Source organism: Pipra filicauda, unplaced genomic scaffold, assembly GCF_003945595.2.
Source record: "Pipra filicauda isolate LSUMZ 115617 unplaced genomic scaffold, ASM394559v2 scaffold117_size3949168_pilon, whole genome shotgun sequence".
NCBI classification, from domain to species: domain Eukaryota; kingdom Metazoa; phylum Chordata; class Aves; order Passeriformes; family Pipridae; genus Pipra; species Pipra filicauda.
The window spans coordinates 3,209,113-3,331,008 of NW_024103629.1; the positions used below are offsets into that span (position 1 = coordinate 3,209,113).

The 121,896-nt window shown below is 37.5% G+C and overlaps 1 protein-coding gene across 1 annotated transcript; it reads left to right on the forward strand.

Annotated features, from left to right (window-relative positions):
- The first annotated feature begins 60,311 nt into the window (after nucleotides 1-60,311).
- On the forward strand, nucleotides 60,312-105,404 carry SLC39A8 (solute carrier family 39 member 8). The gene is made up of 8 exons (XM_039385575.1): nucleotides 60,312-60,437; nucleotides 87,411-87,579; nucleotides 91,526-91,695; nucleotides 92,170-92,292; nucleotides 93,446-93,613; nucleotides 101,051-101,258; nucleotides 101,747-101,931; nucleotides 104,596-105,404. Exons 1-8 carry the CDS (start codon nucleotides 60,312-60,314, stop codon nucleotides 104,740-104,742), a joined length of 1,296 nt encoding a protein of 431 aa, XP_039241509.1. The 3' UTR covers nucleotides 104,743-105,404.
- The last annotated feature ends 16,492 nt before the right edge of the window (nucleotides 105,405-121,896 follow it).

Consider the following 121,896-nt stretch of genomic DNA (forward strand, 5'->3'; position numbering starts at 1 on the left):
TGCCATTCTTTGTTTCTGATATTTTCTGAAGAATAAGACCATCTTTTTTATATCTTACAAAGCTCATGTGCAGACCAGCCAAAACACAGAAGACAGTAAAAAATCTAACTAATATATTAAAAAAAATATTCATGCAAATGAATGAAGTCATAATATTCTGGAATTTTTTTGTTGACTTCAAGTAAATTTGACAAGCCTTGCTGGTGGCTGGATGCTAATTACTGCGCCTTTATTACACAGTTGTCCTTATTTGTTGTCATGTTACTTGAAACCCTTCAGTGTAATTACATGTTTCAGTGCACAACACAATGCATTCAGATAAGGCATTTGTCAATTCTTCTTTTCTCACATCTCTCTTACTGTGGCACCAAAGTTCAGAATCATTCCTACTGAAATTAGGGGAAAATACCCATGGCTGAAGACTGCAGAGAGCATGGCATTACAGGAGAAGAGCCTTGCTTTTACCACCATGGTGCTGCTCTGATAGACCCCAGCAGGATGTCCTGGGCTCTGGCAGATGCAGGTGTTTGTGGAGGAGGCTGGAGCTTCTTCAGGGCAGACCCTCAACAGACCTTCTGTCTCCTCTAGAGGCATAGACTCTCATGGCAGACCCCAGCCTGACCACTCTGGCAGGGATGCTAGGCTATGCATGAGGGTCAGCTCACCTCTGATGGACCGAGTGCACAGCTACTGGAAATGTAAATTGTGGGGTCCCTCTCTCACCAGCTTCAGAGCAACAGATAAGGATCCTGCTATAAAGAAACTTTCTCAGTTGTGTGTATGAATGGTGTCTCCTGGATTGCAGTGTTTTACTCTCTAATGTGTAATGAGGAATAATTTCTCATTGCTTACTGACCAGGAGAATGGAGTGTACTCAACCACTGTGTGTGAGCTGATTTTTTTTCCAGATGATTACCCGGGAAGAAGAGAGTGGGAAATAAAACATATTTCTCTCACAAGGAGAGAGGAAAGTTGAAGAAATATGATTGCAGGATAAAAAGAAAATAGCAACACATATGTAGTTAAAAAGAATAATATAATTAACAGAAAGTGAGATAAAATAAATGTAACCCTTTGATCTTTTAACAGACAGACTTTGTATTAAGTGAAATTTGAATATTTAAAAGATAATATTTCCTAATTGGCTCTTCCTTTAGCCCTTGGTATGAATATATAAGATTGTCATGCTGGGGAATATAATCCAGTGAGATTCATGTGGCTGATAGCCCTCGCTGTGTTCCTAAGTGCCTTCAACCTATGTGTGATGTTGGGGTAAAATCTGTGCAGTGTGACTCCACCTAGAAACCAGATCTAGCAGATACCAGAGAAAACTCTCCATGGTGTTTTATAACTGGCTATTTTGCCTCATCAGGGAAAGAATGAAGAAGATTTAAGATAAAGGCTGGTATGTAGAAATCCTATCAATGGTTGTTACCATTGATAGGCTGTTGCAGAACAGCCAAGCATGTACCGAACAGGGAATATGCCACATCCTCCACTAGCCCTGGATGTCCTGACAGAAATGGTCTGCGGAGACACAAAAAGACCCAGGGACTCTGAGGAAGACTCATTAAGACATTTTTCTCCCATTATTTCTTTCTGTGGAAAAACTAATTCTGCTCCATGGTGATTATGAAACATATGAAAAATGCCAGCATATATAATTTAGCGGAGACTTTACTGTCATGATTTTCTTTAACTAGTAGATGTCATCTTCAGATTCATTTATTGATGGAAAGGAAATCAGTGTTCTTCACTGAAAAATGCTCTGGAAAGCAATGCTATATGGGATCCTTTTCTAGCGTCCGAGCTAGATGATCAGACTACTTTTGTGATCCAGAGTGGTAGACCTTTCCAGAAAGAACCTCCTCTCCATCCCTCTGCAACCAGAGGACCTCTCATGCTCCACTGAATTAAAGAGGAGTTCCACCTGCCAGCTCAGACCAGATGCCAAACTCCTAGGCAGTTAAACAGTGGCAAAATAGTCCCACAAAAAGTAGGTGGAATAAAAATGCCTGTGACAGAGATACTGAAGTTTTACAAGGAGATAGAAGCAAGCAGAGTGGGCTTGTGTAGGCAAATGTATCGTTTATTCCAGATGGTGTTTTGCTTCAGTAAGAGCTGCAAATTCTCTTAAAGGTACTTCTGTGCCACTCAATGTAGCATCTGAACAATTTGCAAGTGATGTGTTCATAAAAACTTATAAAAGACATTACTAACACAAGAATATATAGTGGATATCATGAACACTGGTCTTGGCAGGATAGAAGACAGAGGAGAAACTGGTGTAGTGCATTAATAGGGAGAGGGCTTTGGAATGCTCAGCAAGCAGTAGGGAGGGACTGCAGCTGAACCCCTTAAGAAAGCAGTTAAACGTACTCACTGGCCACAAATGCAGCTGCTTCTGGGACCAGTTGCCATTCAAGAAAAACCTCCAATGAACACAAAGGACATTCTGGAAAAAATTCCCAGTGTTCCCACAGATTTCTGTGGACATTACTCATGTTTACAATCATTCCTGTCTCAAAACTCTGTGTCTTTCTAAAAAGTGCCCGGGAAGCTTTTTTATTTGTTTTCCCCTTTAAACAAAATTCTATACTAGAATCATAAACGAGGAGTATAAAAAGGTAAATAACAGAATATTCACGCACATGGATACACAGATACACATACACTCTCTCTCCAAAAGCATTTGGCCAGCTAACACATGATGTGACTTTTAAGTATTTCATTCCTGGAAAATCTGATATCTTGAAAACCTTGTGTTTGGTTTCAGCTCTGGGTTTCAAATGTGGCAGGAGACTGTGGGAAATACCAGATTACATCCTTTTCCCCCTCCTATTCTTTTAAACAGTCCTCCATTTATTCATGCTCTCCAACTATTTGCATGTTAAAATAATATAGGGAAGAGAAGTCCAACACACACATGGCAATCCTTCTATATTTCCATCCAAATTAGAGAAGATTAAAACAGGAGTCCTTCTTCCTAACTGAAAATCCTAGGTAAGCACCTTAAAAAAATACTAATTACAGAACTAAGAATACACATTTCAGTGTGGATTTCCAGATTAAAAAAAAAAAAAAGGTGGTTGCAGAGTCAAGTCTGAGATTTTCTGTTACTAAGTTTAAGGTACCTGATGACAACAATGTTGTAATTACACATAGACATTTTGAATAAAGAATAAACAGGTTAAATGAAAATTAGATGTGGTTTAATCTGAAAGCCCCACAATAGTAAGGACTAGGTCTGCATAATCGTGATCCCTGAACACACTGTGCAAGAAAATCAGCTGGCTTGGAGATTAGCACAAATACAGCTTTTGACTGCATGGGCTCAGCAGCCTTAGCTATGACAACACATTTCCAAGCTGCGATATAATATAAGTATTTCTGCTGAAATCAGAGGCACTCACTGACCTATGTGTTATGAGTCACTTCACCACTTTTGCTTAAGTTTTTCTACTCATTCTTTGTCTGTCTTCTCTTATACTCCAGACTAACCTATGGTTAGACTTTGTTTTGGTCTTTGGTACTGGCATTAGTGTAATTAAGGGTATAAATAGTAAAACAATGTGGTTTATACACAAAATTTAGTTGTTTCAGACCGACATGATCCACAGGTACTTCAGGCTGTTTATTATTAAAAATGTGAATAAAACTTTAGTCATCATGTTATCACAATTTCTCTTTTAAAAGAATCAACAATGAAGTTTCTTTCTGTTATTTCTGGCAAATATGGAACAAGTATGATTTGGGTCCCTCACCCACAAAAGCATAACATGAAGAAAAAACTCCACAATGTGATGTTCCTAACGAGTTACATGTGTCTTTGTCTCACTCTGCCAACCCGTTTGTGGAAAACACTGGGTTATGTCCTTTTTCTGGCTCATCCATAAGAAAACAAAACAGATCATTAAAGGTCCATGGTGCTGTAGTATGGTTTTATTTGTCCTAGGAAGTGTATATATGTACCGCTGCGAAGAGATATTATTGTTCTCTTTAAAGACAAAAAAACAGAGGTGACTCTGGTCTATGACTGATAACAGAGTTCTGAGGAGATACTTCAAACTCAATTTATAAAAGAGTTGCAGCTCAAAAGGTGACATGAAAGTTGAAAGGAATAAAAGAACCAGCATTTTAAAAGGATGTAAGAAAAAGTGCCTTTGGTAAAAATAGGAGAATAGCATCAACTTCTGAAACACAGTAATTCTATCCAAGTAAAGATATTTTAATGGTTATGGGTAATAACACTTAGTTTTCAACCACAGAATCAGTCAGATGCACATTAAATTGATCAAAATAAACCTCTAATAGTCACCTCTTCATGTGACAACCAGAAAATAAATAGAACTAAAGTAGAGATAGAGATTCAAATAATGTTAAAAGACATGAGAAGGCAGAAGAGTATTAATAAAAAAGTAAAATAATAAAAACTAGATAAGCTGAGAAAGGTTGTGCACACCCTCGCTTTACATATGGCCATCTTCAGTGAGTAAAAAAAAAAGAATGTGGTAATAAGATTTGTTAGACTTATCCACAGGCAAGTTGTAGAGATTCATTAAGCAATATTCCTGTGGCCATTGAGAATTGAAAGCACTATGTAAGCACAAATTATAGACCACTAATCAGGTGGCTGAAATCAAACCTTTATATCCAGGCAGGAAACCAACATGGAATTGCAGAAAAGGGAAAGATGATATTTAAGACAAGATAAAAGGCAAAACAGATGTCAAGGAGTGGGAAAAAAAATTGAGCTTTAAGTAGAAAATGAAGAAAAAATTCTCTCACATAAAAGATAGAATGGAGGAAAAGAATGAGAGATACTAATGTCACAGTCTGCTTGCTGCTGAGATTTACTCACTGAAACGAGGTGCCCCAGTCAGGGTCCTAAGCTGGGTTCCAGCCAGCTGAGCTGGCAGCCTTGTTATCAGTTACCCACCAAGATTATCCTTCTGAAATAGATACCTGAGTTATCTGACCATGAACAGGCAGGAGCAAATGACTCTTCCAGAGGGAGAGCCGGTCTGCCAGGGTCCATCTAAAATTTCAGGTGAAAGTTCGTGCTGGAGGTGGGCTGCTGCTTTCCTTTGTACTTTCCTAATTTAGCATGCAAATGAAGTGTCTGTAGCCTAAAGGCCCCGAGTCTGCAGCCCGGAGTTACATAACACAGTTACTCTCCTCTTAAATGATTACATTATCAAGGTGTGGAGGTGGTGTGTGTAAACAAGGTCATCCTTTTCCTCGGTGCCCTCTTTCAGACGCACATATCAAACCTTGGATTAAGGGCTGGCTGGCAAGTGGGTTTTTCCATCTGCCCATGTTGGTAGCTCAACAACAGAGACACATCTCAGGGATGCCCATGTTCAAGTCCAAGTGTGACCTCAACTGGAAATCCCTGGCTCCTAATATAGACTTGAAACTGTCTTTTCTGGATCTTCAAGGAGTCCTTCACCTTGCATTTATGTCAATGGGTTACTCTGAAGATATATGCACGCTTTCCTGTTTTAATAAACAAAACTAACTGAAATATCTTACTTTGTGATAAGACATAAACAATTTTGACAGTTTTAATCTGACCAAAAATAATTGCCTCTTTCTAAACTTATTTTAAGTGTGTGAATGGGGTTTTTTTGCCACTGTATAAAAACCAAAATGAGAAAAAATAATATTAAATTGTATTAAAGTTTTTTGGTTCTAGTCATTGTGGTCCACACTGAAACAATGCAGAAAGGAAAGCATAATAACTAGAAAAGAACAGTATGTACACTTCTATATTCATTTAAAAGAGAAAGAAAAAGGAGAAATTCACTGTCTATTAATAATATGAATTGATATACTGATATATGCATCACTGCAGAAGAGACATCTCTGTGTAGAAAAGGAAAACCTGCATGAACTCAGACTTGTCAGTGAGGGGATGTGGAGAATAACTGTGTGAACTGGCATAGCATTCTCTGCAAATTTACAGACCAAGCCATAGAGGTTATATGAGGAACACACTTTTACTCCAAGTAAAATAGAGCACAGATGATTGAGTTGTCATGGGTTTCCTCATTTCCAAATACTTACTGCTTTTCTTAAATTGATTAGTCTTGGTATGGACTCACATTGACAGGGCCTTATTAAAGGTCTGTGTATGTTAGCTAAATCTTCACAGACAACAGAACTGCTTCCATTTGACCGTTTCTGCAGCATGTTCCCATAAAAAGAATGTATGAGATTGCTAATGTGACAGTCATTCAAGGCAAAGTCTATTTCATCAGTCAAGAGGAAATCTTTGTGGAATACAACTAGAAGAGATGAATGTGTTTTAATTTTACAAGACTTTCATTATGAAAGGAATTTAAATAATTTAATTTGAAAGCATGTATCAAGTGGTTTTTTAAATAGTTTTAAATTTTATTTTTCGCTTTTTATCATTGAATGTGACCTAAATGAAGCCTGAAAATAATTTTCCTCCACAGACTTCTTTCTCCTTTTCCCACATGGCAAATTTTATTTCTTTTCCTCCTGTTGTATTAATGCAGCCAAAGTGATTATGATGCCTTTCATTTAAACACAATATCAAACCTCTGTGCATAGCACCTTATGTTGCTAAAACACTTTTGCTCTGAGATCAACCAAAATAAAAGCCTCATTTTGGTGCTAGTTGGTAGCTATGACTCCTACATGAGAATCATAAAAACAGTGTTGTCTTCACTGTTACATGAATTCAGCACCCACTATTTGTATTGGTTTAGGCCAAAGCAGATGAGGACGAGAGGGGCTTGTCTCCCTTACAGCCTTCTGGAAACACATTTCTCTGGTTTAATGTGACAGCAGGAGCAGGATTTCTGGCTATGGCATAGTGCTAACACATGTGCAGTGAGGAACAGATAATGTGATGTGATCATGCTGTTCTTGTCACTTGAGCTCCAGGTTTAGCCAGGAGGGTAATAGTCTTTAATGGTGAATACGAAAAAATGGAGATTATTCACATCAATTTGTTCTCCGAGGAATCTGTGCATCAATTTCTGTGATTCCAGTCTAATACTGTAACATGCTCAGCAGCAACACTTGTCTTTTCCTTTTCCTTCTTTTTTTTTCCTTTTATTAATTTCTTTACCCTCCCCTCCCTTCCCTCCCTCCTCTCCCCTCTTTTCTCCTCTTCTCCTTCACTCACTGACTACTTGAAATGGACATCATACCCAATGTCTTTCTCAGTGTACAGAGAATAGAGATTAAATTTTGGGTACTACAGAACTCTGAAAAGGAGAGGTTTAAACAATGAGTTGTTTTTTAAAAGATTAATCATTCAACAATAACGGTTTTCCCTTTTTAAAACAGATGTGTCTTAAAATGATTTCCTCAAAGAACTCACAAGTATATAGAACCTTAACTTTTCTCAAGAAACCCATTATTGCTTTATGGGCAAAGACAGATGAGACAACTCTTTAATTGTTTTAACATATTTAGTAGATGTCACACTGTTAGAGCCATCAGAACAATGCAAATAGTATAGGAGTTTATCATTAATTCTAACACACTTCAGACTTGGGGACCCAGGAGCATGGCACTGCACTTTTGAATGACATTCAGTAAGAGGTGTATTTGTAAATTGAAATTATTTCCATCACAGTTTACTTTGATCTAATAATTTTATACATTTATGCAGTGTGCCACAGAATGACATGAAATGCGTTAATCCACTGAGTCTGCTCCAAGTCTCTTAATTACCCAATTTTGTTCTTAATATTGAAAATCTGCATAAATTCATCTTGCAGTATAAATCTGCAACATTCAGTAAAGTCCTCAAAATTACTTCTGATCTATAGGTGTTTTGAAAAAACAATTGGCAATCTCTTTCCTTAAATCAAACTTTAAACCAAAAGCTTGCAAATATTGTCCTGAAGGATTCCTTTTTGCAACATCCATAGCTCTCAGGACAATCCATTGTACTCAGACCCATGACCATGGGTTTTGGTTTGAGAATGTTGTCCTCAGAAGTAAAAGGCAATGCAATAGTATTGAAGGTGATTTTGACAGAAAACCCATGAAAGCTTAGCTGGTTAAGTGAGAATTTGTAAAAATTGGAAAAGTGGTATTGCACAAAGATGAACAGATTCTGGCAATCTTGGTTTGTTCAACTTCTACATTTGTAATTTTGTGTGGCTTTATGCTCTCTTTTCTTGGCACTTAGAATCACAGTAGTTACCACCTAATGTCTTAGTTCCTAACTGCGCAGTTCCTAACTCTCAGCTTTGACATTCTGGAACATTACTCTTCCCTATGAAAATAATGACACAGAATAATGAAGAATAGGAAAAACTTCATTTACTTTTGTATTCTGTCTCCTTGTATTCTGGATTCTTTCCACTTCCTTTTCTTCCTTATGTCTAGCTTTCTTCTGTGCGCAGAATTCCCAGAAACAGAAAAAAACAGAAGCAACAGAAGAAAAAAATCATCACCTTTGCAGAAACACTGTCTACAGGAGGGAAAGGAAAAATATAATACTAGCAAGGGAATTTATTGATAGAGGAATCTTTCTGAACTGAGCCAAACCTTTCTTCTATTTCAGACAAAAAAACCTTTTTGCCTGTAAAACTGCCAGCTCTCTGGCCTAGGTGTGTGGGGCCCAAAGTCAAAAGGCTTTAAGAATAGATAGAAGGTATTTTTTCCTTGTAGTTACTTCTCCCTCACTGAAAAAATGCCGACTCCTTTCTGACTGAATAAACTGTGGTACTTGAAGATTTGCAGAACTTCTACTAAAAGCACTTTCCCAAATGTAAGCCAACATCAAGGCATCATGTTTTTGAATTAGTTACAGTATCAAAGAGTTTCTCAACATGACTCTGTTATGCTGTTTTCCAGATGGGATGCAGTTCTGTGAAATCTCTGTTCTTTTTGTGCTGCTAATCTTGCCTCATGACTCAGAGGATGAAAGACCTAAATAATGTTGATAATCCTCTGCAGTCTCTTTTCAGTCTTAGCAATGCCTTTCCTTTAATGAAACGTTATATGTTTTGCAGGAGAGATCCCATGATTATTTTTGATACTACGTCTTCACTACATGCTTACTGACATTGCAAGACATTCTTCTGATTTGTATCATAGAAAAGGATTTACAAATCCAGACTTGGCATACATTATATGAATTATTTATAATAAAAAATATAATTTTCAGAAGTCACAGAATATTGGATATATCCAAGCCTAGCTGGTTCTCTGTGAAGGACATAAAGAATTCATGGCTTGGTCGCAAACACTTACATTAATCTACCTATGTGTGACCTTGCAAATAGATAGCTAAGCTGTTCCTATAATTAATATCTTCCCAAACATAGGAGGTTACTGTGATCTGAGATATCAAAAGTCAAGCAGAATATCTGTAGGTAACTGGTAGATGGGGCACAGGACCTTAGGGAGACACAACCTCAGAGGCAGCAACTGAAGGCTAGGCAGGATACATGCACTGGCTGCACTGAAGTGATCTCAGTGAGACCACAGGCACATTTCTGATATACATGCACCTATATTTAAATCCCAAGATAACTTATTCCCAAACTGATTCCCATCCCAATCCTCCTTTGGCTCTGTTCAATCATTCAGCTGCTGCTGAAGTAAGACGTGGATCCTGTTGGTCCTTTGTCATACCTGCCAGCCCTTTGCAGGTGTCTCAGGTACCCCCCATATATTTCAGATACCTGTGTGTGACGAAGGAGTCAAGTCCATCGTGTGTGTTCCTGGCAGTGCTTGTGTGCTATGTGGGTACAATGGCATTGCTTTAACATCTGTAGAAGATAAAAAGATGTCTGTTGTTCTATTAAGGCTCATGCAGAGAATAATTAAGCAAATGCTGAGCTTTGGGTTAGTTAAAAATTAAATTTACAATCACAGTGCACAGTGTTATGCGTTATAGTGGAAATCAGCTCTTCTAATTAATGTGCTGAAAAGGTAATTATCTGTTGTGCTTTTTCTATGTGACTGTGACCTATAGATCCCAGTGAAGAAGGCAGAATTTTCCCATGATCCTACTCAAGTGTGCTGGCATTAACTGTTCTCTACCTTTTGATAAGAGCCATGAAAAAAACCTACACTGAAGATGTGCACACACACACACTCATGTGTGCATGCACACACAAAGACCATCCAGATGGGGATGGACTGAACTTTATTTTTCTTTTCTTTGTATCTTGTTTTTTATGATTCAAGTTTTGTGTTCATGTATTCTTTGTATCTTCTCTTTTATGACTCAAGTTGTGTAGAAGCACAACTGTGTAAACAACAACCAGTGACAGAAGGAACTTTCTGACATATGGAACATGTTAAAAAGTAGCACGCATTTTTAAAAACATGTGCTAAAGCAGGAAATTTGTTTTATCTTGAGTTTCTCCATGGCAATATTAACAAAAAAAATCAGTTCTCTTCTAGAATCTCAATGAAAGATAATTTTCATCTTTATTCTTTTTTTCTTATTGTTAGAGATTAAGGCAACAAAAACATTAACTTTCTGCAATAGCTGCTGAGATGTTCATAAAAAAGTCTAAATATGTATTATATTGATAGCTGCAGTTTCGGATGATGAAGGTTCATATCTTCAGTAATGCTAAAAGTGGACAAAGTGGAAACATCTATTTGTTTCCATATAATACGTTTGAATTATATGTGTCAGGTTACATTATCCATAACACTTTTAAGTTCTTTTAAGTTATGGGAAAAGTTCAGCTTTATGAAATTGAAGCGGATGTGGTCTCACAAATAGGAGCTACAGAAGATCTGGAGGGAACCTAAGGAAGAGAAATACCATTCAAGAAAGCTGGATACCCATCTCCACTGGAGGGACATTCAGCTAAAGTAGCAGGTTTAGGGTTTGGAATCTGTTCTAAGGTAGTTGTCTTGCTTTACTCTTACAAATAAAAGTTGCTAAGATGAATGACTGAATTTTTGTCTGGAGGTGCCTACAGACACTTTGCTCTGCTACAGGCACTGTAATTGCAAGGCATTCTGACTTTATGGGTGTCAGAGCAACCTAATATTTAAAGTATAATAATGAACCCAGAAGGGGTCACCAAATCTGTATTTGGACTGAATGATTGGGGCACCTCATAGTGAGCCCCTGAGGCCTCGTGTCCTCTCTTTATTGTCCCTGTAGGGATCCCAGCTGGTGTGTGTACTTTCAAAAGCAGGGGTGTTTTGTTTCCAGCCACCTTTCAGCTGAATGAGAGATGGGACTTTGGCAGGAGGTATTCCTGACCCTGGTCCTTCTGGATCAGAGCATTGATAGCGCAGATGTCCCTGGGGTTTTTACACTGTTGTAAGCTTAAGCAAGAAATTGAACTTTTCCAAACTTCCAGCATGGCATCATTCACAAGCAGATGGACCCTGTTTTGTAAGGTACCCAATGCCACCATGGAATGACAAGCATGTCTTTGTGTAATGAAAAATCACTGACAATGTCCCATACTTTCTGGGAAGATTCATATTTTTAGAATTTTATAAGCACACCCCCATTCATTGGAGGGTGTTTGAGCGTGTAATTTTATAAGGAACATCTGTTTTCGTTATTTCCTTTGGAAGAAAAGAAGCTACTGCTTTCCTGTTTTTAGAAAATGTGGGCAGCTATGCACAGAATATAGTTAATTTGCTATATGGGTTATATTGATTCTGCGCCTTTAGCAACCCAACTTAATTTGGTGAGGGATAAATAGTGTAATTAATTAGTGACTTTTTTGTCCATTAAACTAAACAATTGGTTTCAGACCACCAGGGACTGCAGTGCTTTTGAAGAACCTATGCAATATTTATGAGCTAACATGCTGTTTAAAATCCCTGCAGTTCAGGACTGTCTGAATCCAAGTTTTGAAGTGCAGTCATGGCTCCATCTTGTATTAAATATTTTCAAGGTGCTTAACCTGAATCTCTCTTGGATGGTGAGAGGTGTCTCATTTCAACACCTCACCTTTACAAAAACCATAAAAGTCAGTGGAAAGAGGTCCAGAAGCTGAAACCTCTCCTCCTAGTGGAATCGTTCCCATAAGTGGGGAGACTACAGATGAAAGGCTCCTCCTTTCACATATTTTCTCTCTAGCTTCACTCATTTGTTTCTATATGGAAGTCTGGCTTCATCACAGGCTAAAAACCATTTCAGGTATTTACCTGTGATTCTGCCCTAGACATGAGGAACAATTCTCAGACAATGTTTCATAAAAAAATGCTATATTTCTACAAAAAAAATTTTTGGTTTACATGAACCAAACTTTTCAAGGAAAAAAAAAATATTTATGTCTGATCAGGGATATCAGGCTCTGCAGCAATGCCACACAGCTACATCATGTTCTGACTCCCAGCTGACTTAACTTATTAAAGCATTTAAAACCTTGGCATCAAACTATACTGGAGTTGTGAATCGCTCTGTTGTAGCAAAACAATCTTTCTGTCAATTCTGTTGGGTTTAAAATAAGGATGGTCTGATCAGACCTTTCACATATGGAGGTGAACAGCTGGTTCTGCTGCTTTCAAACACATCCAGAAATATGTCCACTGGAGCTTCATGGGGTGGAAGGGAAAACGTTATCTTGTGAAACAATTTTACCCTCTGAAGTGATATATATCAGCTGGTAGTGACAGCTCTGTAGAAACAAGAAAGGTAAAATATGCTACAAATATTACCATCATATTCATATTTATTTACACTAGAGTTTAAATACTATGTCCTTTGGGGGAAAAAAAAATGAATAAAAACTGAGCAAAGAATGACTTCATCTTGCTTGTGAACCTTTAAAAGGAAATTACTCTGGTCTGATAAAAGGAGATCAACCAGTACTTTAGTTACTGCAAATGTTCTTCCATTTTTAACTCTGCGCAGATGACAAATGATGCTGGATCTGCTCCCTGACGCATTAATTGCAGGGTTATGGTTTAAGCACAGCAGCTTTATTTTCTACTGTTGTGGTCACAGTGTAGACCAAGGTTACTTTCCAAGGGAGTAGATATATGTGTAAGTGTGTATACGTGTACTGGTGTAGTAGGGATGTTAAGGTTATCTCTTGTACATCTTAGTTTACTAATATCTCAACTTTAGCTAATGTATTCCACATACTCAGGACAGAGGCTTTGTTCAGCACATGGAACCAGGGCTTTGTGAGGCAGCTAAATGCTGAGTGGATATGAAAATGGTTTTAAAAATAAAGGAAAAAAATGGTAAAAAATTGCCTGTAATATTTTTTGAGTAGGAGGATCTGTTGCTATTTATACTGTGTCCCTGTGAAGTGTCTACTGGTGGTTTCACGTACAGCAAGAGACGGGATTATTTGACCAAAGTTAGTCCCTGTTGTTTAGAGACAAACAAGAATTTCTGACCAGACTTCATGTGATCCTTGATCATAAACTGAAAGACTTTGAACTTAAGTCACTGAAAGGCATGTCCACGTATATATAGCCAGTTATTCTTTGAGGAGTGAAATGCTTACTTTACCTTTATTTTATCTGTGCTTTTTGCATGACCACTGTCTCAGTTTGAGAGTATTTGGAGGAGTGAAGACCTTGGACAGAAGTCTCCTCCCTCAGATTCAATACTGGTGATTTCTCTAATACGGAGAGAGAGAGAGACTAAATATGGCCAGATGTGAGAAAATAACTCTTTACCAAGAAGAATGCTGATAACAATACTGATAAAACTATATTAAACCAACAGATGAGGAGAAACTTCCCAAGCCCCTCCGACTGGACCAAATTGAGATGGCAACTGGCGTCCCCCATCTGGAAAAAACACGTGGCCACAGGGCAGGGAGAAGATGGCCATCCTTCTGTGTGGTCCACCTCCACCCATGCCCAGAAAACCTGGCAGGAATGGCTGGAAAGTCAGCCCTGGCAGAAAATGATGAATAGCTGGGATTTGATACCGTCAGACACTTGCATGATGCTAGAGTGAGGCTGCAGGGCTGGTACAGGCAATCAGAGCAGGGTTGTGAACCCCCCAAGTGACTGGAAAGACCTGCAAGACACCTGTTGGTGCAGCGATGAGACTTCACTGCTGCGATTCTGATGTTCATTGGCCAAAGTCGTGGTTGTAGTCCTGTTGAAGTGGGGGTTGCAGTCCAGACCTATTGAGGTGGTGGTGGGAGCCCTGGGTCATTCTGAGAAGCCCCAAAACTCAGAGTTATATACGCTCAGGTTCAGGTGGGAACACCTTCCACTATCTCCCCTGGGGGGGGAGTTTTATACTAGATGATGTAATACTGGATCACGGGATACCTCAGGTATCTTTGACACCTTCTAAGATGTTGCAGTCATCTCTTATGTCAGTGCAGCTGAGTCCATATGGCCCATTATGGCTCATCAACAAGAGACAAATACTTTCAAGCTGGGTGTGAATGTTCCAGGGAGTTATTACAGCTGAGTCATCTGTGTAAGGAAAAAAGAAACAGTACCCCACCTCGAAGGCTTTGCCTCTTTCCTTATCTCGTTTACACCCAGTTTGTAGCCTAAGATGCTGGAGGTGCACACCTGCAGCATCTGGCCTGCACCTCTGCACCTTGTTAGCAAAGCACGCTGCTGCTTGAGCTATCAGCACCAGTAGTCCAGTCTCTTACTGGAGACTCATCCAGTGAGCTGGATGGAGCTGCAGGTGGTCAAATGTTTGAGTCATTAATCACCAGCAGTTCAGTCTCTTTAAAAACAAAAAACACCAAAAAGCCAAAAAGGCATATTTGGAGAATAGAGAAAAGAAAAGGTGGATACCAGAATTTTGTGTAACACAGGACAACTACTTAGCTGTTTTGAGTTGTCAGGGAGTAGAACTGCTTGTAGGATACACAGTGCAGGTATACTATTGGATAATGATTTTTCACCTTCCTTATTCCCTTTGCTATTTGAGGATAAAGGCAATTTTCATAAATTAATGCAGCTTCATAACATTTGTGTGGATTCATCAGAGAAGACAAGTGAGGAAAGGTTTATCTTACCATTTAAAATGCTCTACACACACCTCTATAGATGTGATTTGCTTGGGTTTTTTCTCAAAACCATTGGAAAACATTTGGTAGACAGATACGACTAATCCCTCTGGGTTCATATAATTGTCTTAATTTAGGAGTAAAATTAAACTCTTGTTTGATTAGCGATTCTCTGGGAATGTTTAATTTGAAGAATTGCTACTTCTCAACTTTGTCACTTCTGCATATAAATTATGGACACACAGTTTTCAGAGTACCTACAGGGTCACTGATATACTCTAATGTATAGAGGGATTTGGGCTTTTTTGCAGAAGACATTATATTTATTTCAAGGGTGGTGGAGGGGAGTACTCCTATTACTGTTTAAATTGTTTAAAATAATATACTGTCCTTCGGCACACTGCAGGAATATTGATAAACATTTTGCTACAACTCATGGAACGTGCAAATTATCAAGACAAACTTGAATTCTGCTTCATAATTTCTAAATAATAATCCCTAAATGTCGAAAATCAAGCAGACATAGCAGAAGGCTGGCTTGGCTGAGCAGAAATCTTCTTTTGGAGATAAAGCAAAAAAGGAATGTGTATACCCAGTGAAACCAAGGGCAGCTGACATGGGAGGAATACAGAGATACTGCTTGCTTCTGTAGGGAGAAAATTTGCAGCCAAAACTTAGTTGGAGTTGATGTTGTTCAGAAACAATGAGGGACAATAAAAAGAGTTTTTTAAAATACATTAATGGTAAAAGGCAGTGCAGAAACGACAGTGGCCTATTACAGGATGAGCTGGAGTACCATGGTTGTGAGAATTGTAAACTCCCAGTTGACCCTGAAGTTGTGATTGATCTGCTGCTCCAGCTGGATCCCTGTAAATGTAGGGGGCCTGGTGGAATTTAACCAAGAATACTTAAAGAGCTGGCTGAAGTAATCGTGAGGCCTCTCTTGATTAGTTTTGAACAGTCTTGGGAATCTGGGGGGGTCCCAGTTGACTGGAAGCTGGCGAACATTGTCCTGATTTTAAAAAGGGGCAAGAAGGATGACCCTGGAAACTATGGGCCTCTTAGTCTGATTCAGTGCTTGGTAAAGTTATAGAGAAGATATTCTGGGAGGTATTGAAAAACATCTGAAGGACAACAGTGTCATTGGTCACAGCCACCACAGCTTCATGAGAAGAAAGTCCTTCTTATCAAATCTGATTTCCTTTTATGACAAGGTAACCCATCGAGTTGATCAGGGGAAGCCAGTTGATGTAATATTTCTGTTTTTCAGTAAAACTTTGGATATTGTCTTTCACAGGATCCTTCTCAACAAACTGTCCAGCACACGGGTGGATAAACACATCATGCAGTGGGTGAGCAACTGGCTCATGGGTCGAGCACAGAGAGTAGTAGTGAATGGGGTGACCTGTCACTAGTGGGGTTCTGCAGAGTTCCATCTTCAGATGGAGCACAGAGGCCCTGTGCTCTTCAACAGCTTCATAAATGGCTTGGACACAGGACTGGAAAGGATACTAAGCAAGTTCGCAGATGACACAAAACTGGGAGGAGCTGCTGACTCCCTCGAGGGCAGGGAGGTCCTGCAGAGAGATCTCAACAAATTAGAGGAGTGGGCAATCACCAGCCATATGAGGTTCAACAAGGGAAAGTGCTGGATTCTGTACCTGGGATGGGGCAACCCCAGAAATGTGCACAGACTGGGGAATGAGATGCTGGAAAGCAGTGCCACAGAAAGGGACCTGGGGGTCCTGGTTGATGACAAGTTGAACATGAATCAACAGTGCCCTGGCAGCCAGGAGGGCCAACTGTGGTGACCAGTTACAGGACCCAAGGGAATGGCCTGGGCAGGTTTAGGTTGGATGCTAGAAAGAGGTTCTTCACCCAGATGATGGCTGGGCACTGGAGCAGGCTCCCTAGGAGAAGTGATCACAGGAGCAAGACTGACAGAGTTCAAGTATTTGGACAATGCTCCCAGGCACACAGTGTGACTCTTGAGGTTGGTCCTGTGCAGGGCAAGGAGTTGGACTTTGATGATCCTTGTGGGTCCCTTCCAACTCAACATATTCTGTGATTCTCTGATAACTAGGGCCCACACCCTGGGGTTTTGCTTACACATACTTTAAGCAATATCCCCTGAAGGTGGAGATTCTCATTGTCTGACTCCTACAGGATGAATGGCTTGTTGTGGTGCAGTTTGGCAGATCCCTCAATCAACCTCTTACTTGTGCCGGTACAAGAAACATTTTGGAGTCTAATACGGAGGTGTCAGGTAGACACTAATCAACTCACATGCCACTATTTCAGAGAAACATGACAGCTTACAGACTACTTGCTTTCCTCAGGAAAGTCTGTCTTCTTCATAAAGCCAGAGCCAGCATTACCTTTTTCTGTCATAGTTTTTTCTTCCTCATGGGCCTTCCAGAGACTTTTATCCTATCACTGTTGTTGCCAGCTCTTCTGTTACTTTTGGAAGTTTGTTTTATGGTCAGGAGAGGAAAAGCAGACTTTGAAAGGGACCACACCTCGAGCCTGGAGTTTCCAGACTCTCTGGCATTCCAGTTTACATGGAATAGTAAATTTCTTCTTGTTCTTGGAGCTCTAATTTTTTTGTTTTTCAGAGCAGATTTAAGAGACTGAGGAGTTTCTTTTTCATGTGGATAACAGATGGGTAGTGGCAAACAGGTTGTAAGGGTAGAAAGACATAACAAATGAGGCAGCTAACCCTGTTCTCTACAACTCTCCTTAACATCTAAAAATCATAGTAATTCAGAGACTTGTAATGTAGTTCTCAGTAAAGTACATAATAAAGATATGGATCTCACTGGAAAGGGGCAATTCCACTTCATAGTAAGTTCTGAGGTTTCTGAATAAAGCTTAGAGAGTCAAGCTATCCATCCTTTTGTTTAATCTTCATATATTTTTTTGTTACTTTACTGATAAGTTATGAAGTAATCCGACCATTTCAAACAAATTTAACAAAAGATGTAGGGTATCAAAACTATGACATTGCATTATGTTAATGTGGATAATGGAAAGAGTCCAGCTGATACCTCACTTTTCATTTACTTTGAAGGATCAAAGGTCAAATAGCCTTGCATCTATTGCGTGCAGCACTTGTATGCATTTAAACCCTTGAAAACATCTTTTGCCTCCTATTTCATCCCAGAGACAGTTGGAAAAAGTGCTGCAAGATCATAGCAACCCTGGCTGGATCAATTTGCCATTCATGGATCAGCTTATTTCCTGTACATTAAAATGAAAAATTAAATCTTTCAGTTTGGAATGCACAAACACCTATAGGACAAAACTGTGTCTTCCAGGAGTTAGAGCGTAAGAGCTGTACTGGATGACATCAAATACCTAATTAGGACCAGCGAGGCTAGTACTTTGTTTCCAGCAGTGACGAGTGGCAGATGCCCAAGGAAGAACACAGGAAATGGGGAGGATAGTGATAGTGATACCATGGGAGTTGATCTGAACTCTCCTCCTTCCTCCAACGGCTAATGGATCACAGGTAACATTGAGGAAGTCTGTGTTTAGCAGCTCTTGGTGGATGCTTTTCTTTGCTTTCTCTATTTGCTTCTTGGTCACACACAGAAGTTTACATCCAGGTCATACAACAAAGAAGCCCAGAAGGTAACTACGCACTGTATAAAAAATTGTGTCTTCTTTTGAATTGTAACCTGCTGACTCCAGCTGATGTCTCTGAATGCTTGTACAAAGGGTAGTGCAATCAACCATTCCATACCAGCTTTCCCAGTCTATGCATTGTTTTCCAGACCATTCTGGTACTCCTCTTGAATGTCTCTCTTCCCTGTCGACTCCTGGTACTTGAATAGAAGTCACTTCATATTCTCTCAGCACTCTGTGCATTTCTGACTGTTGCTTTACTGGTTTGGAATTGTTTGTGGCTAGACTCACAGATACACAGTGAAGGCACGCCGTGGAATAAAGAATTTTTTTGTCTTCTTTGTTCTGTTTGTTATTTAGTCCTGGGCCAATCTGGAATTTCATTACCTTTGTCCTCTTCTCTGGATTACTCATACCCACATACTATAAACCAATCTTTCTCACGCTGAAGAACCTTTTCCAATATGTTATGATTAACCAAAACATAATCTGGAAAATAAAGTCCTAATCAATTCTAATTCTGAAAAAGTTTAGAGATCTTTTCTTTATCCAGGGGAGGACATAGCATGGGGAATGCAGATAAATGCATGAGACTTCAGGAATTCTTTGAATCTAATTTTAGTTTTGTTACTGGTTTTACAATTTCACTTTATTTCTGAAACAGGAGTTTACATAGGGAATGGTGAACCTGGCTTTTCTGTGTGACCATCCTCTTCTCAGTTCTACTTCCTGCACCAAGCCACACATATACAGGGAAGAAGACAATCATTCTTTCTTTGTTATAGACAACACTTTTTTTTATAATTTAAACTTTTTGGTTTTTTGCAACAATCCCTTTGACAGAATGTTGGCTAACCCGGTGTTCAGTGTACTTAAAATTACTTATAGATAATTGTAAGCTGAGAAAAAGCTCTACACAAGCATCTCTAGCTAAATATATAGACTCACCTATGTTGTTTTGAAATTCCTTTATGTACTGTTTCAGTCAGCTGTTAGAAAATGATACAATACCATAGCTATCCGGTCTGGGTGAATTAAATAACTGAAACAGCAAGTTGCAACAGTGCAGCAAATGTGTAAAATTCCACTATATTTTTTCTAAACAGAATAGCTACATATAAATTTCTTTTAAAACAATTAAAAAATTGTTCACAGAAATATCAGTGCTGGGCTTTAATTTCACTCATAGTCCAGGCATGATGAGGCAAGGATTAAATTCTGTGAACAGTGGATTGCAGTTCCAGTTTATTTTCGTGGGCAAACTAGATAACTAGATAACTAGGAATCCACTGACTAAAATCTACACAAGTGCCCAACTGAACATAAAAATTTTAGATGTAGAAACCACCTTACTAAAGGATAAACCCTTTTTTACAGGACACATCCTTCCTATCGGTCTCTAAATAACAATTTCATATAGTTCAGAATAATGTTGCTTCAAAGAATCAGCATGTGAAACATAAGAAAATGTTTTACTTTCATAATAAGGTATATTTATTTCTTTAGTGCTTGTACTGAACAGCAGATTTTTGAATTAATTATTTACAAAGCATTTATGAGCCAGGATTTGCAAGCCTTAAATGGTTAGAAAACACTGTTTACATCCTTCTGATTTTTTCCTGGGATGGATAGAACAGACAGAACCATGCAAGTTGTTTTATTTCTCATAATGCTTTTCAGTTCTTGTGAATTTGATCTAACTTCAGGATGAGGAGATCAGGGAGACACTGAAAAAGACAAAAATGGGGGTGTTTTTGCCTCTCACACCTTATTTGTACATTTAGTGACTGACAGTATATCTGGAAGGCTGTTGTTGACAGATAATAGTGTAATCTTTAAGAAAAAACTGTTTATTTTAATTTCAGGATGAATTGCGTTCCTAAAAAGTGTACCAGAAGCTTTTTTCTCTTGAACCAGCATTACAATCCAAGAGTGCATTAAATGCATGCAACTAGTTATTATTCTCTGTAGTGAGGAGGCAGTCTGCAAAACATATCACCATCTGAGTTCCATCTGCACATTCTGCAAATCTCATTTTTCAGGCACACCAAGGCAGCACCAAGAATACTCTGACACAACACAAGTAGTGATATCTGCTCATTATCTCTGAACATAGTTGTGTGTGTGTTTTAGAAAAGACAAACACACAGAATTGTATTCCTATCCAGTTTTCCATTGAAAAATTGACCAAGGCTTCATAGAATCATTGAAAAACGTAGACTGGAAGTGACCTTTTCATCCTCTAAACTCTTGGTCAGGGCAGACTTGTTTCAAAATGCAGCACACACTGCCAGAGGAAGGAAGTCTTGTATCATGTAACCTAAAAATATATCAGTATTATGCCTAATCATAATCTATACACACACAATTCTAGCAATTATGATTATAATAAAAGTGCCTTTTGCTAGTAGGTGATGAAGGCTGTTTCTATATCACATCTGATATTACTCTTTCCTGAGAGTAAATACAAGCCTTCTGATCCTGATTCTTGTTTCTGCATTGTCAGCAAACAATTCTGAAATGGTTCTGAATGGCACTACTGGTACCAGAAGGATTTACAGAACTAATTTAGGGAAATTATAGGTAATCCATATGGACTTAAGTGTCTTTGCTTTCTTCGTTATTGGTTTTTAATCATCCCTTCCATAGGTAATTCCAGTTCCCATGGTCATTTTTAAATCACACAAAAATGCTTCACAAGATCATTCAGAGAAGTGCTGAGGAAAAAAATAGAAATTATAATGAAGAAAAAAAGTCCTAGATGATCTTAACATTCATTCCCCATCTCTCTGAAATGGGTTTGTATTTTTATTTTTCCTTTTTTTTTTTTAATTTCCCCCACTTTATTTTAAGATATTTTTACCAATGGGGCAACCATCACAGTTATTTCATAATCTAATGCTTATTGATCACCAAGTTTCTCCTATTTTCCTGCTAGCATTTAGTTTTCCATTGTTTATTTGTTACTAGGTCCATCACATGAATTACTGAGAAAATTGAGGTCCTCCTTAGAAACACACCTTCTCAAATATCAATTGGCTAAACATTAGTTCACGTTCGCGTAACTGATTTTACACTAAACGTTGGTTCTTCTATAATTTCAACCTTTCTCCACCTATTTTTTCTCCCAATTTTTTTACTAGTGCATCGCATCAATTAAGAGGTATTAAGCAAGGACACTCAAGAGTATCTAGAAGGACAGAAGTTTACAAATCTGGTGAACCATGAGGTTCATTTAAATACTTTGTGTCCTTCTTAGTTCAATGTAGTTGTCTTGAATCATCATAAGCACAATCAAAAAAATATTATTTGTCTGCCAACACCCTATTTGCAGGTCTGTGTATCTGCTTTCTGCATTTCCCCCCTGTTTTTGGAAGGAATTGTTTTTGACAGCCTACTCATCAGAATGATTAGCAGCACATAGGAAGCAGAAGAAAAACCCCTATCTCTTAACTTTTATTAAGAAAATAAATTACACTAGAAGGTAGGTTAGCACATACTGATAGAAAACATCAATCACAGCTTCTTCAAGGGAGGACAAAGTGCAGATGAGTGAAACAGCAGAGTATTTTGCGATGAGGAGAAATAGAGGTTGATAATATTTGTCTGATGTTTCTAGAATGAGAAAAATCCTGAGTGCAGCTATAGCCAAGATCTGTGAGTTACATGACTTTCCTACTCTACTGTTTCCAGGGGGGAAAAGAAGGAGGGAAGAAGAAAAAAGTCAAGGTCCCATAAAATGCTGAGACTAGAGTTCACACCATAAACAACCATTAATTGTGATTGCAACCTAGAAGTCCAGTACAGAGACCTTACACCAGCTACGTGGCTGGTAAGGATTTCCAGAAAGAACCAAATAACTCAAATCACTTCTGCTCTAAGATGCATCTTTGCACATGCAGTCCATCTGCCTTAATCATACCCATTTTACTACGAGGAAAAAAACTCTTCTTTGTGAGTTATTGTCCTGTACATGTGATGAGTTTGATGGGTCTCAGTTCTGACCTATTCCTTGCAAAAATGCCATACTAAACTTTCATTCTCTTTCAAACTTCAGTGAGGATGACAACTTTTCTGTTCCCCACAGGTTAAGACTGAGTCATGGTGATGGGACGATATCTACAAGATATCTTCGCTGCTGCATTATAAATAAACTGAACTTAATTTTCCAGGTATCACTCTGGAACCTCCTTCTAATACTAAAGTCACACAGGACTTTAGAGATAAATGTTATTGCATCATGCACTTTTATATTCAAAACTTATTCAGTAGAAAATACTGCACAAGACATTCTACAAAATTGAATAGCTATATTAAAGGGTTCACCGATCCTTGTGGAAAATTCCTAACAAGATCCTGAATTGTTTAAGATTTAATTTTATCAGATGTAAGACTGTTTCATTTTTTATCTTGTTGGAAGTGCTATTTAAGAAACAGGAAGGTTTACGCACCAAAACTAAAATTCTACCTTTTCTAGTAAGATTCTAAACATCCTGTTTGTTTCCAGTTGCTTTTCAAATAATCACAGCATACTCTTCTTGCCTAGTATTTTTTAAGTTGTGGATTGGAAAGTTTATATTCAAGAAATTGTTTCCAAAATTACAGGCTGGCTTTGAATATGTCTTGTTTTAGCAACATTCAGTAAGAGAAAAAGGAAGGAGAAATCTTTGCAGCACAGATCAGGAGAACAGATGAAAAGTGAGCAGTAGGAAAAGGAGGCATTTGTAAGTGCACTGTGAATACAGAGAGAGCTCACCTTCCTTTCTTGTCGAATAGAGTAGAATAAGAAATAATTGGCTAACTTTGTATGAGGAAAAAGGACACGTTCAATATTAAGAAATTCTCACAAGCCTACGAATGGTTAGATAATGGAGGCAGCTGCTGAGGGTTGTTGCAGAATCGATATTATTGGAAAAGTTCAAAGTAACATTTAACACTCTTCTATCTTTGATGGGTCAAGAGAAATCAAACTGCCTCTGCCCGTCTGGGGATTGAATGCTGATAATGTCATTAGTTTTCAAATACTAAGGACAGAAACAGTACAATACAGATGAGCAATGATCTTCTTCCCTCAGGAAAAACTCAAAGTGCCCAATTTGTGGTCAGTGCTAACAAGCCTGAGCTAATGCACAGAGCTCCTGCCAAAATGCACACAGCTTAGGGCAGGACGATGGAAAAGAGGTTGGAAATTGAAGAGTCAAACTATGGTGAACAATATGTATCAAAAGGCAGCATGGAATATGAAGAAGAAGAAAAGGGAGAACAAGATTGCATGATAGGAGACAGTGTTGCTTTACTGGAGTTCATATTAATCTCTGGCACATTTAGCTTGTTCTTGAACTTTTTTTTATATTAATATATATATAGATCACAGTTGAGAAGGGCTTATGTAACCTCTAGAAATGGTGAAATTTGAAGAAGATAATGGCATGCTGGGGTGGGGCTAGGGTCCACACAAACGAAATGACATGCAAAATATACAGCGGGGCTGCAGGAGAGATGACGGAAAACAGCAATTTCCAAAAAAAAGTAATAGGATGTTCGGGAGTCCATTCAAACCCAAATTCTCATGCCAAAAAGTACTGAAGGATGTTTGTGGCACAACTGTACCACAAATGCATTAAACAATTTTTTTATCTGAACAGGCAAAGTTCACAGTATTAGGGAGATACTACACAGTTGTCTGATAAAATAAGGCCTTGAAAAATGCAAGTCTTTCCTAACTGAGATCAACTGAACTAGAATTCCATCACGGATTGCCATTCTTACATTGCACTTTAACAGAAATGTACTGGGAATCCTGACAGACCATCTGTATCATCCTGGGTACAGGCTGGGTAATTCACATCATGCACTACTTACATGACCTTCTGAGAGAGACAGAACACTGTGGAAGAGGAAGAGGAAGAGGAAAGAAGATGAAGAAGACAGGTCTTTGTCAACTGAGTTAGGCTTGGGAGACCAAACCCTTTATAGCACCTCAAACCTCTTCCTTTGTGGTTTTTGTGTTGTGTAAGTTCTCTGACATTGGATATAGGAGCAAAGTCTTGACATTCTACATTGGTTATTGTAGAGCTAACAGTCCACTTCATCAGTTCGGATTTGATCACGATTGTTACTGCCACCCTTCCTATTTTTCTCAAGGTACAAAACTACTCACTGACATCTAATTAATCTCTCTTACTTTTGTGAAATTCTATTTAAAGATATACCTGAGGATTTCAGCACTATGACAACCACACTGTGAGGCAAATGAAAATAAAATATTGAGAGTAGGTAATTTACTACTAAAGAAAGCAAGAAAACTCAGAATAAAAAGTTGGTTTCCTGCCTGGTATCCCTTTATTATGCCATATACATATTCAAAAGGCCATTACAACGTGGAGAATGATCTCTGCTTGTCCTTCACAGGCCAGGGAAAAGAGGAAGCTCTGCCTTACCCTGCATCACCAAGAATTCTGTCATCACTGAGCGGAGGCACTGGATGCTCCAGGGATTCAGTCATTTCCCCTGCCAACAACAGAAAGGATTGTTTTTCCATACACTGTATGGGCCAAATGCATTAATTCCTGTGTTCCTTCAAAGTGCCAAGGGCTGGCAGGAGCCAAAAGGAGGACATTGGAAGGGTATCCACCAGTGCTACCAGGCAAGAAAATTTCCTTTCATAGTTCTGACTGGACAGCCTGACAAATTTACTGTGGTGCTGATGGTCGGATATAGGGCCAGTGCAGAGAGGGTTTTTTTCAAGTTAGAGCAGAAAATATTACCTATGTTTTGCCTTCCTCTTCTGAGTTTAATGCTGACTGCTTGTGAACATCTGAGAATACTGCCTGGCTCTTCCAGTGGTACCTCATATTGGCTTGCTGTTTCTACAGGGCAAATAACATACTGATTTTCCTAGTGAAACATGCTTTGCTTGTTCCACTTGGAATAGGGTAACTGACATAAGAATAGTGTCCCATGACAGCTGAAGTAATGGGTTTGGGTGACTTCAGAGTTCTTTTTGGCCTCTGTGAAATCCCTCACACAAAATTACTCACAGTATAAACAAGCCATGCCTATTTACTTTGAAGTTTTGGTCTTGCTTACCCTAATTCTGCTCTTTTATGGCGGTGAGCAGAATGACACTGATGAGATCTACTTTTAGGAAGTGGTGAGTAAAATTCTTACAGTGCAGTGCATTGTTCTATCCTCTCTCTCTTTAATCTGTAAAAGCACTGTCTCTGTGGTTTTACCGTTCCTGATCCATGCAGGTAACTTCACAACCCTGGCACCACACATACTACAGAATTATTCCCTAATGGGAAATTGTATGGGATGGTGATAATTATCTCATCACTTTCATAAGCGTTAACTGGATTCCTGCTGTTATGTTTTAGAAGTTTTCCTATGTTCCTACTGCCCTTCCTGTTATCGTCTCTTCAGTGCAACCCTTTAAATATGAAATAAGCTGCTGGAATATATATTGTGATACAGATTTGAGAAGAATGGCCCTGTTATGACTTTTTTTTTCATTTTTATGTATCAGAGTATAGTACAACCAAATTGTAAAAAACCTTGAGACTGCAAATTTGGAACAATTTCAAATGGGAACAAATTGTAGCTCAGAAAATATCAGATATTTGCCTACAAAAGGCAAAAATAATCAAATCTAAAATGCATTTTTGTCCGTAATCACAGATACACGCGTATGCTTGTGAAAGAAAAACAAATCATAAGGTAATATATATATGTGAAGAATTTAGCTTATCCCAGCTTACATGGTTTAACATAATGTATTTTTATTTCTGATTCATTTTGTGAAATCACTTGATTTTATGGTATGACTGCTGTCATAAAAACAGCTTTTCCTGATGAATAACATTTGGAATAAAGCCAAAACCTGATTTGGCCCTTGTTTTTTCTAGGATTAAGCAAAGAAGGTATAAACTCTCTGTACTTTTTAACACTAAATGAAAAATCCCAACTTTTCTCTGGTAATCACTTTGAAAAGTGTCCACCTGAATGAAATAAATAGCTCTGTGATTACAGATTCAGTATCATTATAAAAGGACAGGAGAACGGAAGGAACAGATGCCTTCAATCTTATATAAGCAATCAAGAAACTGAACACATCAGAGATGCCAAAGGAAGAGATGGGACTGCCTCATCTAAAACCCCCAAGGTGCAGTTAGGGCCCTTAGATGATTTAATATCTTCCTCTGGAGAGAGAGAGCTCACTCTGTCCAGATGCTTTTATTCTTCCTCCATTTCGTACTGATATAGCCTCATAAATACAACAGAGGATATAGTGGGAAAAGGAAGTACAGCACAATTCGGCATTATAGAGGATGCTGAACACTGAATTGGTGTAAGGAAATAATTTCTTTTCCCAGATAAAGCCATTAAAATTTGAAGCATTTGGGCAGAAGAAAAGAAATCAAAGAGAAGGAAGCAGAAGTAGTTATGGAAGGAGGATAGTATGGCTTAGGCAAAAATTTTGGCAGAGGTAAGTAGAAGGAGGGATTGTTTTGAAGTTGGAATGTGTGGTAAAGCTTAGTGAAAGAAAACAGGCACAGGATATTTCATTAGAGGAAATCTGAACTGAGGATTTATGTCACTCTCTGCTTCACTGGCTTTTCAGGTTTCTCTTCCCCCATAAATATCCATTTACACTTTGCCATTTCACCTGCATTGTCCCCACAATTAATTTCATCATGCCATTACCTTCACAGAACTGTAGATGCTTATTTTTATAAATATCCATACTATCATCTGCAAATTTACATGCCATGGTTTTTTGTGCTCTTTCTCAATATGTTCACTGAGATGTTAAGTAAGTCCAAACAAAAAGGTGACCGACACAGCACTTGACATGTACCATCTGCCTTTGGGATAGATATTTATCATTATTCATTATGCCTTGTTTTTCACCAAGCAACTGTTTTTCAGCCTACATGTCAATATTACTGTCAGTGGCAATATGATGCTATAAACAAAATTTCATGAGATATAACTCACAGTAAAACCTCATCTATTATACCACCTGGCTTCTGTTTGTCAGCAAGTGTTGTCATTCCACTGAGGAAGCAATCCATTCTGACAAGAACAATATATTATTTAATTTCTTGTTTTCCTTTGTCAGTGAAATGAAGGTCCAAACAAGAGCTTCAGAGATAAAACAGCAATGCCTCAGGAAAAACCCTGATCTCCTCATTTGTAGCCAAGTGTCCTCACCATTGGGCTGCTGCAGCCTAACTCTCTGTGCCTTGCTGTCCTCCTGATCTATTAGTCCTGACTTGACAGATTGCCTGCATTTGGCAGGAACTTATCCTCTTCTTCCATCCACACACACTCTCTCCATCAAGGCAATAACATAATGACCAGGGAAGCCTGGTTGCTAGGTAGAGCCCTGAGTTTGACATCCCTCAGGCTGAGGAGGAATCTCTATCTCCCAAGGTGACTGCCTAGACCTTAAACTCAAATTTTGGAGTCTGCAGTTTCAGATTAAAAACAAATCTTAAAGGATCACAGAAAAGTTGCATTACAAGTGAATTGCGTTCCTCAGTCTTACAGAAATATGTACCACACTTTCTTCTTAATATTTAGTTTTCTTCAAGTGCATTCTTTATAGTCCTTGACCATTTTTGCCACAGACATTTTTACCAATTCTGGTAATATAATATATATTCATATTTCTCTGGGTAGGACAAATGGAAAAGTTTCATTAGTACTATGAGAAGAACAGGTTTTTTCTTTCTATTCCATCTTTATTTTCAGAGTAATAGGTATTGTAGTAGAAAGACAGAAATTTTCTACTGCAACTACTGGACAGAAAGAATGACTTCCCTGCTACCCTTGAGAGAAAAATACATACCTTCCACATCACTCTTTTTTTTTTTTCACTAGATATGAGTCAGCTTGTCCATATTTGACATACCTCCTCCAGTTATTTGAGTTTTTCACTGAAGTCTACTTAATTATCTGTATAATCAAATCTGCACAATCTCCCGTGAAGAAATAAATGACATAGTTTAGATATGCAAAGGATTCTTAGTTTCTGAGAAAGAACAAAACCTTTACAAACTCTTCCCGAGAGAACATAACATTGGAGAGAGATCAAAGGAGAAAACCCAATCCAACATTATTAGATGGATTAAATTTTATGTGTAATCTTGCAGTGGTATTGCTCAAGTTTGAGTATCAGAAAGGTTTTATGACCATTCCCAAGAGAAAAAGAAAGCAACTGGCATGATTTGTTCAAGATATGTTCCAAGGCCAGAAATGAGCAGATCTATAATTTGGAACTTTCTGTCTACTTCTCAGCACCCTTATCCTCCTGGTGTGAGAACAAAGTTTAATGCTCATATGGGGGAGGCAGAACTGCAGTCCTTAAGAAGGACTGCTTTAAGTTCTTTTCCAGGGATTTTTATGACTTGCTCTTTTTCCCATAGGGATTGGAAGACAGTTTCTGTGAAAAAGTTGGTTTGATAGAGTTATCTGAGCATGTTGCCTCATAACAGCTCTGCCTTCTTTATGACCTTTAATGGGTTCAGTCACATTTGTTCGTGTCTGTAGATGTGAGAGGGAGATGTGTTTCCTTGACATAATTCCTTTCCATCAATACACTTTTGTCAGCCCTTTTAGGGGAAGAGCATGTGACACCCTCCAAGCCTTCCCTGAGTGCTGCTTGCAGTGTATTTCCAGTTTCCTGCTGTAACTCAGGCAGTGCAAGTGAAGAATTTCCACTCCATGAAATTGTTTTTCATACTATTTTACTAAAGAATTAATATCTACTGAGTTTATAGAGCAGTAATTGCTATATCACAGCCCTATCAAAATCTGTTCATATCTGCTCTGGTGAGTGTTTACAATAAGAATGATAAAAACATTGTAAGTTCTGACAGGGGACACATTTATTTACTTCAAGCATATGTAAAATGTTTATTTTTACTGTTCTGTCACAGTTTGATACATGAGGTTTTACATTATACATTGAAATATGAATGTGCCCCTGGTTGTTTTAGTCTACATGTGGGAGGTTAATATCTGTAAAGCAAAGTGACAATAGAGGAACAAAGCAGGGCCCCTGGGACAAAAGAAATATTGATTCAAATTGTAGAACCTCTTCCTAAAAAACATTTCAACGAGGCACAAAAGGCTACATAACAAAATAAAAGTAATAGGCATACTCTTGGATGGAGATCTGTGATGGAGATTATTTTCTTTGTTTCTGAGGGATAATAGCAAAAGTATATAATGTCTGCCATAAAGAGTTATCACATTTAATCACATTTCACAAGCTTTTGCATCTGCACACAGCAGTGCTTTTCTAGGATCACAGGGTATTTGGATATGTCTCACGAAACTCTGAGATATTATACTCACTGAGAAGTATATGCAATGTCTGGATTTGAGCAATTCGATATTCTTGACACAAAAGAACCACTGAATGTCATGAGGAAGTGCTAAAGGATGGTAATGCAGCTATGTGTTTAAATTTTTCCATTTCAGATCATCACCGTTCATCTTCATAATTTTGAGCTAATTAGATAACATGAAGTAGGGAAAGCTGTTGAGTTTGATGTCAAATAAAGCATGTTCAACCAACCTGGAGAAGCTATGAACTGAAACACATTTTATTCTGGGATACCCACAATATGTGATGGGGATTTATGGGGAAAGAGTTAAGCAGTTCAGAAATTAGAAAAAAATACAGAAATATAGTTTGGAAAGACATTCTAAGGAAAGCATTAGCCTGTCAGTCTCTCCTGTTTTCATCCTGAAATATCATTCTCAGATGAGTGCATTAAAACATTGCTTCTGTTAGAACTACACAATATAATGCTGCAGTATTCAGCTAATGGCAAGTGGATTTGACCTTAAAGAACTTATTACTTCCATCTTCTTTTTATTACAGAAGTCATCAGCCTGCTTAATTTCAGCTTAGCAAATCACTACATAAGTATATAGCAGGTTTTCTACTTAAAGAGAAATGTGTTTTGAATTTCTGGAAGAGGGACATCATTTTCTTAATTAGACTTAACGATAGAATATACAGAATGCCAGCTGAATTCCAACTCTGAGTCTACAAAAATATAAAGCAGTGTTTTATATATTTAATATGCAAAACATTACAATCATGTCACATTAAGGCTATATAAGCAACTATCCTGAAAAGTCGTACAGGGACCTAAAGACACAAAAGAAATCTATCTCTTTTATTCTATAGATGTCTTGCATTCTGCTGGGATCTGTATTACTTTCATCGATCCCTATTATTTTCTGTAGAAAGTAGTTAAATCTCTTCTGATTTTTTTTCTTATTTATTGGAGGATATATACATTTTGTGTTACTTACACATATTGACTATGGCATCAAGCTCAGAAAGGGAGGTTCAAGCCTCTCTATGTCTCCCTGGCACAGAGTGTTATGGTATTCCCATCTGTAAGTATTCAAAAATTGTGAGTCAGATGATTAAAAAGTCACAAGACTGGCCTAAAACAATGGTGTGAACCCTACACATTTTTATGTTGCTTTTCACTTGTAATTTTCAACTCTTATGGAATACTCAAGTAATTTTTTCAAGCTTTTGGAACCAGGGAGATCAGAAAGTAGAGAAAAGAAAACAGGCGCTTTTGTGGGAGGACTAGAGAGATACAGCTGGTAGTAATGATTCAGTCCGTATGTGGGTTATAAGGCTTGATGGGAACGAAGAGGCTTCTCTGAAGATTTGCAGACAGACCTGGGACAAGAAGATCCAAAATGTCAATTCTTGGGGACAGAATTAAATTTTGACCTTCGGCCATGGTGTAATATAAATGAAAGGAATGTCAGAAAATTTCACAAGAAGAGATATGAAGTAGATATCCAGGAGTCAGGGAGAGGGTGACATGTATTAGACTGAAAAAGACAGTACAAGCAATTCTAAGGACTAATGGAATGACCTGAATTTCCTTAGCAGATACTCACAAAGCCACCAGAAGGTGATGCTATTCCACTTGTTCTTCATGAAGGAAGAACAATGTGGCAAAAGCCAGAGTGAAAAGGCATAAACTCGAAGTTAAGAAATGGATACAGCGACACTGCTAGCTGACTAGCAGCATACTGTATGTGCTGGTTTCAGCCTTGGGTCCTATGTTCCTAGCTGCTATTTGTTAAATATCTTCAGAATGATGGATGATATACTAAGAATTAAAACTCTGAGAAAAAAACAAACCAAACAAAAAAGTAAGCAAACAAAAACCCCCACAAACAAACAACAAAAAAATCCCATCATCAAAACAAACAAAACCCCACAAAAAACCACCAAGAATTAGGAACCCTATCCAGCTGACATTTGCATTGTCATCTGGTGAACACTTTGCTGTCCAAGGAAAGAGGAACTAATATTCTAAGAACTGTTTATTAAGAACAGCATTTCCAGCTGAAAGGAAATTACTAGAAGGATGAATTGTGCCCTACAAGTGCCTCTTTATGTATTGATAGGAAATTATTAACTCAGTTGTAGATGTCTGTATCTACCTCTAAGATTACTTTCTACTTAGGACAAGGGTCAATGGCTTAACTAAGAATTCCCGAGACAGAATTAGTATAGTACTGTTACGATTTTAGGAGTATCAAACAGCCCTGTTTCCTATTTAGTGAAAATTATTGTCCTTTGCTGTTTGGTAGCAAGATAGATGCGTCATTGTCTTTGCACATATTCTCCCTCTTCTTCACCTGTAATGGAAGAATTAGGAAACTGATAGGGTAGTCAAACACATTTTTCTTTGAGAAGCTATCAATGAATCATTTATTTTGTCAAGATGATCTCCTGTGAAAATTTTTCACATATATATCATTTTTTTTTTGAGCCCAGGAATGTTACGAAATTAATTTATTACTTCTGATATTGGTACCTTACAAAGATTTTATTATTTAAATTTTAGCTGTATCATTAAGTTTTCCCTGAAATAATCAGACATCCTTTATATAGTCTTCATTTGTTGTAAGCTTGCAAAACAAGAAGTTAAACACACTAGCTTTTAACACCAGATTCAACAAGTTAAATTGCTATAGAAAAGGCTCTTTTTCAGAACGTATAGCATAAGTGGTGGCTGTTGCTGTTTAGTTTGAATTTCTTCTACTTGAATGGCTCCAAATCATACCATCTCACATGATATGATGCAAACAGTATTCTAAAAAACACAACATCCATTTCTTCCCACCGAAGAGCATAGTATCTAAAGTGCTTAGGTTTCTACCAATGCTGGGTTAGATTACTTTTTCTTTGAACTGACTGGCAGGATGTAAGGGTGGCAGGAACTGACCCCTGATTGCCGGACCTACAGAAGGGAGACCTGAGGACATTTAAACCCCACAGCTGTACCTGTTTGTTGACCTCCAAACTGACCATCTTTTTTTCTGCTGTACATGTCCTTCAGTGGCTGCTGCATAGCTCGATTCTTGTTTTGAAAATGGATGTATCTGACTCAGAGAAAAACCTTTCATTTAGTGAGCAGGTAATCCAAGGATTCTCTGGAGTGCTCTGCTTTTATCTTTGTCCTTTTTCAGAGAGGGCTGGTTGCTTCTCAACCTTTGAGATTACCTTTATTTCAGTTATTGCTGTCTTTAACTTGTTGGGGGTTTTCTAGTCTGATTTTTTGCTGAATATGCTAAAATATTATTTGAATATGTGAATATGATTAATTTTATAAATTTATAAATTTTTTAAAAATTTTAATTTTTTTAATGACTTTTATACAGTCATTAACGATAGCTGGAATTCTCAACATAGCACTGTATTTTGAAAGAAAGAAAAATTGGACAAAGTATATTTTCCATTTTTCTACACTTTTTCCTGGTAGTCTTCCCACTGGCAGGTATGCAAATTCTTCACCTCATGCCACAAACCTTTGGCATATCTGTTCCTGTTCTCCATCATAGTGAGTGTGTTCCAAGGGGGCTGTGATGTAGTTTTTCTCTGCTTCACTTGATATTGATGCATTAATACATTTGTCAGTGTTATTTTAAGGAAGTGGTGGGACTTCTGCTCTATTCACACCCTCCAATAAATCCAGATCTGCACCAAATCCATCCCTATCATGACCTTCCACAAACCAGCCTTCTGGAACCTTACTGGCAAAGAACAGTTACATGATATGGAAATAGAGGGCAACTTTTTTAGTTTTACTACTTTGAATGTATTATATAAACTTTAGGAACTAGAGATGCTAATCCACATTAATCATCCAAACATTTTCATGCACCATTTTTGTTGATTGACTGAAAGAAATTTACAATTCACTGAAATCCCTTGACAACAAGAAGGTGCTTCGTGTGCGAATAACAACTGATGTGTCTTCTGTATAATCAAGCAGGTCTGACTTAGTAACAGGGAAATGCATTAGCCAGAAGAAATCAATCTTTGCTTTTCATGTCAAAATTCCTGGTATATCTACCTCTATTTTTTTAGTAGATTTTTATATCTAGAAAAATATGTGATGTTTATTCTGAGAGAAAAAGAAGACAATTATTTAAGCCAGTAAAACACAGTGGTAAGGTAACATTAGGATATCAAATAGCTGGCAGAAAGCAGGATGGGGAAAAGTTCAGGAGCATTTGGTCAGTGTAAAAAGCACTAGGGTTTGCTCTTCCTCTACACAGCAGACCCTACTTAGAATATGTGGCATGGTACTTAGTGTGGAAGACATATGAAGCAGTGCCTCGAAATTTACAGGCCTTAGAGATGCACCTCAAGAAATGAATCTGTCTATACTCAAAATGGTAAAGAAAAGGAGTTGGTAATAATTTGTTGGTGCTTACTCATTAGCAACTGTTTTCAAGCTTTCTGAACTGTAACAGTAGGAAGAAAAATGTAATCACTTTGATGGAAAATACATTGAACATTATTTTTTACATTGTTTATTGCTATTCTAGCCGTTGTTTTATTCCCATTTAAAATATTAAATTATTAATATTAAATCAGAAATTTTTTACACACATCATCATTATCACTGTCTTAATGTCCTTTCTTTAGAATATCTGTAGCCTAAGAGCAACTAGAAAGCTGCATCCTCTGAAGACCAGAGAAGTTAACCTCTCTGAAGGAAAGAAAAACAACACTCTTTTTCATGACCGATGGTAAGCAGAAGATAAATGAATTTAACCTATTCTTGGAAGCTATCCGAAATATTTTTTTGCATACGATACGAGAAAGTACCTGAGCATCTCCAACCTGCTCCTTTCTCAAACAAGTTTCTGTACTCAAGAGACAAGACAATCAAGACTAGTGTTTGGTATTGAACTCCAGAGGCACTTTAACGAATGCAGTGGTTCCACATTATACGTGGTGTTGTGACTTCTTCCCTCAGTATATAATTCCTCATCTTCGTTTTTCACCCCTTTAGAGGTCCAGGTTAGTCCTCCTCCCACTCCTCCTTCCCTCTGTTTGAGATTGGCCTCTCCATCATGCTGGCACACTTGTTTATGCAGCTGTGCTCCAAAATTATTCCTTGAAATGACCTGGTGTAAAGAAAAAGAAAATGCCATCATCCCCACTTTTCACAAGGAAAAATCAAAAAGTATGCTTTCTTTGGGTCTCTGACACAGACATGATTTTTGTTCTTTTTTCCTCACTCCTATAATCAAAAAAGACATTCTAAGTGCTAAAAGTTGTTGGCCTTTCAGTGAGTTTCTTGAAGCAAAATAACCAAGGCATATACAACAAGTAAAGAATAATGCTGGATTGCAATTCATTTGGACAATTACACATAAATACATTAAGGAAAATCACATAATTTCCAAGAGAGTCTGAAGCACAAAATATAAGGAAAATGCTTGGCTCAGTAAAGAAATTGCTTATCCAACTCTAGTAGTAACACATTTAAGAGATTAATTTCCTCTGCTGAAAGCTCTTCTGCAATGGTAGATCTGTCCTTTTCCTCCCCTGTGAAATATGGAAATGTGCCTGCAAAGATTTGTGAAAATAAACAGCATTCTTTGCCAAGGAAAGCATAAATTGAAAGTGTCCTGGTTTCATATCTATATGGATTACAACCTACACCCTCCAGAAATCTATCGTTTGTTATCTTAAAGACATGGGAACTGTTAAGGAAGGGATTGTTCAAATACGTTGTTTAAATGTGACTTTTATTTGTTATGTCACTTTAAGGCTTCTTGAGGGAGTTGGCTGCAAATTGCTATCGGCAAACCTTAAAAGATGGAAGGGAAAAATGGGTTATTTATTGAGTTGACTGTGTGTCAAAAACATACTGTTCCTCAAGAGATAAACTTGGTTTATATTAGGTGATATAATACAAGCACACAAATTTCCTGTAGAACAGCAAAAGGCCTGGCTTCAACAAGGTGTTAAAGTAAAGGGTGCATGGTAGACATTGAATTTATAATGGATAATCTCTGGAAGGTGGGCTGGAAAAATACACATTAAAGGGGGATTTGAAAGAGCAAAGGCACAAGGAAAAAGCAGAGATATGGAGATGAGTAGAAGAAAAAGTCTCCACTGAAAGAATATTTTTCAGTTACCTGAAAGTTTCTTATTATTGAACTGTTCTTTAACAAGTAAAACTATTTAATATTCTTTAAAAACATTTCAGATTCTCTCAACACTCTAGTAGTAGCTTGTGAGAAATCTCTGCACTCCATGATTTACACATCTTTTATACTACTGAGCAAAGGGGCACATATTAAAAAATGCAGATATTTGCATTGATCTGAATTTATTTGCATAAAATTAAAGGGAAGGTACAGGCACATTGGCTTTAATCCACTCAGACTTCCACTTTCGCAATGTTTTCAGGATTTCTGACTCTCCTTTGCAGATATGCTGTCTCATTAATACCTTGACCTTTACTTTTACCTTTATATAGCCAAAGGGGGGTTGGGGCAGGGAATGCAGTAAGAAAAAATTGATCTGTGGGAAAGCAGTGGTTGATTAGATGTGAGAAAAGGTGAAGGATCTCCTGCATGTGAGAGATTTTAGTTTTCTTATTTAATTATATTCCATATAATACCAACTGTCCCCTCCTTTACTCTCTCACCAACATTGTTCCTCTAAAACACATGGAATTTTATTTCCATCTTCCCACCACAATTACATATTTTTTCTGCCTGGACAGACACAACACACAGATGCTTCCTCATTCAGAAAAATCTTCCCAAAATTTTCTGAGCACACTTGTCCATTTACCAATCTCTTTTCTCTGTCCTTCTTGGAGTTCCTGGTTTCATGAGAACTCTGTGGGTGAGAGGAATTCTGGTGTGCTCAGCCAGTGGTAAGGATTGACTTTTTAGGGACAGAAGTAAAAAGGAAGCCAGTTGCCCATCAGCAGTTAAAATAGCATTTTAGTGTCATTTCCAGGAGGTAGAGTGGTTGCTAGCCCAGGGTATCTCAGCTGTTCCATATGGATGCAAGGCATGGGAAATGCATTTTCTGTTAGGAAAACTTTCAGGCACAGTAGGTCTGAAATACACTGTTTACAGACTGTGTAGCTTTAATGCTATTTCTGGTGTGGTAGAGTTTCTGTGATAAATTCATTCCCTACTAGAATGTGCACACAAGATATCATAGGCCAGAATTTTAAGGACCTTGTTTGTTTCCCTAACTTTGCTTGTAAGAAGTGTGAAAACAAAATAAGTTTATGGTTTCAGGTGCTACTTTGCACTATACAGAGTAGCTACAAATGTTTACATTAAAAATAACCAACAGAGAAGGGCTGGCTGTGCATTGCAACCTAATCAGTTTTACGATTATAAGAGAAAAGAGAAGATGAAAGAGCACTACAGAGCTTTTTTCTCTGCACTGTTTATGCATGAACAGTGTCTACATCTGCTTGAGTTTTACAGATTTTGTGTTTAGACTATTTATTTGAGTCAAAAAAATTGGAATCAGATGCTGCTGTGATGGATTGGGGGTTCCAGCCACACTGTGAATGTGAAATCTCTGATGGGCTTTGGTGTCCTTCATGCCAAAATATAGGAAAGACATTAACCTACTAGAAAGTGTCTAAAGAAGGGCTACAAAGAAGATGAAGCACCCAGAGCGGAAGCCACATGAAGAGTGGCTGAGGTCACTTGGCTTGTCCAGCCTGGAGAAGAAGAGACTGAGGAGAGACCTCATAGCATTCTACAGTTTCCTCACAAGGGGAAGAAGAGGGGCAGACACTGATCTCTGTAGTGACCAGTGAGAGAATCCGAGGCAATGGCCTGAAACTGTGTCAGGGGAGGTTTAGGTTGGATGTTAGAAAAAGGTTCTTCACCCGGAGGGTGGTTGGGCACTGGAACAGGCTCCTCAGGGAAGTGGTGACAGCACCAAGCCTGAGAGAGTTCAAAAAGTGTTTGGACAATGCTCTCAGGCACATGGTGGGATTCTTAGGTCTGTCCTGTGTAAAACCAGGAATTGGACTTCAATGATCCTGGTGGGTCCCTTCCAACTCAGGATATTCTATGATTCTGTGATTTGTTTGGTTATGTGACATGAATTGGGTCATGCTGGACAGTTCTCATGGCTGGAAGAGAAAGAGCTGTATCTAACTCTGCTGGTATATTGGTAAAGCCATGGCTGTAATGCATGCATCAGTAATACTGCATAGGGACAGAGCTGAGGAGACATAACCATTTACCTCACAATGCTATAGCCACAGAGAACAAGCCACACTCCCTACTGCTTACCCACCGAGGTAATTCACTCATCTTCCACCCCACTGCTTTCACAAAATCTAATGAGAGACTTCCAGCACACCACCCAGGCAGAGGTACAGACCTCCAGGTCCTGCAGAGATTTTTACCCTTAACCACTGAGCAGTCGCACCAGTATACCAGTATGAGCCAGGTATTACCTGTAGATAGAGATGACAAGGAGCTAAGAAAGGAGAGGGACCAGTGGTCACTCTTCTACAACTGTGTTAAAGTACCAGATTTTGCAGAGTTTCCCTTACAACAGTGGTCTGGGTAACTCCTTTTTAGGTTGGTGTTTCTTCTCTCCAGTCTATGCTGAAGTGTGTTGGATGAGACAGTCAGGTGTGGAAGAACTTGGAAAAAGGACTTAATTGACACTAGAAGAGCTGAAGGCCAGGAATGAGGATACTGGATGCCAGTCAGATCACCAGCTGAGGGGTACACTAGTTCAGCTTTTCTTGGGCTGTTTTCGCTTATAATAGTGGCCAAGTCAAGGAAATGGGCTGGCTTGACTGGAAAATATTTTCTTGTGAAGTTTTGAAGTTTATTATCTTTCCAGCACATAAAATCTGTGACTTGTAGCATAAACTTAATGAAAGTATGCAAGAGAGATTTAGGGGTGTGTTGTTTGTTTGTTTGTTTCACTGATTAGGGAATTAATGTGGGATGTGAGATATTCTGATTGAATTCAGTCCTCTTCTGGAAAGGAATTCACCTGTATCAGGACTCCGACCAAATTTATTGTAGGATATTCTGAACTAGAAAAGTGTATTCTTAATAAAGGAATTTTGTTTTATATATATAATTAAGAATGGCAGGAAGAATTAGAATAGAAATTTTCCACCTCCGGGCAGTACCTGCATGTCTTTTCCTCCCTCTTGTTATCTGAAGCATAATATTCTTAATTTGGTATTCTTCTTTTTCCCCTGTCCCCTACTCATAATATTTCTTGGACTGGTGGACTCCAGGGGCACTGCTACCTCTGGCCAGGAATATCTTCCCTGGATGAGGACAATTTCTTATCCTCCTCTCAGACTGTCTCTAGGGAAATGTAATGAGACACCTCATTTGTAACTGTGAAGTTCACACACTTTAGTAGATATTTGTATCTACTCTTTTCAGTTAACTATAGAAAATAACTCATAAAGTGTAGATAGCATACACATGTACCCACGTGAAATACATCAGGGTTGTCATCTCAAAGATGCAAAGTTTTATTAGCTGAAATATCTAGAGTACTTGTTCACAAACTGGACTACCATTAAGTGTCTAGATAATTACACTCTTGAGCACATCAATCACCTATATATAGAGTAAGCACCACTATCGCATTGTTAAGACTTCCATTATCCTGAGTGAAATGCAAACTCAATATCCATATGTTTTTTTCTCCTCCGTGTTTTTAAGGACAGTTACGATGCTGTGAGTCCATTCCAACAGGGACAAAATAGCTCTATTAAGATTTCTGGGTCAGCTCCAACTCATCCATAATCTAAACTCTGATCATACTCAAAAAGGTTTTGATTTTGCACAGATTAAATGAGAACCAAGTGAGGAGTTAATTGAATTTGCTTGATAAAGTTTCACTTACTCAGTTTCATGGAGCACAGTCATATAAGTTTTTTTTTCTCCCTGTGCACTTTGTTTTACTTATCTGGAGTTAAAGTTCCTAAACCAAGGAAAACAAGCTTTACACTGATTTTCTAATCAATATTTTCTTTGCATCCCTGCAACAAACAGCACAGGGTGACAATGTCATATTCAAGATAAATGGGCTTTGGAAATGCACTTTTCCTGTATAATTGAAAACAGAGCTACACATTAAAAAATCATTTACTTTTCGATGTTCTCTTGCACAGGGAAAATTGTCTGGCAGAATGAGTCTAGGTCTGTGCTTCAAAAAGACAAGAACCTCTCTGATCTCTCCCTAAGTATGACCCCCTTCCATCATAGTCTCTAGAAGAGGAATTTGTTGCATTTTTCCAGTTCTTCCAAAACAGAAAAACCATCTCTTTTTTCTTTTCTAATTTTTTAATTGGACCAAAAATCGTTATTTCAAAAATAACCTTTTAGAATTGGTTAGAAAAAAATATTTCCATAAATAAATGTTAGTAATTTTCTCCATTGCAAACCTTTATGACAGCAAAGAGGCTTAAAGAATGTTTTCCATTCCTTTTTTACTATTTTAAGCATTCATCTTTTAGAACTGTTGCATTATTCATCTGCACCACTTGACTTTATGGTTGTTTCATTCTTTAATACTATATATGTTTTACAGTAATAATAATGTAATGATTTCTTGGAAAGAAGTATTTTGCATTGCTCATATCACTGATATATATTATAGCTGATCTTGCCATATAGTCTAAATATATTTTGACTTCACTGGCTGCCGCATGAGAGGAGCCCAGAAGAAAAGATACAAGGACTCCCTGAAACAACATCTCAGCCTTGGCCATATTGATCAACATAACTGGTCTACTCTGACCTCAAATCGGGAGGCCTGGAGACACACCATCTATAACGCAGCTGTCTCCTTTGAGAACACACGCAGGATCGCTCTCGAGGAGAAAAGGCAACGCAGAAAGAACCGTGTCTTGCAGAATATACCACCTAAGGAGTCTTTCTGCTGTGCCCTTTGCAATCGGATATGTCTGTCTCATATTGGCCTCATAAGCCACCAACGTGCCTGTAACAAATGTGGATAGAGCCTTCCCAAATCTTCGTTCGCAAAGCCTATCCATGATCTTTTTGACTTCAATACTCCAACCATTACAGGTTACAGACACAGGTCAGAACATTGCAATTTCATCATTTTATCTTGAGTAGGAGATTTCAATTTCATCACCTGCTCTATCAGAATTACAGAATTAGAGGTTTATCAAGAATAAATTAACATGTTCTTAGGACCTCAAATTCTAAATGAACACTAATCCATTGATTAAAAAAGCATTTATTGCATGAAAGAAGAGGATATTTAACAAAGGGAACCCTATTCTTGTCTCTGTAGTTCTGTATGAAAGATGAGTGGGCCAAGGTAACAGCAATGACAACTAAACCATGAACTTGTAGATGCGTCTGCTGTAATCAAACAGTAGAGAAAAGGTAATTTAATCATACTCCATTGATTTTGCCAGTATACTTGCAGGGGGTCTAAAATAAGGGCTGTTAAGTCTGATGTGCCCTGTAGTGTCCTGAAGTTTCTAGGGCTTTCAAAGAAGTAAACAAATCAAAGAAGTAAACAAAAAAAATTCTCCCAATTCCTCTCCACTTACATTCTCTAGATCTTCTAGTATGAGCTCTTCTTTTCTGTCAAACCTCAGTTTATATGTAGTGAGAAGTCAATGATCATTCTTATTCAGTTTGATTGTGACCTGATATTGCCCAGTTTCAGTACAGGCCTTGGTTTTGATATTTAAGTAGTACTCCAAGTTCAACCACTCTGCCATACTTTGATTTAGCTGTTAATGTCCTACAGAGAATGTCACTCCCCTATTAAGAGCTTGAGCAATTTTAAGTTGTTATCTCAGATGCATTAAACATTGCACAAGGCAAAAATATGATTTGATTGACAAGGAGAGGTTTTAGCTGGAAAAGTCTTGAATGTAAACTTCACAAATGAGCAAGCATGGCATGGAGATCACAGGAGAAAAATAACTAGGGAATGACATGAGAATTTTTACAAAATTGCTTTTCTGATAAAGTCACATTTCAAGCTGAATGATTAGCACTTACTCAGCAGATCACCACACACTGACCTTGGTAGTATCACCAGGGTCAGATTTGCATACATATTCACATGCATGAATAATTCTCAATTTTTCCATTACATTAGGCACAAACAGGATTTTTTTTTCTCTATCATGCATGAATGTCTTCTCCATATTCTTTCTGAAATGAAGACAGTAGGTTCGCCCTTACAGTGACTTAGCACACTGGTGCAGTATCTCCTTACCTCTGTCTCTCTGAAAAACCCAGTGCCCATTAAGCCTGGTTTCTGCAAACTGATTTCCCCTTTTTCTGTCATTCAGTAATGGCAAAACAGTGGTCATTCATGCTTGGTACCATCTGCTTTTGAATCACTGTCATTGATTGGTATTGTGTAAGAGCTTGATATAGCCTATCATGTTATCAGGTATTACCTATTAATAATAACAGTTATTCCAGAGCATCAGTAGAGAAAAAGCTGGATTCTTTCTGCAAAAGTAATAATCTTTCTTCTGCTTATACTCAGCACTCAGCAGCATATAGACATACCATATTCTATAACAAGCAGAAAATTCTATAGGCAAAACTCCTTGTTCTTCTAACGCCTTCTGTAAGTTTTTCCTTTCAAGGTGACTTGGTTCATTATCACAGCCACTTACTTGCTACTAGAGCTGCACAGAAGATGGAAGTCCCACATCTTGAAGGGTTTTTAAATTTTAAGATACGGATTTAATCCAATCGAAATGAAACATGATCATCTGCAAATTATTTATGTAGAAAAATTGTTAAATTAGAGTATTTTTATTTTTAATTTTATAGCTTTTTTTATTTTATTGCTTACACAAATAGTACAAAATCATCTGCAGTCTTTTAATGAAATATTGTTTCACTCACTGGTAAAAATTGAAACATATTTCTCTAAAATCAATCAAAATGGAATTAAAATATAGGGATGATTAAGCTGACCAGTCAGTAGGTATCTACTGTATACTATTGACTATATCAGTGTAACATATGTTTAAGGGTAAAGATTAGAGGCTCGGAACTTGTTGCATGTCTTCAACATATGTGAAAGTCCTTAATATGTCAGAGCCTTCTGCTCAGTAGACATATCCTGTCTGGGCTCCTCTCCTGCTGTTTTCCCTGAGAATGTTTTTTTTCCCTTTGTCATTTGAATTTCCTGTGTTGCAGCTTATAATAGTTTCCCATTCACCTTTTGCAACATCTTGCTCAAAAAAATAAGTGTGAACCCCATTTCTCTGCAAGCTTTTTGTTGTTTAGGGCAGCAACTAGATTCACTTTCTCCCCTTCATCATGCTGAGGAAAATCAGCTCTACCAGACTCTCCTAGATGCTCCTTCATCGTTCACTTGAGCTCGCTGACCAGTGTGGTGATCCTCTCTTGGATGCTTCCTTTTTTTTGCTGATTCCTCACTTGTTCTGGAGGGTCCCAGTATAGACACAGAAGTTCAGGTGGAGCATCACATGTGCCAAATAGATGGAAATAACTGCTTTAATCACTTTCCTTGACCTTCAGACCACACTTTTTCTGGTGCTGTGTTTTATGCAGTTACTCTTGTTTGCTGCAAGAACATACTGCAGGTACATGTTTAATTTGTTGTCTACATGGACAAGTCATTCTCAGCAAAAGTGTTTTCTAGGCAGCTGGAGCCCAGACTGTAGTGTTGCATGAAGTTATTATATTTCAAGTGGAAGAATTTCATTTGTGTCAGCTGGCCTTCATGAGACTTCTCTCAAGCGAGACTTCTAGCTGAAAGATATCCCTATCCTCTACCATATCAACCTACAGATAAACTACATGGGAATTTGGTTCATCATATAGCTGACTCAGAACACAGAGCATACAACTGAGAAATTTATAAAGAGTTAAGCAAGTAGATTTAAATAATAGAGAAACGTCTGTGTGTATGGCTAACAAACTTCTTAGACTGTAGTTAGCCTTCCAGCACAGCAGAAACTTGGGCAGTATTTTGAGTATTTTGGACTGGTTTAGGTTTTTTGCCACACTGAAAACATCAATATCTAAGAAAATAGCATCATTCATTTATTTATACTAGAAGTACAGCATTTCTTAGGGTAAAATCTGCAACTTAGGCAGTAATTTCACTATAGTAGTCTTTACAGGTATGTTGTAGTTTTCAGCGTATTTTGTATGTCCACATAGCAAAAATATTTTTCTTGCATCTCTTCAATTTGCTGAGTTTGTGATTCTGAATTTTTCCCACCTTTGTCATTTTTGTAGGTCATTCTTTAACCTACATCAGTAATGTTTGCACAGCGTGAACAGTGCTTGCTGTACCTTGACTTATCACATTCACTTTCACCATTGTCGATTCAATTGGACAAGAAATGGTTATAGCCTTTTGGAAGGTCAGATGTGATTCAAGGAGAAATTTCTTACCTATGTGTGAGATGCATTTTTCTGCAACTGGGTTTTATGTAATTTCATCTGAGGCTATAGGATTCACATATGCCAGTCAGATACCTCAGTGCAGCTGCATGCTATTCTGTTCACACTACCTACACTATATTTATAGGTGAAACATTCAGTTATAAAAAAGGTCTGTAATACTCTCATGTAGGAGTGTAATTATCATCTGATAAGAGAAAGAGAGCAAAGTATGCAAACTCTTTCAATTAAGCCATATTCTCATCTTCAGGGAAAAAAAAGCCTTGTTATTTGAGTGATTGCTTTTAAACTGTTGACTCCAAGGATAAAATGCACTCAAGGCTTGTATGAGCTTTAAAGAAAGTGTGTAGAAGGGATCAAAGGAAGGAGCTCATCCTCCTTGTCAAGTTATGGACATGAGATCTACAGTCCTAGCACCATATACCTCTGTGTGGATGCTATGCAGCTGTCCTGTGGAGGCAGCATCATGGACCCCACCACTAGCTGTACAAATCAAAGCTGGCAGACGAGTCCTCGAGTGTTTCAGTTTTATTCTTTATAGAAGAACACTTCATCAGCATTGCCTGTGTTCTGGGAGAAACACAGTGCACCAAGAGGATTTTTGGCAGAAAAAATAAGGATGAAAGACAAAAAAAAGAAACTAAAGGAGATGTTCAAGATAGCAGCTGGAGCAATGGGGTTGTGTTCTGATTTGCCTTTAGGGGATTGAAGTCCAGTCTTTATAACTCAGAGTTTTGTATGTACCTTGAAGACCAATTGGTTTAATTGCCTTTTAAGTTGGGCAACTGCAAAAACTCTGGTGTTGTCAGGTTAGGGGATCACCCTTGCTATGAGCTGCATTGCATTCATTCTGTAGGTATTTTACTGTATGTTTAAAAAGAAAAAGGCAGAGTTCAGAAGTCAATATAAAATATATGGGAAAAAGTTCTCTCTATTTAATTGCATATCAAACTGTTCTCTGTTACAAAAGAGATCCCCGACTCCGAATTTTCTTCTTGTGCAAATTGATGTAACCTCACTAAAACTTGTTGAGAGGTGCCAAACAAAAGGAAAAGGTGTAATTGTTATGCAGTGTCCTGTTGTACTTTCTAGTGTAATAGGTAGTTAGTTTACTGATGCCTTTGTATCATGGATTAATCCTTGAGGGCAACACTAGGGCAATTCTGTTATTCATACCGTAATTGTGTTATACATGGAATTACACCTGTGAAACCATAGAATTGCAAAGCTAGTGTTATGTTTTATTCAATATCCTTACAAACTATAACAAGATACAGAATAAAAATGGTTATATTATTGGTTAGAAAAAATAAAAGTATAGATCAATTCATAAAGAAAAAAACAAAAGGGAGTTAAAAGTGAATGAGGCAGAGAAAACTTGAACAATAAATACCTTTGTCTCAGTTTCAAAATGAATCATTGATAGGAGCCAGATCATTAAATACATTAATTTAAAAAATAAAATGTGCAAGAAAAAAACAAAAAAACAACCTGGGCTAAATATGTTTTAGATGAGACAGATGTATCCAAGCAAGGAAGTCCTGATTCAACTTAGGGCATGAAAGGAACTAGACAGTGTAATAGCTGAATCAGTACCAATTATGTTTAGGAATTGTGAAGAACTGAATAACAAACATATTATTTATCCTTGAAAGGGAGAGTATGGAGGACATGGTAAATTATACTCACAGCACTTAAATTTAATCCCTGCAACAAATCATTAGGCAATCAGTTTAAGTATCTAGAAGGTAAGACGGTGATAAAAACTATCTAATATTAGTTCTTCCAGACTAAATCAAACCAAACAAGCTATGGGAAAGGTGGTAAATGTAAGATACTTTGACTTCAGTACAATTTTTGATACCGTCTCAAGTTCCTTGATCATATGATTCTCAGAAGCATGTTGAAGAAGTGTGGTGAAGACAAAATTTTAATCAGATAGGTGTGCAATTGGCCAGGAAAAAATTACAGATAACACGTATTTATCACCAGTGTTAGAAGGCATCCTAAAGACTCTAAGGGGGACTCTTTGGAGCTCAATTATATTTGATATTTTCTATAGTGACAGAAGTTGGTGTAAAGATTCATTTTATACTGTTTGCATCTGATACCATGTAAGTATCAAAAGGTCTTGCAAACAGTTTAGATCAAGATCAGGATGAGAATAAAAAGTCAACTTTTGAAATAGATCCAACATCATGAAATCAGAAAAGTCACAAAGGAAAGTAATGGATAACAGAAAAGAATATGAGATATACAGGCTCACAAAAGCAAATACTATTTTTGCCTCTACTTTTTGGTTTGCTCTAAGTAAAGGACTGTACTGGGAGCACTGTTATGTTGAGCTCAGCACATTGGAGGGGATGCTTGGTCTGTGGGAGGTGCACTTTCATTCTGATTGCTATGGGATAGATCAAAAGTGCAGTGAACTGAGGCAAGAGCCAGGGTGCAGCAGGGTGAAAAAGGGCAAGACTTGTGCATTGTGACAGTCATTACATCATCACATCATCTGAATGATTCATCATTTTTGGTGAAGAGTTGCAAAAGAAGCCATTTTCTATTCAGAGAAATGAACAAAAATAACACAATGACCAATTTCCAAGCTCCAAAGATTTTTTTAAAGTGCTTTATTTCCAATAAATCAGTCATAATTAAGTTTTAATTAAGGAGAAGAATTTGAATAAGTCTATGGTTTCTGGGATTTAAGTATTTCAAATTAACAATGAAGACACTGCTTTCTTAGATATGTATTTTAGTGTGCAAATTTTGAGGAGAACAACCTTTTTGTATGAGTCTTTTTGTGATTGCTATCTTCCCTTTAGCTTTGGTTCTTCAAAACCTCCCAAGCCAGATTTTTTTATAAGCAATATCAGCAAAGTGTTGATCAGTGATGATGTATCACACTTTCTTTTCTTAGACATGCAAAAATGACATGAATGACAGATGGGATTGAAATTGTTGAATTTTTATCTATCTGGGAATTATTTAGCAGAAACACATCATACTTATTCTTCATTTCCTCTTCCCTACTCTCAGCTTTTGACCTTCCCAGTCTGACACATATCTTTGATCAGGTCTTACTTGTCTCCCCTAGAGTGATATTTCAACATGGGGAGAAAAGAGATTCTTCTTCATTCAGTGAGGTGGTATCAGCAGTACATCTGGTCTCACCTCTCAGCTGTTTTAGAGGCATCTTTATTTGCAGTTTGCTTCCATTTCTGATGTGCTGGGAATCTCTTCTACACCTCACACACCCATTGAACAGCAACAAGAATAAACCCACTTCTAACCCAATAAAACTGCATTTGGCTCCTCTATGAAAAGCCCCAGTCTGTACCCACAATTGCAGTCATGAAAGAGAAAACCAATCCCAGTCCTAAAAATTCCCATTAGTTTGTTTCTACAGCAGATCGAAAAAACTACTTGCATTATGGTATCATGAGTGGGAACTGGCATGTTGGATCACAGCAAGAGCTGCTTCTAGCAAATCAAATCCTTTTTTTGCTGTCCCATTTGTCCCCAGATATCACGTGCTTGTCCTCTTTTCTAAATTAACAGAAAGGGGAAACTCTTTCAGAGTCACTATTCTTTTCACTCTTCTCAGTCAAGACAGTATAATGGTATCAGAGCTATATTTCTACAACTTCATAACAACTTTTTTAAATTACATTTGAAAATCCTCATATTTTTTTTACCTTTCCATGTCAATTCCATGTCCCCATCTGGAGTGCTGAAAGTAAGCTATTCATCCATTATCTTGTCTACAATACATTAAAATTCAGTGCTTTGAAGATTGTATGAGAACTTGCTAGTTTATAATAATGTTTTTATTTATCAATGCATGGACAAAAATAGATGTTTTTCATTTAAGAACAGAAAACCAAGGATGTTTCGCAATCTGAGTCAAGTTATGCATTTACATAACTATAATGAATGTTCTTTGTTTGCTCTCAACCTCCTCTGGTAACTTGTGATGATTAAAGGAACATATATGGCTTATTTCAAAAGGTCTTATGACTTGAACTTGGCAGGTCATAATTGAGGCTGATGGAGCATGTATAGTTAGCTATAGGAAGCAAGGTAAAGGTGTCAGAATGTTATAAGAAGTTGTTTTGTTTTAAGGCTTTCAGTTTAATACATTATAATATCCCCTTGCCATTGCCTTTGGATCAGGCTATGGACACAAGTTGACTCTGAGAATATCTGAATCTTACAAGGACTTATGCATGTGCATAACTTCCTTCCTAAGGTAATTTCAATGATTTCACTGGGAATATTCACATGAATAAAATTAAACATATACCAGAGTGTCTTAGGGAATCCTAAGCAGGAAACATAAAATTTACATTCCCAATAGGAATATTAATATTGCTATGTTACATTTACTAAACAATATTTATGATGCTATATCCATTTAACAAAATAAACCACAATATGTTAAACAGTTTAAAAGAAAAATGAGCACAGAGACACTTCACAACTAACAGGTTTTCAATGTTATTCCTGGTATTCAAGGCAGGTTTTCTTAAGGAATTGTCAAGAACTTTTCTGTGTAGGTTTCAATGAGACATTTTTGTTCTTTCTTATGAAAACAGTCAAAGTACCAGCAGACTGTCAGTTTTGCTAAGCTGTGCATAGAGATTGAGAAGTGATACCACAAAATTTTGGAGTGTTCCATATAATTTCACAATGACATCTACAGTAAAAATAATAGTGTGTGCAAATAGAGTGTGCAATAGTGTGTCCCAACCTCTGTGGAAGAGAAAATAGAGACTAGTAATAGTAATATAATTCAGGAAAAAGAAACCAAGATACCTTTAAGTATAGGAAACATATAAGTAGAAAAAAATACATCAGCTCAAAGTGTAAGAATTATGTACACACATATCCAGAACTTTGGGCTATAAATTGAGAATTCAGTTATGGAATTTGCGAAGAAAAAAAAATACATTAACAATCACAAGACCGAAGCATCCATTTGACACGGAAAAAAAGTCTGCAGGATGCATCAGTTGGGACACTTTTATTTCAAATATAAAAATAGTCACATCATAGTTATGGTACTTCCTTAGGAATATCATGTGAAATTTTAGTCATTCAGTTTAAGAAAAAAAAATTCTGACTGGGAGAACTGGATGAGAGAACTGTCAGAATTATCAAGGGAACAGAACTTTTTTTATAAAAGCACTAGAATAACCTTATTCATGTGGTTTTCAAAAATAAAAATGAAACAGAAAAAGAAGATGGAAAAAAAGAAAAGAAAAAAGAAAAGAAAAAAGAAAACTGCAATAAAACCATTCTTTTAAATATATAACAGGCTGGCATTGGAAAGACATATAAGCTCAACAATAATTTAAAACAAATGACATTGATTTGTACTGGGAATCAATAAAGTAGAAGCCTGAAATTACAAGGGTTTAGATGTCAAAAGACAAAAACTTTAAATAGAAATTGAGTACTTCTGGAAACCAAAATCCTTGTATTTCAGTGTGTAATAACAGCAATTCAGGAAAAGATCATGCATTTCAGTGTATTTCAGTCAGAGGATTCAACATTAGGACAAAAGGTATTGATTGTAGTTTAACATAACTTCTGTAGTCCTTAAAAAGATGAGACACTAAGCCAACATTTATGTATCAATAAGAAGCAGTTTTCATGCAGTTTACTTCCTGTATGTGCATTCAGATTTAAATTTCAGTTATTTTTTTATTGTGACCCCTTCTGTCATTAGGATCCTGCTCAAAACAAAACCCTGCAGCAGAAATACAGAATTTTAATAAATAAGAGCCCATGAATAAAAGAGTTTTAGCTCAAAAGACTGAACGTCACAGAAATTTTTTGAAGTTAGAGCTGAAAATGGGATAAAAGATTAGAAGACACTAATGTCCAACATTAATATGTCAATAAGAAGCACAATTTTCCAGTTTACTTCCTGTATGTGCATTCAGATTTAAATTTCAGTTATTTTTTTATTGTGACCCCTTCTGTCATTAGGATCCTGCTCAAAACAAAACCCTGCAGCAGAAATACAGAATTTTAATAAATAAGAGCCCATGAATAAAAGAGTTTTAGCTCAAAAGACTGAACGTCACAGAAATTTTTTGAAGTTAGAGCTGAAAATGGGATATTTTTTAGAAGGAAATGTCCTTAATAGTCCCTCATAAACAATCCAGCCAAACTATTCCATAACAGTTTATATGTACCAGCACTTTAAATTTAAGTGCTCTTATACCAAGTTTACCCTAGTGCAATTCCACTGACTTCATCAAGATACATCACAAATTTGATACGGCTCAGAATTAAGCCTTTCTTAGGTTTAACTTTGAAAGAAGGTGGCTGAGCTTTTGCAGGGAAATATCAATATAGGAAAGTATGCAGGAAGTGATCTTCGGTGGACTCAATTTAGGTTTCATTTCACTGCAAGTGTGTGAATGGATATTTTCCAATTTCCAAAGCTCCATAAAGGTTATGAATCTCCATTATAAAGGGGCTGGCACTTTCCATTATTTTTTTTGTTTTGTATTAACATCTTGTTATACAAACCTCCAGTTTTTACAGTGTTGGGGAAATATTTGAAAATGTGTCCAGCTGCATTTACTTCAAAGCTCCTTCTTGCATCTCAAATTGATTGTCTATGTAACTACCATAACACAAATGAAAGCACAACAATATTACAATTTACTAAGTATGAATTTCAATGGAAAAAGAGCAAATTTCAATGAAAAAAAAGCAAAGAAAGCAATACTTCTGAAATTTTTATTGTATCTTAAAAACCAGATATAGGATAAACAATGCGTTTCTAGGAACAAAAGAGATTTAAAAAATTATGTAATATGACATATACGATGGAGATAAGAATTACACAGCTGAGACAACATTTTTTCTTTAATACTACTTAATAACAGAATTTAAATAAAATGTTATCAATAATGTTTTCAAAAGAGGATTATTTCTCCAAACCTTCGAATACTCTGCTAGCCCTACACAAATTTCAACTTCCTGCAAAGGTCTATGCCATGTTACACAGTCATGTCCTCACCTCCCCACGAGAGAGTGGCAGATGAGTCTGCTCAGAAATGCCCTCCCCAGAATCAGCCTCAGATCTGTCCTTCCGTGTGCTGTTGAGTCCTTTCAAAAACCTTGGCTTCAACTGGAGTTAAAAATTTTATATGAGGTGCTCAGCACAATCTAGTATGTCAATCCTGGATATAAATGCAGGCAAAATTCCAAAATAACCTTCAGTGAAGAAAAAATGGTGGTTTGGGGACTCACTTATGCTCAGTTCCTGAGATTTAGGGACAATTTACAGTAACACGTAGCATACAACAGTTAATTTGCTTTGTTTTGACAGCTATATGCCCACAGTATAAATTCAGAAAACTGTATTAGAAGAAAAAAAAGAGTTTGACTAGTAACAGATTCAAGAGGAATTTGAGCCTACATTCTCTGAGCATATTCTGAATCCCTTGTTATTTCATTATCTAAAATTGCAATGGTCATATTTCTTGCCTAGCCCTATTCAGGCTCTGCACAAACTGAATTTCATCCATTAAGCAAATTGAGGGTGTTCCTACTATATTGTTAGTATCATTTATGTTTAGGAGAATGTGGACAAATGTACTCAGATTCATATGTGGTGGTATTGTCCAGAAACTGGTTGTCATTGATGGAAAAATATATAATTTCATTTTAAATAAGTCACATATTATCCTTTACTTTAGATTTATTCAGAGCCAATAATTACTCTGCTAGCCTTGCTCAGTATGTATTATTTCATCTTTTGTTATTAACTACTAGAATTACTATTCTTGCAGTTTGAAAAGAGCTCAGTATTCTTTCATTTGACAGATGGCTTACCAAAATCTGGGCAAGCCTTAGCCATGAGGAAAAAAGACTCCAAAACATTAGCCTCAGGAACAATTAATAGTACATATATCTGAATATATGACTATTTCTAGTATTATGCTGCAGCCAGCACTAGAAGAGAAAGTCAGGGTTTCTGTAATGATCCTCTCCTTACACTCCCAAATGAAATGGATCCGGCAGGATGTAAATAGGTTGTCTCTGTGTTTGGCAGAGTCTTGGTTCCACTTTTTCTAAGTAGATGCATCCTGCCATATTCTTTGGGAGATGTAGCTTCTAATTTACTTCCAAGCAAGTGGACTGGAAGTAATGCCTTTCAATTCTCATTCAGAAAGTCTGACTCTGCTCTGAAATTTTCAGTGCCGCAGTAGCCTTATGCCCATCCAGGGAACTCTTGAGCACTTGGACCTCCCTAGTTTCTTTCATCAGGCTAAGGCTTATAGGAAGAAGAAATTTGCTTTCATTAGAACACAGGTTAGCTTGAAAACATTAATGAACTTTTCCACACAAATCTGAAATAGAAACTGAAACCTTCAAGACAAATGGAAGCTGAAAACAACGGCTTTGATTTTAACTTATGCTACTGAAATAATAGAGGAGAAGGGAGCAGTTGCGAAACAGTGGAAGAAAGCATCATGTTATCAGAAGTGAGGTGGTAAGTCATTAGCACTTTCTGTATGTGTGAATAATTATGGCTTACAGAAAATGGAGGGATTTGATGAAGATATGGGACTTTTAAAATTTGAATAATTAATTATTCACGAGAGTCAGATCCAAGCCGTCTTGCTCAAAATAAGTAGCCTTCCCCAGGAAGTGTCATACTGACTCTGGTTTGCCAACTTGAAAACCAGGATGTTTATTATTGTGGATAAAAATTCAAGATTTGGCCTTAGCTTGGGCAAAGACTGTCATTTTGCGAATTTCATCACTTTTAGCCCTGAGACATACTGCTGTCTAAAACTAGGTCACAGGCCTGCTCAGTCTTTGCTAGAAATTGTCTTGGTTCCCTTGTTTTAGGGTGTTGTTTGTACCTACACACAAGGAGCATTGGTGCAACATAATAATGGATTTAGGGAGCTTTGTTGTCCTTCTTCTGTAATTTATTCTCTTTCCTACTCCTTCTCCTCTCACATTTTTAAGGCAGGCAGAGGTGAGAGTGGAGGAGGAGGAGGGTAAGTCCCCATTCTCCCCAGGAATGACTGAGGAAGGAGAATATTCCTTCTGATGTGAAGGTTAATTTGTGAAGACCTTTATTCCTGCTATGTCATCCTGTTCATTTCCATTCCAGCATCCCCATCTTTAGGGCTGGGGGAACACATTCTTGCCAGGGTATTGTTCATTCACTCCGCTGCAATCAATCCATATGTGAAACATTCTAGTTACAAGTTCTCAGTAATGTCTTCTACCTGAGTTTTATCACCTTAAACAAATCCTAACCAGAATTTCTTTTCCTTCTTTTTTCAAATGAGAACTTCCACTGTGTTCACTGTGACCTCTGATGATGAAGAAAAGATTTTAATTTGAAAAAGAAGAAACATATATATTATTGGCCTCTGTTCATTGCTGTAACATTCATTCTCAAATGTAGCATAGGAATTTCTTTCAAAAGTACTTGTCATTTTGGGCAAAATTATTTTAATTAATAAAATTGTTTTCTTTTTGTCAAAAATTCTCGGTGCCAGCTATGCATGAAAATAGGAAAATACTACAACCCTTGTGGTAAGATGAGATAAATGTGATTTGCTGGATATTGAATGATTTGGAACATACCATAGAATTGACTGATTAGGGGAAAGACAAGAAAATAATGATGCAACTTTTTCTTAACTCTGCTTTTCAAAAAGCTAAACCACTGTGTTGCTATGTAAATAAAGGATGGCTAGCCTGAAGCTGAGAAATACAGCTAATTACGTGGTTTTTCAAGACAAGCCATGCTAATTTGTTCTAATGTTTACATTTCCATTTTAATGAGTTTTTCCAACTTCCACAAAGTTTACAATGCTGTTCTGAATACAACGAAAAGCATTTATGGTGATGTTTGGCTTGTAACAAACGTGGACCTCTATGACCCTATGATTTTAACTGTAGCTATTGCACAGGATGTCTTTAGTGAGAATGGTGTCTTAAGGTGTAAGAAGTCCTTCATAAAACAGCTCAATGACATCTGCACAATAGATCACTGATGACTGACTGGACACACCACTCCTACATTAAAGGGTGTGTGCTCATGTGAGTGTCTGGATACACAAAAACGAGAAAGTCAACAGTTATTAAATAGGCAGATCAACTACGCTGTCTATATATTTGTAGGTTTGTACTGATTATTCAAAAATGATTAAAAATATGCTTTACCTTGAGAGTTACTAAATTAAAATTCAAGTGCAGGAACACAAATCATGTAGATATAAACTCTCAGGCTTGTCTGCGTTACAAAGACTTCTGTGCCTGTCAGTGAGTCTTATGAACTGGTTGGCCAAATAACACCTACCACTTTACATTAATGAAAACCAAACCAAATTATACATAAGTTGAATCCCCCTTGAGATTCAGTCAACTACTAGCTGCCAGGTTCCAGGGTAAGGAAGGGTTACACCTGAACGGTAGCACAGAAGAATGAGAATCCCATCAAAATGTCTAATTGAGAACAATATGCTGATATCAAGAAATAGTATCTTTGAGGGAAAGAAATGCCTTCTTTGAGGGATGCTGATTTATTACTAACTGGAATTTTAGAAAAAATAAAACTGATAAGTCCAAAAGTAATGATCAGGGAGAGTTGAGGGACCAACATAACTATCAAAGAAAGAATCAGTACTTTATTTCATTGATAGTTCTTCTTTCAGTTCTTTTCATTAGCTTGGACACAGCTTTTATTACTTTATGTGTCACCTGTTATCCCTAGGAAAAAGGAAAGTGTCAGTCAGAAAGTTAAGAAATGAAACCTACCAATATAATATTTTTTTATCCCATAAAAAAGATGGCAATGAAAGAGAAAACCAACCATTTCCCTGGTGATTATTAACGCTCCAGAATATGGTAAGTGAATTGAATATTATACTGTGCATATTTAGCATTTAACCTGATCTTCTTCACCAGGAAGCATGAAATATTTACGTATCCAAAACTGTACACTTGAATAATTATCTAACAGCCATAAACAATGGTTCAGCCAAGTGGTAATTATCTGTAGAACAAATTATTTTTAGGAGCATGAATTTTTGCTATACTAGATAGTTAAATGTCTTCAATTATACTCATGAAAAGGTTTAATGAAAATAAAGTTTTATAGGATTTTTTGACACATCTAACTTTGCTTGACTTTATTAGTATGACCTTTGGACTCATTAATTTTTCTGGCATTCAGAAATATTCTCTATCTTATGCTTGCTGTTCCCCCATGTTTGTACCTGCACACACACACATCATTTGGGTCCTTTAACTATCTGCCTTCTTGCAGTAATGAGGCAAAATGCACAAAGCAAATTATATGAGGAAAAGGGTATTCAATCCTTCATTTTCCTTCTCAGTTCCTGACAATGAGAGCAAGCCTCTCATGGAAAGGAGACACTAAAAGTAAGGTGCAAAAGGAAAAATTCTTCAATGCTTACAGATATGTTTGGTTCCATCTAAGTCAGTGAAGGCTTTGCAGTTAGTTTTACATCAATGTTCAAAAGTAAATGTTTTGGGGACCCTCCAATGTCAGTGATACTCATATGCTTGCAAATTACTAGCTTGAACAGATTACAGATTGAATAAAAATAATAATGTAGATTTGTATGTTGTCCCTCCTCTTTAGACACAGTTGTCAATGTCCATAAATAGATGTAGTGACATCTTTAAGGATGTTAACAAATAAATCTTTGACAAGAACAGTGGGTAGGGGGCCTGCCTAACAGGACATCATTCAGGGCAACCTCCATTAAGGACAATCTCTGAATAGTAGACTATGCAGACTGCTCAGTTCTCTCTTTAATATTAGTGTTATAGTGACCACAGGATCAAAGTTACAATTTCTGTGGTAAGAAAACACCACTTAATTTCTCTTTCAATACTCCATTTATGGATTGGCTTCTAAGAGCTCTAAAATCCTCAGGTGTATGTGATTCACCTTGGAATTTAGTCTACATACAGATATTCTTTGTTTGGAATCATGTCATTCTTTTGGAAAGAGAGCTATCAACTGGGCGATTGGGTTATTGCTGTTTGGTACAACTCCCACACCAGGTATTACCATCCCCTCTGATCCATAGACGGTTGAATGTGTAATTGCTCCCTAAACCATTCTGACTAAAATAAACCAGAATAAATTTAGTGGTTTAAAGACAAGCCTTTTGCACTTTGGAAAGATGCACAGTTTATTCTCTGGCCCAGAAGAAAAGCAGTAGGGCATGATGTGATCAGAATAGACATCTTTTCATTCACAACAGAGTGGCTTCATCCAGAGTGCCTGCAGAATTATCCCTGGCCCAATTACTGCTCCCTGAACCCTAAGTGGGTGTTGTCTGTGGCAGTCTGATGTCTGCCTAAAACCATGCCAGATAGAATGCTAGCAGTAAATCAGAATAGACAGTCCCAGGACAGTGCTTAGACCTAAGTCCTGGCCTTATCTAATGTACTAATCTCACAAAACAAGGTAACTGAAGCTGAGAGTCAATGCCAGTGCCAGGACTAGGCTGAGGGCAAATGGGGTGAATAGAGCAGAATGTTCCTCCTTTATTAGAGAACACTCCTCTCCCTCATCTAGAATCAAACTCCAGATCCTCACCTTTTCCCATTTCCCTTTTACTGCCAAGCATGCAGATAGCTGCCTGCTGCTACTCAAGCAAGACAAACTGCTGTACCTACAAATGCCAGTCCCACTGAAAATCAGTACAGATAGATGTTTTATAAGTTTTCTTATAAATAGATCTCTACTTTGAGCTTTATCACTTGGAGATTTAGGGAAAGAATACAACTTTGTTGCATTAAAAAAAGAAAAAGGAATAAAAGAGAGAAAGAAAAGATAACTGGAAAAGGGGGAAAAAGAACCCTTATGTTTCCACAATCAAGTGCACAAAACAGGAAAAATGCCTGAAATAAAGCTACCTGTGATTTTATTCATTATGTTTAATAACAGAAATATCAAGAAATATTTATAATTTCATTACTCAGAGTGTTTCAGAGATATGAAAGAACATGCATGTAATAGTGTTCCTTCCATAGACATATCACCTCACTTCAATAGTAATGTAAAGCATTAGCACAGCATCTTAAAGCATAAATGCATATTAAATTGTGTGCAGGAAGGTTTCTTGTTGTCCTCAACCTTGGCACAACAATTTCATGTTTGGTTTGGACTCCTGAAACTTGGATTCAGAAGTAGCTAAAAGACTTAGAATTTAAATTTGGTATGTGTAAATGTTATTCCCATTCTTTCCTACTTTCAAAATGTAGGAGTTAAACCCTAGGTCATCTTCAGGGAAAATGTATAAATGGTACTGTCATTATCATAGAATCATAGAATGGTTTGGATTGGAAGGGACCTTAAAGATCGGGTTCCAACTCCCCTGCTGTAAGCAGGAACACCTTTCACTAGATCAGGTTGCTCAGAGCCCCACTCAGCCTGGTCTTGAAAACTTCCAGGGATGGGGCATCCATAACTTCTCTGGGCAACCTGTTCCAGTGCCTCAACACCCTCACAGTAAAGAAGTTTTTTCCTGATATTTATTCTAAACCTACTCTCTTTCATTTTGAACCCATTCCCCCTTGTTCTGTCACTACAGGCTCTTATAAATAATCTCTCTTAATTTTTCTTGGAGGTTTCCCTCAGGTACTAAAAAGCCACAATTACATTACCCTGTAGCCTTCTCTTTTCCAGGTTGAACAATCCCAATTCTCTTAACCTTTCCTCATAGGAGAGGTGCTCCATTCCTCTAATAAACAGAAAATTATTAAAGTGTCTAAGAAAATTCTGTTACTTCAGATTTGATATCAGCACTAGATAAATATTGTTATCAGTTAAAGCCCTTATTTAGGTCAGACCTTACATGGATCACTATGGACCACTCATCTTCATGTCCTCCAGTCAAAGGTTAGTTATTGCTGTGCTCTGTGCACTAGCTGCCTTTTGTTCCAGGTGCAACTCAGAAAAGATATTATGGCAAGGTCTATGTTTTTCTCCATTTCAGCCGCCTTCATAAAGAATGTGCTTTGATCAGCAGTATGCTGAACTCAGCAGTATGCTGAATTCACTTTGCACATTTTGAAGCATTTTCTTGCATTGATAGTTGTTATATTTTCTAAATGGAGAATTTATTACCTTTGTACTCTACTCCTATTTCATATGAAATTCTTGTTGAGAAACAAACATTTCTGTTTATTTTCTCAGTCTCTCTGAGTCATCCTGGCTCACAAATTGAAAGTCCTGCCAGGTACAAATTACTTCACTTCCTCCAGCAAGATACTACAGAACTCTGAAAAAATGTAAATTATTTACATTACTCTAATTCCATCAGTCTTTATACACAGGCTAATACAACGTTATGTTTAATTAATAAACTTCTTAAAGAAGGCCATCAAACCATTAAAGGGCATAAACTATTTATAAGGAAAAGTAGAAATTACAATTACTGTTGTCAGTATAAACATTTCCAACTGTCAGGCTTTGAGTTTGAAAAGACATCACTCAGGAGGAAATAAATTTGGAGGTAAAACAAGTCCAAAACTTTCTTCTCAAACTCTTAGTTGTTCCAGTCAGGTGTCAAGGAAGCTGCCTTTTTCTTCCTCCCTTGATTCATTGATCATCATGGGGCTGATGAATTGTGCAGAGCAAACCAAGAACATTACAAAAAGACTTTTTGTTGTGTCAGGATGTTTTCTGTTTTTTGTTTGGGGCTTATTTGTTTGTTTTCTTTTTTTGTTTTTCTTTTAATTACAATTATATTTAGTTGAGATTATCTCTCATAAAGTATCAAATACTGTTGGAGATGCAGCCTAGAGCTGACTAAACCCTATCATCTTCAGTCTCAATATAGATTATTGTTACAGACAAAGGCAGTGCATTGTATTCCTTCAAATGAAAGTCCACGCGTACTCTTATTGTACTCAAAGATTTATTCCAAGAAAATGTTCTAAACCATAATTTAAGAGTACTAGTTTCACACAGCACTTCCCGTGCCTGTAAGACGAGTTCTATTTAGCAGTTCATTCCATCCTGGTCCATCACACTCTGCAGAGTGTTTTTAGCATGTGCCTTGTCCCATATCCTTGCCTGATGTACATTTGGAGGTCCAAATCTGTGTTCTGTGCAGGTTCATGGATATCTTATAATTGATTTTGATGAGACCTCAGAAAACTCTCTGAGCACCCTCTCAAAGTAATTATATTTTATTGTGGTTTTTTATTTAGTATAATTTTTGTCTATTTTCCTTTATATTTCCAAGCTACTTGGCAAGACAGTTCAGGTTGTTGTACAATGTGTTATTAGTTGATTTCCTGCCTTTACAAGTCACAGTTATGTCTCTCTGCAGCCTGTAAGCTGTTTAAAACAAATTTCAATTCTTGTACATTCCTGATCATTGCATTTGGATAGGCATAAGGTGTAAATTTTCCTTTGGGTTAGACCCTGACTCACAGATATCCTGTTATTTTGGATTTATGTGATAAGGTTGTGGTAGCAGAGGGACTGCAGCGGTGGCTTCTGTGAGAAAACATCACGATCTGACCCCGTGTTGAACACATAGGTGGCTCCACTCGGTTCCAAAGCAGACCCACCACTGGCCAAAGCTGAGCCCATCAGTGATGCTGGTGGCACTTCTCTGATAATGGATTTAAGAAAGAGTGGAAAAAAAAACCAGCTGTGCAGCAGCTGAAGAGAGTAGTGAGAATATGTGAGAGAGACAGCCCTGTGGAATGCTGAGGTCTATGAAGGAAAGAGAGAAGGTGTTCCAGGCAGTGGAGCAGAGATTCCCCTGCACTCATGTGCAGACCATGATGAGGCAGCTGTGCCCCTGGAGTCCGTGGAGGTCCACGGTGGAGCAGAAATCCTCTTGCAGCCCCTGGACAATCCTGTGCTACTGCAGACATGTCCCTGACGGAAGCTGAAGCCAATGGAAGATGCAGCAGGAACTGCAGCCTGTGGAGAGTGTCCACACAGGACGAGGTTTGCTGGCAGGAGCTGTGATCCATGGTGGACTCACACTGAAGCAGTTCATCCCTAAAGGACTGTGCATTGTGGAAAGTGTGCGCTGTGTGCATTCTGGAACAGGGGAAGAGCATGAGCAGGAAGGAACAGCAGAGACAAGTGTTACATACCGACCACAATATCCATACCTTATCCCCCATCCCTACTCTGCTATTAGTTGGCAATAAATTAAATCAATCTTCTCCAAGTAGAGTTTGTTTTGCCCATAATGCTAACTCGTGAGTGATCTCCCTGTCCTTATTTCAATCAATGACCTTTCCATTTTATCTTCTTTTCCTGTTCTGGAGAGGAGAAGAAGTTAGAGAGCAGCTGGGTGGCAGCCAGTCAAGGTCTTTTGAAATCACCTTTGTCTTGGCAACTTCCATAGTTATTAAGTAGTTCCATGTATGAAAGTAGTCTCTAAAGCTTAAGGCTTTCAATCATCCCTGAAAAAATATGCAGAAATTTCTTAATTGGTCTTTTATTGATCAACAGACATCTTCCCTGCTCTCTTGTCCCAAAACACTTAGTTATTCTCCAAATCTGGACTGAGGTGTTGTCACAGAAACAATTTTGTTTCCATAAACAAAATGATGGCAAGGAGAAGTAACAAGTCAGTAATGACACCAGCATTCAAGACTCCACATACTGAAGTGTTTGCAGTGGTACATGATAAAATTTGATAGTATTGCTTCTGGCTCAGAGGCAGAAATCAGTTGCCAAATACAGCAGAGTTTTTTAATATTATTATTTGTTCTTTTTAATGTCCAGAAATCTGTCATATTTTTAACTTCCAAATTGCTTTTCCATTAATCAAATGAATATGCTTTCACTGCTGTAGTGTTCTTAGCCATGTCCTGAGTTAAAACCAGTATGAATAATATCGCTTACTACAACAAAACCATAGCCAGATATTTAGATTTAAAAGCTTGCATTCATGAGGTCTTTTTGGTGACAGTGTTTTAGATAGTACCTTCAGTTTACCAAGTCCAGTGCATTGATGCATGTCTAATTGGTTATCCTTGGCTGCTGAGGCGCGTGACTATCCTTATATGCTAGTGCAAAAGAAATGGTTAATGATGTTTTGTTACTGAGCTGCAGTAACAGTTTTGACTGACCCATCAGCAGTGAGGCTGTATACAGGTAGGGAGTGGTGTGAGTGCTGTAAGGCTGTTCTGGGGCTTGAGCTGTGAAGGCACCATGCACAGGGCAGTCAACCACAGGAAAATTTCCCCCCAGGCATGGTAGAAATTGGTAATGTAGAAAGCTTCTAAGAGCAGGTTTCAGGAATGGTCTTAAATGGTCCTTTGGGGCAATTCAGTCCTTGAAACTCTGTCCATGACAGATTAATGTGAGGAAATGATCACATTAGTGTATGCATCTCTGGCCAAAAAAATCCATTGTGTTTATGAGGAACGTGTTCATCATCCCACTCAGTTATATCAGAGAACACTGTAGAAATAACAACCCCATATTTTTTTTCAAAATCTGTAGTGTTCATCATAAACAGACAAGACCTCATTTGCAAGGTACTTACATTATACATTATAGACAATGTACTAACACTTTCCAGGTGTCATTTGGCAACTAACAGCTCAAATAAATTCTCCTTACTAAGTTTACTTTCTAAAAGCTCCCCAACACTAATGGGCCTGATTTATTCATTGTTTCTATTACAGAGGAAAAGAGAAGAAAATCTGAAAAGCTCTGCTTTCATTGGGACATAAGCACAGCTTTTTGGAAGCTGACAGTTAGATGGAAACCCGACAGGAGGTCAGCAACCCTTCTCAATCCTATGGATACAGAGTGGTCAGAATAAACTCAAACTTCACAGCTTTATAAGATGGACTGTTCCCAAAGGTTATATCTGCTCATAGCTCCTGCTCTTTCCATAATGCTCTGGAGAGCTTTCCTATCATTTCAGTTATGAAGGAACCATAAGGCATGCATAAACTACATGTTATCTTAATGGCTCTGGAAAAATAAATCTGAAAGGTTAAAAAATATTTTAGAGGTAACTCAATAGGGTAATGCCATAAAAAAAAAATCTATTTACAAGGATTTACTCCTCTCTTAAAAAATTAAGTGCCTTGTAGTGAGTTACCATATCTTAAACTCTGCTATATAATATCATTCCTCATAATTTTCTTGATTTCATTAATGTCTACCAGTGGTGTATGATAGTAAAGAGCTAGTGGAAAGGAGAAAATATTTAGGTAGAAAAATTATATTTATAATTTCTCATCAGAAAAACTGATAGCACCATCTAGTTATCATCTCCAGCTGGAGGGCACAAAGTCAAAATAACCAGCAAATGTTATGTCAAGCAAAAAACCAGTATCAGTGAAAGTAACATTTTGCCTATTCCTTCTCTCATCTCTTTACTTACATTCTTGGTTTAGTATTACTGTTGCTGAATGCAGACAAATACTCACCAAGAGAAAACCCACTTAATTTCATGTAAAAAGTTTTTAATGCCATAGGATATTTTTTTTTTTAAACTCTCTAACTCAAAGAAATGAAAGTACTTGCCAGATTTATTTTAATATTTTTAATCATGACCCCAGGTCAATACAGATTTGACTCCTGAGTTATTCTGGATGTTGTAGGACTGTGGATATTGGATATACAGATTATGGATTCATGTCGTACTTAAGGTTCCAGTGGTAAACTCAAACTAGTGGTCTGAAATACTGTATGCAGTTCAGAAAAACTGCATTTTAAAATTTGATATCAGAAGATTTACACACTATCTCCTGTGACTTAGCATTACTAAGATTATCAGGATCAAAACTGCTTAATCGCTGAACCTATGAAAATAGAGAGGAGTGTACTTACTGACTATAGGATCAGAAAAAATTAAACAAATTAAGGTATCTTTATACCTTTAAGATATATTAATACCTTTAGCAACACCTTTTACATGCATTGCATAATGTATATAATAATAATAATAATGGCCAGTCTTCGCGAGCGAAGATTTGGGAAAGGTCATTAACCCTTCCAGCCTGCGCAGTGGATTTTTAGGTGAGACACAGCGTGCGCTGAACTGAGCCCACCCTTTAGTCCTGAGGTTCATCTGCCGGGGCAGAGCAAAGCTTGGACAGTGGCAGTGAGGTCCCCAGGATGTAGGTTTGTTTAGAGTGACCTTCTCTTAGGTGGATTGCCTTCCACGGCTGACGAGCTCCACCTGCCCAGGGGGCCGGGAATCGAACCCGGGTCGCAGCGGTGAGAGTCAGACACTCTAACCACTAGACCACCAGAGGCCATAATGTATAAGGAGAAGTATATGGAAGTCAACGGGTTGCATATGCATGTAAGACTTTCTATGATGTGGCTTTCTTTATGCCTCTTTATGGTTTAAGTCATGGTTTATTCCCATCTGGCGACTGAGCCCCACACAGTTTCTTGCTCATTTCCCCCCTGGAACCCCAGTGGTATGGGGCAGAAAACCAGAAGGGTAAAAGTGAGAAAACTGACAAGTTGAGATAAAGACAATTTAATAGGTAAAACAAAAGCTGGGCACATAAGCAAACCAGGGAACTCATTCACCACTTCCCATGGGCTGGCAAGCAAGTGTTCAGCCATTCCCAGGAAAGCTGGGCTCCATCCTGTGCAACAATTACTTGAGAAGACAAGCACCATCACTCTAAACATCCCCCCCTCCTTTTCCTGCACCCAGCTTTATATGCTGAGCATGACACTATATGGTCTGGGACATCCCTTGGGTCAGCTGGGCTCAGCTGTCCTGGTTGTGTCCCCTCTGAACTCCTTGTGCACCCTCAGTCCAAATGCTGGTGGTGCAGGATGAGAGGAAGGAAAGGTCTTGACACTGTGTAAGCCCTGCCCACCAGTAATTAAAATATCCCTGTGTTATCAACATTGTTTCCAGCACAATTTCAAAACACAGCCGCATACCAGCTACTATGAGGAAAATTACCTCAGCCAAAACCACCACAAATCTGGATCAGCATTTTTTCCTATGTGACTGTGCCCTCTCTTTCACATTTGAAAAAAAAATTCCCACAGGTTCAATTAATTGTTAGAAGCACATACTAAATCTCAAAAGAATGCATTATCTGTAGTTGACAAATGTTGAAAAAAAATGCAAAATGAAGCAATTCTACTTTTCTAGCTAATGCTTTTATCCATTTATGTTTAATTACTGTTCCATGGCAAGAGAAGGAATTAATTACTTCATTGCTGTGAGTCTTCTTTTGACTTTGGCAATATTTGCTAGAGGATTCTATCCAAGATTTTCTCTTGTGAATCCATGCAGAGTCTCCTGCATTTCTTATTAATCTATGGACAGGAAACATGTCAAGTAAGACATACAGTAGAAATAAATTCAGGAATAAAATTTAAAATATCCACAAAACGTAGGAGCAGACAATAGCATTTTGAACTAAACTACAGCCTTATGTCAGGCACTGCACTGGCAAAAACCTAGCTATATTAGAAAATGAATGAATCTCAGAAGTAAAATCACCGATTTTACTCCTTCTTTGTGAAAGATCTGTGTTGTCAACCTAAGAGAGTAAGCAAGAGCTCCAGAATCACAATGTATTAGAATTGGGTGGGAAATATCCTGAAAAAGACCGTGTTCAAATTTCCTGTTCTTTTTACATTTCATCTTACCAACAGTAGAGGGATAGTTGCTGTCGCTTCAAGATCCAAAGAGGTGGGTTGTTCCTCTTTATGCTTCCTCTTTATGGCTATGACCAGGTATAGCACTAAAATTATTTTCAGCAGAAAATCCGCAAACTCATATGATGCTGCTTTCATTTTGCAAAGAGTGAAGGTTGGGAAGTTAAATAAAAAATGAGAATTTTGACTGTAATTTAAACAATAACTTTCTTGTTCTGTCAAAAGTTGTTTGTTAAATGCAGAAGAATATAGAAAAAGTCCTTCTACAAACTATCAGTCATAAAGAGCCAAAAGAAAGATCTTTCCAAAGTCTTTACTGAAGGATTATGCAAGCAGTAGCAACAGTAAGATTTTATCTCTATTAGAAAAATGTATCCCATATCTTGCAAAATAATCTTCAGTGTTTCACACTCAGGGGTATAAAAAACTTAGGGGAAATATTTGTTAAGTTTATAAGAAATTAACTGATTGAGAAAACAATAGAGAGGACCCTTCAGAAAACTTCAGAAATAACTTTTTAACAAACTCGGATTTAATGGAAAACATTAAGATTTCCACCTATCTACTTGGTCATGAAGCTGCTCTTTTTCTCCTTTTCCTTCACATGAACCTGAATCTGGATTACTTAGCAGATACCTCTATAGAGGAATGCCAACAATTGTCTTCCTGAAGGAGCTTCCTCTGGAGCAGGAGCATGATGATATATTCCTGTACCTGTGTATTTAGCCCCTGTTGAAAAGCAAATCTATGAACTTGAACTCAGTGCTACACTAACATGGACTAAGTCTCCATTGGATCAGGTCACAAGTGGAAAAATATGTATACATAAACACTTTATAAACATACATAAAGATACAGAATTCCTCTCCAGAAGCCAACAGTTAAAATGTGTTCTAGCATGCTGACTAGCAAAAATGTGTTGACACTGTTGAAAACAGTTCTGAACCAACTTATGAGTTTCCCATATCACTTCAGAATTCACAAGATGCTGCAGTTCCCCATATCCCCAGTGTAAATGCTCCTGAGACATTTGGAAAGAGATGGAAACTTCATGGAAGCTTCAACACATGGAAGATTCCATTAAATATAGTATTATCCATCCAAGGAGAATATATGATTGCAGTTTTGACTGACCACAGCCTCTTTGACAGAGGAACTTTTCCTGACAGACCACTCCACTACAGAATCTACCAGAAATTCGGTGCCTTTTTCTGTTTCAGTTTCAACAAGATCTCTTCAACCTTTCTTTATGCTTTATCATGCTCTTCTGTGCTCTTCTGTACTAAAAACAAGTACTCTTGTTTGTAGTGCATAAGCATATCTACATTATCCTGTCAACCATAAAATCAAAAATGATTGGTGAGGACAATGAAAGAGATCTGCTAAAGTAAAAATATTCCCTCACATTAATAGCTGCTCAGGAACCAACCGCCGATATTACAAGTTAAAATAGGAAAACATTGCGTTCCCATTTCCCAGGTAAAGGTGAGTAGTGAGAGAAGTTAGGCCAATTTCTGAAACATATGGATTCCACTGAAAATATGCATGTAATTGAAACAACACTACTATTTATCAGTAATTAGTGCTGTCAACCCAGAAGTAATTGGTGTAAGTATTTCCTAGAACTTCATTTCATTTGCTTGAAACTCTAAGCAAATGAAATTCTAAGACACCTCATAACTCTTTGGTAGGATGTTTAAAAAAAGAAAAGCTAAGCAAAAATGTTCTATCATTTTTCATAAGGATTTACCCTTCAGAAACATATAGTTTCATATAAATTGTAGACCTTACATTGTAATTTGATGAAAATACGTACTTTTGATTGCAGACTAGCAGGATAAAGTTGATCTGAATATTAAAAAAAAAAAGTCTTCTCCTTACTTCTTTTTACCTTGAACCTAGGTGTACCTCACCCATCACACTGCCTTTCCCATCTTCTGTTCTTTCCAATGCTTGAGCAACCTGAATCAAAAGAAAGTAAATTCAGAAGGATTTTTCATTTTTTTCCCTTACTGCTACAAAAAACTTTTAGCCTCTATGAAAAGAACTGAAAGCTTTTATCTTTGGAAGTTAAAGGGTAACATACTGTAAGGTCTTTTTTAAAAAAAAAAAAAAGCTTTATAAAGATTTCTGTATCAGTTGTAAGTTTTTATTGTGGGCACTACTGTTTCCTTTACGGTCAGAATTATGGGTTTCTTTGAAAATATTTTTTTCTACAATTTTGTATTATTTTTAAGCATGGAATATTTTCAACTCACCAATAAAAGCAAGGTTTTCATTTTATCAGCAAGTTTATCCTAGAAAAGGTATTATTTTTTTATTTTCAGGAAGGCGACTATTAAATTGCCAATAGGATGAACTCTTCTCCAAGCATTGTAACAAGTTTCTACAGTATGTAAAATGGCTACTCTGTAATAATGAGGAGGGAAGGTGTTTTTAGCAAGTGGCTCTAGATCAATCCACCAAGGAACAATCATCCCCAAGTTCTTGCTTTCATGTGGCTCCCTTTGAGGACTACCTTTATACAGAGCCCTACTTTTAACCACAAATATTATTCAAAATGGTGCCATATAGTTACTTTGAAATTAGTCTTCTGCTGTGGAGTTAGAAGGAAGAAGAAAAATGTACTCCATCTTATTTTTTTTCCCCCTCTCCTCGCTCCCAGTTTTACCCCTTCCCCATTTCCGTCTTTGAGTTCTTTTCCGTCCTACACACAAAGGAACTGTGGCAACTTATTCTGAGCTACAGAACATTTATGCATTTATCTAACTTTTTAAATTGTATTTGCCTTTTTATTCAACAAAACAGACACTGGCTGCTCATATTTCTCATAAAAGTAAAGTGCATGCAGTTGTGCTGCGGTGTGGTTACCTTTCCAGCTAACACACAGAGGGAGCATGATGCCTCTGGTACACTCTCTGGAGATTGACAAAGACACATCATGAAATATTTAAGGCTGAAGCATTTGTAGTTGACGTGGCCTACTAACAAAGCTGCAAGTATAAGCACGAAGTATGTAGCTAAGCTGTCAGAAGTAACTAGCTCCTTCTATTAGTGAGGAGGTGGTATCATGAATCAGGTAAGGTGAAAAAAACATTATATTTTATAAATTAATTTTTTAACTTGCATGTTATTTACCCAAAATCCTTTTGTATGTTTATGCCATAGATGGACTTTTCATCATACACTGGCTGTGAGTGCCCGCAAAGATATGTTTTGCTCTTTCAGGAGGCATCAATTAAAGAAATCAGTAGAAAACTCCAGCCAAGATTTTCGACCGAGGAAGAAGGGAGCAGCACCTGGTTTCTTGTTCTGCAAACTTTCTATAGTTAGGTGGAGTGTGGGAGGAAGAGCACAGTCAAAGCTTTCAGATCATAAATGGTCAAGTCCACCACACTAATAGTACCAGAAGTGTCTCCTTCCCTGTTGAAGCTTCTTGAATCAGATATGTGTGTTTCCATGTCTGTCCAAGGGGCACTAATTAAAAATATCTACCTAATTTTCTGGTTACTGTTTCAAAATAGAAGACATACTTGGTTTATATAGAACCATATTCTATCATTCTTATGTTGAGTTTACAATATCTTGGGGATCACTGTCAGAGTAAGTAGTTAATTAATGCGAATACCATGGTGGAATCTGGCCCTAGGTGATTGTGCTAAAATATTATTTCTACTAAGTAGAACTAGATTAAATGCAATTTAGTACCATGATGAAGATTCAAGGGATGTGGGGAGCCTTTCATGACTCCAAAGATAAAGGCTCAGCTGCTCAGTGTAGGCAGGAGTACAGTATGTGCAGAGGCTGTTAAGCTGTGCAACTATCATAAAGAAAGAAGTCTGTAATGCAAGTTGTCAAAAATCCAAGAAAATGTTTTTTTTTCTGCCCACATTGGGAGATGCAAAAGCATATGTACAGAGTTGCATTTGCAGAACATTCCACTTAAACACTGTGGGAACTCCACTTCTTATAAAATATTTAAGTGTTTATTGCTGAGAAGATAGGGAAAAAAAAGATCCTTTTCTAATCCTAAAATGCCATTCTTTGGAAGACTGGGCTAGGAAGAAGTAGCAGAGAAAGAGCGAACAGTATCATATAATTATATCTGTTGACTTTCAAACACATATAGTCAGAAATAACACATGCAAGGAGGGAAACTGGGATATATTCAGAATTAAGACAAACTTCTGAAGCAAAGTTCAAGAAAAAGGTATGATGAGGGATTCAAATATTGCATAAAAAATTGTTGCTCAGACTATGCATACCACTAGCAAATATGCTGGTGGAATAATGGAAATATTTTCCTCTTTTATATCCTCTTTATTTTCCTCATACTCTGCCAGTCTTTGTGGTTGTACAGTGCCATAGATGTAGAGTAAATATAGCTCATCTGTTCTCATTTGCCTCTGAAATGTCAAAAATTTCCAGACAGTTGAGATGAAGGGAGCAGCCCATTGTCGTTGCAGTGTGAGTTAACATAGAAAATTTAAAATATAATAAATTTACAAGGCACTAATTAGTCATGAGTAGCTCCTTGTGTGTACATTTTGTTCTTTTTAAGACTGTGTGAGATAGCTTAATCTACCTCAGAAATGGAGCAAACTATCATTCAAGAAATGTGCAATGCAAGTGACTACATGGAGAGTTACTGTAGAACAGCTTAAAGAATCAAGTAAAATTAAATGTAGAATAAAAAATCCTTGCACACAGAAAATAAATCTAGCAAAAATACCATAGTAAGACCTACATACCTGTGACAAAAAAGAGAACTGGAAGGTAAAAACTAAACTGATATGGTTTAACAGCAAGTCATATGAGGTTACTTGAGCTAAAGTATCTTTAGTGAACATAATTGGCAGCAGCCTAAATTACCTCAAGCTATTATAAATTAACATGACTGAAATTATTATAAATAGCCAAAGATATAAAACAAACAGATTGTTTTGCCATAATGAAACTCAAGAGTTTGAAAAAGAGTCAGTGAATTGGCTCAATAACCAAGAATTTAAAGTTGTAGTTAAGGAAATGAGGTACTGCTGAGAAGTTAAACTGTTTGTTTCCATTAGCTTTCAGGTCAGTGGCTGAAAGGTATCCAGAACCTGGCCTCTTCTGAAGGCAAAAACAAGGACAGTGAGGACGGAATTCAAAATCATATTTGATATTCACATAGATTGCATGACTTATTGTTGATAACATTATCGTTAAACTATTTTACAAAAGGAGAATACAAAGCTTAAGTCTTCATGGCTCTTGAAATTAAGTGACAATCACTATAGTGGACAGGATCTCCTAAAGAACTTTGTACTTCTCTCCAACTGCTGGTTTTTTTCACCCCTGGAAACAGGACATCACACTTGGCAGCAGGGGGAAAAAGAAAATTCTGGGAGAAAAAGAAAATTAAACAAACTCAGTAATTTAAATGCCAAACAACTACCTGGTGTCAATAGCATATTTTTGTAGTCAAAGGCTCATACTTAAGCCCTAAATCTGTGACCTGTAAGTCATAATACATCATCTTCCTTGAAAAAACCCAACCTACTGTTGTGGAATAACTGGGTAGTATGAAATACTTTACCTTTAGGACCTTAGGGTTTTGTTGGATGTTTCTTTTACCTGCTTTTACTAAGAATTATTAATTCAACACAAATAAGAGTATAATGAATGTAATCAAAAGAAAGCTTGATGTGTGGAAGGAACATAGTAAATACAGTGGGAGACGGATTTTTCTCAAGGAGACAATATTGATTCTTTACATTACATTTTCTATATAGAGTCATCCTCAAGTCATCTGTCCAAGCAAAAATAACAAATATAATTTTTCTCTTTTTGGATTACATTAATATGATGCAGCTGCTGTCTCAGATGAAGAAAGAATAATTTTTCCCAAGTAAGAAATAATTAAGTAAGGGTGGGAGCCAAAAAAAAAAGTAGCTTTTAAATTGAAAGCTTTAAACATTATAGACAACCCTGAATGTGGGATTATTTTTAGTATTTGAAGTAACAGTAGAGATCCTTTTTGGTATTCTGTATTTGAACCTGTTTAAAACAACCTCTAATGATGCATATACTATAAGTATTTTTAATAAATTTTTCAATAAGACTTTATGAGAAAGATTTTGGTTGAAAAATACGAGGTTAAAAGGAAGTGTCTTCTTAAGCTAAATTTTATATTTCAAAATTGTGACGTTTGATAAGTAAAAATGGACCTGATCTTTTACTTTGTATGAAAATAATGAAGAATCCCTACAAAGCTAAAGGAAACTGCTTTATTAATAGCTTATATTTTTTTCAGCTAACACTGTTTTCTAAAAATAAATTAAAAAAAAGGATAAATACTTAGGTAATATTTTGTTCCTTTAACCTTTAGTGACCTACAGAATTTATTCACCGCTGAGCACAGCTACAAGTCATACATAAAAACTGAGAAGAAAAAAACAGGCAAGTCTTCTATCACTTAAGGTAAAAGAATTTGAAGAATACTGGTGCTATCATAAGAACTGAGATGTTATTTTACTCTTCAAAATACAAAACCTACACACATTTTGCAACAACAACAATTTATGATATCCACTACCTTTTGAAAAATTGCAGGCAATTAAAATTCTCCAACCAAACCATCAGAGCTGCTAACATGGTCAGTGATTAAATATGGCCATAGGCTTTTGTAATTAGTCAGTTTTCACAAAGAAAAGTATAGTGAAAAAATGGTATTACAAATCAAGCATGAAGAATGGGCTCATTTTTTCTTACATTGGCATTGATGATTACATGCATACAGGAAAACTGGTCTTACTAATAATGTGACTGTCATAATTTTCAGCTGGAAATAGGTTAAAGTAATAGATTTTTTGTGAAAATGCTCAATATTTGTAATAAATCAGCCAGTCAAAATATGCTTAATGCTGTTAAAGCCATGTGTGGAAAAGCATTTATTTTTCCTCTTTCCAAATTTTAGTCAAAGAGCACAATTTTTTCTAATGTATTCATTTTCTGAAACTATGGTTTATTCCACAGATATAGTGAAGCTATTGATGTCTTTCTTGCTATTTGTAGTGAATACTCAGTTGATTTATCTTATGTTCAAAATTGGTCATTCTTACAGTTTTTAGAAATCTGGTGCACAATCATTAAAAAGATAATGCATTTAAAGCTCTAGTAAGTCCAGTATGTTGTCTAATATAGAAGGCATTCATGTAAACATAAAAGGATGCTGAAATAACTAATGACAACCAGAAAGGGCTTATGTAACTTTTATTTAACTCTGCCAAACAAACAGGATATAAAAAGTTTGGATGACAAAACCCTCAGCAATTATAGTAGATATTGGCAAGATATTTTACTTAATCTTTAATAGCACCACAGTTAAAAAATGTCTCCAAATCAAAGTAGATCATTAAAACTGGATGAAGACTAGCTAAATGCAAAAATGAAAGCAATTTGGCGATACATCATCATAGGTCAGGTACAATTTTGACACAGAGATCTAAGTTTTCCCTCATAGCAGCTCAAAATTTTTAGCAAATTTATGGGAGGATATCACAGTAATCAGTCGCACAGTTCGTCTAGACTTTCTAGAGTGGGAAAAAATTATGATGACAGATCGCTTTTAAGTAGTGGTTTGGATCACTTGATGAGGTAATCTCCATTGAACAAAATATTAATTGACAGAAGGAAGTCAAACTATATGTCGAAGAATAATAGGGGAATATGATGACAGCACTGAGAACTTAGTTGTGCTGAGAGATATCCTATGGGAAATTATCTGTCCATATATTGTTATAATTAGGAAAGAAAGTGTTATCCTTGAAATAAAAGCTGCGCAGTATTAAGATGAAGTAGAAATTTCACCTCTGCATACATTATGTGGGTCTCATTCTGATGTCCACAATTAAAAAAAAAAAGCTGGAAAAATCTCAGTGGAGAGCTTAATTAATTATGTATTCTGAAAAGCATTTTTATGGTATAGACAACAGGAAGATCAATGCATGTAATATTCTCAGAAAGGGATTAAGAGGTGATTTGCTCATGTTCTACAAGTAACAGCATAGGAAGTGACTCAATAGCTCTGTTTACCTTGAAAAATGATATCAAAACCTGATGAAAGCTGTATGGTACATGGTTTAAATTTTCAGTGTAATTTACCAACTTGGGATGTGCTGCATTCTAGATCTCTAGAAGTTTTTATATCAAGACTGGATAACTTTCCAGTGGACGCACTAAAATTTACACAGACATTGTATGTTGAATGCAGGAATTGCTGACAGCATGTCTACAGCCTGTGTTATTTAGGGAGTCAGCCTATAAAAGATTATAATGTTCCTTTTAATTTCAAGATCTATTAATCTTATTTGATTGAGTATTTTACTTCTCTGTTGTACTTTCTACAGGGACATAAAATGGTGGGAAGAAGCACAAAGTACATCTAACCTTAGAATAGTAAAGCAAAATCAGTTGATTCAGAAAGCCTCATGACAGTTAACAGAATATTAATTGAAAATAGTCCTTGAGAATTTTACTGTGGAAGAGCATGCAAGGTTGGAACTGCCTATATCTTCTTATTAAAGACTCTTTACTGATGAGGTTGCCAATTAAATGAACGATTATTTGTGCTAATTAAAATATGAAATGGTAATATATTTTCTACCAGTTCAGGAAATATTAAAGTGAGCTTAGGAATGAACTAGCTTGCCAAACTATATCTGATGAAACTGTGCTTTGAGCTAAAAGCATGGAAAAGAACTAGCTGCCCTATATATACTTCCCACATAGCCTTCTCCTATGAAGAATTCCAGTTCTGAAAAAAAGTTTAAAATTAAACTCTTAAAGTAGATATAAAAGTAACAAGCTATAAATGTGCAAACTTGGCAACAAACTGGAAGAATCCTAGGGTGGGATTTATCAGACCATACTTGAGACATGAATTTTAGGTTTAAAGTATTGCATCACAGACTAGCTCATTTCTCTCCATTGATCCCATAGAGTCCATAGCTGTAGTATTAACTACAGTTTGGTAACTGTGCTGGAAGACTAGACAGCTCATATTCAGACACCAAAATATGAAAATTAAATGGTATATACAGTGACAAGCATTTTGGAAGGCTGATAGAAAAGTAAGGAAGTGCACCATATTGAATCTCTGTTGAAGACTCAGTTTAAAAGATAGTGCAAGGTCCCACACCCATCCCATCCCATTTATTCAATGAAACAGAGCAGACCAACCTGCTGATCCTTGAAGCCCTGTCTTCAGCCACAGGGTTCCCTGTTGTGCAAGTACAGAGGTAAACACAACCAAGTCACCCCACCAGCTCCTCTTCACATGGTTCAATATCTGAGACTGAGGCTTAAAGAAAAAAATGGCATGAAAACACAAATCACCACACAGCATCTGAACCTACCACAGTCCATGGGAAGATCAGGAAAGGCTGCAGGAATGTACACAGACTGGTGCTCCATAAATTGTGTCAGGTATAGTGTCATTAGCCAATGCAGTGCTCCCCACCTGGGAAAACCTAAAGGCATTATCGAGCTTCAGTGCGTACATACCCTCCTTTTGGTCCTCACGGGTGTAACATGGAAATGTACTTTGTTTAACTTGCTTGCAAATCTCAGTACAGAAATAACTGTACATGAAACATATACCAAGCTGAATCCTCAGCTGTCCATTTCTAGGGAATTTCCCTCCTATCCATTCCCTTTTCCAAAAAGGGTCTTATAACCACTATGTCCCTTGTCTCAGAGCAAACAGTTTGTATGACCACAGCAAAATGCTCCTGCCTCTTCCTGACAATCTGACACACAAGGAAATTAAGCAGACTGACACAAAGGTGGGCTCAAAACTAGGAGTAGGAGAAAAGAGGGGACTAACAAATTAAGATTAAGAGGACTTAGTTTTACACATCAATTATTTTACATACAGAAATAAAGAAAACCCAAAATGAACCTGGGGATACTCAAAAGGGTGTTAAAAAAAATAAAAAAGTTATAGAAGATGGTTATAAGATGTGCAAAGAATAAGTAACTCGAAACCAATGCAGAAGGATTACAAAAACTAGTGAAGGGATTCAAGAAAGGGGAGAAATAAAGGAGCAGGAGAGTGATGTAATTTTGACAGCTGTGCTTCTCTACATCAGCCCAGTTTCCAGTCATTGATTTTTCACTCAACAGCTAAGAAAATCAGAGCATCTCTGGAAATTAAGTTTGCTACAAAACAAATCACTGAGTCCTACATTAATGTTTGCTTCTCTTCCCTCCCCCCCCCCCACCTCGAAAACTTGGTTTTAATGTCAGGTTAGGGAATAAGATCTTTCTTCGATTCTTGACTTCAGTATTTCACCTAAGAGTTCTGACTGCCTTTTTAGCTGAATGTATTGCACCACACTTTTAAAAGAAATATTTCAAAATCAAATACAGTCTTTCCTTCTATTGACTAGTCTGTAGCTGTATGGTAAACATGAAGCAGCTGTTGAATCTCTGGAATAAGTGTGGCATCTGAGAAGCTGGATAACCACTGGAACAATTTTCTCACTGTTTAGCCTAATCTGTGTGTATTCAACAGTCTAGCCCTTCATAGGGTAAAAATCGCAGATGGGTAAGAAGAAAAGGAAAGGCTGCCTAGCCATACAGTTATTAAGCAAAGGCATAGTAAAGTAAGGAACAGGATGTGTTCAAAGTTATCAGATTCAGACTAAGTTCTTTGGTTCTGTTTTATTGCCTTTCTGAAATATTAGTTGTTATTAATTTTAATATGTTGTAGAAATTCTCAAATGAATGAATCCGAAACTATTGCTCTCACAAATGGAAATGATGAATGTGCCTTTTCAGTTGGTACATGATGGATTTTCTACTCAGTAGTAATATTTCTGGTTGAAATCCTTGTCCCAGTGAAGTGAGTAGGCAATTTGTCACTGACTTTAGGGTATCAAAGTTTCATGGCGGCACATGGTTTTCACTGGCTTTGGCCCCATGCATCTATCCATTGTACTTGGGCATAGAGATAGTATATCATATATTCATGGCTGGAAAGCTCTATAAATGTGCTATTATAAATAGCATTCACTGACTAAATAATGTGTGGAGGTTTTTACCAATGCAAGCTTCTACAAAGCTCTGAGTATGTAAGTAATGTTTTTGTAATCCCTTTTAAGTATCTGAGAGATTAGATAAAATTGTCTCAATAATTCTGAAAGGCAAAGTTCATCCATGACTCAGATAAGCATTTCATTTCCTTTGTTTCCCCCATTACATTCTCTCTGCACAGTGTAGTTATGAGTACACTGAGGTTGCCCTTTAACAGGGAGAACTGTAGCACTAAGTCTGATGAGAAACTTGTTTGAACATGTTTTAGGATGGCTCTTTGTGGTCTCTTTGCAAACACGTGTTTCTTCTTCTCAACACCCCCCACAGCAACTGTTATCTCCCATGTAGGAATGTCCTGGGAAAGGTGTCCTGAGGTGTCTCATTGGTCCTTGGTAAACCCCTTCCTATTGGCTGTTGACCCTTTACCTGATGGTTTTTTCTGTGTGACCCTGAACTTGTGATTGGTTCCCCTTTGACCCTCCTCAAAGCCTTATAAACCCCTTCCCAACAATAAACACTCTCTTGCCTCCTCTCCACGCCGGTGTGCCGTCTCTGTGCCTGCCATGGTGGTGGGGGGAGGGGAGGGCACCTCTCCCCTCCAGGCTCGGGGCCTGAAAAACCCTGTTGTCTGGAGTCCCCCTTCCCTGTCCCTTCAAGACGTCGGAATGGTTCTTCAGATGGATATGGAACTAGAACTGGGCTCCACCACGTCGTGGGTGGGGAAAGGGATCCAGAGAGAACAAATGGCAGGATAAATACAATGAAAATAAACAGTTTCCTTTAAAGAACCTCTATTAGGATAATCTCTGTTCTTTTACATTTACTTGTTTAAAGCCGAATTTATCTGCTGCTTTTTCCATATTACTGATCATTTAGGTCTCAGATCTCCTTACCGAGGCAAGAAACAGAACTGATTAAAACCATGAACATCTAGAAGAAAGGCTGCTTAAATTCCTCATAAATGAATCTTTTTTTTCTTTACTGATCAGCTGTCAACTGCCTGTAGGATACCCTGTGACAATCATACCTGCTGTAAACGGGACAGGATAAGGCAGCTGAACAGTGGGAATGAACATGCCTAGGCTAAGCTCTGTGAAGATACTCTCAGGCTGGGCTGTACAAACTCTTCCAGATGCTCTCACTATTCAATGTTAGTGCTGCCCAGAAAACTCATCTACTGCTCTGAAAAATCTATTGCTTGCTTCTGTGACTGAATTAAACTGAACTTGTACAGTGAGAGACAGCAAAGGACATCTCCACTTTAGAAGCCTTGTATGTACTTCTCTAATATGTGGGACTGTGAAATTCAAGTCCTGATTGCAAGTCAGAATTGAAGTAGGGACTTAGACATTACTTATCACTGCCTTAGACTTTTTAGCTACTCTGGGATATCTTTCTTACCTTCAGATCTTGCTTGAGAAATCTGAACAATATTTCAGTATAAATGAAATGGCATTTTCTGACAAAATTATGTTGGAAAATCTTTTAATTTGCTATATTCTTTGCTCTAGTGCAGTTCTGAAAGAAGGTTAGAGAAGGTAAAATACCCAGTCACTTGGGCTATGAACAAAAGCCAAAACAGACTCAGATGGGGCTTTAGGGTCTGTTTCAGTTTAAGGCTTATAAAAAATGAAAAACATTAAAAGGATGCCACCAAACCAACAAATATTATCCACTGGCTTATCGATTACCTTCCTCAGATGATTTTTTTCTGACTTCCAGTAAGAAAATTTATATGAAACTTCAGTTGCTGCCTCAGGCCTTTGTATGAAATACTAATGTAGATTCCCTTCAGTTATTCTTGTGTGGACTGTGGTCACACATTAAAAGTGGCCTGAATATGTACCCCCTGCTGCCTAAATAACATGGTGCTAATTATTAGGATAAGGTATCATTTCATGTAAGACAGTGACATTTCCTGAAACATTTTCTGTTTCATATCTCACTCTGGAACAATTGGCAGGATCAATAATAGGCACAGCGCTTTCCAAGAGAAATGTGAATTCCTGGTTGCCCAATACTGGCATTGAATTGAAGGTTTCTTATTTCATTAAGCACTGCCATTAAAAAGAATAAGAATTCTGTCCATTAAAAAGAATAAGAATTATTCTAGGAAGAGACTTGTTATAACTGGAACTAATCAGATTCTGTTTTCTTTTGTATTGTTAGAGCAAGTAATATTTATTTAGATTCTCTCAAGTGGGTATTTCTGAGGAATTTAATTCCATTATCTTGAGGAGGCATAGAATAAAAAAATAAAGGTATAGTATATCTACTTAATTAAAAAATAAAATTAAAAAAAATTGTTTCTCAGGCAAAATACCCATGTTATTACTGTGTACTAATTTTGTATCTGTATCTTAATTCTATATCCCAGAAGTTGTTCTGAGCCATCAAAAATGATGAGAATGGAAAATATGCTTATGAATGATGTATAAATGCACTGGTATGTACTATATCTGTCAGTTTTAAGGCACTTTTATAGAGTGATAACATGAAAATAAGAAACAAACATACAGTAATACAGGTAGTTCAGTGAAATGAATCCATACTAAGATCATGAGAACAGATTCCTTACATTACCGTTCCTTTCTAGGACTTGACAGATGTAATAAAGAGAAGAAGTATGTAGAGCTGAAAATGATTTCTTCTTTAGGCTTCTCTGGATATGATGCTATAAGGTCATTATTAGTTACATCACAGAGCAGCTAGATAACACTTGTGGTGCACAGTGCAGGGTAAGACTACTGGACATCACAGATGACATTCCAACACTTACAGTGTTATTTAAAACCAAGATCAATTGAGAAAGTAGAAACAGAAATACAATCCTATATACCTTTTCTGCACTTAAAATTTGGCTTTATTTGTAGCATATATTTTTCTCCATGGTAGATTTAGAGAGAAATCACACTGCTCTATTTTAATCTTCAGAGAAAAACTTCATCTGAGAGCACTTCAATCATTCCTGCACATGTTTTTCAGATGGTGCAGCATGCTACCTCTGGTGTGCCCTCCTGTACCACTATATCCACCTCCTCCATGATCATTTTGGGATGATTCATTCTTCATCCTTGCATCGATGAATCACTGTGCCCACAATCCACATGTACATGTCAGAATTAAAGCTTAGAAATTGGGGGAACAAGATGACAATGTTCAGAAGACGTGGTGTTACATAAATGTACGCTTGTGCTATTTTCATCTATTTCATCTTTGAAAGTCAACAATGAACAAAACATTACTGCATTGGTGTAAGCAAGGACACTGTTCATATCCTACCTGAGAATTGTCCCATACATATTTTTCTAAGGCTACTTGAACTTTGGTTGCTTAAAATACAGGGGTTTTTTAAATATGATTCATATTTGATTTATCTGTGAACTAATTGTACTTATTTCCAGTGATTAGTCAAATTCTGTTGTACCAAGCAATGAAGGCACAGGTAAAGACAGACTGCCACCTTTAGTATTAATGACAACTGTGATCCATCAGACTTACATGAACCAAGTCAAACCAAATTAATTCAACAGCACTAATGAAATAAGTAGAATTTTAAATTGTGTTTTCAAAGCTTCTATGCTCAGGATCTAGTGAACAGGTTCAACAGAGCAAAAAACAAAGTTAAGTGGTGTACCCTCCTGAATGTGTCTTTGCCACACAATGAGTTATTACAGCATAGAAATTATTACTAATACATTCTGTAGTGACTTTCTGAGACCATTTTTATCTCTGGATCACTGTTGAACAGGAAAAACAACTCAGAAACTCTAATGACTAACAGGAACAATGTCTGAAAGCCACAGACGAAGTCATGAAGCAATTATTCCCGTATCTACATTTAACCCATTCTGCCAAATGATAAGAAACTTCAGTTTATCACAGGATAGTTCAGACTGGGAGGGACCGCAGGATTTTTCTAGTTCAACCTCCTTCTCTCAGCAGGGTCAGCTCTGAGGTCAGACCAGGCTGTCCAGGGATTCATCTGGTCTGAAACTGGAAACCTCCAAGGACAGAAACTGCACAACCTCCTTGGGCAACCTGTACCACTACCTGCTTGTGCTCATCCTTATATCCATTGTGACCCTCTCCAATTTCCATTTTTGTCAGTTCTCTCTCATCCTCCTACCATTGTGATGAGCCCAGCTCTGTGGTCAGTGTGAGCACCTTGCAGGTACTGGGGCTGCTGTAAGGTACTTCCAAAGTCATCTCTACTCCAAGTTGAGCACATCTAGCTCCCCCAATTTCTCCTCACAGTGCAAATGCTCCAGGTCCCATCACAATGGTGGTTTCTGCTGAGCAGTTTCCAGTTAACTGATGTCTTCCTTGCATTGTGGGCTCAACGCTGGATGCAGTATGCAGCTGTATTCCAGTGAGTGTTGAGCAGGGGAAATAATCACTCTAGCTCTGTTCCTGCATGTCACGGGTGACAGCGGGTCTGTCGGTACCTTGGCACATACTGATGAAGCAATAGATGTTGACCAGATCAAAGTATACCCCTGAGATGGACTGAAAAGAGAGGACTGAAAATGGAGGCCCTGATCCTGACAACATACTGATGCACCCTGAAGAAGCTGTCCCGTGGGAACAGAGAACACTGTCTCATGAGAACAGGAGCACTGTCTCATGAGAACAAGGACCTGTTTTGAACGAGAGTGGTTGGGAAGAACATCAACATGAGAGAAAAATAAGAGCAGGTGCTCGGGACTGTTGTGGGAAAGAACTGGGCTGTTTTGAGAAAGAGCAAAGTTGTTGTGAGAAAGTAGAGTTTAGAAAATGCACCTATTAGCTGTAAGAATTCTGGTGTGAAAGTTTGAACTGTCCTATCCGTGTGCATTACGTGTGTTCAAAACCTGTACTTAAGGGGCTGCGCAGCAGCCCCGGCTGTCCCTGCTTTTTTTCTTGGAATAAACTTTGCTGGAACCTTTTTTTGTGTCGCTTTGGCCGTTCCGACACTTATCAGCGACATCTGGCGACGCCGACGTGATTGCAGCGTTGAAGATGGATTTATCTCCAATTGCGGAGCTGCCGTGACTTCCCTCCTAGAGGGGGAAAGAGCAGAGGATTTTCTCTCCTAGAGAGAGATTGGACCTGTGGGGCGAGGCACAGGGGGAACGGAGCCCGGTGAAGCTTGAGAGCGGGGGTTTCCCGCGAAATGGTCCGGACCTGAACTTTTTGACCCTCATTAGGTAAGCTAACGGGGGTGCCACCGGGGACTATATTTTAACAAGGGGACAGCACATAACGAAGGAGGAAAGTGTGGTTCTATCCACATGGAAATCCCTCTTAAACCGAAAGAATGTCAAGGTTGTTGAATTTAATTTACGACGTGTGCTGTTATAGTACTGAAAATAAGGCTTTGAAGCTACTACGTTAAGTTGCATTTCATGTGTTTGCCTAACACTTGCTCCGTGAGACTTTGAAAGATTTAGAAGAGTATGGGAGGCAACGATCTGTGCAATAATTCATATAAGAACTAAAACTCTGAAACGCAGTTGCCCAGAAAGATAAGCAGGTTGCCGATGTAACAAATTGTCCTTGAACTACACCTCCAAGCAAAAAAATGCAGAAAAATTTAATAATTCACTCCCGGAGACAGAAAAGAAGTAAGGACCCCCCCTCTCCATTGCCACTGCTGCAGAAAAAGCAGTTTTCCCACCAGATAACTCCACCAAGAAAACAACTAAGAAAAGAAATTCAAATCAAGATATATAAGCGAATGAAGAGGGACAGAGATAAATTAGAACAACGGGAGCTGGGTAGAAAACAAGACAGCAAAGCCCGTCCCTGTATAAGCCTTTGAACTTAAAAGTCAGCATCTACCTCCTTTTCTTGCTTCTTCGCAGCCTGAGTTACCTATTTTTTGTTCATGTACTAATTGGCTGTTTCAGTCTCACAATGTGTGTAAGATAAAACACAGAAAAATATGCAACAAATCAAGTTTGGTGTCATGGAAGCCTGAAGACGACGATCCCTACTGGGGGGGGGAAGAAACGTGGGGGCAAAAAACTGCCTTCTGATATTTCTGTTAATTCTCGTGTTAACTGTAGTGTTTGTTGAATGTGTTTTTGTGAGCTCACAATATTATTGTTACTGTGTGTGTGTATGTGAAGAAACAAAGTTTTTTGCCAGGAGAAAAAGGAAAAAGGAAAGTAAAAAGCCTTCCCTTGAAAAGATTCAGCCTTACCAGGGAAAGAAACAGAGTGTATTTCACATGATAGAGATGGTCTGTTGCTTGGTAACTAAGCAGAAACTTTATTCACTCCCTCAGAGCTGGGAGGAGAATCAAATATCCTACTTTGTAGAAATTGTAACTTTGTAACCTTCTGATTGGAGAAAGAAATTGTCTTACAATTTCATAACATAGTCTCACTAACTGTTTTCTGAAGTTGTTCATTAAAATAAGCAAACTTGTTTTAAAATACATACATAAATGTAATGGAGAAATAGAGTTTTTAAAGTAACTGCTGACAACTGTCTGTGATAAGAAAATTCCAATGCATGTGGGGGGAGCGATTCTCCGGCAGAGCTCTAAGCACAGCTGCTCTACCTTCCCTCTCCCCCCCCCGCTCAAACAGCTCTGTAAACATTCTTTTGTTGCTTCTGTATTTTACAGTTAGCTTTAAGGTAGACTTATTTGGTGGAATACCTAGCTCAAAAATATCTTATTTGACAGGGGCAGTTTTTGCCGGAGCAAAAAGGGAAAAATAAATAAACTGTTTCTAGCTGGAAGTTTCCACCTTTGTGGAAAGAGAGATTAAATCTAAAGATATAATACAGGAAACTGCCTAACAACAGACAGTGTTTCAAGTTTAAACTGCATCTGTCCTAGTCTCTTATGCTAAGCAGCAGAGGTGTGTCCCTGTTATCAGGTGACAAGCTTAAACCAGAACTTTTGCTGCTTTGCAAGGTGTGCATTCTGGATCCCCTGGTATACTCTTATGAGCAAAACCCTAGTTTAAAGCAGCCTGAGTGAGTTTTACTATGGCTTTATGTAAATTGCTAAAGTTGAGAGCTACTTTAAGAGTGTTAACTTCTTAAATACATGGATGTAAGTTAAACTGTTACACCTATTTTGTTTAAATAAGATGTTTAAAGTTTTCAGGCATATCCCAGAAATATATATATAAATATCAGTAAAAATTCAGAATTAGCTGCTTATAAATCCTAGCTGATCATATCGTTTCAGAGGCTGGGTGAGACTGCTTAAGTTTTAGAAGGACATGACTGTTCTCCAGTTTCATTTTTACATTCAGAGAGGCAGGAATCTGCCCTATGAATTTGTGAATCCTGTTCAAATCACAAGCCATGTGTGGCTTGATAATAGAAAAGTAAAAGATACAAAACTATATTTAATCCAATTATGCAACTGAGACCTTATAAAAATCAGTAATCCCATCCTCTGAAAGATTTCCATATGCTGGGATTTTGAACGGTCAATTGTTTCTTCATAATGAAAGCTGCTATTTGCTTTTATTGAAGTTACAGTGACCTTCCTGAAATTCAGTGTTTTCCTTTACAATAGGAGAGAATTTTTCTGCAGTACAATATGATAAAATGCTGCTCAAAATGATAAAAGCAAAGTAAAAGTAAATACAGAAGTTAGAGACCTAAAAAGATGAGCAAAAACTAAATGTGATTGTTCTAACCAATGTTCTTTGAGAAGCAGGATTGAAGAATGCTCCAGGAAAAAATTCATAAAACCAAGCCATATAACCTATCTCCTACAGAGAGAATTATACTGCAAAGAATCATCACTAGGCCTTCAGTTTCAAAGAAAAACTGCAAAATTACCCATGATACCCACTTAAAACTGACTGAACTATTAATAACAAATTTGTGAGTTTTTTATTAAAGGTGAAGAACAACTAAAAGAAGCAGATGAACAAGAGCTGAGAGTCAATTACGTCCCAGACATCAGAGACGACTTGGACTGACTTCTCACAGAAGACCCTGAATTTCAAGCTGTATTAGCAGACTGTAATAATGATTTATCTATTCATTTTTCTAGGTACCGACTATAGACAGAAATCATGTGTTGCTGCCAATCACACATTACTCATGCAACTCAGACATTGCTTTAATTCTCCACAATTTAGGAAGTTTTGAAAAACTGTAAGGACAAGTAATGTTGTAATTTGCTGGTTTTCCAGAGCTAAAACAATTATGCAGAGATTCCTAACTCACTTCTAGGACAAATTGTTGTCAAGAAAACATTTTACACATCAAATGAACATTTTAAAAATATAAAAAGGGGGGAAAGAGACCATGCAGGTGCATAAACAGATGCTAAATCGGAGTAGATCTCATTTAAATTTGTTAGGCCTTATGTTCCTTGTATGTATTCCTTTTCAGGCCAGGTACAGTTGTTGGACGTGACTGCCAAAGATGACAAACTGAGAAGTACACAGTCAATAACTACTTAAAATATAAAGTGTGTAATTAAAATGTAAAAGTATAATAGAAATTCCAGCTATGTGTGAGTGAAGTGTGACTGAGGTGGCCACCAATGAATGACTGGAAAAAGATTGTATGAGAGAGAGAAACTGTGTAGATATATATGTGTGTAGACTTAAAAATACTTTACATGAGTGTCAAGATTTTAAAGGAATGTGTTACATGAATCTGTCGGACCATAGTGAGTCCTTATTCTAGATGGTAGATGAACTCTCTTTTTTCTTGGTGAAGTGTTGTTCTCCATCCTCGTTGGGAAATGGTGCATTTCTTCTTAGCTTTGAATCAGGGGTTGTCGATACTGATGCCTTGCTTGATCAGCCTGTTGCAAAGGGCCCTGCAACAGACTGTTAAGGCCATCTTTGTCGCACAAATACAAAAAAGGGGGAATTGTCACGGGTGACAGCGGGTCTGTCAGCACCTTGGCACATACTGATGAAGCAATAGATGTTGACCAGATCAAAGTATACCCCTGAGATGGACTGAAAAGAGAGGACTGAAAATGGAGGCCCTGATCCTGACAACATACTGATGCACCCTGAAGAAGCTGTCCTGTGGGAACAGAGAACACTGTCTCATGAGAACAGGAGCACTGTCTCATGAGAACAAGGACCTGTTTTGAACGAGAGTGGTTGGGAAGAACATCAACATGAGAGAAAAATAAGAGCAGGTGCTCGGGACTGTTGTGGGAAAGAACTGGGCTGTTTTGAGAAAGAGCAAAGTTGTTGTGAGAAAGTAGAGTTTAGAAAATGCACCTATTAGCTGTAAGAATTCTGGTGTGAAAGTTTGAACTGTCCTATCCATGTGCATTACGTGTGTTCAAAAACTGTACTTAAGGGGCTGCGCAGCAGCCCCGGCTGTCCCTGCTTTTTTCTTGGAATAAACTTTGCTGGAACCTTTTTTTGTGTCGCTTTGGCCGTTCCGACACTTATCAGCGACAGTTATGTTATAAATTCTTAGCTCTTAGTGGCTTGTTTTTTAAGGGCTTTTCACCGTAGGTTCCAGGAATGGCTCTATGAGCCAGTAATAAGCACCATACAGGAACTATTCCTGTAGACCACAAGTATTCTCCTTTTGTTTCACTGTGGGCATATTAGCCATGTATTTTGAATTATTCCATAATGCAGCGTTAACAGGAAAATGATATGGCACATTACCAGTTTAGAAAGCTCCAGAGTTTTTTGTATTGGTCTGTAGAAGACTGTATGTTCAGTGATGATTTCTTTATGCATTACTCCACTGAGATTAAATGGAACAACATGTTTTAAAGCAAAAAAGCCTTCTGTTATCGAGCTGTATTTATTTTGTGTTACTTCTTTGACATTAGCATTGATGTTGAAAGATGAAATTATATGTACTTCGCTTCTCTGTATTTGAGTCCTCAGAGTCTCATGACCTTAACAAAGTTTATACTTATATTTAAGGTCAAGCATGTATTTGAGTGCTTTGCTAGACTGGGTCATTAAAGAGGAAGGATAGAAGTATCCTGGATGTAATTTAGCTGAAGTCGCTTGAATTGGCCTGCATGTTCTTTTCCTCCAAGCTTAATCAAAAAGAGTCACTTTCAAGTGATGTGCACATGCTTTCAGTTTTTGGACAGTATTACAAAATTATTTATTAACGGAAGTTGAAGTAAATGACTTGCAGTTGCTTAAGCTTGTCTCTAGAAGGAAATCGCTTCATAAATAATAATGCTGAATTATTGGAGAAGTGCTATGGAATCTGAAGGGTAGCAAAACTGAAAAGAGCAGGGAGGGAACATTTGTTTTTATTTTGCTAAGACTTCAAGTGCTCTGCTTTTGCAACTGAGATTTGCTACAGGGAGAGTTATGCTGTAATTGATGTCTCCTATAGAAGGAAAATATTTGACTTTTTTTGGTCCCAAGACTTAACCTTGGTGTGTGTTTGTTGTGCAGAAATAAGCCAAATCACTTTTGTTGACATTCAAAAAGAGAATACTTTTTCCTTATTATTGTAGGAAATAAAGAACGTGAATTAACAGAAAGTGTTAGGTGAAAGACTTCAACAGTTTGGAACATTTCATATAAACCCACTCAATTTTTCTGTAGATGGATGTTTTACAATATTTCTTGGTCTGTATTTTATCTTTTTGGTTGAAAGTGACAAGCACAGGAACCAGCCCTGCCCTGGCCTGGTTTAGCACTGCCAAGTACGTTTATTGTTGACCCGTCAGACACTGTTATATCCCAAGCTGAAGGCAAAGTGAAGATCCAAAGTAGGAGTGTATCTCATTGGAGTGCAGGAAAGCTCTACAAAACAATGTTTGCTCTTAACAGTTATTGCTGTAAAATGAATGAAAAATGTTGAGTGCTGCTAAGCTTTAGACCATTTTTAAGCACTTAATTGGGGGAAATAAATAAGAAGTGTTGTTGTAACACAGAAGTGGTCGCTTGCATGAATAAACTGTCACTGAATTACCAGTCATTTTCTGACCTACTCTGTCACTGAGGTTTTGAATATATTTATTCTGCTCTTAAATGTAATTATTTTGTAATTACATACTATTTACTTTGATAATTACTATTATTTACTTTGAAGCTATTTTTCCAAATATATTTTAGGGTTTAACTGTCCTGGTTCATAGGGCATAAGATTTGCAAATGTCTCTTTAAAATATGTTGTATTGATTTCTGGTTTATCTCACTTAAAATACTTTGAATCATTTCTGCGTCACATTAAGCAATCACAGTGCTTTCATGCACAGCATACAAACACTGCATAGACTTCCTTGAAAATGCACTACAGTATTTTCATGTAATTCTTGGATTTCTCAGTGTATGAATTTTTGGGTTTGCATTAATGTATTAAGTTGGCAAAATTCCTTTTTGTTTCAGTGTTTGACTGGTGAAGAAATTTTTTCTTTGCATGGGATACCGAACAACAGTCACATATCAAATTCCAACTTCTCTACAATATGTCCCGCTGTTTTGCAACAGCTAATTTTTCACCCATGTGATCATCAGGAAAACTTTGAGGATACGTCTAAACCACATTCTTTACAAGGTTAGTTAATATTAATTAATATTAATACTGTGACTGGGGTGGGGTTTTCTTAGGGGAATAGTAGTCATTTATCTATACATAACAGGAGTGTCTTGTTTAAGAGGATATGGTTGTAAAGTGTAAACACAATATGCTGTTTCGGGTTAGCAGACCATCTAAACAAACACAAGGAGTCCCGCTAACAGCTGGTTAATAGGAGAGAAGATGGGAGTACAGAAGGGAAGTCTGTGCAGCTGATTTGCAGTGGGAAATCACCTAACTGGGATTTGCATGTATCAGGGCAATACAAGGTTTACTTAGGGGGCTGCATTTGAGTGTAGATACTTGCAGGTGGGAGTCATGACAGCAGGGGAGCCAGCGATTGTTTTTGTGAGGAAAAATATTCCTTCCAAATTCTGACTCCTGCTTTCATGTCATCTTCTGTGATGACCCCTCCAAATCATCACATGGCTAGGTAGCCTTAGTCTTCCTTCCTCCTATTTTTCTTACTTTATTTCCATATTTATTGTGCACAGAACTGTATGGTGCAGTAAAAAACAAAGGACGGGGAAGATTCGGCTGGTTAATAAAGTAACTTGTTTCACTGATAAGGATCAAATATAGAATGACCCACTGATTTGACTCAGTATCATAAATAAATTTACTACTCCAAGGGAGTCATCTGAATTAAACTTAAAAGTTAGGATTTTGGATGAGTTGGTGCCTAATGTCAGCATTTATGAGAAGAGATAGAAAAGTGCTTTTTGTAACTTTTGAAATACTAGCATTAATAACATTCTGATTAACATAGGTGATCATATTTATTAAGAATTAGAGGTAATTCCTAAATCTTAGCTGTGTCAGTGAAAGATTAGAATTCTACTTGAGTAATCACTGAAATCATATCACCAATTTACTATGGCTGTTCTAGATTGTTTGTATCATATGAAGACACATATTGCCAAGAAGTCCATAATATCTGCACCAGAGAGTAGGATCTGTCTTTCTCTTTTTTTTTCTTTTGTTGGGGGGAACTGTTTAAGTAGGTTGTACATGGAATCCTTGACCTACAGTTAACCTCCTAAGCTATCTAGACCATCCCTCTTGTTTTTCTTTTATCCCTCACGCTCAGAAGCAATGTCCAGTAGCCAGATAAGCAAGGCAGCCTTCTCCCTGCCCCTCCCTTGGCTGCAGTGCAAGAAATCTGCAAGGTCCATGTAAAGTATTTTAAACCACAAGGGTATGAGGCTGTGACACACAGTGGTACCTATTTTGAACAGAAATTCACAGGAAGGTCCAGTGCCAAATGCAACTGTTGATTTATTCACACCCCTGCCCCATCACAAAATGAATCTGTATTGCTACAGCATTGGCATCAGGTGATTTCAGTTACTGCCCATGAAGCAAAATCTTCTGTGCATGTTTATATCTGTGCTCATGTGAATTTTCTCCCCAGGGACTTCAGAAGACGATATACTGTCTTCTGAAATACTAATGGACAAGACGCACAGAAGAAACCTGTACAATGAGCTTTACAGAACAGCTGCTTGAAATAAAAAATAAGTGCTGATGAAGCAGAGTAGAAGTTGGAAGGCAACATATATCACGTGTTTTTTCTTGGGATTTGTATAACTCATATCTAACCTAGCTGACCTTAGGGGCACACTCAAGTCCTTCCCTAACTTGCGTCTCTGAAAGATAATAGGGAGAGCTGTATGAAATGCTGGAAGTTCCCAGTGGCATTCCTTCTGTCCAATGTGAACATTTTCTGTGCTCTTTTCTTGACTTCTTTAGAAAGGTATTCATGCACTTTTTTCCTCTTCATCCTAGGCCAAGGCTAAGGAAGAGCCTGAGCCTGCTTGTTCTTATAAAGAGCAATGCTGAGCAATGGTGTTCTAAGGAGGCCATCTTACTTGCACTCCTGCAATTCTGTTTTTTAGATTTCTTGAGTCTTTGGGTATCTTGGCTGTCTCTTTATTGGGTCTGCAGTTCCAGAGACAGAAAGAATAATAGTAGTTGGCTAAAGCTGACTGCACCACCAGTCTTGGGGAAGAGAGAGTATGTGTTCAGAGTGCCCTGCTCTGGTATCTCAGATTTCTGAGATGTGTGGATTCATGAAAAACTTAGTGTGGATGGAGTCCTAGTGAATAAAATAATTTTTAAGACAGCAGTGCATACCGCATTGTGAAATACAATCTGCAATGCAGGAACTTCGGCAACATTGGTTATGTTGGAATTTTGTCACTTTTTTATTTTGTTAACTCAGTTTAAAATGTACATTTTTGCATAGAATATGTGTAGATGTCCATACACTGAACTGAAAGAGACTCATGCTTCTGTAGTAATCCCAAACTGTAAACAGTGGTTTGTGACTCCTGATGACATTGCAGACCTATTTGTCTATTATAAACTTGATTTCAAAAAGATATTTGCAAGCTTAATTGTAATTTATTTTAATGGAAATTAAACTCCTGTGTAGCTTAGTGAATCTACCCATATCTAGTTGTGGTTTTTTCCTGCTCTCTGTGTATATCCCTCAAACCTGGCAAATTAATGTTCTAATTGGCAGTGATACACCTTCTTTGAATACTTTAAATGTTTCTAATGTTTTTGTTCTTGATATAATATAAATGTCATTATATATAAAAATTGTGACACTCTACAAACAAAATAGAGCCATCCTGGTAGCAGGTGAGTAATCTAGTTTATTGTGTTTTCCAGTTGTGTTCCAGAAAAGTAAGGCTGCAGATCTGATCTGTTAGTTTCTGCCATGCAACTTCTTTACATACACACAAGCTTATAATGATGCAGCGTTCTGGATTATACCAAATTGTTCTCATCTAGGCAGCGTGGTGTTGGCTCTGATTATTATTTGTGGTTAATTTTACAGACAAATCCTCTGTCTGTGTGGATAACTTTGTGGTTCTGTGGCATCACTTGAGGCACCGTTGTAGACCTCTTCAGAGCAACTTTTAAAGCTTTTCTCTGTACTCACAGTGACTTGAAATGTCACTGGGAAAAACAGTAATCACACATAGAGGCACGAATTTGTGATGCTTATGAGCAGCAACAGCAACCACACCACACCTCTCCAACCTGTAATTCAGACTCCAGAATTATTATGGTATGGATTTGTGCAAGTCCTTGTGTCCGAACATGAAAAATCTGAGACTATGCTTATGGTGAAGGAAACAAAGTTATGGTGAACCCTGGTGCATATACTGCTTCTTAGAAAAAGTTTTCCCCGTTGCGCACCTAAATTGTATGTCCTTCTTTTTGAACCTAGAACCTCTTTTTAAATGCACTTTCATTTCTCTATTATAATTGTCTCAACTATGAGCTATCTGTCACCCACCTGTTTGATAAGTGGTGATGGGCAGCATTTTCAGCCAGCAGAACTTCTTTGAATAAGAGAAGGAGGGAGGAGAGTTAGGAACTGAGATACCACTTCAGGGTGATTTGAAGGAGTCATCCATTATCAGGAAGGATTTTTGTATCTAGTACAGCCAAGACAGCAGCCTTCTAGTCTTGGAGTTCCTTAGAAGTAAATGGCAATTTATTTGGCATTAAATGGCAATTGACTCTGGGACTAGTGACAAGTTTTGTCTTATCATCTCTATGCTATAGCTACTTCAGTTATTAGCCTAAGCCTTAATTTTTACTCCTTATTGGCTGTACAGAGACCTGATTTATATTAGCAGCATATAGGCTAGCCCGTATATTTATACTTATACTAGCACAGTTTCCATTTTTAATATGGTAGTCCCAGACAGTGTTTTCAGATATTTCCTTTCTGCAGGTGTGCATCTTAACTTCAGAATTACATATTTGTGAATTTTAATTTCAATCAAGGAACCACTACTTTTACTAATTCCATTTTTACAATTTAGCAATTAGAGAAATCACAAGCAGAACTGAAGTGGGTGTTATACTAAAATATTTTGTATTTCTCCTTGTTTATCCACAGTTTGGGGATTTGGGTTCCTGACTGTGACCATCATTAACTTGGCATCGCTTCTGGGATTGATTTTAACTCCTCTCTTAAAGAAGTCGTATTTCCCCAAGGTTTTAACTTACTTTGTGGGCTTGGCCATTGGTACTCTCTTTTCTAATGCAATTTTCCAGCTCATTCCAGAGGTAAGCAAGGGGAATCATTATTTAGTTTGCATACTAGTTTCTAAAGTATATTAATTTTAGAAGCATGCTGCTGTGGGGTTCTGTGTGTGGGTTGTAGTCTCCAAAGAGTTTTGTGTGGGTTTCAGTGCCATTAGCTATGATCCCTTTCTGGGATGAGTCAGAGCCATCAAGATCTCTGTCTTATTGTTCATTGGGGAACAATGTTCATGGGCTATGCTGCCTTTAGACAGAAAGAGAAATGCATTGGATAAAATCGTAGTGAACTTTATTGGGCTACACTGTTAACATTTAATCTAAGTTTAAAAAATTTAAAGGATCAGGATCTTTCACAATTTCAGGTCATGGAAACTGGTGGTGGGTATAGAGACAGTTTTTATAATAAAGGGGTATCTGTGAAGTGTGGCATTTGTTTGTTTTTCTGGAAATATATTAAGATTACAGACTAATTTGCATTGCTTTTTTCTTCACTGTTAGGCGTTTGGGTTTGACCCGAAAGTAGATAACTATGTTGAGAAGGCAGTTGCTGTGTTTGGTGGATTCTATATTCTCTTTTTTGTGGAAAGGATTCTTAAAGTGATATTAAAGATCTATCACCAGGTAATGAAACCTGTCACTAACTGAACAAGCCTTGCCTTAAAGTACCTGTCATATTTTATGAGATACTTGCTAGTTAAATAAAATGTGTGGGTTTTTTTCTGTTTTATCTGAGGAATTCAGCCCTACTGTGTGTTCTAATATAACTGTTTAAAATCCATATGAATAGGGGAAGCAACCTCACATTTTTGAAGGAGTTATAAGCAGCACTGGGAATAGAATCCAGATATGAGTGTGATCTGCTCTCACTGGAAGATGTTTCAGTTGCTCTCAATAGCCAAGTCGTTGCCATGATAGCTAAACACATCAGAAAAGGATGGAAATACCTAAGAGCTGGAGAGAATGGAGTCTGCCCATGGAGTCTCCCCTTCGGGCAGGAGAAATCCATGCGACATTTATACCTTTGTAGTCACCTGCAAAGTGTAACCATGCTGATAGGACCTGAATCTTTCCTTCAGTGACTTCAGCTCTGTGTTTCCCCATGCTCTAGTACACAGACCTGCTTTAGTGAACACTGCAGTTATCTCTTACTGCCCAGCACTCTGCTTTCTACCCATATGTCAGAGTACTTGTTTGTTGTGTACTCACATCAGTGGGGCTGATTTTGTCTCAGAGAAGGGCACCTCAAAATTCTGGTCCTCTCTGCTCATTACTCGTGAAAGAAAACTGTCCTACTCCTACCTCTCTTAAGGTTCCCCCTCCCGAAGTATTGCTGGTAGTGAAAATTATGATGATCAACTGCCCCTTGTTGGTAATAGCTAAAAATAGAAAAAACAAATTTGTTACTGTTTATTTTTGTACACAATTGACAAAGGCTAATAAGATCTATTTGACAAACAACCATGAATAACTAGCAAATGTTGGTCACTTGTGGTTAGGAATTTGGCTTGGGAGGTTCTACATAAAGGTGTAAAAGTTAAAAATCCCACATGTATTCTGATTAGCTAAAAGTAAGAGATAAGTTAGGAACTTAGATACATTTGGAGTTCATTGAAAAATTGAAATGTTTACTGCTGCTCATTTCAACAATGACTTGGTTCAAAAACAAGGCAGCAAGAGTATGATGCACCCACCTTTCCCTTTTTGTCTCTATTTTCTTATGTTTGCTATTTTGCTTTTGTTTTAATTAGCTCCTACTTATTTGTTTGTCACCTAGACTGGCCATAATTACTTCGAAAATGGTGAAGAGAATCGTTCTCAGGATAAGACTAACCCACCCAAACCACTGTCATCCAGCAATGGGGGGGCGTGTTACGCAAATTCAGCCGTCATAGAGAGCAATGGAAATCTTGGTTTTGACAGCATCAGTGTGGTCTCAGCACAGGTATGAAAATCATGTCTATTTTTTATTGTATTCCTGCCAATTATATAAGTGTATCTGAGGGGTCAGTTAATATGAATTTTTATTACTTTTGTTAATTCTTGTAAACTTAGAGCTTATAATTTGCTTGAGCTCTACGAAAAAAATAATGGGGTTTTGGGGCAAGCTTACAAAAGCTGAATGATGCATTCAATTTGTAGCCAACAAAAAGGGCTATTTTATATCAGTATTTGAATGCATAGGACAGAGAGATGTATTTAATCAGATAATTTGGTTAATATTGATTTTGTTTTTTTGTTTTGCTTTAAGAGTGATAGTGTATTTTAGTGTTGTGTGATCTCTGTGGTGTTCCTGATTATGTAAAGCTGTTAAGTGTGAGAACCTGATTCCTTTGAATAATACAGTAACTTAATACAAAAAACTAATACAGTAACTTTCATGCAGTATATTGTGAGCACTGCTTGTCATAATTCAGTATGTTTGGATACTATGAGAATTATGGATGTCATATGTTGAGACAGAAGCCATTCCTCCTGGTTTAAGTGTTACTATCTTTCAGATTTTTTCTCTGTATTTCTTTGTGTTTATTTTCATACCGCAAATACAACTTCCTTCTGTCTGAGAAGAAAATGGAAGTAGAAAGTTTTGTGCCTCTTTAGTCTTTTCCCCTGTGCAGGGAGGAGCAGTACCGTTTCTTACTTATAAAAAATTAAAAACACATTAAAAAAAATCTGGAATGTCCAAGGCAAACTTTTTTCATAGTAGAGATTTCTGGTTTACCACTCATGTTCTTTAGCCGGTAAGTTGGTTGTGGGGAGCAGAGAGGAGCAAGCAGGAGAGCAAACCAGAGGCATGCCCTAACAACCAGGAGAAAATATGAGAGTTCTGCATTGACCTTGCAGGCTCACAGGGCATTTGATGCACACAGTTTAAAGCAACAAAATTTACTTGTCCTTATTGTAGAAACGTCATGAAGTGTGGTGGATACTGGATGTTTCAAAAACTAGGAGAAATATACTTAAAATTGTATGGGCACCAAGAGGGAATTAGTATTATGAGTGTCCCTAAGCTGTATTTTGTAGATTTATAAAACAAAAAGAAGACTGTCTCTGCTCTCTGCAGAGACAGTCAACTCTAGTGTTATGGGTATTGTTTTTCTGTCCTGTACTAGAAGTTACATCTGGACTTATTCCAGTGTTACCTTTTGGTTAGCCATCTGCTTATGCATAACCTAAACATAACAAAATCATACCACATATTAGAATATTAAAATGCAACTACATAAGATTTATTTCTAACAACTAGTTTAGATGAGATGCTTATGACCATGAAATATTGTAGGTCACCCCAAGATCCTTTGTGGAATACACATCTCCTTTTACATGCAGTCTTAAAAACTTAAAATTTCACACAGGTCTTCTCTTCTACGTATTGTTCTTATGAAAATTCATGCCCTTCAATCTTTCTTTCTCTCCATTTCTGCATATCCAGGAAGAGAATATGTTGTATTAAATCATCTTGAAAGTAACAGGGTAAAATTCACTCTGGAGCCAAGGCTGGCTGCAAGGAAATTTTGGTGTCAGATAACCCACAGCTGAATGTGAGCCCAGGTGTCCAAGAAGGCCAATGCCATCCTGGTCTGTATCAGAAACAGTGTAGCCAGCAGGACTAGGGAAATTGTTGTTCCCCTGTACTCACCACTAGTGAGGCTGCCACTCTAATCCTGTGTTCAGTTTTGGGTCCCTCACTACAAGAAAGACATTGAGGTGCTGGAGAGTGCCCAGAGAAAGGTAACAGAGTTAGTACAGGGTCTTGGAGCACAAGTCCTATGAGGAATGGCTGAGGGAGCTGGGGGTGCTTAGCCTGGAGTAAAAGAGGCTCAGGAGGACCTTCTTGCTCTTTGCAACTACCTGAAAGGAGATTGTTGCAAGGTGTGAGTTTCTTGTCCCCAGTGACAAGTGACAGGATAAGGGGAAACAGCCTCAAGTTGTGCCAGGAGAGGTTTAGATTGGATATTAGGAGAAAGTTCTTAACAGAAAGGATTGTCAGGCATTGAAACAGGCTTTCCTATGGAAGTGGCTGAGCCACCATCTCTAGAGGTATTTAAAAGATGCATAGATGTGGTGCTTAGAGACATGAATTAGTGGTGGACTTGTTAGTGTTAGGTTAGTGGCTGGACTCAATCTTAGAGGTCCAGCCTAACGATTCTATGATATTGTAGGTAGCAACAAAAAAGCCATCATTAGTCTTGTCCTCCTCCAGTGAGGTTCAAAGGGGCCAGGTAGTCTTCGGAGTCATTAGGGAGCAGGAGAGGGCCGCTGTGGCTGAGGTGTTTTGGGGCAGTTTGGTAATGACATGAGGCTAAGTCTGCATTCAACTTTACAGGCATATTTCTTTCTTAAATACTTTTAAGAAAGAAATAAAGAAGAAACCCTTTGGCACAAGCCAACACATACCTAAGAGAATTTTAATGTGTTCTCGTAATCTACTGCTTATTAAATAGGCCAAACACAGCATTGTCAGAAATCATCATGAAGTCTTTAAAGAGGGAATTTGAAGCCGACTGTGCCGAGGTGTGGTAACTGTTTTCAGCTGTGGGGATCCAGCTATATTGTCTCCTTTAATGACAGAACAGATTGACTGCCAGAGTAAATGTTTAATCAGTCACTTACGTTCTGTTTTCACTTGAAGCAGTAATTGCAACCTTGGAAACCTCCTTTGTGCTCTACCCAAAGTTTGTGTCTACTATGCGTTGAAATATGGCTTGACAACAGTAACTTTGAAGAAAAGTTGTTTCAGAGATGAATTGCTAAAATGTCTGTATTCTTGAGTGCAGAGTGTTAGAGTTGTATAACAAAACTTTACAGTGGCCTTTATTTATTCCCCAGAGTCAGTGTCAGGATTCCTTCTTGGTCCTGTGGGCATTTCTAGAGAATACAAAAGGACATATCTGGTTCCTGTCTGAGGGAATCAGAGATGCATTAGAAATAGCAATAGTAATTGAGATATCATGGGATAAAATAAGAGAGGCTCTGTATAATTTTTTAATTTTGGGAACAGAGAAGAGATCATTACTTTTAAAAAACCCTCTGTGTCTAGAAGAGGAAAAATACCAAGGACATCTTTGTTTTTCCATAAACTGTAGAGATACAAATAATACAGAACTGCATTAATAATTAATAAAAATTAGACCTGATAGTCCAGCTGGGTATTACAGAGTTCCTTAGCTAGCATATCTTCTGTGATGTCTGCTAAACTACCATGAAAAAGTGGGAATAGTCCAGCAGAGACAGACATTGTTCATTTTTTACCTTGAAATCCTATGTATTTGTAGGGTAATTTTGTCAGTAGTCTGCCTTATCTTTAACGTGAAGAATAGGTATTACTCGTTCATCTTCTTCTATTGGACACGTGATCTAGTAAAGTTCAGAATATAAATCCAGACAAGCAATTTCATTGTACTTTATATGATTTAGAGAAGTTGTCAAGACATTATCTACAATAGATTACATGCAAGAATTATGATATTTCAGAACTACACAGTAAATGGCAGATAGCCATATATGTATTGCAGAAGCCTCTCAGAAACTGTTTCCTAGTTTTTAAATTACAGTTATTTCTGCATTTTGAAAGATTTGATTAAGAAAGTAATTTTTAGAATTAAATCAATACTAGTATTCTAAATTAAATCCAATTACTTAAAAAAAAATACATAGATAAAAGAACCCAAACCTCAGCACTTTTCTAGAATCAGTTCCATTCTTGATAGACTCAACAGCTAATTCTTAATAGTATCTTCTTACTCAATGTTCATTTTTTTATTAGATGCATAGAAAGTTCAGCATGTATATTTATAAATTATTTATTTCACTAAAAAGCCCTTCAGATTTTTGTATTTGTCGTACATACACACTGCTTTAGGCTGTCATTGGAGTTCTCAGCTGTGCCAGAAAATGGGTCCTTTACCTAGTTCAGTGGCTAAGCCAGTTGTGCCATTACAGCCCTCAGAAAGCCATATGCACACACACGGCTCCCCCTAAAACCAACTGTGCTTTGGCGGGAACGAACATAAACAAATATGTACAAGTGACGTTTTTGCTCACCTGTATTATTTACTCACTGTTTTCATTGCTCTTTCAGGAAGTTTCATCCTTATAAACTTTTTTTTTCATAAAACCATTCATTTTATAGAAGTGCTTGGCATTTGATGTGAGAATTTTTTGATAATTGAAAGTTTTTACAGAACAAAACCATCACCTCTTTCTCATGTATAATAGAAGTCGATAACATGTCTTTTCAAAATACAATTTCCTGAGACTAATATTGCTGCTTTATCTGAAAATACTTGCTGTTGTTTGTGTGTATGTGAACAATGTTCTTTTTTATTAGAAAAAATGAGTTAATTGTTCAAATTAAAATCTGTGCGTTGTCTCAAACTCCCTTTCCTCAGTGAAGCTAGAAACACGTGCAAGAAAGATGTGTTTTTGGCAGAAATTAGGATGATCTACAAAACAGTGCCTCCACCAGTTCATAGGCAGCTTGAAGGATGGTCACCAGGGAACAGAAAATAACATAAGAGAGCAGATCTTCAGCTCAGAGAGCTGGATGAATTGATGGAATTGGTCTATTACTCACTCATAAGTGGTCCTATCTCAAGCAGAAACAGTACAGATACAAATTAATCACCTAAAAAATGTGATTGGCATTGCTTGTGTTGGATGAAATGTTGAGAGGAAAACTTTCAAAAACTAAAGGCAAGCATGTAGTACAAGTCTAAAACTACGTGTTTCAGTCATCAGGGAAACTCCCAATTTTTTAATATCATTGTTAATTTTTGCATTATGAAAGTATAATTTCAGAACTTCCTATGGACTGAATAGGAGCTGTAAGTGTGCTTTGTGGTAGTTTTGGCACTACTCAAGCAAGGCTTTATTATCTACGAGTTCCAGATAGTGCAATAAGCATCTGACTTGGAAATTCCCGACCTGAACTTTTGTCCTGTCCCAAGACAGCTCCTAATACAAGAATGTAGCCAGATAAGAGTCTGGTGAGCAAATCATGAGACAGTCCTTATTGCTCTGTCATTAGAGATTTTGTAAGAATTTATTAATCATTGTATTTCCTTGTAGTTCAAAATTCAGTTGCCTGGTAGTATTTGCATATGGCAAAACTAAAACAATTTGCAATGTTGTTTTTAATAACAAAAGAAAATTTCTTGGAATACTCTGTGGCCTTCTCATAAAGGAGAAAGAGGCGTTCCTCTGCACCACTCTACTACAAGAGACTGACATATGTATGGATGAGGGGAGAGCAGTGGATATTGTCTGCCTTAACTTTAGCAACCTTTTTGACGCTGTCTCTCACAACATCCTCAGAGGCAAACTCAGGAAGTGTGGACTGGATAAGCACACAGTGAGGTGGATTGAGAATTGGCTGAATGGCAGATCCCAGTGGGTCGTAATCAGTGGCACGGGGTCTAGTTGGAGGGCTGTCACTACTGATGTCCCCCAGGTTTCAATATCAGGCCCAGTATTGTTTAACCTATTCATCAGTGACTTGGATGAAGGAGAAGATGCCTCCTCAGCAAGTTTGCTGATGATACAAAGCTAGGAGGAGTGGCTGATACCTTAGAGTGCTGTGCAGCCCTTCAGAAGAACCTCGACACATTGGAGAGATGGGCAGAGAAGAACCTTCTGAAATTCAACAAAGACAGTTGCAGGGTCCTACACTTTGGCAGAATAACCCCCTGCACCAGCACAGGCTTGGGGTTGACCTGCTGGAAAGCAGCTCTGTGGAGAAGGACCTGGGGGTCCTGGTGGACAACAAGCTGTCCATGAGCCAGCATTGTGACCTTGTAGCCAAGAAGGCCAGTGGTATCCTGGACTGCATTAGGAAGAGCATTGCCAGCAGGTTGATGGAGGTGATTCTGACCTGCTACTCAGCCCCAGTGAGGCCACATCTGGAGTGCTGTGTCCAGTTCTGGACTCCTCAGTACAAGAGAGACATGGAGCTCCTGGAGCGAGTTCAGTGGAGGGTGACAAGGATGATTAGGGGAGTGGAGCATCTCGCTTACGAGGAAAGGCTGAGGGAGCTGGGTCTGTTCAGCCTCGAGAAGAGACAACTGAGGGGACCTCATCAATGTATGCAAGTATCTGAAGGGAGGGTGTCAAGAGGAAGGATCCAGGCTCTTCTCAGTGGTGCCCAGCAATAGAAGAAGAGGCAATGGGAAGAAACTGATCCACAAGAAGTTTCATTTGAATATGAGGAAGAACTTTACTGTGTGGGTGACCGTGCACTGGAATAGATTGCCCAGAGAGGGTGTGAATATCCTCACTGGGGATATTCAAGAACTGTCTGGACACAATCCTGTTTGATGTGCTCTAGGATGACCCTGCTTGAGCAGGGAGGTTGGACCAGACAACCCACTGTGGTCCTTCCAAACCGATCTGTTCTGTGATTCTGTGATAAGTATCTCTGTAGGCACACAGATGTATGTATTACTGCTTATGTATTCCAGTAAGTGAGTGCTCATTAATGCCTTATAAGCAAATATTTTTTTTTAGTGGGGGAAATACTACAATGCTTGCAAATATCCTGTAAATACACTATGTGTGTACAGAAATTTAACAGAACGGATCACCAGAAGTTTTTAGGGGGGGTTGGTTTGTACTCACAGCTAAAATGGCAGTTCCTTTTATCTGCTTCAAGTTTTTCATTATTTTGTGGCACTACATGTATAAATTACTTCCACTTTGGGAGGAATTAGTGAGATCCCTGGAGTGTATGTGCATTGCAGTTTTATATTAGCCTGTTGATTTCATACTCTGAGCCTTTAACTTGCACAGTCAGAATTATCCATTACTGTTTTTATTAAACATTCACTGTAGAAACTAATTTGAATAGCTGGATTTGACTATCATTGCCCAAAATTAGAAATAAAGTTTATGGAATATCTGGATGTGTCTATACTCATGTGTACCTGGCTGTTATGCAGCAGGTGTGTCTCTGAGAGCATGACGTACTGGCAGTTGTGTTTCAAATACAGATGCCCTCAGTCAATGTGATCAGATCCTTCTGACTGTACATGCTTAATAGTGGTGGCTGAGGAGGCTGTGAGGAGCCTTGAGACACTCTTTACCTGACAGGGACTCCAGAGAGACATTCAGACCACTATGGCCTGAACTGCTCTCTCAGCTGAAGGGCATTCAGATGAAGCTTTGTAGTCAGAAGGGTGATTGGGCCCTGCATGTTAACTTGTTGAAAAGGAAAACATTTGGTGCTACCACTGCGCCTTTTGCTTCTTGGACCAAGCAATTTGATCTCTGTATGCAGCAGTGCTTTAGTTTATACTTGGCATTCATTTAAAGACAGGAGCATGATTTGTTGGCTTCTTTATTCAGTGGTTCATGTAATTGCTTTATTGTGTTATTTTTTTCCCAGGAAGAAGCCACCCAAAGCAGCTTATGCAAGTGTCTTAATGGGCGTCCACTGTCAAAGATTGGGACCATTGCTTGGATGGTAACACTGAGTGACGCCGTACATAATTTCATAGATGGTTTGGCTATTGGTGCTTCTTTCACTCTGTCTCTGCTTCAAGGGCTTAGTACCTCCATAGCCATCCTGTGTGAAGAGTTTCCTCATGAATTAGGTAAGGAACTTCATGTTGTTTACTGTGGAAATCACTGTTGTAGGAGGTCGTGCATAGATTGAAAGAAAGTTTAGACAAATTAATCGAAAAAATATTCATCAAGAAGTCCCAAGCATCAAAATACACATCTGGCACAGGAAGTTCCCTAGTGCAAGTGGGTGGAAGCTGAGACTGTGTATTGGAAAGGTGTTAATTATCTTGTTCATATATATATTGCATACACTGTTGTATTAATTAATTTTAAAAACAAAAATCATTGTAAGTAGGTGTGTGTTCCCATGCTCTTAGCTCAATCTTGCATCACCTATTTATTTAGAATATATCAGTTTCCTTAGTATTGAAGGGAAATCCTCATCATGTACTTGAATGAAGAAAAACAGCAGGGAGTTATACAAATCATGTATTTTCTTCAGAGTTCCTTTGAAATCAGAAAATAACCACAATATCATTTTCTGAAAATGGTTTTCTCTTTTTTTTTATTCTTTTAGGGGATTTTGTCATCTTGCTTAATTCAGGAATGAGTACTCGACAGGCTCTGTTTTTCAATTTTCTGTCTGCATGTTCTTGTTACATTGGATTGGCTTTTGGTATATTAGTAGGCAACAACTTTGCTCCCAACATCATCTTTGCTGTAGCTGGTGGAATGTTTCTGTACATCTCTCTGGCAGATATGGTGAGTTATAATTTCATTTTCAGTTATTTTTTTATCTGCAAGAAAACAAAGATTTCACTAAGTCTTTCCAGTACTAGAATTTAGTACTTTCTTGCTCTCATATCAGTATAATCTAATTATTATTACTATTATTAGATGTTAAATCAGCAATTATACCCTTAGTGGGGGTGCACAGATAGTTATGTTTGTTCATGAAACATGGAACTCTTTCACTTCACAAATATGGCTCATCACATTATTGCTAAAAGGAGTTTTAGACAGGGAAAAGCTTTTCATGAACAGTTTCATCAAAGAGTAAAAAGTGTATAAATACGTTGTTTCAGCATTTTAAAGTGTCAGAGTATTTCAGCTTATCTTTAAAAGGTTCATTTTTCTATTTAAACCATATTGTGAAAGAAAAGCAGAAAAAGAAAGGTAAACAAAATGAAGTTAAGTATTAAGTTTTTAGTTGAATGAAAGGTGTTTTGTAATCACTGTAATAATTTTCAGGTTATTTAGCTGAAAAACCTGATTTAAATTCTGTTCCGGTTTAAATTAAACAGTGACAGCCCCAGTTTCAAGGTTCAGACTGAAAAACTTGCTAAGCTCTATGCAAAAGAGTCTGTCTATCATTTATTTTTCAAAGTATGCTAGAAGATATAAGCGAAAGAAATTGTGCTAAGATCCAAATAGGGTTTAGACATTGGGAAATAAAATCTGGATTCACAGGCAGTTAGCAATATTCCATAATTTCCTCTTATAATGATGTTTTGTCTCAAAATGAAAGAGGTCTTTCAAGAGTTTTAAGTTTTATTATGTTTAATTCAGTGTTGTAAGAACAGATGCAGCAGGTGAAAAGGTGTTTACACCTGCTACATGAGAATCCATTTGAGTGTAGAATTGGAAGAGTGAGGCCTGAATTTGAAAAGATTTAAGTCCCCAGTTTGTTTCTATGTGTGTTCAAGAGCTGTCATGTAGTTATAGTGACCATTCCATTAAATGCTATTATAGTTTAGGAAAGAGCATAGAATTTAAGTAATACCCTAGAATTAAAGAAACAATATAAATAGTTTATTTTATAAGTTTGCAGTACTTCGATTGCTAATGCTTTTCATTTAGTTTCACTCTTATATTATGAACAGTAATGTACTGAACTATGATGTGTAAAATTCATGGCATAGATTTAGAGTGGCTCAAATTTGTTATTAATCCATCAAAGTAGGTAACATTCTTTTATTTTTATCTGTTGTTCTATTCTCTCTGTTCCTCTCTGTCTCTCTCCCTGTCCCCTCTTCTCCCCAGTCTCTCTCTCTTTTTATAGGTTTTTGGATTGTATCAGTTACCTATCTGAATTTTTCTCCCCCCTAAAAAGTCTGAAATAGGGTATTCAAGTGCTCTGTACAGAGATCTGGCTTTCTGCTTTCTGTTATGATTTTCACACACTTCTGGTTTGCTTGTCCAGAAGCAGGTAGGATTAACTGGAATGTCATTCCTTCCTCATTCTCTTTTTGCTGTGCCTTTTCCTTCCAGCATTGGCATATCCCACCTCTGCCAATAGGATCACTGTGAGGTGAGGCTGTGGGCAGGTGAGAATGTGTACACTGAGGTGTGTGCACAGATGAGCCTTGTTGTATGGCATGAAGCTAATCTGGTTTGTTGCCATTGCCTCTTGTGCAAGAGTATTACAGAGCTCTGGAACGATTTCTGGGAAGGTTTGGCCACTTCCCGCTAACCTTAACCTGTTCTTCAAGAATTGCGTTACCTTCAATGGCTGTTTTTGTGTTGTGAGATCAAAGAAAGATACAATTTCTGAGTCACCTAGCCTGGAGGTTTCCAAACTAAGACTGAAATTAACTGTCTTCATTGCATTCTGGTTAGACTACTCCCAGCAGAACTGGAGAAGAGAAAGTTTATTTGAGTACGTTTGTCGAAATCTACTGTAGTTGATTTTATCGGCAGCAAACACATACCCTGAATCATCCCATGCAGGGAACTTCTTGCCTGTGCTCTTCTGCCATCACCTCAGAGGAAGTACATTTGTTTCTGCAGTCAGCAGTACAGCAGTGCTATTATGTTGCTATTATGTTACCATCAAGATGCATGTTGCGGAATGAAGACTCTGTAATGTAATATTGCATGTGTTAGCACCACTTTCACACCTGTCTTCTTTCTTCCTTGCTTGACCTCAGAAGCCCACCAGACTTTCTACACGTAAAAGGTTTCTTATTTCTGAGGCATTGTCTATGTTTTCATCTTCACTTCTTTTGCCTTTACATAAAGCAAAAGAAATCCTGATCTTCCACTTCCTGGAGAAGGGTTTCTCTGTTTATACTAGTGAGTAATGCAACATTTAGTAATACAAGGGCAGCTGCTCCTAGCAACATATGAACCAACAACTGGAACCTAGGAGACTGCTGGAATCACAAAGGGAAAATTTGCATGAGAGACAACCAGGTGAAATCTCAATAGAGAGGAACAAGGCACCATTTCATTTCACCATCCTTGGTGGAGTAGGTTTTCATGGTAATTAGGGTGACTTGTTCCTGTGACTGCCTTCATGCTCTGTTTGTTCAAATACACAGTCTGAAGTAGCAATATTGTTCAGTTCTTAATGCCTTAAATGAAGCACACTACCACGAGATGGCAATACTTACCTAAAAATATCCTTTTTTTTTTTTTTTTCAGTTCCCAGAGATGAATGATATGCTGCGGGAGAAAGTGACAGGAAGAAAGATGGATCTTACATTCTTCCTTATTCAGAATGCTGGTTTGCTAACGGGGTTTACTGCTATACTGATGATCACCTTGTATGCAGGAAATATTGAGCTGTGATAATGCAAGTGAAAATGGAATCATTACTGAAGACATGAAGTAAATTGCAAATGGAAGACACTTGAAATCCATAAAGGGACATTCATTAGTGACAAGTCCCATCCTATCCCTCTTGCTCCAAATACAGGAAGTTCTTCTTTAGGACTTGCAGTCAATCCAAATAGCAGGAGCTGTCAACTTCTGTACAATGCCAAAAAAATGCTAGTATTTTTATTTCTACTTAAAATTATCAGACATATCTGGACTGTCACAGAGAAAGGATGTTACTTGGCCAGTAGAATTATGTAATACATGCAACTCAGGACCAACTGAAAGCTGAGGTGTACAAGGAAGATGTGTATTTAAAAGAAAATAATAGAGTTTCATATCCTTTTTTAACAGTGATGAAGGCAAGCAATTTTCAGTTTTCATGACTTTAGTGTAGAATTTGTCTGTGTAACATCCCCTTTCCCCATCCAAAAAAAAAAAAAAATCAAATTACTTCAGAGTAGGTACTAATGAAGCTAAGATTTTTAATTACTACTAATTAACACTGGAAGGAAAGATACCAGTTCCTGCTTTTGATCTTCTCTCTTTATAAGTGCACTAGGGAATTGTTGATTTATTTTGAGAACCACTTTTTTTAATTAGAGGGAACCTGTGTTAAATTTATGACTTTTATCAACTCCATAATATTTTAGAAACATTGAGTATTTTAAAATGTACAAGCATTTTGTGTTTATGAAAATAATAAACTTTTGCCATTAAGTTTCACAAATATTCTCTTTAAAAAAATTGGTATTTTAGTTTCACAAAGTGGAATTTAGAAAAAAATCTTGCTAAAATCAACATTCCAGTAAGCTTTTTTGTAATTTGAATAATTTCCTCATGTGCAGTTGAGTGGAAGTAAGTGATAATAAAATATACAAATTCTTATCACAATCTGTTGCATGTGACCTTTCTAAAATCATGCTTATATGTATGAGTTCTTCTGAAATAAACAATTCATCATCTCTAGTGTTACAGGATGTGCACAAGGAAATTCATAAAAAAATATAGTCCATTTCAATCACCACTTTGCTTTGAAGGAAATGTTGTTATTCTCTAGTAAGTTACTTTTTTCATTGATTTTTAAGCAAGTTTTACAGCTTCAAAGAAGATACTATTTTTTGATGTATTTCCTGGTTGTAGGAAGGGACAAATATTTTATTTTTAATTCTCTATTAAAATATATTTTCTACCAGATAAAGGATTTATTTTAATATTTTACTTGAATCTCATCTGTAATTACATTAGAGAAAATAACTAGGTGTCTGTTGTTCTGCACAGAAGTTGTAAATGATACTACTTTAAAATATGTTATAAATGTTAAAATGTAATCATAGTAGCCAATGACATTTGCTGTATGGAATAAGCATTTATTAGTCACTTTGTGCCCTCTAAGTTTCTGTGAAGAAGAATCCTCCCACTCCATGTCTTTCCTTTATTCCTTCCTTATTGATTCCTTGGATATGAGCTGTTTGTAAATGCTACTCTTGTGTATGACAATAATTTATTATAGTAACTATGAATGTTCATTGACTTTTTAAAATAATTTGACCATTTCTAGTTCATCAGATTATTTTAATAAGATACCTGCATGGTACTTTTCACCTTTAAATCCAAACATTTGCAAAGAGACTTGAGTTTTATCAGCTCCCTAAGGAGAAAAAACTGAGGCAAACAAGTCATTGAAATAACCTACTTTTAGATCACAGAGCAGACTAGAGATGGAACGGTCTGATTTTCTGTGTAGTGCTTTAGTCAAAAACCAAACTGTCTTCTCTGCTAATTGGATATTTAGTACATAAGAAAGCTTTTTGATTTCTGTATGGGCAGGTTTGTCTGTATATCTTTGCTGTTGTTATTTGTTTGTCCAGTACATATAAAATACATCTATTCCAATTCTAGGAATTGCAGTGATTTCCTAGACTTTGCAGATACATCCAATGAGGAAGAAGGATGAGCAAACATGTTGGTTTTTTGTGACAAATAAGACTGCAAATAGTTACTCCCCAAAAGTTTTGAAAATCAGTTGAGGGAAAGACTTTCATATTCTTTTTCATGTTAATGTCATCTGCAATACTATTCAACTTAAATTGCCACCTCTTCGGCCTTCTTTTCAACAGTTGTGCAAATTCAGCATGTAATGTAATTTCATAGGGCTCCTACATACTTTTGTATATGTTGTTTCCTTAGGGCAGATTATTGGACATCTAATGTTAGGCATTATTTAACATATACTTGGGAAGATATTCTGTGTTGGCAGTACTGTCATAGATAGTATATAGTTGTAAATAGATCACTGTCATAAAGTTTCCTTTTTTTCATGATGTGATTCATGACCTAAGACACACTTTTGAAAGTTTCACTAGAGGTGGGGAAAGATCCAATACCACAATGCCTTCCCCATGCCCACCTACCCCGCTGATAATACACTAAAGAAGGAGCCAGGAGCATATAAAGAGCAACAAGATGGACAAAGGGTAAATCCTAGAGTAGTTCTGACCTCTTGAATACAGGATATGCAGAAAAGTAAAATGGTCTATGGGGGAAGCCTGGCAAATATGCGATACATAATTATCATTTATGATTTCAGGAAAAATAAGCACAAAAATTTGGTCAGTACTTTAGGGTTACTGGTTTTGACATTTTGATGAGTTCTTGACTGAATAAGGATTTAAGGCATCAAACTAAAAATTTAGTCTCAACTATAACTGACCAGCTAAATTAAATATCAGCCCCATTCTAACAGTAGTATGGAACGCATTGTGGTCTTCTCTATGCTGAAGTATTTGCCCTGCTGCTCCATTAACTTTTGTAGCCTGCCTGAAGCTTTGCATTGCCTGAATAAAAAGAGCTACAAAACTTGAACTATGTGGTTTAAAGATGACTTGAACATGCATTAGTTACATTCAGTAACGCTAATGATAGCAGTGGACACATCTCCTATGTGATACATATAGAGAATCTACTGTGTGTGCTAATTTCTGCATCACAATCTGTAGTTTTTAAGAAACCACTGATTTCACCTGTACATAGGTGAACAGATTCACATATTACCATGTTGTTTTGTCTTCTACTGTAGCATGTCATCTGTGTAAATTTGAAGGTGACTAAGATCCAGGGAGAAAACAGTTTTAGATGACTGTTTTTCTGCTTCATACAATTCTAATGAAGCCATTTCAAGTAATGTTGAGACAAGTTTTAATGTCTCTGAGCATGAAACTTGTTGCTAAATTTAGAACATTGTTTGAACATTGATTGAACATGCATTTCCTTTAGACCATAATGCTACACAGGTAGAATTCAAGAAATCTTTCAGATTCCTTGAAACTTAAAAAAAAAAATAATCTCACAAGTAGTTTAAGCCAAGTGAAAACTGCTTAGATGTGATTATAGGAACAGCAGCACATAACAAGAGACACACTCAACTATCTACAGTTACGTGATCTAGTCAGCTGTAGTTGATTCCTTGAGTATGTTGGAACAGCTTCAGGTGTTTGAGCTTCCAGCCTAAGTGATAGGTGTAACAAAGAACAGATGCTGTGAGGCCATTTCCAAAAGGTTCAAAATTGTTCAGAATTCTTCAATGGAAGTTCAACTAAAGAATACGATGATAGAAATAAAATTGTCTCTAGAAATGCATGTTGTATTTCGCAAATCAAAAATACATATGGAGCAGGGCACTAACTTGCATTTCCCTTTGCATGTATGGATTGCTAGGTGCCACCAAACCATTTCATGTATACCTGTGCACTGAATGCATACTGTAGCTCTTGACTTTTATTTTAATGTAATATCCCATACTTTCCAGGAATGCTGTAGTTGCCTTACCAGCTCTTACAATACTTGATGCACAAGTTAACGCTCTGAGATTTGAGAAGAAACTTATCTCCCTGTCTTGCAGTTCAATTCAAAATGTACAGGTGTGTCAAGCTGACAAAGGTTGCTGAAATGAAGACTAGAGAGAAAGCCAAAGATCTGCTAGCAGTAGATGTAATGCACCTGTCAAAGTTACATTCTACTTTTGTGACTTAATCCCATCTACATTTATTTTGCACCCAATATATTGTCTCTCTTTTTTTTTTTTAAGTTATTACAGTGCTTTTGAAGAAGATAATGTGTTTACATGTCTTGTGATTGCTATTATGATCATAATGCTTTATTCTAATTTAAATGCCTTCCACAGTTTCTACAATTTCTTCCATTTTAAAGTTAAGTGCCACAGCATTTAGTGCTTGGGGTAAAAATAGGAGATACAGAATGCCATAGGAAGTGAACTGCAGGGAAGATGTAGCTTGAATTTATGAATAGCATGTAAACTTAGGCAATGATGTAATTCTCCATAATACAGCAATTAACTGCTGCTCTGAGTGGAAGCACTATGAAATATTCATAGGACCCAAATTTGATTTTCTTTAAAGAGATACCAGTTCCTGACTCTGAGGACAAAAAACTTGGACATTCTTTCTTATCTTGACTACCTCCATGGATAGTTGTTCATTTCCTATTGCTTACTAGCTGTCTTGTTTGGTCTTTTAATTTGCAATCTTAGCCTGTGTTAGAGTTTAAAAATGTCATCATTATTGACATTAGTGTTGAAAAAACATTCCACCTTCACTATGATGTACTGCCCTTGTTCCTGTGCTTAACTGGATTTTTCTATGACTTTTGAATGTAAAATATTTCAATTGTGATTGTCACTATAAAATCCAATTCATATTAAGTTACTGTGTTGAATTCAGATTGAAGTCTTTAGTTCTCATGTACTCATTTCACATCTAGATCCTGAATTGTCCCATAAAAGGGGGGTTGTGTAAACAGCATAGCTTACAGATAAGGAAAGTAAGTAAAACCATGAAATACCTATCTAGAAGAAGACAAGAAATGGAGTTAGGACTAGAATATGAGCCTTCTGTCTATAATTGTTAGCTATCCTTTAGAACATTTGAGAAGATGGATGACATCCCCAAAGCTAATATCAGAAATTCGCCTTGATTCTTTATCACCTTCTTTTAAAAAATAGTAGTTAGAATAATTTTGATCAAAACATACTGCTTCTTGGAAACTCCCAAAATCTGATCACCTCAATTCTGCTCCCTCTGTTTTATCATGGCTTTACCTCATTATTCACAGCCAATATCTCCTGATGACAGCTACATTTATCCCATCCTGCATTACTGTTTTACCATGCTGGCAAGTGCTGAGCCACGAGGTCATCATGATTTTGTTTGCTAAGAAAATATAGTTGGACCCATGAAGTTGCTGAAATTAGCCTCGTGGTGTTTTGTGGAGTTGGTCTTGGCAATGCCTGAGCTATTAAAATGAAAATAATGATAATTAGTAATCCTCTTCAATAAAAGAATTTTGTTAGTACACCAAATATTATATTATATTATGTAGAACAATAGTGGTATAGACAGTGGAAGACAACAATAAAATTTATTTATATCCAGCTAGCCTTAGTCAATCAGAGAAACAGCAGCAGTCATCTCTGGTTTGGCTGTTCTTGAGAAGAAGACATGCACAGTGCCATTCCCCTAGTGCTAAAGAGTGAAAAACCCAATCTAATTAGAAGAAACATGAAATGAGATTATATGAGTCAAGCACATTTAGTTAGCTAGAGAATACAAAAAGGCTTTGATGGCATTGGCCTAAAGGATACAGAAAATGCACTAAAATGCATTTTTCTGATTCACGGGTAAAAGCTAATGAAGTGTTTGTCTCACAGTAAGTGCAACAACAAAAAACTGGCTGTTTCTGTAAGACAAAAAAGTTATTGCTATGTATTCATTTGTATATTTTTTGTCCTTGCAATATCTTGCGAATAAAACTTTTTTAATAACATGCCTTTTTCTTTTATCTTTGAGAGAATCATACTTGTGTGTGATGTCGAGAAGATTTTGAAATTATTTCTCAGGTTTTCATCTACTGAAATTAGTTAGATCTTGTAAAGTTAATAACAGAACTTTGAGTATCTCTCTTCCTCACTTATTTTCTGTATAGTTCTTATAGTCTGCAGAAAGCTTTTGACCATTTTAAGTAAGATTATTAGTAAGATAATACAGATCTCCTTTTGGTTGTAAAAATGTTGGTAGTGATTTGGAATAGTTAAGTGTTCATTAGAAGTAAGTTATAGTGGGATTTGTTTGAAATCTCCTTTTACAAACAGCAGACCCAAGTACAAAATTATTCAATCGTGATTAATACTCATGTATTAAAAAGCATAGTTCTCTGTGGCAATAGAGGACTTGTCCTCCTTTAAGTAGAGATTTTGTAACTTTTCACTTTGTTGGTACATTAGTGAAATCAAAGATACAGCTTCTGATGAATTGGCAAGGAATTAGATGAGATGTATAATGTTCCCTGACCCTTTTTTGTTTTCAAAAAAATCAATCAATAAAAATTACTTCTCTTTTTTTTTTCCCTAATTTTTATTGCTCATCCAGTCATAGCTAAATCTATGGTTGCTTGTCTTACCAGAAAGAAAAATCACTTAGCAGCTTAAGTGAATGACTTTCATTGATAATAACAGAGGTCCTTGTTCACTGAAGTACTTGGAACAAACTTCTTCTATACTTCAGGGAGAGCTTTGGGTATGAAAGAGGCATAGGACTGATTTCTAAATATGACCACACACATTATATTTCATATTTGAAATGTCTTCTGCCAAGATTGTTTTGTGAATTTAGAAACCACTGTGGTACAGTTGGGCTTGCACTGTGCATAACTTCTTGCTTGACATGTTGAATGGGTATGTCTGTGCTGCACAATGAGGGGTTGTGTTGAGAGAGATATATATGAGCTCGGATAAACACAGCAGTGTGTGTTCATAAATAGTCTATACAGGAAGAAAGACAGCCATATTGATAAGGCAGTCAACCCTCATGAGAAAGCTGTACTATGTCAAGAAATGACAGTATCTCTTTGTGACATAGTAATAGTGTATCTCCATAAAGTGCTGGTAGTATATATTTGCATAGTAAGTATCAGGCACACTATTTTCTGGTTTTAATATATATAGTACTGGGTGTTACTGCACTACAAACTGTTCTGTCATAACTATATTCTAACAAATTTGGGATAAAAACTGCCTATAGACCAACATCCTTACTCTTTAGTTCGGTTTAACATATGTATCTTTTTGGTTTTTTTCTTTTCACAGTAGAATGCATAGATTGCAGCTACAAGATAGTATGAAACAACTCTACAAAACAGCAAAAAAAAAAAAAAGATGACATGAGGAATTTTTGCTTGTTCACTGAGAGTAAAGCTTCTGACTTTTGAAAGGCTTACAATGGTCACAGCAAGCAGAACCTGCATTTTGCACCTTATCTGGAAAAATTATAACCTTTGGTATTTTGAGTGCCACAATGTAATACTGGATCAATGTGCTCTCTACAACATTTTATATGTCATCTGTTCTTGAAGACTTTTTAATCACTTGCTGGTTGCAGTCTCACTTAGCTAAAGTCCTATTTAGCCATGCTGAGGAGAAAGCTCATACAGTAAAACACAACAAAGAGCTGTCAATATATTTATAAGGCAGATCTCACCTGTGCAACTTAAGAGTATTTCTCAGCTAACTGGGTGAGTGCCCAGATATGTCTTGATGCTGTATTGAAATGTGACCCAGGTAAGTAACATCCTTTTTCCAACTTCTTATCTTCCATGTTCACTCTTATTCCCACTGAAAGGAAAGTGGCTTCCTAGCAAGGGTAGATATGTAACTGTTTGTTTCAGGCAACTGGTGTACCTGGTAGTACTGATTTACGCTATACACCATATTTGCCTTTTGATTTAAACAAAGGTATAAACATAGCTATAGAGCTGTAACCACATTTGACTAGTAATTACTTGTCCTATGTGGGAGTTCCCAACCTAGAGGGTTCAGAGAATATGTTCTGTTTCAGAAACATTATTCTTTTGTGTTTTCAAAGTGAAACTGCATCCCAGTTTGCAGTTTACAAGAAATTTGAAAATACTGGTAGTGGTAGAAAAGTTTGATCCATAACTACATAAGAGAAGGCACTCCATGAGCCACAGATTGTGCTTTTCCCCCAGCTATATCTACTCTATTTGTCTCCTGAACAACTAAGCCTAACAAGATTAGTATATCTGTACTAGCAGGTCAGAACAAGATAGTTTGGTTAGACTGCTGGTAGGTGATGAAATGCTGTGTGTAAGAGAGGAAATTTTTTGGTCTTTTTCCCTTTGAGGGGGCAGGAAGTCTATAAAGACATGGCTGATATCAGAAATGCAAGTTGGGGCGATCATAATTTGAGAGGGCAAAATTAGTAATATAATCACACCACTGTAGCAATAATTATTGTAATTACTTTTATTTACATTAATTTAATTCTGCACTAAATGCTATAATTAATATAATGGACATATTGTGATTTGTGGCTTGTGAAAGGTGGTTTCACGAGAGTTTTCTCCTTGCATGGCGAACAGTCACTTCCCTTCTGAGGTTACAAAATGTTGTAGTTTTGTACTTTAATAAGAACAAAGTCAAGGATGGGAGCATATGGAAGGCACTGGCCCCTTTGGCCACTGTCCAGTATTCACTAAGGGCAAAGGAGAGAGAGGTCTGCTCAACTAATCACCTGAGGTTTAACTGATCACTGTGTAAACAGGAGTCACAATGTGGCACCTGGCAATAACAGGCTCAAGCTAGAGTCTGAAAGGTGAAGTCCCCAGCACTGGGTACAAGGATGGGAAGAAGATGAACTAGCAATATGGGAAGGGAATGGCACAGCACCTACTGTTTCTGTTGTGAGGGGAATTGAGAAGGAGGTGCTTAGGGACATGGTTAAGTGGTGGGCCTGGCATTGTTAGGTTAATGGTTGAACTCGAAGGTCTTAGAGGTATTTTTCAACCTAAATAATGCTATGATTCTATGACTGGAAACTGGAGGCTGCCAGCTGATGAGAAACTAGATAATGAAGAGAAGCAAAAGCTTGGAGCTGGTAGTGTGCTTCTGAGAGGATGGAAGTATTCTCAAGGAAGAGTCAGCTGGAGGATTTGGGGGCAGGAGAAAGCAAGGCTAGGTAATGTGGGGGATGGATGATGTCCTGGGAGAAGAAAAATAGCAAAACCACAGATGTTTTATCTAGAGTGGAAAAGGGCAAGTAGAATAGGTGGGTGACTATAGCCTGTTGTGCCTACCCTCTGATTTCTGGTAACCCTGCAGAGATTTTCTTCATAGGTTTGGAGCATGAGCCATAAAGAGCTGAAAGACAGCAGCATATAAGATCCCTTATACTGTGGGAAAGAGATGGGCTTGGGCACACGAGAGATTTACCAAGTAGGAATACATCAGCGAGATGAGGTAATTAAATATATCTATGCTGTAGTACATGTTGTAAATACGAACAATACATTGACAGAAGAGGCTTCTGTTGGTGTGGAAGGCAAGCATATGCCAGGCCGTGCCCCAGCCCAGGTGGTGTGCATGAAGCCATTAGCTGTAATAATTAACTTCACAACTTTGCTAGCAAGGCTGAGTGAGGCTTTTTGCAGGGCCAGGAAACAACCTGCTATAAAACTTTAAATACAAAGTTTTGATGAAGATGCAACATAAGGGGATTAAAGAAGCACTCTTAAGGATGTTTATTATAAGAACAGATGGTTCCTCCTGGGCCTTACTGGCACTCATACTTCCACTCATACTTCTGTTGGGATTAAATGTGAGCCAGAGAGAGGCTTTGTTACCTGAGGGCTTTTGAGGGAACAAAATGCTTGGCTTTGAAAAGGAAGTGAATGCAATCTACATCACACTAGGAAACCTTGGAGAGGAGGCTGAACTGCTTTTAACTACTGTGTAGATTTGAGTTGAAGGAAAGGTAAGAAGGTGATGTTGCTGGGAAGGGTGAGCTAGGGAAGCTGAAGAGCCTCTATCACTGTGGTTGGTATGGAGCTGTGTTGTGTTTATTTGCTTTTCTGAACCTGCACTGAGTGCTGCTGCTTTTCTGAGGTGCTGAGGATGCTGGCCAGAGACCTGTGCTCCAACCCAGCATGTGGAAAACCCAAGGGAAGCATGAGGGACTGTAGTGGCAGGTTTCTCCAGGAGCAAGTATACTACAGCAGTAGCTGCAGCATGTGGTGCTTCTAGGGGAATCTTGAAAAAAAGCCTATATTCAATATTGTTCTGAGCTGTTGCAAAAAGAGCTGGAAGCTACATGATTGCTGTGGGGTATAATCTGTGAGCAAGCACCATAAAAATTATGGAGGGAGAAGTAGCTGCAGATCACTTGTATTTTTGCAGGTCCACATGTTCAGCTGTTTATCAGTGTACAGCTCAATAGAAGACCAGGTTGGGTACCTGAATCCAAGTGTGTTGCCCTGCTTGCTACAGCTGTGCTAGTGCCACAGAGAGTTGCTCAGCTGAATAAGCAGTGTGTAACACAACATGCCTGCCACTTGAGCTGCCACAGGAATGGAGTAAGTGAAATAGTAGGGGTTGCCATGATGCTGTGTCTGGGCTAATTAAAAGCAATTTTTTTAGAGCTTATAATTTCCTATCTTTGTTTTGCTTTAGGGTTTGTTATTTTTATGAGTGCGTGAACTGTGGTTTCTGAGAATTGTTAATGAGTTCTTTCGGTTGCTTTAATCTGAACACAACAAAGTTTTGTGAAGATGTCATTCTTTCTCTTTTAAATGGTTCTGTCCTGTTAGGTATCCAGACTGTTGGTTATTTTTTTTATTATTTTGTTTTATTGCTGCAGAGGGATCTGGACAGGTTAAGGATCGATGGGCCAAGGCCAACAGTATGAGATTGAACAAGGCCAAGTGCTGAGTCCTGCGTCTAGGACACACAGTATCACAATAACCTCAAATTTCCTACCTTCCAGGAGGCAGAGTGGTATGAGCAAAATTATATGTACATGTTATAGTGCCTACAATGCAGCAAATCATATGTAAAATTTAAATTGAATGGCTTCAAATGCTTAACATAAGACGTTAAGGAGGAGTAAGACCCTATGACTTGCTGACACTGCGGATAAAGAAATATTCAGCTTGGTTTGTAGTAATTCCTTAATTGGAAGCATGGGGAACATAGTGCAGGAATGCCCAAATTCCCTGGGTCTGCAGTAGTATGTGTCTGTAACAAGGCTGACTGTATTACGTGGTAATGCAGCCAGTATCTGGTTAAATTGGGTATAAGTTAATAAAAACTTGGCAATGCTACTCCCCAAATCACACTGGTAGCATGTGATCCCACTTGCACATTTATTGACTTTTAGACCACGGCAATATGAGGTTTGTAAGTTGGGTCTGAGTTCAGCTGCTGCTTAGTCACTTAAGTGACTTAATTTTCACTGCCTCCCTGAAATGGCAATAATGGAATAATGGCCTATCTTGTGTATCAGTTTAGAGCATTGCTAACTGCAAACTGTAAATGTTCATAAAACACTTAGAAAATGAATAGCCATCTAGGGTGAGATCAAGTTCCCACTCTTTTATCACCACAGAAATAAAAGCACATCAGTGTCAACTTGCCTCAGATCCACTTTTGACCCCAGGCCTGACAACACTGAGGCCAGTTCCTGGGGAGGCAACATGTGACTCATACAGTGGCAACAGAGATACCGGCTGTCTGTTCTTCAAAAAATACACAGATCCAGCAAAAGTGCTTCAAACCTTGGAGGTAAACCACTGCTTTGTTTCTGTATTACTTCTTGGCAGATCAGTTGCGGGGAAGTTTCTCATGATATTAATAAAAATATATATATATATAAAATTTGAGTACTTTGTGAATAGACTTGGGAATGGCAAAACAATACGCAATATGCTGAAAGCCAATAATAAGAAGGAGGCTGGTTGGTAATAAGAAAAATATCTGTAAAGGATATTGAGTACTCCCATAGTTCTGCCCTTCTGTGTTTCTACTAGTTGGTATCAAAACCTATCCGTTGAAGTTCATAAATCTGACTTCTTACAGCTCTGCCTAGCTATAGGAAATTCCCCTCCACAGATGTGGCACAGTTCTGAAAGACAGAACCCAGTGTTAGCTGGGACCTCTCACCGAAGTAGCAAAATCCTGGATCTTCCCCCCAGGAGTAGGATTTAGCATGGCTCACTGCTGCTATTAACATTAATTTGTCTGGCAAACTAACTAGAAGCGTCTTCTCTGCTTCCAGACACTAACATCCAAGATGACAAAGTTTCATCTATCTAGTCACGAAAGTAAACTGCTTAGCTTAGGCTGAATTTTTAAACTCTTAATTCTTTTGAAGAGAAAAAGAACATAGAACCTCTCTCAATGTGAACAGACAAATGCAGGAGTCCTACCTGGCTTTGAAAAATTGGAAGGATGTCCTGTCTGTCTAGATCCGAGTCCAGACTGATTTGGTTTGTTTGTGGTCAGGGGAAATGAGCTAATGTTCCTTTTCGCTAAGACCATATATTTCATAGCTGAATCCAGCCAAGTTAAAAAATATCCTTTAATCAAAAATACACAGGCTTAACTCGAAGGCTAGGATCAATAAAATTCCTGTAGGACTTGTAAGATTATATAGAGTGCATCCTCTAAGCCAATTTCTGTTGGCTTCCTTGAACACTTCCTCTTCATAGAGTAGAGCAGACCTTGGTCGTGCCCTTTCTAGTAAGAGAAAGTTGGAGATCCAATGTGTTGATGTCTGCAGACTGGGATAACGTGGCTAGCCAGGCCCTTGGCAACTGAACTTGGATGTGTGGGCTGCAGGTCAGAGCAGCTTTTAAGTACTGAGCCGAGGTACTAAATGCTAGAGGCATTGCAGGCGTAGGGGAAATGATTGCTGAGTCACACAGCAGTGGATAGGGGAGGAATGGTTGAGCTATGGAATAAATCAGAAAGCTCAGATCCTAGCAAAGATATGTGCACTGGGACATTTGTGATAAAGGACCTGAAAAGGCAGCCTGGACTGAAATAGAGCAGATGACATTAGACCACACTGCTCCCAGCTGAGAGCTCAAACTTACTGTAGCAGGTGATTTCAGGGACAGCAAGCTGGAGAAACAGTTTGGAGTCTGGAAGCTTAAAGCAGAGCTAGATTTGACTGCTAGTTTGCTGATGGTTGCTTAGGCTGTTTTCTGGGTAAGAAATAACAACTCCTCTGGTCCCTTCTTTTCCCTGTTAACAAAGCTTCTGGAGGTATACTGAACATTTGCAAAATAAATAGGAGCAGAGGAAATTGGAATGGGAAATCTCTCACTGAAGACATATGTACTATATGTCTTTTTTTTTTTACGTTTGGATATCCTTGAGCTTCTAATGTCACTTGCCTCTTTGCTGAATTAAATTAGGGTTTTTTTGACTATTTGTCTCTTCCCTTTGTGGGAAATGTTTGATCCCAATGATGGTGCAAAAAGTTTTGGTAAAGTTAACAATGCCATTCTTGCCCTGCTTATTCTTAAAATTGAATCATATATTTTTTGCTTGAAATTAAGATAAAAAATTTAATCCACCATGGGAATATTTGTGTCAGAAAAAAGTACTGCAAGTGCTGTGAGTTCTTTGTGCCAGCAGAAGCTCTCCAAGTTCTTATTTGTGGTATGGGGAGAGAAACTACTGAAGCATCTTAAGGATTTCTTCTGTTTAAGATGTCTTTCCCAAAGTTGTTCATGGATAGGATCATCCACACATTCTCCACAAAAATCAGGGCAAGTTTTTTTAAGCCAAGTCCTGTGTTGGTGTTCCCTTTAACCCAGTAACAAGAGGGAAAGAAAGGAAATGTAAATTTTCTTATGATGGCAAACTAAGAAATGTAACTCTCGGTATGGTCTTGAAAAACTTGGATGGATTCTATTAAGATAAAAATTCCTTGCTCATGAAATACCCTGTAGCTCAATAATATAGGAAATAAAGTACAATATAGGGAATTTATTTTTCCTCCCACAGTTGGCCATTTAGTTGTGGTTTCCAAGGAATGTCAAGAGGAAAGGAGCTGTTATCAACTGTGAGTGAAACCTTTCTGGTCTTGCTGACTGATATAGCAGCTGGAGAAACTAGTTTCCTAGCCTCAATTCAATTTCTTTTTAAATTTTCTCATCTTTTTTACTAACGAAGAATAATGCTTGTCTGTGTCACAGATCAGTTGCTGCTTTTGTAACAGCTGCAGTGTTTTCATTGTCTTTAGTGCTGCTGGCAACTCAGCTGATGATTTCATGGAAGAATTGCCACTGAAATACCTGGTTCACATCTGTAATGTTTGCTCATTTTGGATTTCCGTATTTTACAGAAAAGTAACACTAATTATTCAACTGTGTGTAATATATGGGCTGAGGGGAGAGAACACCTCATCTGGCTTAAATCTGCCTTGGTCTCAAAGCTGCTGTGAGCTTTTGTGCAGGGACTCTCCTGTAGAACTGCCTATATGGGCAAGAGTAACACTTTCCTCTCAACTGCATCACCCCAATTCTTAGTCATAAGTGCATTTCATTAACTCAGACTGAGGGATTTTGTGAAATGTGACTTGTTGGACTGCTGTCTCCATATGGCTATAACATAAAGGCAGCTTACCTTTTCTCTGTTAGATTCCACCTTTTGTGACTATTTCCCTCCCTTCAAAAGGAAGTCACATACAGAAAAAGACATTCATTATCTTCACACGTATGATGAGATCCTGTTAATACCCTGCTGAAAAATACCCTTTGGAAATAACTGGAAATGGATTTATTGTCATAATTTGCACCACATTACAGAGTTTTGACCAGCAAATAAATTTGCCAGCAATTAAAACAGTGGCTAGATAAGTCAGGGAAAAAAATTTTGCATGTGGTAGACCGCAGATGTTTAGTGCATACATACTGGCTGTTCCTCATGTTTGGAAACAATTTTCCCTTCTGTTTTGAGATAATTAACAATAGATAGATGATACTTACAGAACTTGGAGGGTGTTATATATTATTCTAAGGCAAAACCAAATTATTGAGTTGTCAGATATTTATCAGTTGTTAATTGCATCACTTCCTATTTCAGCATAGCTACACAAAAACTGTGGTTATTTATAGCTTGTATAACTGAACATTTGCTTTGAGTTGTGAGGTAGCAAACCAATCGCTAGCGGCCAGCTGCTTTCATAAATGGAAAAAATTATCCTACGGTCCCGGGCAGATATCTGAGACACAGAAATAATCTAGTTGTGCTGGACCATGCTGGAAAAACTCTGAGGAAGTTTTAGGGTGTGAAGAGTCCACATTGCTATGGACACTTCTGGCTTATGGAGGCACTTGATACCTCCAATCATCTATCTATGCCCTGTTCGGATATATGATTTTTTTTTTTAATTCCTTAGTGCTAGATTACACTCGGTAAACATAGATGTACATCCATTTCCTACACATGGGAGCACTTGCTTATTCAAGCTGCCCCAAAAAACTGAATGGTAAGTTCTTGCAGAGAGATGTGGGCTGGTCTCTGCTGACAGTATCAGTTATGCCTGTGTTGCATGTTGGTCTCCACCCAAGACAGCTTGCCAGTCTGATTCCCCACAGCTGCATATGCCCCTTGCACTCACAACACATGTACAACGCTAGACATCAGAATTCCTTTCTGGCACATACCTATTTTGTACACATTTTATTATGAAGACTTGGGTTTGGTGTTGCTCATGTATATTCACTAGAAATGTCTCTGTGTCATTCCTTTGGAGCAGGGCTTTACAGCTGTATTAGCTGATACAGGAAAAATTATGGTGTTACAAGTGCTTTGCTAAAGAGCTCCCTTCAGACGAGCCGTATGGGTCCCTATCTGTCCAGCGTGGTTATTTCCACGCTTTTCACATGACATAGAAAGTTCTTCAGAAAGGAAGAACTATGCTAGGGAGAAAAAGCTTGAAATCTCTTGCAAATGTGAAACGGTTTTCTTCCAGTTACATGAGAGATCACAGGTGGAGGCTGAAACATAGTCAAATTCCTTTGAAATGCTGAATAAATAGCACCAACCTTCAAAAGGATGAAACCTGACAATGCCCAAATCTTACTAACACGTAAAAGGCACATTGGTAGCTACTGGAGAAAAGGTTGAGGTTTGGGGTTTCTTTTTTATAATTTATTTCTGCTCTCACCCTTTTCTCCAAACCCCATCCTACCATGACCTTTAAGTTTTTCCTATGATAACAAGCATTTTTTACTTTTTTGTTTAATTGGATACCAAGTTGCCAAATAATTCCATGCAACGCTTCAAAAACTTAGCAGAAATACCTGGTTGGACTTTGATCTCTAGTCTATCAATAAGTGAAGAAAGCTCAAATAAGTAAAGGTATTACTACCAGTAACTAGTACTGCTGTGAATAATTTTAAGCTTTTGTGCAACTGCATTTATTTCTCCTTTTCTAATCCCCGAAGCATTATGTAGAGTACAGAAATAGAGTCTCTTATATGTCAGGACTCTATAATAAAGAATGCTGAAATCCAGCAACTAGAAAAAAACCCTCTGTATATATGTGTGGGCAAACTTTAATTTTGCCTAAAGAATGTAACTTTTTTGCTTTTTAATTTGTGGTGCAGATAGAGCAAATGTGCAATTAAGCCTTCTAGCAGGTCTGTAGGACTGGTTTTGTAATCCTTCCTTGGAACACAATAAATACAAACAGTAATCACAGGTTTAATGAGTGTAATCTATCATAAAGTACCTAACAAAACACTATGTGCAATATTACCTTCTGGTTCATGCTTCAAATATTCCAAGTATATTAAAAGAGTGCAGTGATTGTTGAGTACCTACTGAGGCAGGAAGGAGAGAACAGTCTTCTAAATAAGTAAACAGTGTGTATCTGTATGATAAACAAGAAGGTTATTCAAAATTTATTTTGCTCTTGTGAAGTTGAGTGGAAGCATCTTACTGGTTGCAGGTGCTTTCCCTGATGCTACATTAAGGCCTAGTTTATCTAAAACCTTTCTGAGAGATCACACGGAATATGCAACAGGATATTTAGAAGAAGTTGCTGAATTATGAACTGTGAGACTCAGTATTTGTCTTAACTGCATCTCTGTAGGAATTCGTATCTGTGTCTTTGCTCTCCTATGTCTTCTCACTTCAGGTTTCTCACATGTGCATTTACCTTTCAAAAACATATGGAATACTCAGCTTATGCGAAGCCAGAAATGAAAAGGAGAGTTACTGTAGAGCTAATTATGCAGCCTTTA

What these genes read in the sequence shown, in the direction of transcription:
- SLC39A8 (XM_039385575.1), top strand. Translation starts at nt 60,312, where the DNA reads ATGCAGCAGGAACTGCAGCCTGTGGAGAGTGTCCACACAGGACGAGGT. An exon ending in TAAACCACATTCTTTACAAG is followed by an intron (nt 87,580 to 91,525) that starts GTTAGTTAATAT and finishes GTTTATCCACAG; the next exon opens with TTTGGGGATTTGGGTTCCTG. An exon ending in TCAGTGTGGTCTCAGCACAG is followed by an intron (nt 93,614 to 101,050) that starts GTATGAAAATCA and finishes TTTTTTTCCCAG; the next exon opens with GAAGAAGCCACCCAAAGCAG.